This window comes from Gobius niger (assembly GCF_951799975.1).
Source record: "Gobius niger genome assembly, chromosome: 14".
Classification (NCBI taxonomy): domain Eukaryota; kingdom Metazoa; phylum Chordata; class Actinopteri; order Gobiiformes; family Gobiidae; genus Gobius; species Gobius niger.
Genome location: NC_136865.1, coordinates 23,628,128 through 23,733,894, shown reverse-complemented (window position 1 = coordinate 23,733,894; position 105,767 = coordinate 23,628,128). Strand labels below are relative to the sequence as shown.

General features: G+C 41.1%; 5 protein-coding genes across 5 annotated transcripts; 2 read left to right on the top strand and 3 right to left on the bottom strand.

The window, feature by feature from the left end:
* Window positions 1–276: 276 nt before the first annotated feature.
* On the bottom strand, window positions 277–62,915 carry med30 (mediator complex subunit 30). Its single transcript, XM_079571078.1, has 5 exons — window positions 62,846–62,915; window positions 59,829–60,064; window positions 58,991–59,149; window positions 44,968–45,069; window positions 277–595 (listed from the first exon to the last, which is right to left on the bottom strand). Exons 2-5 carry the CDS (start codon window positions 59,997–59,999, stop codon window positions 500–502), a joined length of 528 nt encoding a protein of 175 aa, XP_079427204.1. The 5' UTR covers window positions 60,000–60,064; window positions 62,846–62,915; the 3' UTR covers window positions 277–499.
* A 2,087-nt stretch (window positions 62,916–65,002) lies between these two features.
* On the bottom strand, window positions 65,003–74,477 carry slc30a8 (solute carrier family 30 member 8; the record flags this gene model as incomplete). The annotated part of the gene is made up of 9 exons (XM_079570328.1): window positions 65,003–65,148; window positions 67,201–67,335; window positions 67,400–67,505; window positions 68,263–68,375; window positions 68,545–68,693; window positions 68,771–68,924; window positions 69,023–69,169; window positions 70,360–70,520; window positions 74,401–74,477. 9 exons carry the CDS (start codon window positions 74,475–74,477, stop codon window positions 65,003–65,005), a joined length of 1,188 nt encoding a protein of 395 aa, XP_079426454.1.
* Window positions 74,478–79,088: 4,611 nt separating this feature from the next.
* Window positions 79,089–84,788, top strand: LOC306974323 (uncharacterized protein). The gene is made up of 2 exons (XM_079571517.1): window positions 79,089–79,419; window positions 84,262–84,788. Exons 1-2 carry the CDS (start codon window positions 79,219–79,221, stop codon window positions 84,544–84,546), a joined length of 486 nt encoding a protein of 161 aa, XP_079427643.1. The 5' UTR covers window positions 79,089–79,218; the 3' UTR covers window positions 84,547–84,788.
* Window positions 84,789–86,695: 1,907 nt separating this feature from the next.
* aard (alanine and arginine rich domain containing protein) lies at window positions 86,696–89,002 on the bottom strand (the record flags this gene model as incomplete). The annotated part of the gene is made up of 2 exons (XM_079571438.1): window positions 86,696–87,030; window positions 88,772–89,002. 2 exons carry the CDS (start codon window positions 89,000–89,002, stop codon window positions 86,914–86,916), a joined length of 348 nt encoding a protein of 115 aa, XP_079427564.1. The 3' UTR covers window positions 86,696–86,913.
* An 8,099-nt stretch (window positions 89,003–97,101) lies between these two features.
* Window positions 97,102–104,506, top strand: rad21b (RAD21 cohesin complex component b). The gene is made up of 13 exons (XM_079571586.1): window positions 97,102–97,314; window positions 97,568–97,697; window positions 97,783–97,882; window positions 98,950–99,056; window positions 99,227–99,430; window positions 99,617–99,739; window positions 100,245–100,373; window positions 100,991–101,214; window positions 102,351–102,510; window positions 102,688–102,830; window positions 102,892–103,050; window positions 103,218–103,301; window positions 104,050–104,506. The coding sequence occupies exons 1-13, from the start codon at window positions 97,171–97,173 to the stop codon at window positions 104,239–104,241; spliced, it is 1,899 nt and encodes a 632-aa protein (XP_079427712.1). The 5' UTR covers window positions 97,102–97,170; the 3' UTR covers window positions 104,242–104,506.
* Window positions 104,507–105,767: the final 1,261 nt, after the last annotated feature.

Here is a 105,767-nt window from a genome sequence, read left to right as displayed (position 1 = left end):
TATGATATTGCCGCTTGTGTTGGCGTGACTCTCATGCTGACATAAACAATAAATAAACCTTCATAAATAAACTGATTTTGCAGATTAGGAGCTCTCTAAAAGCATTAACAATATAAAACCTTGCTGCATTTGATCTAACACATTTCAAGAGTAAACAATTAAGAAGAGAACTAATGCGGATAAAATATATTAGAAACTTTTTAGCTACATCTAGAAAAAAGATAAAACTTATATATCCACTCTTTAGGTTAGTTATAACGCCGATAAAATGTTGAATACTGATAAGCAGAGAGTTTATTTGTCGACAACATTGTGGTGAGGGTTGGTTTACTCACCTGCAGTCCAAAACTACTCAAGATCCTTCATATCTCCAAGTTCAAAACGTCAAATAAATCTTTAAAGTGCGCTCTGTACCCTGTTAGCTGTGCACTTATCGACTGTTTTCAGATTCACCCGCCTGCTGTGGCTATAATATGGATTAGTTTGAGGTGAAAGTCCTTCAGCTCTTGACGGCCAGCATGGAGTTGATCTCCCAGATGAGGTTTCGGAGTTGGTCCATGATTTGCTTCAGCTGCTGGTTCTTCTGCCTCAACTTCTGCAAGACACAAAAACATAAGAACGGATCGATATGAGGAGGACATCAAATGTAGAGGTCGACCGATATATGAGGCCGATGTATGGGTATTTTACAATATCAAAGATATAATACCAATGTTTCTGGAACCGAAACAGCAAGGCAAGTTTATTTACACACCAAGCATTTCGTACACGTAAAGTTGCCTTGCCTTTCCTTTGCATCGGAAAGAGCTCAGTCACAGAGTCACATTTGTACACCTTGGATCGTATTTTATATATTCTATGTCACAATATGTTGCATCAGCCTTAGAAAAACCCATATCAGTCGACCTATAATATATGACCTATAATAAGAAGAGACACACCACTTAAAGAATGTTTCCTACAAGCAGGGTTCACTTGCACGTCTTTATTAAGGGCATAAGGTCTTAAAGCAGAGCTCAGTAACTCATGCCCCTAGAGGCCTTAAGCGCCACTGCAGGTGTCGTAGCATGTTGCAGTTTTCACTCCTTAATTGTCCGTGAGAGTAAATACTACGCTGACAGAAAAGACAAAGGGAGAGAGGGATATTGTACATTGTGCCACAACTCAATGACACAATGGAGATATTTTTTTTTCACACAAACTTGGCTGTAAACGCTGCTAAAGTGGCGCTAGCCCGCAGTTAGCTTTGTCCGTTAGCCTGCTAGCTTCTTCTTCGTGATTCCATTAGTGTGTATTGGGGCTCCAGGTCGGAGCAGGGAAAGCTGCACGAGTGGTTTTCTGGCCAGAGACCCCAGGGGGAGATGAAAGACACCCAATCATTCCATCAGCACTTGTATTACCCCCAGAAGGACTACGGAAAGGATTTATTAAGGTTAAGAAGTTATTTAGTTCTGCTTTAAAGACCATAAGGACCTTATGCCCAGACCAAAGCACGCTGTGTCAAAACGTGTATGCTGTCCATTTATGCAAGAAAGGAAGGATTTACCTTCACTTTTCTCAACACATGTATTCCACCCTACTGTTCGAATCATTTCCATATTTCGAAATGGACAGCTTTATTTTTGGCTTCCTCATGACAAGGTTACTGAAAACATTACCTATACTAGCCACTAATAATTCAGCAGGTTTTTAATCTTACAAATCTTGTTCCCCTTCCTTCATACAAATCTTCAGCTTCCTAGAGATCCACATACTGCTTCTTATGAAGAGACACCATCCCAATCATATATCTAAGCTTGGGACTGACACAAAGTGAAGTCACAGTGTAATACTTGTAGTAAAGTAATTTTTTCATTATCTAAAAACCTCACTCGCTCCCTCATCAAAAAGAACATAACCCTGTGCTGTTGTCATCCAAATTGCTAGCACACTTTGTTTGATTATGTCACTTGTGGAAAGGTCTAACGGTTCAAACAACAAAGTGTTCATTTGGTTCATTCCACACCTCGTAATCCGAGTCACATCAAACAAAAGAGCGACATCTGGAACAATGAAAACGGCTCTGAACGTTACAGGAGATTAAAGCCACATAAAACTTCATCAAACGGCCGTGACTGGCTCAGAAAACTGCCCCTTTGCGTCACGCTCGCACCACTGCAGACATACAGCACTCTACCAAAAACGCCTTGTAAAATATTCATAGGACAATGTTATTTTAGACCCTTATAGCTTCACTCTGTTTTCCTGTTTTTGCGAGAGAACAAGAGCTTTTTGGTCCAGTGGGATTTCTAAAGGTGAGTGTTTCTGCCCCCTTTAAGCTGCTATCAAGTTTACACCATAAACAAGTGTGATACTTTAATACTTTCTAAGCTCCAGGGAGGACTAATATAGTTTACGTGAAACAACAACAAACGCTTTTTCCAACACACGTACTTGGTTGAGTTGAGCTGCAGGATGAATAGAAAGTTCTTTAAAGATACACTTGCTGAAGTTGAGGAATGGAAATCCAATCACAATCACAATCTGATTAGAAAATTGTAAGACTACACTTATTTTATACCTTACAAAATGATGAAAACCTGTTAACCCTGTGGTTTAGACCGACATGATCTGAAATGCATGACTCTTGGATTATTTTAGCAGTTCATAATCCGTTTTCTCTCAAATGTTAAGGCTTCCAGCCACGTTTAATAAGTGCTTTTCAATCTTATTATGTACAATAAGTAAAAGCAAAAATCTTAAGGGGCGGAGTTATAACAATAAGGAAATAAGAATAAATAAAAATAGGATAAAAATTAGAACAGACTATATACAGTAGAATATTGAGGTGTAAAGTTACAGTCTTTCTGTGTGGAGTTTGTATAATCTCCCACTGTCTGCGTAGATAATGAAAATGGAATTGGACTTTCATTCCAACATCATCCAGCCCCACTGTGAAGTACATGATTGACACTGAGGTCTCTATAAGGCAGCAAATAAATTACATAAAATCAAGGGCTACAACATAAATCATGAATTTGAATAATATCCCATCTTTGCAACTAGATTTCTAGTAGGGCTGAATGATTAGTCGCATTTCAACTTGAAGAGACTCACAGAGACAGACTGCACTGGAAAGTTTCACTGAATGATCATGATTGGGGCTCAGACCCCGGCGGAAGATTACAGTAATAATATGGAGTACATGGTGTTGATAGATGATGGCCAGAATCTTTCCCTGGAATCTGGACACTGGTGGTGGTAGGACGAGACCCGGCAGGGCTGGTCGATGCAACGAGCAGAGCCTGAGGAGAGGCCAGGCGGAGGAGAGCCGCAGCACAGCTGGGAAACGGCCGAGTGATTGACCGGGGAGCTTAAGAAGGGGATCCTGGACGATGAATGGCTGAAGAGGGATAAGCAGCTGTGATGATTGGCTGACGCGAAGGTGCGTTGATGAGCTGATGAATGAAGGCCGCAGGTACGTGATCCAGCTTGAATTTGCGCTGGAGCTTCATATGCAATTTTATCGGGATATTTCACAATGCAATTTCGAAATCGCAGACACACACAATTTTGGCCCATGCAGCTGATGGCCGTGGCCCATTAAAGCGAATGTAGCGGCGAGAGACGGCGGCGACGTCCGCTCCGCCGCGTGCTTTTGTTTACTTCTCAGTTTAGTTAAGGTGCGCGGTAGATCGTGGATATACAATGAAAATATCAGCATTTAAGATGCAGCTACCGCGAAGGACTATTGCTTTTTCCTCCGTTAGCATTGCGTTAGCCGCGGCGCTAATCACTCCATTCCCTCGCTGCTACACGCTCTGATGCACTGATCACAGACACTCCCTGCCTCCACAGAGATGAAGGTGAGCTGTGCTGCTTGTAAAGAGTCATCTGCAGCTCAGTTTAGGAGGTTTCTGTTTGGGAATGGTTTGGATAAAGATAAGAACTTCTCACACAACCACTGACCAAAATTGTTCAGCCCTGCCCCTAGTTTTCTAAAGTCTTTTCTTAAAATCTTAAAAACCTTCCAATTCGACGACTTGCTCTTTATGGCCAGATAAGGTGGTGAAGAGTCAGAAAAGGAGCGTCTCTCCTACTGTACGAGCGCTGCAGAAAAATCTATTAAGATTAAACTCCTTCTCACTAACGCTGCTTTAGCCGTGACTAATTACCAGCCATTTCTACAGCACTGATAGCACCTCGAGCAATCGATTTCACACAGCTCTCTTAATATCATCTGCTCAGCTGATCGTCCTTGAAGATAGTCCAGAATCTAGCGCAGGGATCCCAAATACTTTGCACATCAGTATCACCTCAGGCAGAAAAATTAGCCGTAATATGATACAGTGGCCAATTATGTTAGAAAATGTCATTATCAAATTGGATAGAAAAATAGGATAAAAGGAGAAATATGCAATATGGGACCCTCAGTCTTAAAGAATAACTCATGTTTTTATTTTTCAACTAATGTAAAGGAAAGGTTGGTCAGCATTTCGAGTCCGCTGATGGATTATGGTCTTTAAAAAGTAATGTGGAGGACATTTTCGTGTTGCCTCTATAATGCAATAATATCCAGGAAAAACAACAAACCAGAAGAAGAAGAACAAAGCTAAGAAAGTCCCAAACTACTCCAGCAAGGTTTCTACAGGTGGCAGCAAATCAAATTGAATCCTTCATAATGATGATGCCTAAATACTACATTTTTAGTGCCACAAAAGCAAAAAATCTTGGCACATTTCAATCGTAAGATTTGTAAACATTCAATCGAACAGGGGAATCATGGGAAATTCTGATATTCAAAACTAAACTGGACACAACGGGCAACATTTGAGCAAATGTTTTTGTGTTTTTGGCAAATGTACGTAGTAAATAGTTGAGCAATGTCATTCCTCTTGTTGGTTCTGTCTTAAAGTAAAAATTCAATGTTCTATGCAATTTAGATGTAATGCCAGTTTGAATTCATTTGTGACTTTAAATGCTTTCTAAAGCCCTGAAAAAACCCTACCAGACTGATACGTCTCTGTATATTTCGTACACTGGAATATCAGCCTGGGCAGGGCGCCTGCTTTTGCCGCTGCTGCCAAACTCATTGAGATTAGTTTATTTGCGTGACGTGTTATTCGCGAGCAGCGTCACTCTTGGGATGCAGAAGTCCCTCAATAACAATCTACGACTGAGGGCATGCACAAAGATCAGACAGGTACGCATCAACTCGTCTAAGCTCAGGCAAGAACACATCTCAGTATGGAAAAACGGTGACCTGTTCCTTTAACGCGGAACTGCTAGTAGCCACTAATAATTGCCTTTTGCTGATTTTACTTCACTTCCACAATTAAAACCTTTAAAAAGTACTTGGTAATACTGAATGAGCAGAAGGGAAGAGGTTTAGAGACAAAAACATATCAAAGACTTCTCAAAATACTAGCTCAATAAACTTGCCATTTTATGTGAAAGAGAGAACCTACATACATATCTCTATCACACATTCTGACAATCTGAAAAGATCTGAAAACCACTGCATTTATGCATACTTTAAACACACTTTGGATTCAAAATCAAAGTGCCTCTTTTGAGGTATTCTTTGCACTAATCTAGCTGTGAAATCCTTGCTTTCACTGTGAAAAGAGCAGCGCTGAGGCGGCACGCGCTTCACAAAGAGTTTGTCATGAAAAGGCACAGAGGCATAATCTTGATGTACGAAACAAAAGGGCCGCTATTAAGAACAAAAACGATTACGAACAGATAGTCAGTAAAGCCTTTTAGATCCTAATTAGCATTACATCTGAATATGTTCATGAAAAGGTAAGCACTAATTGAGTAGGCACTTTCAAAGGAGTGTCCAATTCAGTCATAGAGGGCAGTACAATAGTAAATCATTAGTAAGTAAAATTATCATATCTGTGCCAAGCTGTTGCTGCTTTTTAACAACCTTGCCACTTTACAACTACCAAATGAAACCACACAATGTTACTTGTCTTGTCCTGTTTAAGTGGAAGGCATGCAGTTACTGAGGGAGAACTTCTCTATTGTCTTTTTCTTTAGAGACCGTGAGTTTTTTTTACATTATTATTAAAAATCAATTTATAGTATAAGAACAGCTACTGTGTTGTCTGTGTGGGATGAAAAAACAAATTGTCGTTCAAGAAACCAGCACATTTTTATGTTTAATGCAGCACTAGTCTATGCTCGTTGCTTAAATACATTCACTTACCAACTTTACTTCTAATTCCTACAGGTCAGTCTCGTCAAGCTCTTACCTGGCCTGCCAGACACTCCTCCTTTCTGTTCCAAAGAAGAACCGTCTGCTCGCAGCCAGAAGCCGTCACCTGTCACCACCACGCACTCTTCCAAAACATTAAAGATGGCGGCGCGGCAACTGATACACTGTTTTCTTTTGCTCTTTCATCATTTGGAAAATATGAAATCCCTAAAACCGGAGGGAAAGGCTTCCAGCCGCTTGTTACTGTGACGTATTTAGCGTTGCTCTAATTGGTTGATGCCGCCTGTCAATCACGCCCACCGGGAAATCATTGAACTCATGCTTTTATGTCTTTGAAATATCTATGAAAAAGCATGAAGTTTGGCAGGCCAGGCAAGTCAAGCTCTGAGTAACATGACAATTTAACCAACAACAAAAGGTAACACTGAATAACAACCACACCTCATTTGGCCTTAATAAATGATGAATTCAAAATGAATTAAGTGTGACTAAGGCTTAATAACTACTCAACTACTACAGTTAATGTCTAAGTAGTTTGGGGCGATGGTGTTGTGCAGAGAGTAGAGCCGGTCGTCTTGTGATCGGAGGGTCGGCAGTTCGAAACCGGCAGGTGCACACTGTGGTTGTGTCCTTGGGCAAGACACTTCACCCACCTTGCCTCCAGTGTCTGCGCACACAGGTGTATGAATTGGAGTGCGAATGGGTGACTGGTTCCTTGATGTAAAGCACTTTGTGTGCATAAAGCATGTACTAAGGCGCTCTTGACCATTTACCATTTATTTATTTATTGACCGATGAATTGTTGATGATGAATTAAGTGCTAACTCACCATTTATTAAGGCTAAATAAGGTGTAGTTATTATAAAGTGTAAACTTAAGGTTTCAATGATCCAGGCTTTAAAAAGTGTTGAATCCTTTTGGTATATCGCCCACCAATACATCAATAATAGAGAAAAAAAAATGAGGCACGTAATGAGTAAGTAATGAGGCACAAAGACTCTTTTTACACATTTTGCTCTATGCCAGTCAGAAAAAGTCTAGTATAAAAGTTCCTGGATATCGCCAAGTACAGCGACAGTGTTTACTTTTCAAACTTTTCCCTCCGCTGCTGCCCACTTACAAACTTACTGCACACATTACAGCCGTCTATAGATGAGGCTTTGTCTTTGAAGTGGGTTCCTCTAATGCTGCGCCGGCCTGTTTTAAAATATTCAATAAGAGCGATCCTGTTAGGCAAAATACTATTGTTTTGGGATTTTCTAAATCCCACTGTGGATTACTTTTGTATTTTTTGAATCGTAGTTAAACTTTTTCATTTTTATGCCAGTGCTTGGGGAGGCTGCCAGCTTTCGCTACACAGTGAAATATGCAGAGCAAAACAAGCTCTTATCTGCGCTCACTGCCAGGATAAAGAATAGGGTCAGAGAGTTGGGGTGCTATCTGATGCCTTGTTGACCACTAAAAGTAAAAACAACAGCATTAACAAACTTGAGACAAAGACAGTTAAAAAACAAGGGGAGGGAGTTTTGGAGTTGGGCTTAAAAATGCTGGAGCTTTCTACAACTTCTCAGATCAAAGCGGCTGTCCTCAGCAGAAGGGTGAAAGACAGAAACGAAAGGATGAATTTTTTATTACTTTATTAAAATTCTGCCACATTCAAAAACTCTGGTAACAGAAGATGTAAATCCTGGTTAGGACCACTACCATATCCAACGTTAGAAGAGGTAAAAACTCGTCTCAAGTGTGCCACGATATTGTGTAAGAACCAAAATTATCAAGGGGTTGAATTAATCGGCTGAAGCGTAGGGTACAAAGCTGCTTTAAATAAAAGTGAGATTTCAGACATGGCATTGACAGTAATTATGTAAGAGGGCGAATAGCACAATGGCAGACCTGTATTAAAAATGAGAGGTACAGACTAAAATCATCTCTCCACCAACCTGCCGAGTAAAACTTTGACCGCAGTAAAGTAAATCGATTGAAATACTGTACAAGAGGATCTCCTTTAGGCAATTCAAGCCATAAAATCATTTTCTATGCGAATATAGAAGCTCACTTCAAGTTCATATCCTCACAGCCATAAACATAACTCGACCTCCATTAGCAGCTGAGGCACTGAACCCAGAGAAGATTCATTTCAATTAAGAGCGAAAAGATCTTTTAAACAGCACAAAATCAATGCACGCACCAGTCAGCGCGCAACACCGAGCCAGGACTGTATAATCTTGTAAACAGAAGACTTGACGCAACTAGGCCATCAAGCACAAGAGGCTTATCACGGAAGATAATTGCCATCTCTATATTAATTAAGTCTGCTGCATTATTTTCCCATTATTTCTGATTGGAGGAGGCCTTATCTAACGTGCATTATAGGAATATTAAGCTAATCGTCTAATTATACTGAAATATGAATACGTATTGTGTGCTGTGTTGCTTAATTCATCTTTGATTAAAACAGAAACCAACCATGCGTTCGCCAACTGCTTTTGAGTCGTGTTGTTTCATAAAGAAGAATTTCCAAATAATGGGTTGCGAGAGTGGGAGAAATGAATTACATAAATTGCTTAGAAAATGGAGAGAGAGTGATACGCAGTGTTGGCATGGCAACACTCAAAAACTAAGGTCCGGGGTTGGATTACAGGTTTCTGTGGAGTGTCCATGTTCTTGATTTATTGACAGACAATTATTATATAGATGCACTTTCAAGCTTTGGTAATCACAAAAATACATAAAAGGAAAGAAAACTGGTCTGATGAAAGTGCAGATAAAAGGCCGACATCGCCAGAACTAAAAGTGTTAGAGACGTTCCGTTTTTTGCACTGGAAAGACCTCTGTTAGAGTGGGAAAAACCCATATCGATCGACATCTATTATAAATGGTAGGAGTGAGAGATAAACCTCTTCATGCTCTGACAGCCTACATTCCACATTAAACTTTATTAAGTTTTTTGCTGGTATATGGTATAAACCTCAAACACATCTTTACCACCATCTTACACTTGGTTGGTTAGAATAAAAGGCTGAAACATTCTCCCAACCTTTGCTGTGCAGCTGTTTCAACACAGAGGATTTTTTTTTTTTTTAAATACACCGTGAGGCTGTAGTGAAGCTAAGGCAATGTTTCTGCTCCGCAATGAAAGGATAAGCTTTGCAAGAGATCGAGAGGCAAGGAAGGCAATCAGGGCTGGCCCCATGAGATTGAACTTTTGCGTTTATTTTTATAATTTTTTTCATTATGATTATCATTGTTATCCAACAGTTATATTGGTGGAGGAGCCACTACTTCTGAAGTAAATGTATGATTTTGTACCGCAATGCTACGCGGCTCCCCGAAGGCATAGAAGGACCAGGGTGGGCTCGTTTGAAAGCTTGGAATCTCTCATTTCCAACACTGAAGACCGAAAGTCTTTATCTGTTTCTGTTCCATAGTTATCTCCGAAAATATGCGATGTCGCAGATAGAGTTGAAAAATTTAAGCGCAATTGGGCACCCCCTCCATCAGAGGCGGCTGCCTGGGTCACCTATGCCGAGGGCCGGCCTTGAAGGCAATACATGTAAGGCTCAAAAATTACACAAAGATTTGCGTGTGGCTCGAAAAATTAAGTCAAAGTATTTTATTGACGAAAAAACAACAACAACATAGTAAAAGGCTGGAGGGGAAAAAAAGTCCATTTTGCACAATAACCTCTCCCCCTTTACATCTCAAGAGTTTTTGGACAGTTTTGGTAATTGGTGTTTACTGTTCATATACTATCGTGATAACAATGGCCACATCACAAAAAGCTACATAATCTCAAAATCACTTACACACATTACATTTTAGCCTTGTTCTGGTCCTGTTTAAATTGTTAAGTCTTCTTTTGACAACGAATTGTTTATCACTTTTTTGTAAATTCAATGGGGCATATATATTCTATGTTGAAAATGGTTTGGTAAAATTGTGCAGCCCTAGCTTTGACGGGTAATTACTGTACTGTGTCTCCTACAGCTTTGGTTGAATCTAGCATGTCTAAATGTTTCTGTACTGCTCTCCACAGCTTCATTTTATCGCTGGATTTTCCCATTGCTCGCAGCCCTAATACAAAGAGCAAATAGTACGTGCCTTTGCTTACATTAATCTCATCTGTCGCCAGTGACTCCGAACATGGATTTTACTCGAACAGACCTTGTGCAGAATTACAAGTGTTAAGTGTCTATGAGTGAGCAGAGAGGATTATGGGGAAAAGAGTTTTTCTTTATCACGTCGCCTACATCTCCGGTTTACAAAAATCACTGAAGCACCATGTGACAAAATCCCGGTCAAATTTAATTAAAGCGAAGACTGAATATTACTTGGGTGGAAAAGGGAGCTCCGAATCAAAGGGCAAAACAATAAAAAGCACAATTTTCTGACATTTACTGCTTTAAAATCACATTTTTCAATTTTGTATGGAAGTAAAGATAAGTTAAGACGATGTAGAACGACCTCACCAACAGGAATCCTGACATCTTCAACAGAATGCCCCCAAATCTCAGGTGTTACTTAAACATTACTATTTAAACTGTGAAACACTGCATGGAAAATTGTATTACTTCATCTGACTCTCAAATACGATCTATAATAGATAATCTGCCTGTGCTGCTGAATAAATCATTTCCTTTCATAGCGCTTATCAGCTACAAGTTCTAATCCATACTGCATATAAATAAAGCATTTTTCTTTCTGTGATATGATATGAACTATGGTATCATGAGTTTACTGTTGCAGTGGGGCTTGGGTTTTCCGCAAAGTTAATTACAGCATGTGAGATTTGGCCAATTAAGTCCACATTTTCTACATTTAACATTTCGATTAGCCCCCGCTCAGTAAACACAGCAGTATTCTCTGGTTTTTAGCTCCGATGTGCAATTTTACTGTTGGTTAAGCAGTTCGCATGGCCACACGTCATTGGGTTTAAGACAAAAGCACTTTAGACCACCACAGACCCTTCGTTTAGCTGCACTGGAAACAGAATCACAGGCAAAAGCAATCGATGGGGGAAACCTGGCACCGATACAAAAGCTAAGGAGCTGAGCATTCTGCATTGATCGTGGCCATTGTGCTTCATTCAGCTGACACTGCCGACTTATAGACGTGGAAAGAGTGCACAGTTTCAAGTATAATATACTCTAGCATCACATTGTCAGAAATACTTCAAGAAGAACTAAGTAACTAGTTTACCTTAATAAATCCTTTTTGTAGTCCCTCTGGGGGTAATACATGAGTTAATGAGATGCTTGGGGGGTCTTTCATTTCCCCATGGTGTCTCTGGCCAGAAAACCACCCTGGCAACTTTCCCTGCACCGGGTCAGAGGCTCAATACACACTAATGGAATCGCAAAGAAGCAGCTAACAGGCAAACGGGCAAAGCTAACTGTGGGCTAGCGCCATTTTTGCAATATTTGCAGCCAAGTTTGAGTAAAAAAAAATATCTCCATCGTGTAATTGGCGTGAGGCACAATGTACAGCATAGTATTTACTCTCACGGACAATTAATGAGTAAAAAAAAATGCTATGACACCTGCAGTGGCGCTTATGGCCTCTAGGGGCATGAGCTACTTAGTACTGCTTTACCTACTAAAAAAGCATCAGTGATAAAGGGAAGGCAATCGGATGTGAATTGCATGGCGCTTTTCACAAGGGACAACTTTTCATTCACGCCATGCTTGGTGGTAGCAAGCCATCTATACAGCTGTCTTGGCCAATTGGTAGCATTGTTTCGTGATCACCATCCATTGGCCGCCATTGCGGCAGTACCTCAATCTAGTGGCAGCAGAAAAAGCTACTTTTGCACTTGAAAGCATTGCTCTTAACACCCATTTTAAACAACTGTAAAGCCTGGTTTCCAATAATGTTAAACTTTCTACAGCTATATATTGCTCCTGTGATAACGCTGGGTTAGGTATAATTAAAGAAACCAGGTGTTTTTTTTTAAATTCCTGTATATTAATGAGGGCCTAACTTTGAGTGACAGTCTGTTGGCATCAGAGCTAAAGGCGCCCCGCGAGGGCCGAGTCTGCAGTGAAGATCCCGCCCTTTTGCCCCTTTTAGGAACATGCTCGATCAGAGCTGAGTAAGAGGAGTCTGTAAATCCATCATGGGCTCCCACTCAAACGAATGACATTAAAGTAAAGGGGGAAGAGTGAACAGAAGGAGTCTCCTATTTATTATGTCTATGGTCTTGGCTTGCGGTAGACTGACAGAAGCCATCCAAGCTACTATGATCAACGTACATCTAGCAAGAAGATGACAAAAGTTTGGAGCATTGAATGAAGGAACTGTATGACTAGCCAAATGTCAACTGACATGGACTGAAAGCAAATCCTTCAAAAATGTACATTATATAGTGATCGTAAGGAGCTTAACCTGGTGACCAACAGAGTACCAACAAAAAGGACCCGAGAAAACCAGAAAGGGGTTAAATAGTAAAATAGCCAAGAGAATATGTAATGAATTAGCAAAGAGAACACATCGGCTTGAACTCACACTCAAGCACTATCTGATATCTTCATAGAATAATATTAACAAAGATGCAACCAAAAATTAAACTTATTTTTAATCCAGTTAATCATGGGCTTTGTAATAAACCACAATCAAGCATAATTTATTTAGGGGCTGCATTTATATTTAAGAAGTATATTTTACATGCGTCTTTCCTTACATTTGAACTTATTTTAAGTGGAGATGTGAGACCAGTGCGATCATTTTAAACACTTCAAAGAGAATAGCAGTTTGATTTATTTTGGAGAAATATATTTTTTAAATAAGATGATGTTGGTGCTTAAGTGTGTGAATAAACAAGGTTGTCTGTAAAATTGTTTTTGGTAAAGCAACTTGTCCCTCAGCAACGTCTTGCAGGAAAAAGGAAATTGAAAAAGTGTCTGTGCCGCTAAAGTAAAGTGTGATTCATTTCAGTTAATATTTTTATGTATATGTTTTAGTTTGATGGGGTAAACCTGAGTGTCCGGAGAAAAGAGTTGAAATACAGGCAAACACCTCATCGGCCCGGGAATAAAATCGAGGACCTTTTTAATTGTAAAACTAGAAACGTAACCATCATCCCACCCAAAACGAAGCAATAGCAGATAAGTGTCAGCAAGACTGACCACATTGCTTTTGTATTCCTGCCACTTTTGACAAAGCTTTAATCTTCTCTCAAAATCCCCTTTAAAAAGGTCCCCATTCTCCCGAGACGGTCCGTGCCAAAAACAAAATGCACTGCCACTTACAGCTTTCCGTTGAGAGAAAGCCGCTAAGTTTATGTAGTCAATTAAAGCCTTTTTCCCGAACACCGATGGCAGGAGAATTAAAGCAGCTTGGCAGGATCCCTCGGGTGCTCTGTCCAATGGAGAAACAAGGCCTTTTTAAAGGGTTCTTGGAGCGGGGCACGCAGCAGTAAGAAGCTTAGTTAGACTCACCTCATCAGGACACTTCACCGCCAAATGTGATTTTCTGTTTAAATGACGGGGCTTTTAGAGTGGATGTCCCAGTGTTGAGCTAAATCTTTAATGACGACTTTTTGGCAGTTCTTTTCCTTTATACTAAACTGCATTAAGACATAAGCAGGAACAGAAATCTCTATAATCGACTACAGTGCCAACTCAGTGTCTAATTTTAAAAAGTCATAGGTATTACAAAATGCTGAAAAAAAAAATCCAATGCGTGACCTTTTATGCAGTGGATCATCTTTTCGAGGGATGGTGGTTTCAAGAGGTCCATGTAGAATCATGGACAAAAAAAAAGGAAAAAATGGCAGTTGTAGCTCGCGCAAGATAGCTGTTAGCATTAGCACGATGCTAACATGAAGCATTCTCCGTTATTTATGTATTCATGGGCTATTGAACCACTTTGCTCCTCTCCATGTTATTGTAGCGTTATTTAGTAGAAAACTATATTCATAATTCAGCATTTGTTAAAGGGATATTTCAGGATTTTTGACATAGGACATAGGAGTGTTGCCGATACCTCGAGATAATTTTTTTGTAGTTCATGCAGTTCTTTTGTTTGAAGAGTTTCGTGGTGCCAGGCTAATGCAAGGCCAGCATTTCTACGATATAAGCTAGCCTGCCTTAATAAACAGTCTGACCCGCTCCACAGTGCACCTGAGGCAAATCACTTATAACGCCAGACTAACCATATAGTGGCACCAACAGTCGCCCCTAACCAACAGGGGCGACAGTGGCACAGATGGTAGAGCGGGTCGTCCCATGATCGGAAGGTCGGGGGTTTCGAATCCCACCTCCTGAATGATATCGTAGAAATGCGCTAGCCTTGCACTAGCCTAGCGCCACGAAACTCTTCAAACATAAGACTGCATGAATTACAAAAAAAATATCTCCCGGTATCAGCAACACTCTGGATAGCTAGGAAATGAGGCCCTATATCAAAAATCCTTAAATATCCCTTTAAAGAGTAGAGAAAGTACAGATTTTTCTCCAAATTGTTTTCCCCCTTAACTGTTTTCAAACATGACCATATATGGACGATTCCAGAGATGCCTTCTGTATCTATAGCCTGAATCAAAGTAACTGAAAAGAGGTCATATTTGGTTCAGCTTAAGTGGCATTTTAAAATTACTTAATCTTGCGTGGGCTTTCATGGTATTATGGTATGGCTAATAGAAATCTGTTCCGCCTGTAGAAGCAATGCACAGCGTTCAAAAACTACTCACTGATACAGCAAAGTGCCTGTCTGTGTCCAGCAAACTAAAACCACTTACAAAGCTGAGAAGTCATTCTCCTTTCATTTTGTGTCCTCAACCTATAAACCTGCTCGAAATCCCTGTCCCATTAAATTAAAGCGCATTACTCTGCCTATAAGCTTCAGCAGAGCAGCATTGACCAGGCTTCGTACTGTACTTGTACGCGTGCTATCTATCAGCCTCTACTCAAGTGCGTGTGAAAAGCTCTTCTCCTGCACATGTGAACAGAGTGGTGCGTGCCCCAGAGTCACAGATGCCCCGCCGCTTCAATCTGAAAACAGACGGGGCGCCTTTCTTTCATCTCCTTCAGATGTCTGCGAGAGGCGTATATCATCGCAACACCTCCACCAGCACTAAACATGACACCAGAGGAATCTGAAATGACCAGCGAACCGCTCCATCGAGGGCGGCACGGCTTTGATTTAAAAGGCTACTACCAGAGTTTCAGATTGGAAAAAAACTGTTCAAGGCTCACCTCAAAAAGCCCTCCCCTCCTCTTTCTCCTGCTTGTAGCATATTTTATTCAGCTGCTTTTTTCCTTTCCTGCTTGTTGTGGTGTAAGCAGGAAGCAGGGCTGGGGTTAGGAGCTTTCCATTTGGACTTGCCGCTTCCAGCAAGTGTGTAAAAGATGCAGAGTCATGAATTTGTCGATGAAAGTATGATGTGAACGGCACCGTTCTAGATCTCAAGAGTCATTTTTTTCTCTGATTATCCATCAATTCATTAACTTTCATTGGCTAATCAGGGGCCGGGTCATGGAGGCAGCAGTCTCTCTCAGCAGAGACTTTTTCCCAGATTAAGTTTTGCCAAATTCAGAGAAAAGGAAGAAGTTTTATCTTTCTTTCACCATCACTAGAAGTTAACAGCTAGTGTCTTTTATAGGGGTGAACCGAGATACAAATCCAACGAGAGCGAGACAAGATTTTGACATCATTTGCAATAATAAGTCATTTTTGTGCTTATGTTTCCTTTGTATGAAGCCATTGTTTTGTTTTTTTGTAACAAAATAAACAAACTAATAAGGATGGGAATTAATAAGGTTTTACTAATACAGTGGGGCAAAAAAGAATTTGGTCAGTTCCCCAAAGACTTCCAATTGGATTTCGGCCAAATACTTTTTGCTCCACTGTATCATGGATAAAATCATGCAGGCTCCATTAGTGTGCATACAGTTAAATATTAGAATAAAGCTAATCAGTTTGGCTCTTTAGACAGAAAGAGTTTTCTGATTAAATTAAATTTCCTATTGAGATTGTAATTATGAATAATTAAGCTCGAAGCTTAAAAGTTGATTTCAGGAGGAGCAGAAGACATGGACTTAAGATTTTGTAGCCAAACATTCTGTGCCAGACACTGACACAGGTTTTAAACATTAAACAGAGAGTGATTCTGAGACTGACCTCTTTCTTCCTCAAAGGGCCCGCTGTAATCATCCCAAATTTGTTGTTTTGCTTCTTCCATGCGCGGTAGAGGGCACATATATTCTCGGACTCGCAGCGGCGTGCAGTGGTAAATCGTAGCTTCCAACAGTGGAGCCATTAGTAGGCTAGGTAATGAAAGAGAAAGTAACGCAGTGCGAGCGTGTCTGCGGGCGTGGATCTGCAGCGGCTCCAGTCTGCAGGGTGAGGTGGCAGTCTCAACCGACTGTACTTAACTCATTGACTGCCAATGACGCCTATAGACGTCAATTGAAATCCGAACGTTGACTGCCAGTGACGTCAGAAACCAGCATTTTGGGTGATTTCAAGAATGGAAAGAGGTACAAACAAACTTTTTTTTAGATGAAAGAAGAGAGTCTAATCTTTCTTTTGGTGGGTTTCGTGTTGACATAGACCTAGACCTACATTTTCTGTGGGTCTTGAAAAAATCCTGAAAAACCTCTGGCAGTGGTGAGCTCTCTGATTTGAAAATGGCCGGCAGTCAATGTGTTAAAAAAGAAAGATAGCTTTGCTAAGTTTTCAAGTGCCAATCGACATATTAAGTGCACACACATGGATAACTATTGCCTAAAAATTCCTTTAAGCCCTATAAGCAGTCTACACAGGGCTAATATAAATTTCAGAATATAAAAAAAAATAAAAGAAGAAAAAAACATCACAAGATTGCTTTACACCGTGATGAGAAATCTCGGGGCAATTTTATCTCGCGAAATCTCATGGCACGAGATCTCGGCCCAGCCTTAATACTTAATACTTAAACTGGTAACCCGTAACAACTATACAACAAGCGATACATGGGCTCTTCTCGAATGTGGCTTCTCTTTGACTCTCAAACTGTGTTTCAAATGTCAGAAGTGAGTTATTGTGGAGTGGATGTTGTTAAATTGGTTCAATCACTCAAACGCACACTTATACAAGGGCCCCCTCTGGCAACACTCCAGCTAAAGTGTGTCTAATTACTTCTATCGTTTTAACAAAGACGCCAGCTGGACCGGAAACTAAGCAGACAATGAGACAGGCACCGAAATTATGGAAAAGAGGTTAATACGTATATTAAAAACCGTCAATTTTAGCACGATAAAGTGGAGTGATATTGCAGATCCTTCACAAGAGCCATCTTATGCTATATCAATAATAAACCCATAGAGGCAGCACTATTTTAAGGCTATAGTGAAATAACTGTGCAAGAGAAATGTCTATGAACAAAATAAACCCCACACAAGGTATGTTTTTGACCCAGTGTAAATCCTCAAAGAAGTAGGATAAGTCCTTCAAAGTCAGGTGAGGACACATTTCAAAAAGACTGGTCAAATGAATCATAGGGAAAGGAAAAAGGAAGCATTGAGTGCTCTCTTATCTCCCACATTTTTTGTCTCCGGAGCGCACTTGCGTAACATCACTCTGAAATGTAACTATTCTTTGGCTGCGTGCCATTGTGAATACATCGGGGGCCAGGAGAGAGCAGTACATGGAGCTGAGTTTAGCGCTGCCCCGTGGAGGAGGACGAGGAGGTGGTGGTGGTGGAACGTCCCGTTATGGGAACTGGATCACAGCCAAGTCCAAGTTCCGAGACCTGCTCCGGTGAGATTTAAACCCTGCATCGCGCTTTGAGAGAGGAGGAAGGAATTTGTTTTACACGTCTGTTGCACAATCACCGCCGACGCTGCGCTCTCTGGACTACGTCTCCAAACACTTCATCACAGGGACTTGCTGTGTACACAAAACAGAGGACTACAGTAATTCAAGAAACAGCCCTACACGGCCAGAATCTCTGCAAAAACAGTCCTTCTTTTACCGGTCAAACTTTAGATTGATGTGGCATTTCGGGAAATGCTGTGACTGTGTTTGGCTACAACTTTCATAATATCTCACTTTAACAAAAAGCTGTCAAAACATTTGAGACTTTACGTACACACATTCTGTTGTTCAAAGAGAATTTGTCCATACACCGCAAAATAAAATCATCAGTCACTGAAAAGGAGACATGTTATGCAAAATTTGCTTTTTCCAGCTTTTACCCATGTTATGACATTGTTCCCTCCCTTGTTAAAAACAGAGAAGCGTGAGTCGTATTTTCTGTTGTTGAAGCAATTTCTGGATTATCTTGTGCAATAGAGAGAATTCAAGCTTCTCGACTGGAGAGCTTGGCCAGTATAACAGCTCGCCAAACCTGCAAAACTGATTTTTTTTGTCGCATTGTTGCTGCATTTTTAATCATAATTTTTTAAGCGCTTTTTTTGTTGTGTTTTCGTAGTTTTTTTGGACGTGTGTTGTTTTTTTTCATCATTTTGCTTTGTTGCTTTTTTGACACTTTTTTGTGGCTTTATGTTGCTTTTTTCACTAAGTAAGTAAGTAAACTTGAAATATTTGTATAGCGCCTTTCACAGACACAGAGTCACAAAGCGCTTCACAATGTTAAAACATAATTATAAAACAGCATATTCATTGCAATAATTCAAAATTCAGAATTCAGTATTCATTATACAAGTGGTGTCAGTATTACATCAGCCGGACTCAAATGCTTTCTCAAACAAATGGGTTTTTAGGTGCTTTTTAAAGGTGGCTGCTGACTCCAATGAGCGCAAGTCAAGAGGAAGTTTATTCCAAAGTCGGGGCGCTACGGCTTTGAAGGAGCGGTCTCCCCTCAGGTTCCGAGACGTGTTGTAGGGTTTAAGTAGGTCAGCAATATAAGTGGGAGCCTGACCATGTAGAGCTCGAAAGGTCAGCACCAAGATTTTAAACTGAACCCGATGTTCAATAGGGAGCCAGTGCAAGGACTTCAACACAGGTGTGATGTGGGCTCTTCTGTTTGTCCTGGTCAGAAGTCTTGCAGCTGAATTTTGAACTGACTGCAGACGAGCAAGCTCTTTCTTGCTCAGGCACGTAAAGAGACTGTTGCAGTAATCCAATCGCGAGGACACAAACGCATGGATGATCATTTCCAGTTCTTCTCTGGACACCATGGGTCTGAGTTTAGCGATGTTACGCAGATGGAAGTTGCAGTTTTTGACCAACTGCCTGACATGATGTTCAAGAGACATATTCTTATCAAGGATGACGCCAAGATCTCTCAGTTTTGTTTTTGCCGTGAGGCTCAAGTTGCCTAAGAGTTGTTTGATGGCGGGGAGGTCACCGTCAGGGGCAAAGATAAGTGTCTCGGTTAAGTGGTTAAGTGTCACTACTTTTTATACCTACAAATTTCTTCTTCTGAGACACTGAAGCGGCGTCGCAAGAGGAGCTACAGGAAACAAAAAAGGGACAAACAAGGAGAAGATGGTGAAAGATTGTTGTGGAGCGGAGGGAGAGGAAGGAGGAGGTGGAGGAGCTGACCAGTGCAGGACACCACGCTCTGAAACAGGGACAAACCCAGGAGGCACTGCAACGTTTCAGAGGATCAGAGGAGACTGAAGGCAGCCAGCCAGGTTTTCTGCGGGTGCTACGGTTACCTCTACCTCCAAGAACATCCTGGTCAGGTTGACCCACAGTGGTGGCCGTGGCTCAGTCGCAGTGGCTCAGGACTAACACCTGAACACTATTTCGTTATATGCTTGTACAATGACAAATAAAGCAATCACTTACTAGTCATGTTTCTGTCGTTTTTTTTGTGTGTGTTACTGTTGCCTATCGGGCAAATTTTTGTCGCACTTTTGCCGCTTTTTTGTCACTTTTATGTTGCGTTTTCATCCTCATATTCATTGATATTTAGACTCTTTTTCAAGAAGCTTTTAGATCTGGGCAATGCCAAACTGGACAAAATGTGCTTGGTTAAGGTTAAGTCCATAAACCAGAGCCCTCCTGCAGTCAAGCTGTGTTCATATTAACAAGTGTCATTGATTTGCTAGCATGTCATTGAGTAAAAATGGAGAATACTATGTCCACTTTTAAGCATTGGACCATTTTGCTTGAAATCATGCTCTTCTCCAATATCAGCAAACGCAATATAAAGTTGGCTAAAACACAAATAATCTCAAGTTTGAAGACTCACTAAATCCATTTGAGCACATAACAGAAAAAGCAGGTTTCAATATGCGATCTGAAAGTTTTTGGCCTTTGAAACCCCAAAAACGAAAGCAGACTTAATTAGAGCAGCGTGTACCTTGCGTAGAGCAATGAATAATGAGTATCGCTATTTTTATATCCACTTTAATTTTGCACTGCTTTTACAATCCACTCTATGACGCAAACAAGCTTGACCCTGCTATCACTATACTGTACATATTATACGATTGCCTCATAGACCCAAGGCAAGGGGGGCTTACATAACGGCTGTTTTCCGTGGTGTAAAAAGGCTAATAAGGTAAATATGGTAAACAATGGTGGCGATTTGTTTCCATCCGCGATGCTAATTGCTTACATGGCCCCTAAACATAAACACTGAAATAATTGGGGTTGTAACAAAACAAAACAAAAGTGAGTCTCACGAAGCGCTGCTGTGTGAGCGAGGGGGAGCTTTGCGGCTACAATGGCCTATCCGACCCTTTGCAAAACAATTAAAAGTCCCCGGGCATAAAAAAAAAAAAAGCTACAGTAATAGCCCACATATGAAGCCGCTAATAAGACCGAGCCAGGAGCCGTGCTGTGCTCTGCCTACTAATTCTCAAGCCTCCAGACAGTGAGAAACCAGCATGAGACGTAGTCCGAGCTTGAGGAGGGGGAACTTAAATGAACACAAGTGACAGGCAGAGTGGCATTAGGATACAGTGTCTGGTAATATATTATAGACGCGTGTGACAGAGGCAGTGTTTTTTATCATTAGTTTGATGTTTCTTTCGCCCCGCGGCAAAGAAACAGCAAATTTGCATTAGCTACAAATAAACATCGGCGCAGATAATTAAGATGACGACAGTACAGGAAGAGAATGCACCTGAAGCGTGGAAAGAGTATGTTTAAGTCTTCTATTGTGGTAGTGGTGTTCAAAAGTATGACCCTTTAATAAAAAAAAAACAATCAAAACAATAACAACACCCATTAACTATTCGCATAAATGGGTTTTTGTTCCTGTTGTCAATCTGATCTGACACTGATTTAGAGCTTACACCGTGTTTAAGCTGCTCTGTGCCTTAGCAGTAGGATTAGCATTAGCAGAAATGAAGTAGCGGCTTGCATTACTCTGTCATCTTCTGATAAACACAGTATGATATTGGATTAGTAAATGTGTTAAGGTACTCGTTGGTTTAGCTGACAAATAAACAGTATTGATGTCAGTATTGGAACGAGCCCAAGTAGCAGGTGTTTAACAAGAGATAGACTTTTTAATTCAATGGTTTTCAACTATAATCCTAGGGTGGCAAGTCCAAAGGCCGCAGCTTGCACTGCTCCATGACCATGACGCTAGGGGCTGTCATTGCTGTAATACCTCCATCTAAGAGTGGCAGAACAAGCTAGTTTTCCATTAGAAAGCATTGCACTTTATACAACTTTTAAACAACTGTAAAGCAGTGTTAATTTCCATCACCAACCACTCACACACCACAAACCACATTCATGGGCAAGTAGTGTGAAGTGTCTTGCCCAAGGACACACAAGAGTCTGTATGTTTCTGTATTCCAGAGTATGTATGTTCTAAAGTCCATTGCAATATTATTATATAACCATTGTTATCGTCCTACTCTGAGGCTCAGTAAATTTACAATCATTGTTCCAAAATAATCAAAAGTCTGGAACATAAAATATAAAATAGGCGTGGGAGGGCTCATTTTATAGCTTTCACTGAGCGCTTTCCAGTGACAAAACATCTATCACTTTCAGTTCCGGAGATATAGGCCGATATTAAAAATACCCAAACATCGGCCAGATATATCGGCCAAAAGCCCTAGTTATAATAAGCTGCACTTTCTGCTTCTATTCACTGCTTACACACTGCCCCCTTTTAGCTAATGTTGCTGTGCCCTGGGGAACGCGAGCCAGACCAATGACTGATGCACAATAACTATGGACAGACAAGTGTGAACATGCCCTTAAATTAAGCTGGTGAATCCAAATCATTACCACAACAGAACAAATTTGAGTTGAGCAAAATGCTTGTCTGTCTTAATGTTGGCCTACGTACCAATAGCCCAGAGCAAAGATTATTTCTGGATAATCTATTGCCATTTATCTCTTATGAGATTTGTTGACGAATATGTATTTTGGAAAGAGGTTTCAAGCTTGTTGCTCAACTCTAATCTTCTTTAGCCAGAACAGTTCTGAGAAAAGGACAATTGCATAACCAGACATGGGATACAGTTTTCTTATTTCAAATAGCTAAACCTCTCCCCAGCTTTTAATTTCTCCCTTCCCCGTTTGAATAAAAAGAGGACAGGCGCGGTAATTAACAGGGTATTAAAAAGGCAAGGCAGTGTGCGGTGAGACCAAGATAGTAACTAAGAGAGGAGAGAGGAGCTGTGCAGAATTAATAACAGCGCGGATCTCTCCAAGGCCCCCTTAATGGTCTGTGACAGGAATTTATTCACACTTAGGCCGGTATTAAATCAAAGAGCAAGGCGAGTGGCAGCGGCAGACAGCAGCAGCATCGAGGTGGGACGGGGGGCAGAGCAAGGGGGACAGGTGTGGTGATCAAGGTTTAGTGCAGGCCCACGCAAGAGTGATGTACTCAGAGCAAATGCACACGCAGTTTGGAGTAACCTTGCTTCTATTGCCGATGACTTACTTAAAGTTAGCAAATTAAAAATCCAAAATTAGTTTCTGTCCATTTTGCTCTAGCATCAGCAGAGTCATTACTGATGGGGAAATGTGTTACTAACAAATAAACTGGGTAAATTACTTTGCCACGTTTTATCGAAGTCCTGTCCAGCAAAACAAAATTCTAAATTGAACAAAACAGTTCACACAATATTTCTGTACTAATAAAGTAATAAAGTTCTGTTACTAATAAAGATTCATTTGACAATCTAGTAGCATAATCTTTAACAGTACAAGTAGGAAGAAAGGTCGACCGAAATATCGGATCAGTATTTGGGTATTTTAAAATATGTAAATATAATATCACCCAATATCATGCAATAAAACATTGCAGTGCAAATCGGTCACAGGTTTGTATTTTATGTATTTTGCATATAATGTTGGGACCATAAGAGATAGCTGCGTATTCCAGGAAAAATGTAAATGATTTCTTCTTTAGCCAGGGTGCCTTGTATGTGGCGAGGGGCTGGCTGTGATGAAGAAGTCAAATCTCGAGCGCCATTACACCTCGAAACATGCTAGACTCCATGACTTGAAAGGACAAATAGTTTGGATAAAATGAATGCTCTTCGTTGGAGTTTGGGTGCCCAGCAGCTTTCACAAGACTGACCCAAACTTGGAAAACCAGCTTCGAGAAGCATCATCATCACTGCAGCGACATCAGACGCCTCAACAAAGAAACAAAGACACATGCATAGAAATAATGATCCTTTATACTATGAGTCCTACCTCAGTGTTGTTTGAACGCTAGAATGTATGTCGCTATGCACACATCATACAGTCTCTTCAAGGTAATGCCTTCAGGGAGGAGACTGCGGAATCTACGGGCCAGTTCCAGTCGACTGAAGAACGGTTTCATACACAAGGCCATCGGGGACGCTGAACTCCCTGCCCTCCCTCCCACCCCTCTTCACAAGGATGAGAGAAATATAATTTCAAATCATTCACATGGTTTGACAAAAAAAATCTTTGAATCTTTAAATTATAAGGCCCTTTATAAAAATTGATCTGGCCTTTGATGTGAAAAAAGTGCAACACCCCCTAAACTTTAGAAGCATCATCCAAGGGATTATGGACACAACATTGTTAAAAACTGGCCAAAAATATCAGCTGTGCATATTGGCATTAGTCTATGCACCTCTCCAGCAAGGTGCACCAAGCTCAAGAACTGGAGAAAATAATAATAGTGCTTTACACTTGCATTGCGCTTTGCAAGGTTAACTTGACAATCTCCTCAAAGCGCTACAGCCATTATTGTAGCCGCAGCTGCACTGGGGGACACCGACAAAAGCGAGGTTGCCAATCTGCACAATCACTCACACACCACAAACCACATTCATGGGCCAGTAGTGTGAAGTGTCTTGCCCAAGGACACACAAGAGTCTGTATGTCTCTGTATTCCAGAGTATGTATGTTCTAAAGTCCATTGCAATGTTATTATATAACCATTGTTATCGTCTTACTCTGAGGCTCATATGAACTTCTCGAAGAAATAAACGCCGTGGTCTGCTTAGTTTATGGCATCATCTTTGGAGCCGGTCTGTTCGCAAACACTATAATGGTCCTCAGGGTCATCTTCAAGGCCTCCCGAGACGAGAAAACAGCATATAAAACAGCCAGCGCGGGACAAGGCAGGAGAACAAACCATGAGTGATGTGCCAATGACGAGACCGCCTGTCCCACGCCCAGATGGGATGATTATCAAGCAGTCCAGAAAAAGGCGCCATGAATCATCGCTTCCCCCTCCTGCAAAATGCACAGTCACTGGACCGGACACTCGGTTAGCCAGCCAGTATATCCACACGCCAATCAACCAGAGAGAGAGAAGCAGACCGTAATGCAGAGAGTTGGACCACGCAGTGTGGACATCTGGAGACTCGGCGCAAGAACTGTCACCAAATTAGAGCTCAGAGGAGAAAGTCGACCGGGGAAAGTGTCACATTAATGTCCATGTTACCAAATAAAGTCGCAAACATGCTGATTTACACTTGCAGGCGGACATATTTAACACTAATGCACAGATATATTTTAAGAGAAGATAGAAATAAATGCAATTAGACAACATAACCTTTGTTATGTAGTGTAAATATTTGAAGAGGTAAATGCAATTAAAGCAAATCAACAATTAAAGGGGGTGAAGAGTGAGGAGCGATATCCTGTAAATTGTCGAGGTCGGGACACGAACCCATGATGGAACAGTGTCCAATGTGCGTGGCAGCAGCCATATCCACTGACTAGACCAGGGCTTCCCAAAGTTTTCAGGCTGTGATGACCTAAATCACACAACCAACAACTCGGAACACCCTTCTGTAAAACTTAATTAGTATTCATAATAATTTAAAGGGGCTAGACGCAAGTTAGTCATTTTATACTCACTACTGCCACCTCAGGTCATATGTGTAACTGCACCTTCTATACTAAGCTCGTGCATGACTGCACTTCGGACCCGAATTATCACCTTTTTTTAGTGACAGTGCAGGATTTTAGAGGCAGTTGTGGTGAATAGGTCTGGGCTCATTCTACACATTAGGACATCGTTGGAACATGTAGGGGGAGGAAAATACTCAATTTTAACATTTTTAAACTCCGTATAGTCCCTTTAAGGTGCAAAACATTTTTACAGTCTATGGGCAAGCCGCGACCCAAATGTATATATTGTATCTAAAATATAAAATAGGTGTGGGAGGGCTCATTTTATAGCTCTGACTGAGCGCTTTCCAGTGACAAAACATCGATCGCTTTCAGTTCCGGAGATATAGGCCGATATTGAAAATACCCAAACATCTGCCAGATATATCGGCCAATAGCCCTAGTTATAATAAGCTGCACTTTCTGTTTCTATTCACCGCTTACACACTGCCCCCTTTTAGCTAATGTTCCTGTGCCCTGGGGAACGCGAGCCAGACCAATGACTGATGCACAATAACTATGTGGACAGACAAGTGTGAACATGCCCTTAGCTGGTGAATCCAAATCATTACCACAACAGAACAAATTTGAGTTGAGCAAAATGCTTGTCTGTCTTAATGTTGGCCTACGTACCAATAGCCCAGAGCAAAGATTATTTCTGGATAATCTATTGCCATTAATCTCTTGATAAATAAGTTTTTTTAAACTCCGTATAGTCCCTTTAAGGTGCAAAACATTTAAAATCTGGTTAGTTTGGAAACTGTATTTTGATATTTGGCTTCATTTTACTTAAAGGAATAGGCCACCGTTTTTGCATACTGAGATATGTTCTTATCTTAGCTTAGAAAAGGGGAACTATATTGTAAAGCCACAGTAAAGTGAAGATATTACTGCGTGGCTGTCGAACTACTGCTGGTATCATTAAGCCTTACAATATAGTTCCCCTTTTTATCCGCTTAGAAAATCCACATTGTTTAATTTTATGTAACTATACTTTATAGTGTAACACTTCACGTAATCATATTTAAATAGGAAAAACGTGGAAGAGCTTGGTAGCTTCTATCTTCACCTCGCTTGGAGCGGAGGAGAGGCTAAATGCTAACGCCATCTGTGCTGTGTTTACGTGACTGAGGGCAGACAGGAACAAATGAACTCGTCTAAGCTAAGGCAAGAACATATCTCCGTATGTAAAAACGGTGGCCTATTCCTTTAAAATATGCCGTTTTCAATCAAAAGTACATTAAATCCAATATCATAACTGTAAAAAATATTGTCTCAAAATCATCTGTATATGTTTATTCTGTCAGTGGTCCTTAAGCCATTTGATGCTCCAAGTACCACCAAGCCTTGATCATACTCATGTTTTAGTGCAGTCTAGACTTGCTTTACTTGTCTAAACTGGGCGTAAACCGGGATATAAATGCAATACTAAAAGCACAAGTGAAGATATGTCTAACACAAACTGCTAAAATAATTACTGGATTTGTCTGTGTTTTTTCTATCAACTGCTGAGTGACCATAAATGCGTCATATTCATTAGAGCTGTACTTTGTGGTCACATGGGGTTTTCCTTTCTTCTACTGGAGCGCAAACTGAATTGAAATGCACAATTACATGCCATGTAGAAAGCTGAGGCAGCGTGATTGAGCAATCGCACGCCATTAAGCTCAAGCAAATTACGGGTAATGCATGAAACATTAATGGAAACACCGCTTGGCTTTCACACCTCACAAAAAAGCATGACTTTTTAAGACGTGGGAAAGAGGCTGAATAACACGAAGGTAATAGAGCACTAGTAATTATTCATCGTCGTTAATTGCAACACAAGGAAATTACATTAGCTTCATTAAGAGTTAAAGGTGCATTATGCAACTTTTAATGCAACAATATAAAGTGGCCTCTACAACGCTCCAGGGTCAACTGTTTTGTAGCTTTGTTGATGAGAGGGTCGGTCAGCAGAGAAAACCTTCCAAACAATTGATTCTGTAGAGTCCTAGAGACCACTGTGATAGAAACTAAAGGCGCCATGCTGACCACTCATACAGGTCAAATACACACAGATATCAACTTTTATTTTCTACATAAAAAGCTTCATAATGCACCTTTAACTACACAACAAAACACTCTAGCCTGGCAAACTTAAAGCAGAACTAGTCGCAGCATGTTGCTTTTTTTTTACTCATCAATTGTCCATGAGAGTAAATACTGTAAACTGTAAACACTGCTAAAGTGATGCTAGCCCGCAGTTAGCTTTGCCCGTTAGCCTGTTAGCTTCTTCTTTGTGATTCCATTAGTGTGTATTGCGCCTCTGACCCGGTGCAGGGAAGTTGCAAGGGTGGTTTTCTGGACAGAGACATCAGGGGGAGATAAAAGACCCCCCAATCATCCCATTAACACTTGTATTACCTCCAGAGGGACTACGGAAAGGATTTATTAAGGCAAGGCAAGTTTATTTGTAGAGCACAATTCATACACAAGGCAATTCAAAGTGCTTCACAGTTGAAAACAAATAGAATCAATAAAAACATCAACATAAAATTTATCAATTACAGTAAAAGGCGAGAGTGCAGATAAATACTTTCAGTCATATGCATTGGTAAAAAGAACTGTTTTCAGCCTGGATTTGAACATTGTCAGAGTTGAGGCCTGTCTCACATCCTCGTGAAGACTGTTCCAGATTTTAGATGCATGAAACTGAAACGCAGCCTCACCGTGTTTATTATTGACTCTGGGAACCACCAGGAGGCCCCTCCCTGAAGTTCTCAGGGCCCGAGATGGTTCATACGGCTCTAACATGTCAGAGATGTACTTTGGAGCTAAACCATGAAAAGACTTGTACACGAGCAGAGCTGTTTTAAAGTCTATTCTCTGAGTGACAGGAAGCCAGTGCAGAGACCGGAGCACTGGACTAATATGGTCATATTTCCTGGTTCTTGTCAGGACTCGAGCAGCAGCGTTCTGGATGTACTGTAGCTGTCTGATAGCTCGTTTAGAGAGGCCAGTGAGTAGGCCGTTACAGTAGTCTAACCTGCTGGAGACAAATGCATGGATAAGTCTCTCCAAGTCTGGTTTTGACACTATTCCTCTGATCTTAGCAATGTTTTTCAGATGGTAAAAAGCTGCTGATGTTATTGCTTTGATATGGCTGTTTAAGTTCAGGTCTGAGTCCATGATCACTCCTAGATTTCTAACCTGATTTTTTGGTTTTAGAGAGAGAGACTCAAGGTGACTGACAACACTTTGTCTTTGTGCCTGTGGGCCAAAAACAATGATCTCAGTTTTGTCTGAGTTTAGTTGGAGAAAGTTGTTTTGCATCCACAAACTGATCTGTTGGATGCAGTGACAGAGTGTATCTACAGGCCCATGTTCACCAGCCGTCAGTGACACGTAGATTTGAGTGTCATCTGCATAGTTGTGGTACGACACATTGTTGCTGTTTATTAGCTGACCCAATGGAAGCATGTACAAGTTGAATAAGAGGGGTCCCAAGATTGACCCCTGGGGGACTCCACAGGTCATGGCAATTTTGTCTGAGACACAGTTGCCAATTTCAACAAAGTACGTCCTGTCCTCGAGATAGGACTTAAACCAGTTTAGAGCAGTACCAGAGATTCCCACCCAGTTTTCTAGCCTGTGAAGTAAGATCCCGTGGTCCACTGTGTCAAAGGCAGCGCTCAGGTCCAGCAGAACTAAAACTGAGACCTTACCTGCGTTGGTGTTCATGCGGATATCATTTGTCACCTTGATCAGAGCTGTCTCAGTGCTGTGGTGGGGCCTAAAGCCTGACTGGAAAGTATCAAACACATTGTTAGACAGGAGAAAGTAAGTGAGCTGCTGATATACTACTTTCTCTAGGACTTTTCCTAAGAATGGCAGGTTTGATATGGGCCGGTAGTTGTTCATTACCTTGGCATCAAGGCTGCTCTTTTTTAGAAGAGGCTTAATGACTGCTGTTTTCAAGGCCTTTGGAAATGCTCCAGTCTGGAGTGAGATGTTAACTAACTGAGCAAGTTGTGGTAACAAGCTGGTCAGCACAGACTTCAGAAATCTAGTGGGTAATTCATCAAGGCAGCATGTACATGAACTCAGACCAGAGATAACCTCTTCGATTGTTTTGTCAGTAACAGGTGTGAAATGTGTCAGCTCAAGGTGTTTATCTGGTGGCAGAGTTTCTTTTTGTGTTGTGGAATTTATGGCATTTTTAATGCTTTGGACTTTGTCATAGAAAAATATTGCAAACTCATTACACTTAGATGTCGAGATTAGTTCTAGGGGCAGTGAAACTGGAGGGTTAGTTAATCTGTTTACTGTGGAAAACAGAACACGAGAATTGTTTCTGCAGTTTGAGATGATTGTAGAGAAGTACTTCTCCCTTGCTCCACGCAAAATCTGGTTGAACACACAAAGTACTTCTTTGTAAACCTCAAAATGAACCTGGAGCTTTGACTTGCGCCATTTCCGTTCGGCTTTTCGGCACTCCCTTTTCTGTGCCCTGACCGAAACTTCACTTCTCCAAGGTGCCTTTTGCCTATTGTTAACCATTTTAACCTTGACAGGAGCAATAGTATCCAAAACATTTAAGACCCTTGATGTGTAAGAGTCCAACAGATTATCAACATTAGAACATGGGGCATTTTCAAATCTGATCATCTCCATAAACTGTGTCTTCGTTTTATCATTTATGTGTCTTCTTTGAATAACTCCAGGCCCAACCACTGGTTTAGGTGTCACACACAGGTCAAAGAAGACACAAAAATGATCAGATAATGCAACATTAACAACATTCACATTTGATATATTAACACCTTTTGTAATAACTAGATCTAGAGTGTGGCCTTTGTTGTGAGTCGCCTCACTCACGTGCTGAGTTAAACCAAACATTTCAAGGACAGCACTGAGTTCTTTTGCATGCCTGTCGTTGGTCACATCCACATGCACATTAAAATCACCTGAAATTACTAAACAATCGAAATCAATGCATATAAATGACAGTAATTGAGTAAAATCTTCAATAAAACAGTTCTGTGGTGGTTTGTAAATAGTCATATAAAGTATGGAAGATTGTTTTATCTCAATTTTGAATGACACATACTCAAACGATGGAAAAACCCCAAATGACAATTTTTGCAGGAGTAAATTGTCCTTGAATATGGCACAAACACCCCCACCCCTCTGGTTTTGGCGTGTTTCAGACACAAAATTGAAGTGAGATGGACTACACTCAATCAAAACTGCATTACCAGTGTTTTTGTCTAGCCATGTTTCAGTTAAAAACATAAAATCTAGATTATGAGAGGAAATAAAACTATTTATTAAAAAGGACTTGTTTTTTAGCGATCTGACATTGAGTACAGCATGTTTGAGATTTATCTGTGTTTGAGTGGGTGGAATCTTTTTGCAGGGGATATGGATTAGATTTCTTTGATTGGACGGTCTGACTGTCCCTCTCTTATCTAATCTATGTTGTTTGACAGTACTAATTGTCTTGTAAGAACACACACCCTCTATGGACCTCTGGTTGGTTTTGAGTTTGCTATGTATGGTAGCAACGCAGAGGCCCCTAATGTCCTAGACAGCAGCAGTGAAGCTGCTGGAGATAACAGCTGTGGGCGCCGGTGGTGGGGGCCGAGCTGGGGAGACCTTGGTTTGTGAAAAAGGCGGAGGTGGGAGAGGGGCATGATGCTTCTTTGGGGATGGAAGCCTTGGTCTTGACGCAATTGGAGTGAGGGGAGTCATTTTAGTCCCATGTTTGATCAAGTTTTCAAGATGGTTGGAAAATCCCATAGGTGACTCTGGGGATGGGAACAATTCAGAAAAGTCTCTGGAGGGTGTAGATGTAGTAGTCGGGCTCAAGGCCTGTGGTGGAGTAAGAGAAAGTGCTCCTTCGGCTGAATCGTTTGATATAGGTGCAGGTGGTGCTGAAGCTGAGCTTTTCCCCGGAGATGCAGGTGGTGATGCTGCTATTGTTGAAACGCTTTCTGGAGATGCGGGTGGTGCTGGTGCAGCTAAATCCTTAACTGCTGCTGAGTCTATAGGTGCAGATGGTGCTGCTGTGGCTGAATCCTTAAATGTGGCTGATTCCATAGGTGCAGGTGGTGCTGCTATGGCTGAAACCATTACTGCAGCTGAGTCCTTTACTGCAGGTGCAGATGACGCAGCTGCGACTGTATCATTTATTGGTGGTGCAGTTGAGGCCTTTGCTGCTGAGCCAGGAGCTCTTCTCATGCTCCTCTCGGCTCTCTCTTGTAGCTCAGGCCTCCTCTGATTTTGCAGAGCGTGGAGGAGATTTTCCGTCAGTCGTCTCACTCCACCTCTGCTCAAGTGAGGCCCATTTCCTCTAAACAGGTCATCACGTTGCCAGAACAGATTAAAGTTCTCTATGAAATACAGTCCTCTCGGCTCACAGACGTTGGACAGCCATGTATTCAACTGAAATAGCCGGGAGAATTTGTTTATTCTCCCATCGATGTTTGGGATGGGTCCACTGATGAACATTTGTATTGTCTCTTTATCCAGACAATCAAGTCTCTCAAAAAGTTTATTGAACTTTTCTTTCAGGGCTTCAGACTCTTCGTCTCTTATGTCCACAGCACCAACATGTATGATAAGTTTATCAATCCCAGGGTTATTTGTGATTTCCTTGTTTAGAACATCTATGATGTCAGAAACTGTGGCGCTGGGATAACTGCTTGTAGTAATCCTGTCATTGTTTATATTAGATATGGCTCCGTCTCCAAGCACCAGGATATCTCTGGCCTTGACACTTGCCACACTTTTCCTCTCGAGCTTTGTTTTGACTTCTTTTTCTCTGTCTCTCTCTGATTTTCTCCGTTTGTTACACTCATCTTTTGAGAGAGGTGAAAATCTGTTTGTTAACTTTATTCCAGGTTCATTTTTGCTAGTATGTTGTCTTTGCTTTGGCCGAGCACCAAGTTGTTTGTATAGTTTCGGGAACGTTACGGTATCGTCTAGCTTTAGGTTGCAAGTATCAGTTTTTCCAGTCTTCTTACCGTGTTCCATAGGGAGCGTGTCATTAAGTCCTTTATCCATCTCAAAGGCGAGAATTTTGTCCCGCAGTAAAATAATTTCTTGTTGATAAATCCGACAGCTTTCACAAGAAGATGTTTGCGTTACTCCCGCAGCCATGTTGATAAGACTGTCGTCGCTGGTCCAGATGAGTTGTAAAAAATAAAAGGCATAAAATGATTAAAAAATGATTTAAAAAGTCTTGGCTCACTTAGAAGAAGAGAATAAAATCATATCCGTGTGACATGTGCCAAAAAAGAATGATTAAAAAAGCGAATAAAGAGGCAAGCAGCATAAGCAAGCAGAGACGCGTCTGCACCCCTCTCAAAGAATACAGTACAATAAGGTAAACAGTTAAGGTAAACAAGTTCCTCTTTAAAATAATGTGATGCATATATTTTAGGTTACTACACATTGACCTCAAGGGATTAGAAAACTACACCCCATCGCCCCCAAAAAGTCGTCCTTTAGTTTTGATTATGGTTTTGCTTCTGGACGTCAAAAAATTAGTGACGTTATATTTAATAGACTCATATGCAATATTATATCCAAGATCTTGTATTGGATAAAATATTGCAAAATATTGCATTCGGTTCATCTGTACTCGGCCTTATGTCTATTGTTTTAGCTATTTATGTTCATTTGTGTGTCAGTGTGGGGAGAGTTTTTGTATGATAAGCGCTTTATAAATGTATTCATTGATTTATTGATGATGGGTGAGTGTTACCACTGTGCAAAGCCTTCTACAGCTCATCTCAAAGATTCTCAATGGGCAGAAGGTCTGAACTCTGTGGGGACCAATCCCTGTGTGATCATGTCTCATGTTCCCTGAACCACTCTTACACAATGTGAGCCACTAAATCCCAGCATCGTCATCTTGCAATATGCCTGTGCCACACGAGGAGAACAAAAAAATTTTACTCCTTACTTTCAGGCACATTGAGTTGCCTTGTGTGTGTATAAATGAAGTTGCCAGATGTGTTTTTGGTTTTAGTTCTTGCTTACCAAGTCACACAGAGCTAGACAACACAACCACAGAAAACTAGAAAAATTATAAACTTTAATGTTGGCATTAAGCAGCCAGCTTGTATAATTTGCTCATTAGGGAATAATTAAGACCGGCCTGGCTCTTATGCAAGGACACAACATGAAATAATCCCATTAACATTGAGAAACAAGAACACAATGGGATTACACTGTGAAATACCCGTCTCTCTCTCTTTATATTGAAGACACTGGTGGAGACTGATGAGCCGCGCCCCCTCCTCCTTCACGTTGCATCACCATCCGTCAGCGCGCCTCCGACAAACAGCAATTACCCCAATCGACAGATAACGAGAGCAGAGCCATCAGTCACTGGCGGGACGGCCCATAAAGCTCCACGCATTACTATTTATCTGCCTCTCCCCCTTCTGTCGTATAGAGCCTTTCAACAGCACTCCACCACATTTCACCGCATGCTAGTAGTTACTCCTACCACCTGTGTGTGCCGGCGCCAGCGGGAGACGGCTTCAACGTCAAAGCACTGGTAAAGACGGGAAAACAGAGTTGGGAGAGAGTGAGTGGTTGGTTATAATGAGAGGCTTGTAGTAGATTTTCACCACAATCATAAGATTAGTTAACGAAGTTCTCAATAGACGTCATGACTGTGGCCTTTTTTTTTATGTTCCAAGATGGCGGCCATTACAGTATAAAAAAGCAAGTCATGTTTATCTAATCTTTCAATATTGATTTTAACTCAATTCAGTTAATTGTTGTTTTTATTGTTCTTTCTGTATTGCTTTTTGTATGAAAGGTGCCTTAGCAAGAGCAATAAACTTGCTCTTGTCCAGGTAGGAGACAAGGTTATATGTAAGGCAAGAAGAATTAATCTATTATTTAATAATTATCTTCTCATCTGCTGCTCCGTAATTACAGTCTTCCCTGGCTCTGCTCCAGTGTATCATCAGTCTTGCCCACGGCCTGTTGGTTGATCAGGTTTTTTTTTTCTTTTACCTGCAGCTCTGTTCCACTGTACACGTCTGCAATTACAAATTTTGTAGCAATTTTGCACAATTGTGCTATGTTCCCATCTTGTTGTGTCTTATTTGTTGGCAGCTGCGTCTGCACTATGTGCCCAGAGCAAATTTCCCCTGGAAAGATGACGTGAAAATCATTCACTAGTATTTAATGCCACTGCTCTCCCCAGATGATCCAGACTCAGCTGCTTTTCTCCATCTCAATGAAAGAACTACATTTGTCATGTCTACACTCTTTCTATTGTGTTTCATCTCTTTATTCACCTATAACTGTCTGTATTAGGCTTTTTGCAAAGCTCAATATATTTTTAAAAATCACACTTTTTACAAATTTACAACTCCAAATTTTTCCCACTTTTCACATTTTCAATTTGGATGTGATTGGTAATACTGACACTTTTTGAAACTGAATGATAAATTGTCAATATTTGTGCAGCCTTACTGCGACACATACAGACCCCAAATCCTGAGCCATCACAGCTGTGCTGTGGTGACGCAGACGCTCTGTCAATATTTCAGCGCTATCGGTGGCAGCGGCATGTTTCGGATGAGGCTTTTGGCAAGGATTAAGTCAGGATTTCAGCCTTTTTGACGTAAGCGGCTGAGAACGAACCCATGTTTTATCACTACTCCCTGTTGTAAGCAGAAGCAAATCAAGCAATGCACTTGGCTCAGCTTCCAAAGAGTAAACATCCCCCCACCTGTGCTTCAGAAAAACTTCACAAAGCATTGCTCATCTTCTTCCTCCAAAGCGCTTTTCATTGTTGCACATTATTTACCGCCCACCTGTGAATTCAAAGTTCAGGACACATTTTTTTTATGAAAACCTATTTTGCCCCATGCGCTGCTGGGACATATCTGTTTGACGGGTTTGCTTGGTGTTATCTGTCCACGTGTGCATCAATCTCTCTCCTAGAAATCACGTAACGGCAGATGCGAACCCATTTTCTCCAGGGCTCTATCGCACCATCACTCTTCATGTTCGTGTTGAAGAGGCGATCGAACAGTCGACACATCTATAGATCTGGTCTGTAATAATCTTATAGATGTGTCTACTTTGTAAATACATTTCTAAACAGAATATTGACTTTGATTCGTATAAAAGAAACAGGCATGGTTGAAATATGTCTGGAAGTTGGGAATGAAGTTACTTGAAACTTTAGATAATGGTCAATTCTTTTTCCTGTCCTAAAGCAACATATTATTATAAACTAAAAAAATCCTTAAGAATTTCCAGAAAACAAACAAACAAAAACAAACGGACCTGTATTGCAGCCAGCTTATAGGCACTGTATGTAGTGGGCACTGTTGGGAGTCCGCAGCGTATGTATTCTTTTATCGATCCTGAACCTGTGTGCATGGTGTATAAGAAAAAGACCATATATTTTCTACGGTTTAAAAACACATCCCAACTCTTGAGTTTTTCACCTTCGCACGCTGTATTGTTTTCCTCCCGACTTCACACGTCCAGCCTCTCAGACAACACTGCTATCTGTCGGCTCATTCATCCATCTCCACTTTCCCTATCCCTCAACAGTCGATTTGCTCCAAAACACAATCTTTTCACTCTGCACACTCGTACTTCCAATCTGGGCTTTGTCATCTTTTCTCTGCGCAAACTCTTTTTTTCAGCATGAATAGTGAGCACATTTGGTCAGCATGATCAACAGACCCTGGCTTGAATGACTATGTCTTAAGTAGTCTAAGAAAATTGCATTCTATTTCTAAATAAATTGGTTACGTTAAGCAGGGAGGGTGGCGGAGGAAGGAAGGAAGGAAGGAAGGAAGGAAGGAAGGAAGGAAGGAAGGAAGGAAGGAAGGAAGGAAGGAAGGAAGGAAGGAAGGAAGGAAGGAAGGAAGGAAGGAAGGAAGGAAGGAAGGAAGGAAGGAAGGGAGGGATTGGACAACAAATCTAAAGTAGAGAAGGAATGAAGGTACACCGCGTGCCAAATTATTATGCAAATGACATTTTTCTCGGATTTTCTAAACTGTCAACTCAAATGAGAGTCAGCATAATTTCTCTCCCCATGATTCTGGCCCAAAACATGACTACACCACCTCCTTACTGACATCACCCCCTTGTTGGGACATGGTGGCCATTCACCAAACATCCACTACTCCATTGATCTGACCATCCAGGGTTACACGGCACTCATCAGTGAACAAGACTGTTTGAAAATGAGTCTTCATGTATTTTTGGGTCCACTGCAGCCGTTTCTGTTCATCAGCTTCAATGAACAGTTTTAGAAACCGTCCATCTTGTACCTTTATCGGCACAAACCCGAGTGTGTTCTGAATCAGCCACAAATCTCTTAACAGTACAATGATTAAGCTTAATCTTTGATGAAATATCGAAGGTTTTCATACCTAGACCAAGGCATTCAACTATTTCACGCTTTTCATTAGCAGAGAGATCCTTTTTCTTTCCCATATTGCTTGAAAATGATGATCTGCTTAATAATGTGGAACGTCCATTTTCAGTAGTTTTTCCCTTAACTGGGCTTAACCTGAGGACTACTCATCCCAGGTCTCTGAGATTGATATCAGTGATTCAAAAAGCCCTGAGACGCAACACCATCCATGAGTTTCATTGAAAGCCTTTTTTATTTTTTCCTTTTTGACACTGAAATACAATTTGCATAATAATTTGGATTTCGCGGTGTATAAGAGGAGCACGAATGAATGAATGGATGGATGAATGGGACCTTGAAAAACATCATTGTACATCCATGATGCCAATGCACAAAAACACAGGGGGAAAAAGTACATGTTTGAATGGAAGGGGGTAGAAGTATACTTTATTTAGACTGTAGGGAAATGTGTCATCTGTATTTGACCCATCCTTCGATGTCACTGGAGAAAAACATGCATTTGTTAAATCTACCATTCAGTATTTAAGCTACAGTATTTAAGCTACAGTATTTAAGCTACAGCCATGTTTTGTTGTTTTTTTATATTTTGCAAATAAGGAGCAAAACAAGATATATATTTTTGAATACTTCGAATTATTATTACTTGGGGCCTAGTGGGCTCTTCAGATGGATAAGTGGCCGCGATGCTTCAGACTTTTGGAATGGCTGTGCTACAATATACTATTTGTTTCAAGCCACAGCATGCTTAATCCTATATTATTACAGTCAACAACAAAACAAAACAATGGCAGCTCCACAGCGAGGCATTTCCTTTCCCTTGACAAAAAACAACACCAAGTCTAACACATCATCACCCTCTGAAACGTCTAAAATAGCGCTTCATGTGCCACGTCAGACAGATCCCATGGCGGTCTGCACGGACACAACCGCCTGTATTTTTTGATGATGCTGTGATGTCCTGTTCCGTCTTGGCCGGACTGAGTGCAGCAGATGTAAGCGGTTTCAGAACATCTGCCTCCCTGGTCCCGCTGTATCACAGATCTGCTGATCACACTAACCATGTTAACTCCCACCGGCTGCTGTCCGCACCGACGCCTCTGTGCACAGCTGGGCACAATCAAAACCAAAATGTGAGGCAAAAAATGAGGCACAGAAATCTGGTTCCCCAAGATGGCATGCGACTCTACAAATGCATTTCTTACCGCACATCATGTATTACGTTTGATGATTGGAAGTCAGCAGCTAAAACCATCTTGTTGATTCATAATTTGCAATATTTGTCCGTTCTAATCCCTCTACAGAAAACTATCCACCAATGACAAAGAACAAGTCTGAATAGAATATCTATAATTACAATATCGAGGCTTTCTCAGCAAATTGAAAAGAGAAAAATGACTTGTTTGTAAATTACCCTCATATAGACTTACAGTAATTTATATCCATACAGAAGACTATTATTGATTCCACAAGTCAATACACCCATGTTCAAAAGGCATCCATCTTCCCTATATTAGCGCTCTATGTCCCGCGCTGTATTAGTCCGTACGTCTAAATGACTCCTTTGTTAGCTTTTAATCAAGACAAATGGCTAATGTATGAGCGGCTTATTTACTTAGAGCACTTTATTCCCAGGGAAAAGTGAGATGTGACGGCAAATCAATACAAAAAATGCGTTGTCGTTCAGTCACTGCAGTGGTAAAAGGAGGAGAAGCGAATACTTTAATGGGCTATTTGTCTGTACAGTATTGAGACTCTGTGTATATTGTAAAAATGGGGGTTAGGGAGAAGTTTCCAAATAGCTAAACTACTCCATCTGTTTACTGAGTCATCCAACAGAACTCAATTTGCATGCTAATGTTCTGCATAGGGCAAGGTTGAGCCGCATATAAGGTTATTTTATTTATAACCAACAAAGCAGGTGGCTAATAGCACAATTTCACACTTTCACACTTTCTTAAGGCTGCATCAGTGTGTTTTACTGAGTTTACTGAGACTAATAAACAGCAGCAGTATCACATTTTCATCAATTTTGAAAAGGAACAAAGTAACTAAGAACACAAGGGCTGCATAACATCAGTTTTGTGGATTTTCTGACAAGTATTGAGATTAGATTCACAATTTATGTTTTGAAATCCAGATTCAGCCGAGTGCTCTTATGAAATTAGTGAATAAAAGCAGCAACTTGTGAAAGAAGACTGAAATATAAACGGCTAAACAGAACATGTTTGTAGAGCTCTGTAATGAAACCAAATGAACTGTTTATATTAATGTTTGCAAAGGATATTGTGCGGCCTAGAATTGCGATTATCTTAACAACTTGCACATCATCAAATTAAGCCTTCAATTTAAAAGCAATTCATTGTGGCCCAATAATGATGATTGTTGATTTGATCAGAATTTACTTTAATGCTTTCAACTTTGTAACAGCATGAATAAGATCCATTTGTTGATGGTCCAAATGACAAGCTGAAGAAAGGCTTGTCGCCCCAAACGTCACTTGGTGAGCTACATATCAAAAAAGCTGGGGAGCGCATCCTTCGCTATTTCATCATTATTCTTGCTTTTTGATCCAGCGCACTGACTCAGAACCTGTGGATGTGCGTGTCTTTACCTACAAATGGTTGTAAAAGTCACTTAAAGCAGAAAAGACGTTTATTTTTTAGAATTAATATTAATGAGGTAATGGACTCAACTTATATAGCGCTTTTCTACCTTTATCGGGCCCAAAGCACTTTACAGTAATGGACCAGTCACCCATTCACACTCTCATTCATACACCAATGTGCGCAAATACTGGAGGCAAGGTGAGTGAAGTGTCTTGCCCAAGAACACGATGACAATGTGCATTTGCGGGAGCTGGGATTCGAACCCAGGACCTTCCAATCATGATACGACCCGCTCTGACCCAACTGTGCCACCGTCGCCCCTGACGTCATCACATCCAGGGATTTGGTCGGCAACATGAATGTATTAAATAAATAACAATAATAGTTCCATTATAGGCAAAATGTTCATACACAGAGCACAGTCTCCCTTGCTCAGCAGCAGGTAAAGGTGAAGGTGGTTAAGGTGACCATTGCTGTCCCCATGGGAACATTTGTCCTCTGCATTTTAATGCTGCTGGGGCGACCCATAGGAGCAGAGGACCGGGACACCCGTCTCCAGATGTGGAGCCAGGCTCATGATCAGAATCACCTGAATGGTTCATAAAAGTTTTTGAGTTAATGCGGGAAACCGGAGCACCCGGAGGAAACAAGTTCAGACATGGGGAGAGAAACATGCAAACTCCACACAGAAAGGCCAAGACGGTTCAGGCTTGAGGCAAACATGCTAAGAACCACTCAGCAACCGTGCGCATCTATGAACACTGCTGGATACATGAGCCGATTTTCTACCTTTAATCAAACATCCGGTGAAAATATTGGAAGTAAACAACTGGGTTTTTTCCTATTGCTTCCAGAAAACAAACAAAATACCAGCATTTAGCTCACTACTTTTATTGCTAAGGGGTAGTTTGAGGATAATTTGGTGTAACTTTATGGAAATGCTAGAAGAAATTGCTAAATGTATACCTATCTTGGCATATTTCATAATATGGCCCACTGTTAAAACACTCTTTACAAGTAAATTGAATTGAAATGTCTATTGCTTACAAACAATGGGCTTTATGGAGGTGGTGAAAGCGCTTCTGTACTGATAAATAAAAAGAAATGTATTTTAAAGTGTTGTTCTAAGCACTGTGTTATTTATCGGCCGGGCTTTAACCAGCGCCTCTGTGGACATGGAGGCTTCGTGTGAAAATGCTCCTGTTTGTTTTGGACGGAGCAGAGTGCAGCGCGGGGCTCAGTGCACCGTTTCACAGCAGTGCTAACATTTAAAAGCAGCCAGGGGAGCGCTGCCGGGCCTCTTAAAAATAACCAATTCTCATCTCGGCGCCGGACACCCCTGACCCCGGACCATTATCACCGCGGCGCACTCCGGGTCGGGTTTGGCACGCGCACAGAAGCAGCAGCAGCAGCAGCGAGGCACGACGCGCGTTCAAAGGCAGGGAGACATGGAGAAAACCTGAAAAAAAATTACACGCACTCACAGTGGCTCGCTCAGAATACGTGCGGCGTGTTCACTGCGCATGAGGAAAAAAGAACAAAAGCACTCACTGTGTCACTCACTGTACACAAAACAAATCCAGAAGCGAGCGGCGGCATAAAACAGGCGTCTAAATAATGCATGACGCGCTTTATACAAGTCTTCGGCCTGATCCATCGTCCACAGCAGTGTTTTCAGGTTAGACACAGAACGATGCAACTCAACTATAGAAAAAGCCTGTTTTCTATAGAAATCTTCTTATTATCGATTTTTAATGTAATGTGTTTCATAATGCTCAGAGTCTTGAGAGGATTTCTTGGTCAATGCTTTTTGATTTTGGGTCTCCACTTATTCTGCAAATCAACACGGCTTCCTCTGCAGTGTAATATACTTCCTAAGACATCATTAAATTATCTCTACGTTAGTCGATGGTAAAAATATGAGTCAGATGCAGTAAGTCTCCTTAAAACAACAAGCTACTTTAGAAAATGAAATGACATTTAGCTGAACACTTCTGCTGAGAGAAGCCAGAAGGAAAAAGTGCCACACAATTTGTGCTCTACAACAAAGTCCCCCTCCAGTCCCTATAATGATGGAATATTAGCACACTGTAAGGAATACAGACTAAGTGAGGGGTGCTTTGGTAAAATCCATTAAGGAGAAATGCATTACACAATGGACAGGTCATTGTTGCATTTTGGCTACCTGTGTGCAAACTGCTGCCAAAAGAGATTTCAAAACCTCGAGAAACTATAATTGGAAAAGTAGTGCAAGCCAGAAACTATGGCAACGTGACGAGGACAATGCCGTTATGAGAACATGCAAAAAGTATATTTGCTGTAATGTTCAGCTTGTTTCTAGATAAGTGGAAGAAATTAGATTATGTTGTCCTCCCTAATGCCTCACTAAAATGGAAAAAAGCCCTGCATTAAAAGTTGAAAATGGTATAAAAGAGACGTTTATTAAATGAAGGAACAACACAGAAGATTATTTTCTCTGCGGACGATGGGAAATACGGGTGTAAAACTATATGTGCCTCGTTCTGGCTTCAAGACGTGATTGACTGAAAGCTACATTACTTTGAAAAACGACTTGCATTCATCTCTTTTTAGTGTCAAAGAGCATCTCCATCTGAGCGAGCAATACCATCTCTGACAAAAATACATCAAACAGCAGGCTTTTACAAGAGTCTGACGCCTGACGCTTCTCCAACACCTCACACAAGAAACATCAAGACATCGCTCTCCCTTTTTGTTCTGTCACTGCCTCCTATGGAGCTGTCAGAAAGTCACGAAATTCACTTTTTGTTAGAGTTTTATCACAGGAGTGTTTGGGACCGAACAAAAAGGGAAATGACCCAAGACCAGGGACATTTTAAATCATGTCTTCTGAACTCGTCATTAATAAAGGGATTAGGAGGTTACACCAAGCAACAGAAGGCCGTAAAGCTGCAAAGAAAATAATAATAAAGCATGCTCATGCACAGGCAAAGTGGGTGAAGTGTCTTGCTCAAGAACGTAAGTTAGCAGGAAAATGCTCTACCTAAAAGAGCCACTTCTAAAGCTGCTGTACCCAATTTATCTTGTACCAGTGCCAATTTCTGTATGTAAACAACGCAATTACAGAAAATAAAAAGACTGTGGGGCTCCGCATGCGTCTACGTAGCACATTGCCAACATGGAAGAGTTGAAATCAGCGCAATGCATTTTTAGGCGGTCCTGTACATGTACCCTTAACAACATGCACTTAATTAATTCACGGAGGCATGTGGGTCGGATCACAGACCCACATGTCACCCTGGACATAGACTGTTCACCCTTCTCCCCTCAGGCATTTTATAGCAGGTCATACATGTAACTGCACCTTCTATATTAATAAGTAACACCATTTTGAGTGACAGTGCAGGATTTTAGAGGCAGTTGTGGTGAACAGGTCTGAGCTTATTCTATACATTAGGACATTGTTGGAACATGTAGGGGGAGGAAAATACATAATTCTAACATTTTTAAACTCTGTATAGTCCCTTTAAACAAAAAACAAAGCTTTTCTCCAGTATGATTTAACTCACATAAATCTTCAGTTGTTACATCCAAACCCCAAAACTAGGTGCTGATGACAATTATTGACATTGACCAAAACAGAGATTGCGATTTCGGTTAAATTCTGATTAATTGCTTATGACAGCAAATGAACGAGTTGGGTCAGCAGTTAACATGGAAAAAAATTTAACAAAAAACACAGGTTTATCAAAGACAATGCACGTAGCAGAGGTTCTTTCTAGTTTTTAAAATAAGACAATCCAAAACATGAACATAGCAGCAGTGTATGTGTCCTAAAACAATCTAAGTAGTTCAACCACCTGCTTTCGAAATGTGAGCCTAAATATAGTTTTGCTTGGCTGCGTTCTTTTGAAATGGGTTGCTTACGGGGAGATATCCCACTAGAATACCATCGCCCGTAAACAAGAACTCTATCAGCAATAAAACATTTATCTAGTGAAGCCGTGTCATTTTGTTTATCACCAAACGCATTTTTACAACCTCCAGAGATGCTTTCAAAATAATTGAAAGCCACCAATTAAAGCTGCAGGTTAATGCCAGTAAACGCTTGGGGAAAACGAATTTGAATCCAAATTATGATCAAGTCCCGTTTCGCAGCAGAGAAGGCCACGCTTATCGGTTAGGCGGTTTATGTTTTATTTAAAAGAAAGCAAGGTCATCAACACAGCAATGAACATCTTTTCATTTCAATTAAGTCTCAGCAAAATCACAATGTGCAAAATGTGACCTCTGTCTGGACACAGACGGTAGCCTCAGAGGATCAAATCTCAAAACTAAATCTAGCTCAAAAGGTTATTAGGTTCTGGCAACCCAAAGTGTCTCCGTGAACTTTCTGATTGGACTGTTGGCAGGTGGGCAGCAAAAGAAGAAGGAAGAAGAAAAGAAGGAAGGAGAAAGATGGAAGAAGTAGAAAAAAGAAAGGAAGAAGAAGAAAGAAGAAAAAGGAAGAAAATGGAAGAAAGAAGGGAAAAAAAGAACGAAGAAGAAAAGAAGGGAGAAAGATGGAAGTCGTAGAAAGAAGAAAGAAAGAAGAAGAAAGAAGAAAAAGGAAGAAGAAAGAAGAAGTAGAAGACAAGGAAAAAGAAGAACTAACAAACAAACGTAGAAAGAAAAAAAGGAAGAAGGAGACTAGAAGAAAGAAGAAGACAAGGAAAAAGAAGAAAAAAAAAGAAGGAAGAAAAAAGGAAGAATGAAGAAGAAGGGAGAAAGAACGAAGGACTTCATATGGGTTTTTCAATGCCCTGCTCTTTGTAACCTTCAAATAAAAGAGCAAATAATGTGTATTTATACAGCATCTAAAGATAAAGAATAAAATGAAATTGCTTTTGATCACAGTCGTACCATCTCTATCAAACCTCAGGCACCGTTTTGACTCGCATATCAGTGTGATGCACAACAGATGGTATTTATCTCTCTTCATGTGGAAGCTTTACCAGACTTGAATAGACAGACAAGCACAATGTTTCAAGTTCATGTCTCCAGGTCCCGCACTAATGGCCAATACACTTCTCAAACAAAAGACATTGAGATTTCTGCCTATTTTTCATCTATCCTCTCAGACACTATTGCTTTTTCTGTAGCATCTCAATGGTTGAGGCTAAAACTATTGCCGTTCAGGACTTCCGTTCAGGACATTTCATATGTTGTTTTCTTCTTCATAGATTTTATGTTTTGTGAGGAAATGTGCAGGCATCCGAAATCTTTTAAGTGGTATCTGCAGTAAAAAGTTTGAGACCCACTACTCTAGACTGACAGTGAATGCTTACTATTGATTACAAAAATCCCATCATGCTTCAGCTCAAAGTTCAAAGCAATCCAGCTGTTCTTCAATGCCAAGAACATAGTTTGCTACAGACATTTCCCACAGACATTCTATTGACGTCTAAAGGCATAAGTGGACCCTATAGCGAAACCTTTATTCACGCTGTTGAAGAAAAGCGCTCCACGAACTGTACCTTGTTGACCTCCAGGATTTCTCTTCTCTCTTCAGCCGTGGCTCGACTCATCGAACGGTCTTCCAGCTTGGAGCTTTCGTCTTCCACAAAAGGGATAAGAAGCTGCAGAAAAAGAAAAGCATTGGACGTTTCTGTTAGAAAGATTGATGTTGGAGGACATCAAGTATGTAATGATGTTCTTTGAAAACTTATTAGCCAAAGTAAAAGTGGAAAAAGTTTGGGCGGCGTTAAGATTATGGCGGAAGAGTGTCATTAATCAAAAGAAGATTAAGAAAAGTAATGGAACAGTGCATGAAATTAGCAGAATAAAATGTTTTTTGATGAAAGAATGCCCCCTATGGATTTATACGTCTTATTACATGCCGTTCAAAGTCGATCTCCGAGGTCAATCCAACATTTGATTTACAAAAAAAAAACGCTTTATCATCAATACTTGTCTATACCGTCAGCAGTTTGAAGTTACAAGTTCACCTCTAAATGCATGTCCTTTGAGGTGGGAGGGAGCAAACAAGTCCATGAATATTCACATGCCAAATAAAAACACTGATCAAATCTATTTTGTAAATAACAAACATTCCTCAAGGACATTGATGCTTTATGCTGATGTTCTGTTTATCTGTGAGAAAGATGACAGTGAACGTGGTAATTAAAAATGTCGCAAACGGCCAACTACGAACCCATTATGCCAGTTTGGTACAATAATGGCTTATAATCTTATAATTAAACCAGCATACCAGTTAATGATCTCAAACATTGCAAGACAGAGATTACTCGATGTGAAATCCCTACAGGAACAAACTATTACTTCCATACATTACCACTGGTGTGTGGTAATGTAAGAGCCAGTTTAAGTCAGCCTGGGTCAAAGCTACTGTTTGTGCTGTGCCTAAATCATTACGAGATAGGGTCAATGCCTTATTGGATCTGTGCTTTCAATTTATTATGGATTTTTAATGGGACAATTATAATAACACAATTTAAGTGAACCAATGCTATTTACTCTTTTGAGTAAATCTGTATCACTTTATGAGGCGAGACTCGAGAGGTTGTCTGAGTGGTTGATGATTTTGCCTCACAGTTGTGGGCCTTTCCTGTGCAGAGTCTGCAAGTCAAGGTTAAAATGCTTTATTTGTTATTAAACAACTGTACAACAAAATCTCACCCATCCTTCAATGCCGCATGCAGTACCTCGGTACACATCTCCAGGTAAATCACGTGCTGGAGGATTCTCCTATTGTGCTTGTTTTGGGGTGAAACCCATCCAGACACAGGGACAACATGCAAACACCACACAGAAACACCTGTACGGCACGGGAAATGCAGTGAGGCAAGAGTGCAAGGTCCTCCTGTGTCTGAGTGGGTTTCCTAGTTGTTCTCGTTTGCACGTTCAACCCAAAACATGCACAACAGGCTGATGTCCCAGACCAGTGCCCGAGCTCCAGAAAAGGAAGCAAGGATGAGCGCTGACCTGTGGATGCCCACTGCATTTGAGAAAGAGGACAAGTTTCACTACGAGGGAAATAAAGTTAAATCAATCCTTCGACACAGCAAATTCCACAGCTCTCAGTCGGATTGAACCAGCTTTATTGCAAGTCTTTCCTCTCAACTCAATATCCAAATAAATAGATTTTTCTCTCCACTTACAGCTATATGCTCTGCCAGGTCCCAGCACTTTTCGTGGCCCATTAACAGCTTTACACCGTACAAATAAAAGAGTAATTTGTCAGGAGTAGATTACTCTAATAAAACGGTATTTTACTTCTCTATTTAAGATGCTGCCGTAAAGACGACTTCATTACAAAATAAAACTGGGGCACTTTTATGGTTTCGCGGCCCCACAGTAAAAAGCACCGGTCTTTGCACTTAAACCATTATAAGAGTGAGTTAGTGCACTTCTATACCCCAGATATTACCGCTGTCTCGTAATCTTGTTCCCGTGAAGTGGTGAAAATGGGGATTCGGTGTAAGCTCTCAGAAAAGCTGCGCCCGACGGAGGGAGAGAGAAAAGCGAGTGGGATACTAATTCATTTTTAAACGCCCTCGTGTGCTTGACCTTGTCTGCTTGACATTACAGTACAGAGATGAGCAGAGCCTTCGGGCGCAGAGGGAGCCGACAGGAGGAGGCCCCACTGCTGCTGCTAATACCACAGCACCACAGCGGCAGGCAAACGGCACAGTGACACCTACTGGACGCTTCGAAAACTGAGACAGGACTTCAGCTGCCGGGTTTTCACACATACTCACTTAAATGTTAATGCTTCTGAAGATGCTTCTAAAATGTGCCTGTTTTTCTATCTTTATCTAAAACACACATTGAAAATCTCTCCACCTTTTCAAAAAATATGCTGCTCAATGTTTAATTCAGATAGTGCCAGGTTAAATTACATTTTGTAGGAAAGTTTGACAAAGATTATGCAGCCGGTCTCAAATGGGGCAGAGCAAAATTGTACAAAATTAATATCTCAGTATTTTTAGGACATTTTTGCAAACTTATGCAAAAATGTGCTGGTGAATGGCTTAATTTGTTGCTCAAAAAGGATGAAACAAAAGTGCAGGGAAAAAAACACTTCATACCATTTTTTGAGAGATTACACATCACTGTGCTCTGAAGACCCCCAAGGGAACCCCCACTTTGGGAACCACTGGTGTAGATGATATATTGCCCACCTCTAGTCTCAAATTCAAACTTAACAACATGTACTGGAAAGCTTTATGAATCTACCACATTTCATCTGCTTTTTTTTTTTGCTTTCCATTATAATATTTCCTGAAAGGACGAGATTGCGGATACAAGCTGCCGAAATGAGCTTCCTTCGCAAGGTGGCTGGGCGCACCCTTTGAGATCAGGTGAGGAGCTCAGTTACCCAGGAGGAGCTCGGAGTAAAGTCGCTGCTCCTTGACGTCGAAAGGAGCCAGCTGAGGTGGCTGCCTCCCTCAGGAGGTGTTCCAGGCATGTCCTATTGGGACAAGGCCTCGTGGAAGACCCAGGACATGCTGGTAGGACTATGTCTCTGAGCTGGCCTGGTGTCGCCTTGGTGTCCCTCCAGAACAGCTGGGGGAGGTGTAGCCTGGCTAAAATCACATTCATTTTCTCGTAGGAGGTGTGGCTTATGATCGTCCATAGCCATTTATTGGGCTCTACGAATGTCTATCATGCGTCTGCACGCAGCCGCAGCCAATCGTATCCGATGATGTATGACGTACCCGCTGTAAACTTTCGAGTTAAACTATTTTAGTCTTGCCGTCCCTCCTCGTTCTGTGATTGGTCCCCAAATCCAAACTTAACATGAGAAAATTTCAGCCATGGTCCCCAGGCTGCTGTGCAGATCAAAATGATTTGTGCGCACACAGCAGTCTGGCTTTTGTCAGGCTAGGGGAGGTGTGCGTGGATCGGGAAGTCTGGGCATCTCTGCTGAGACTGCTGCCCCCGCGACCCGGCCCCGGAAAAAGCGGAAGAAAATGGATGGATGGATGGATGGATGGTATTTCCTGCCCTCCAGCTTTGACCTTAACGCATATGTCATCATGTTAGTTTTACCTGTCAAATACTGTTGACATCGAGGCAAGGTCACATGAAAACTCAGTAGATCGATGATGGAAAACAGGGTCGTGCCTTTCCTAAAAGAAGGATATCAGCACATCCTGCAACTAACAAAATGCTACTTTTAACCTCCACCTGAACTGAGCATGTTTTCTCTAGTTTGGCATTACCCAAATCTCAAAGCTTCTTGGCACGAGGATGAAAATGCAACAAAAAGTGGAAAAGCAACAATAACACAATTAAAAAGCAAAACTAAAGAGTGATTAAAAAGCAACAAAAAAAAAAACCCAAAAAAAACTGCTACAACATAATGTGTTCTCTCAGTCACCAGTTTTCATAACAATCCTACAACATGACACAGTATCCACCTTTCACTTCTTATCTATTTGAAAACTAGCATTTGTGTTTAGCCACTTGAAGAAGTTCATTAAAAGATTTAGATGCACACTTTGATTTTTACACAATGCACTTCAGATACAGCTATTCACTGTTCAAGTATGTATTTCCAAAACAAGCGCCAGACAAGATCACAAACAGAGATTACAAGGCGCCTCCGCGAGCCAACATAAACTGTATAAAAGTGCAAACACACATCGGTCCAATAACAATTTGGCTCAAAGTTAATCTGAATGTGGACGAGTGGAGCGGAGGTAACGCAGCTGCAGAGGACGGCGGACTCCGACCTCCACCAGGACACACAAAACTCAAGACAAAGAATAACACGCAGCAGACGGTCAGAGGAAAGTAAACATGTGAGGAGAGGGTAAAAGGAGGGCAAGAAGAAGAGCAGAGGATTATGGGAAAGAAATGAAAATAGGGAACAGGAAGTGGTGACCGGACTGCAAAGCATAAGTTAAAACCAAACCTAATCGTCCAATAAGGGTTTGTTAGGTCTGAATGAAGCAAAGTACTACCCTCAGGTAAAAAGGAAAGACTTTAAAAGATGACTGAAGTAGAGCTGCACACGCACACAAAACAAACAAAAAAATTGCCAATTTATTGTTATAAAAGTATTAGATGTTGACAAAATATATGGCATCTTCCAGTTCACTGAAAATTTTTGCTTAAACAGCCAAAAACTTAAAAACATACAAAAGTTCAGTTTTAGTTGAAGTTTTCCAAATTTAGTTAAATATCATATATTATTCCTTATTTTTTACTTATTTATTTATTTATTGACCTTTATTTAACCAGGATAGTCCCACTGACTCTTTTTCAGGGGAGTCCTGGCCCCAGAGGAGAACCTAATGTACATATTTTTAGTGTTAGGGGAAACCTACACAGACACAGGGAGAACATGAAAACTCCACACAGAAAGGCCCCGTCCAGGTGGGAATTGATCCCCGGACCTTCTCGCTGTGAAGCACGAGCGCTAACAGCTGCGCCACCGTGCCGCCCTATATATTAATATATGACCAAAAAAAGTCTTGTTTAGTCACACATCCGTTATTGAACAAACGGATTGCTTATGATTTGTATTTACTGTAAATTTAAAAGAAAGTCTACTGTGCTGAAATTGTTGGAATATTGGAACATTTCACAGTAATGCAAGGCATTATGTGGTAAAACTTTATAATAACCTCACCTTACGAGTGAACAAGTAATTCATCATGAACAATTCATTAGTTAAGTGTGAATAACACTTAATAACTACATAAGTTAAATTAATGTGAATTATTCATAATGAGCATTGACTGTAGTGGTCAAGTAGGTTTTAAGTGTTAGTCACACTTAACTAATGAACTGTTCATGATGAAGTACTTATTTATTAACGGGGCTTGATGCAAGTTGGTCATTTTATACTCACTACTGCCACCTCTGGTCTTATGTGTAACTGCAGTCTCTATATTAAGCTTGTGCATGACAGCACTTCGGACCTGAACACCTTTTTGAGTGACAGTGCAGGATGTTAGAGGCAGTTGTGGTGAACAGGTCTGAGCTCATTCTACACATTAGGACATGGGGGGAACATGGGGGGGGAATACTTAACTTTAACATTTTTAAACTCTGTATAGTCCCTTTATGGCTAAATAAGGTGCAGTTACAATGTTACCCCTATTTTATCTCACATCATGCAGCCCTTTATAAAGGCTCAGAAAAGTAAATTTATTATGTCCCTTTTGAACTTGGTTATAATAGTAAACTCAACCATGATTGTTTTTTTTAACAATAATAACCATTAAGATAAACATAAGAACTGACATGAACAGGCGAACCTTGAAAAGAACAACAGGTAAAACAGTTAAATAAAGCTTAAACATGAAGGCTGCAGCAATTCCTTGTTCGTTATTCCCTTCTTCTTCTCTGGTCTAATTGGCTGTCACTTCCTGTGATGAGTCTGGGCTGCGTTTGTTGTGATCCTCGGTCTGTCTTTAGACTTGTGACATTTTGAATTTGCACTAATGAAACTCTGAACAATGATGACTTTTGGAGCTCTAATTTACGTTTCTTTTTTGCTGAACACAAAAACACATTTGTTTGGAGCTAATTAGGCGCAGGAGCTTCGGTTGCCGTGGGAACATAAGTTCTGACCAAATGGAGGAAAACACGTCTCATAACAAGGACCTTGTTAAAGATTATTAGGAAATGAGTCCAGAGTTGTGGCTACTGCTTTGGAGCTAAAACTGGACAAATGTGTTTCCCTGTATAGAAACGTGGAGCCCAAATGAGAAATGTTTGGGCAATAGGGCGGTAGGATTATGGAAAAAGTTGCCACATTTTTTGCATTGTGACTGTGATAAAAGATTTACTTCATGAGATTAGGGGTGGGCCATATCGTATCGCATATCATATCGCGATAAAAATATTTGATATCGGTCTAATTTGTTATATCATTGTGGAATTGATAGAATTTACATTTCGCTCAGCTCCATCAAAGCAGCATAAACACTGACTCTGTAGGACACAGGGGCAGGTGCTTAAAAAGTAAAATGAAATGAAGGAAGTAAATCGCTTAAAGGAATAGGCCACCGTTTTTACATACCGAGATATGTTCTTACCTCACTTTAGCCGAGTTAATATATCCCCGTCTGGTCTTTGTCCGTGCGCTCTGCTAGGCAAACGGAGCACATACGCAGCCTCTCCCACATGTCATATAGCTCCAAAAAAGCTCACGATAGAAGCTACCAAGCTCTTCCACGTGTTCCCTATTTAAATAAAGTTACGTGAAGTGTTTTCATGCGAAGTATATTTACACAGAAATGTAGCATGTCGATTTTATAAGCAGATAAAAAGGGGTACTATATTGTGAGGCGTAATGATACGAGGAGCAAAACGTCCGCGCAGTAACTCCTAAAGACTTCCCCCGCTCACTACCGTCAATAACCTTTAGGAGAATATCTTTGCATTAATCTTCTAAACAGGCTGGACTTTTGAAGTAATTTGTCCGTTGTCAATTATGTCGTCAAATATATTGTTATCGTGCTTTTTTACAACATGATAGACATTTTAGGCCATATCGCCTATATCTATCATCATATCATATATCACATCATAGAGCACATTTTAAAGCGCACTCAGAAACATTATTTGAGAGGACTGAAATATGAACTGTTAAAGGGACTATACGGAGTTTAAAAATGTTAAAATTATGTATTTTCCTCCCCTTACATGTTTCAGCCATGTCCTAATGTCTAGAATGAGCTCAGACCAATTCACCACAACTGCCTCTAAAATCCTGCACTGTCACTCAAAAAGGTGTTAATTCGGGTCCGAAGTGCCGTCATGCATGAGCTTTATATAGAAGGTGCAGTTACACGTAAGACCTGAGGAGGCAGTAGTGAGTATAAAATGGCCCACTTACTGTACATCCAGTCTCTTTAAATCATACAAAGGGTGGAAATCTTCTGGATGACTAATAGTTTACAATAAGAACCACAAAATAGGTATTCATTCATTTTGAGTAGTTAAAATCCAAAAATCTGAGGAAGTAAATGTTCTGTCTAGACTGTGCCATCTTCACAATGGTTTTGCCCGTTTTTATAGACTCCTCTCAAGCAGAAAAAGGTCACACATATTGACGTCCTCTGATTGGATGAAGTGACACAAAGATGTCGCCTTGTCTAGTCCTTGCCAGACTGGTCTAAAACTGGGTTGTTCCATTGCAAGACAAACACTGCACTAAATCCTATCCTTTCCCCACAAAACAAACAACAAAGGTACAAACAGATCATTTGCATAAAGTGCCTCACCTCGACCAGGACACAAACATTAAACAATGATACTACTTTTGTTGCTCTTTGCGATGCCAAATATAAAAATCAGACTGTGGAATAGGTCAAATGGGTTACTCTCTGTCCTTACTTGGCTTTTGGAAACGAGCCAGACAAAATCATAATCCTAAAGGAAAATGAACTCTTCGCTTTACAAGTGTTCTCATTCCCAGTGCGAGACAGTCCAGCAGTGACCCGCTTCGCCCCTGGAGCCATCTGGAGAAAAACTTGTCTCTCTACAATAGATTATACAGGATCTTTAAATCTTTACCTCAGCTGACACAATGATACAGTTACTACTGCACAAATCCAGCCAAAACATACATTTACCTCAGATGTTCTATGGCTAACATGTTCTATTATTTCTTTTGTTGCACTTCTTGTTTTTCATTAAACTACAATGGGCTCCAATGACGTATCGGATTTAAAAAGGTGTACGTGGCTGATTTTGGCAGGCGGTGTGGGGGAAATGAAAAGAGCTGAGTGCGTTTGCGAGAGACGGATGGAGAGGGGCCTATTGTGCACGTGTACTGGTGTGTTTTATTTCGTGAGCCGGTCCAAGTGACTCATTCGAGAGATGGATGTTGTTTCTGTGTGTGGAGTTCTGCGGGGTTTCTTTTCCACCCCGATGGAAGCGGCACAGGGAAAACCAAGAGAGGGATAAAACAAAAACACAAATCTAAAAGCATGTCTGAACAAGGCAGGCATGGAAAAGGCAGACGGACACATTGAGCGACGGAAAAAAAACTATGAAATCTCAGTGAGACTAAAAATCCCTTTTCCAATCGGTGGCCCAGGCAAGAAGGCACAAAAGTAAAACAGTACAAAAATCCTCAGAATCATGATTTTAGCTGCCATTTTTGCATGATTTACGAGGACAACTGCTCCTAATATAATTTTTTGGGATGCACTGATGCCGCCATTTTCTGAAACCAAAACAAGTGCTAGAGGTCGACCGATTTTGTTCTCAGGCCCATGCCGATTTTGGGGAATTTGTATTGGCAGATGCCAATGTGCATGGCGGTTTAGAAGCGTTATACACATTAAGGCTGCACAACGTATTGAAAGAAATATCGTATCGCGATATTGGGTGATACCCCTCCTAGAAACCTTAACGTGGTGGAGGGGTTTGAGCGCCCAAATGATCCTGGGAGCTCTGTTGTCAGGGACTTCGTGCCCCTGTAGGGTCACCCCTGGCAAACAGGTCCTAGTTAACGGGTCAGACAAAGAGCAGTTCAGAAGCCCCTTATGAGAGACCAACAGGCCCGGTTTGAATCGTGGGGCCGTCCTTCTGTGGACCCACCACCTGCAGGACGAGCCATAAGGACCTGGTGCACTGTGATTTTCGACACGGAATCGGGAAAAAGTGGAAGAAAATGGATGGATGGATATTGGGTGATGCAATATCCATATCGCAAGAACCACAACATCGCAAAATCACTAGTGTCCATCTGACTGAGATCAACACATTTTTTGCAAACTCAATTACCCTTGTTTTGATCTTGATTTTGTGCTTTGTGAGCTGAAACTCTTGCCATTTGTGTTTAATATGAATGGAACATATCGTGTTGAAGTAAAATATTGCAATCATATCTTTATCGCAATATTGCACAGCCGTATCACAAGCGGCACTAATACACATATTGTAAAATACGCAAATATCGGCCGACCTCTAACAAATACGAATACTTTCATTTGAGTACACGCAGACAAGAGAACAAGGCATTACTTGTGATTTGCGTTTTGGGTCTTATTTTGTTCATAAAGATGGAAATGGTAGGAAATGGTTAAGTCCACACTGTCCTTTAAAGACATAACATTCCTTGAGATACAAAACATTACTAGTACGTTTAGCTTTACATTGTTTGAGAAATGAACTGAGAAAAGTGCACAAAAAGGAGAAAATTTGAAAAACTAGGCCATGGCCAAGAAATTGCTGCAGCAGCTGGAACCCGGGCGCTGACGTGTGCGTTTGCTCCAGATGTTCTTTAAACGCCTCTGTTGCTAATTAGGCAGCCATGAGGTCACGCTGCATGAGCCATTGATTCACTTCCTGTTCGGAGTGGCTTATCGCGTGCAGGCTGTCAGAGAGGCACCTGAACGCACCGCGATGATGGATGGGACAATAGACCACAGCCAAACTGAACCAGTCGCTGCACCCGGCAACACGTTACGGATAGAAAAGAGAGGGATATGATACGCTGCTAATGGCTATGGAGGATAGACAGCTAGTACATTTCTTGGCTGGAGTCGTCAGAGTTCGAGTTTGTGGTGATCCAAACAACAAGAAGTTCCTGGGTTCACTTCCTGGATTGAGCAGGTGTTGCGTTTGCAAGTTCACGTCATGTCCGGGGCTTCCCTGAAAACAATGTTCTAAAATCACAGCGGGACTTTCCTGGTTGAAATAAAGGCCACGAAAGTCACAAATCAGGAAGTGAATTATTGCACATCAAGAGGAAGCAGCGATAACTGTTCGAGGCAATAGCTGAGTCACTCGAAGAACAGTATTTGCTGAATTTGCTGAGTAATTGCTGGTAATTTTAGGCCATTTCTGTTGGAAAAGCTGAAAAAGAACAGAGAGCACAGGGACAGGCATATTGTCAAGCTCAAGCAAAAGTTAAAGTGACCCAGCAAATATACTACTACTCTAATACGTACCACAATACTAAGGTGCCAATGCGATACGTATTCTGATAAAATAAGTAATTATGATAAGTAATATGTTAAACCTTCAAAGAGTCATGTGTCCAAAGTTTTTAAACCAAATGCTATTTGACATTTATTGAAGTGTTAAGATTGAAAAGAGCCTCCAACCAGTATTGCGATACTTGATAAAGTACTTGGTCTTGCAACTAAAAGTATTGCGATCCGATCCGATATTTTGTTCCAGCCTTACTGCTCATTATTGAGTCGGGAGTATTGTGCTTTTTGCAGGTATTTATAATGGTTAGAAAATTATTATCTAAAACAGTTTAAACAAAATCCAGTAGTTTCACTTCCTGATTTTCAGTGGTTTAAAAAAAAAAGAAAAAAGTAAGTGTGGCCTGTGAGACTGTAGTGAAGCTTTGAAGAGCTTTTATCTTTTTTTTTTATCTTTATCTGATGAAAGCATTAAGCTTAGCAAGAGGTCGTGGCAAGGGAAACATTTCCTGGATACAAAAAAAAAAATCAATCTCCCCCCATTTAAAACAAAATAACTGCGAACTGTAAATATATTTAAATATATATATTTCTTGTATTTAATTAAAGTGCATCAACATAAACAAAATTGCAAAGGCAAACCATTTCTCTAACTGTAAAGTCACTGTGCAACAAAGCTTGTTAAACATCCAAATTATTGATACTGTATTTGGATTTGGATAAAACAACAACAAAAATTGAGCTCTGCTTTGATTTTGTCCTTTACTGACTCAATTTTCTTCTTAGGTGGGCTCTGTTCTTCTTGGCACATTTGTACAGCAGGGCAGTGAGCTTAAAAAATAAATAATAATCCAAATAAATCGATTTGACCTACCAACAGTTTTAAATCAAATCGCTTTTTTCCCCCAGCCCTACATAGGACCTCAAGAGGAGCTTCCTGGGAGCAGTGCTTCAAACAGCCACTGGAGAAGATTCTCAAAGATGCTTGAGTGAGCCGAAACAAAGATCCAGGAAGGTTTTTGATGAGGGAACAACAACATGGTAAAAAGCTCTAAAAAGTCAACTTTGCAGAACACCCCCCTTTAAACAATTAATTTCTATATATTTTATTCATACTGTATTTTGAAAGTTGGGGAATAGAGCATAAAAGCAAGTCACAAAGTTAATATGGCCGATTGAAAACTAAATTAGGAATGAATGCATCAGAGGGACAGCACCTGTTTGATGTTACAGAGATAAAAGTAAGAGACAAAAAAGAGAGGACGTGAAGTTATGAGAGAATAGTTGAAAACAGAGCAAACTACTTTGGTTCCAATTCATAATTGTTGCATAAGAAAGTGAATGCACTAGATCTAATCTACAAAGCAATACCCACGAAGAGGGGCCTGTTTGTTGACTGGAAGTTAAAGTTTTTGCTAGTTCAGAGGCGGCTTGCGAAATTAATTCCCCTACTCTTTGTTGCAGACAAAAAGTGCTGCCACAAACTTTGATAAACTGTGACTCATTTATAGCCTCCGTATCTTTTAAGAAGCTCTTCAGACCGACTTTAATAGAGAATGAGATGGCAGCTTTCACTAATTTGTTCCAATTTAAGGCCGGCCTCCTCCCACTCTCTCCTTTATCCCGCGTCTAAGTCTGGCGAGAGAGAGATTAGCTGCGAGCCAATCTGTGAAAATTGGGAAAGGGACTCTGCCGCAGTCATAAATCCAATCAAACAGAGGTGCGGAGAGCGGCGGTACACAGCACTAGCCCGTAGAGGAAACGAGTATGTGCCTATGGACCTGAAACGCCTTTGTGCTACACGCTACAGTGAACTCCATGACTGTTTGTTTTTGCTGCGGGTGGATGGTGACCGTAACCAGTGGTAAAGACACACAAGAGACGCTTCTGTAAGGCACTCGGAGGGAGGCAGGTGGCGAAAGTGTCCCCAGGAGATTAGCAGTGTTTTGTGATGTCCCATTTCCTTTCGCCTTACCTAAATTAGTATTGCAGCGTTTGGGTAAAGGGGGGGGCGGGGGTGGAAACTGGGTTACAGCATTTACGGGTCGGGGAACAATTGTGATGAGTCTTCACAACTGAGAATTGATTTTCTGACCGTCTTCCTTTGTGCTCTATAGTTTGGGGTTGTGCGTGGCTGGAGCTTATTCAAGTAAATATGGGGCATGGGCAGGAAACGTTAAACAGTAATTCTCCCTCACTCACCACTTAATTAGCTACAGGACGACTAGCCATACCTGCCCTGGGTCTGACCAAAGGAAACAGGGCTTTTCAATCCCAAACCCATAAACAAATAGCATAAAAAACAGAGCAGGCAACAGGTGAGAAAGCTTTGACCATTAATAAATAAAATTGGTAACACTTATTAACAGCGAACTAAGAGCTAGTTATGTAGCTTTTAAATGGTATTTATGAAGAACTTATTATTAGGGGCGACGGTGGTGCAGAGAGTAGAGCGGGTCATCTTGTGACACGCTCGTGATCGGAGAATCGGCAGTTCGAATCCTGCAGGTGCAGGTGTCCTTGGGCAAGACACTTCACCCACCTTGCCTCCAGTATCTGCGTACACCGGTGTATGAATGAGAGTGTGAATGGATGAGTGGTTCCTTGATGTAAAGTGCTTTGAGTGCCTAAAGCAGGTAGAAAGGCGTGATACCATTTATTAGTCCTTATTTTGCATGGCCTTATTCAACATCTTACTGTAGCTACTTACTAACTCTTTTCCATTTATTAATTCTTCATTACTGTTTTTCAGACTCTCATTTAGGTGTTAACCTGTTATCTGCCAGCTTAGGGTTAGAGTTAGCAATTACTTATCCAAATCTCAAAGCATATTGACTATATCATTCTATATCAGTTTGATACCATTACCTCATTTGAAAGCCAAGACTTTCTAGTTTCTAAAACTATGTGTAGGAGTGAAATACAAGTTACATCACATTTGCCGTCCCTAACCCTAATCATAACCAAACCCAGCTTCCTGATCGGCAAGTCAATACAATACTATACATACTACTATTAGGTTTGTCACGATAACATTTTGTTTGATATATTGGGGCAGTAAAATAGCACGATAAACGATAATATTGAGGATGACTTGACATCACTGAAGCCAACTTAAAAAATGGAACTCTCAGTAATACCTTGTTCTAAAAGCACGTATTGACATATCATGTATCACACACACGTCTCGATGAAACGCAGATTTACTTCAGTAAAATTGTTCAAGTATTACATTTAATTACATTTATTACATTAATTATTGACACAAAAAATAACATTAAAAAAAAACCATATATTGGACGATAAGTCGATATAGTAATTATCGTGGCATTAAGTCTCCAATAAAAGACATTTTGGCTGACTTGACTCACTTTTTTGAACAGCTCTGAAATTAACGGTTCCCAAAGATTCAGCGTCTGAATAAAAAGCCAATAATCCCATCGCTAGTGCCAACACCTGAGAGCCGGCCCCTTTTTGTAGTTACTGGTTCACTGAGAGCCGAGGGGGGACGGATATGTGACAGCAACAGACTTCAGATCCTCACACCATGCAGACTCCTCAGGCTTTAATTTTAGAAAGAATCTTTACGCTAAACTAAGGTAAAAATTCAAACATAAAGCAAATCTCTTACCTCTGGGGGTATGTGGTCCAGGCCGGCACAGTTTTCGTGGCATTTATCGAAGACGAGCCTCAGCTTCCTGAACAGCACTGACAGCATACGGAGGTGCTCCTGCAGTTTGCCCAGTCTGTCCTGGTGAGTGTTTGGGTTGTACGTCACTCCGTTTGGAAGCTAGGTGGCGCCACAAAGAAAGAAAACAAAGTAAATTCAGGCAGTTTTAACAGTATGACCTGCAATTCACTCCTACAGCTCCCAAAAAGCCCCCCTTCTTTAACAGTTAAGCTAACACTTCACACTTCTGAGGAACATTTTGGATATTATTGAGCCAGTATAGACTGTAGCCTAATCAAATAAAGTGGCCGGAAAGCACACGCACCAAAATATAAAAACACTGCTTGTTTTCCCCGGTTATCGCCATCTTTTACCACCATGAGAGACATGTTTTTATTGAGAGCATTGACTCTGGGGAAATGCTGTCTGCTTACCAATATCAGACATAACATAAAACAAGTGCCTTCAGGGCAGTCTGCAAACAGAGAGACGCACAGCGGGGCCAAGAGACGGACAATAAATGAAGAATTTTTATGAGAAACAAGACATGCAGCGCACGGTCGACAAAACAAGTCAGAACGGTGTCTCTAAGTGTCAGACGTCTGAGTCAAAGCTTCCTGACCTTTGAGCTGAGGACACGACCTGAACCGAACTGTGAGTTAACTTTTTAAATACATAACCAAAGTACACTGTAGCCACTGGTTGAGGGTTCCAAAGTTAATATGAAGTGTATTTAATAGAACATCAATAACCTCTGCATACTTCTCTTCTGTTTGACTTTATTTGGTTTCTCAGTCACCTGCATGTTTCTGAGGAGCTGGAAGATCTCCATGGTCCGCAGCACGATGTCCTGCACCGTCTCCTGTCCGATTCGGCAGAGGGAGGCCGTGTTGACGTCCCGCGCCGCCTGGGCTTGAGGCACGGGAGGCGGCTGTCCCGCGAAGGGAGTGGCGATCGGAGGGGTCGTCATGGAGACAGAGGAGGTGGAGACAGGACGAGGATGGATGGAGCTCACGTTTTGACAATGTTACATGCCTTTGGAAACAGATACAAGAAAGGTTTATTGCAATTTCGTGTCGCCATTTGTCACTTACACTTTTATAGTACATTTCTTATTTGACAAAGCCATTCTGTGCAAAACATTAATTAACTCATTGACTGCCAATGACATCTATAGACGTCAATTAGGTTTTTCAATGGGAACAGCTGCAGCAAAGCCTTGAGCATGTCTGGTGTTAAAATCTTAGTTGTGCTGCCTAATGCTGCCTGCCACCTAGTGACTCAATAAAAGAACTACAAGTTCTTTTATTGAGTCACTAGGTGGCAGCATTGCTCTTTCGTTTTCTCAGCTTTTTGGTCAGAAAACAGCATTTTGGGTGATTTCATCTATTTTCTAGGGACGATTACTAAAGAATGGAAAGAGGTACAAACAGAGAGTCTAATCTTTCTTTTGGTGGGTTTCGTGTTGACACACACCTAGACCTTAATTTTCAGTGGGTGTTGAAAAAAGTCAAAATCCTGAAAAACCACTGGCAGTGGGGAGCTCTCTGATTTGAAAATGGCTGGCAGTCAATGAGTTAATTAGGAGTGGGTTTATTGGTGAAAATATCTAAAAAACATCACCCGCTACTTTCCATGAGATTTAGCTGTCTTCCTTTACTAAAAATGAGCTATAAATGCAAAAGGTCCCACACACTGATATTTCGTGGGACCACCTTTAGCTTTGATTACATCACACATTCTAAGCTGTATTGATGAAGGGAGAGTGTAACCACAACACAAAGCCTTCTCCAGCACATCCCAAAGACTCTTAATGGGGTTATGATCTGAGACATAAATTGGGTGGAAAAACTTAGTCATTCAGGAGGCTCAAGAGTCAGCTGATCTCATTCTTTGGGCACAGAAACCCCAGATCTCATAACAGTTAGTTAAATACAGGTGCAGGGCTTTTGTTTTTGGTCAGGCACTGTATCATCTGTCTGTGTTGCTTTTGTTGCACAGTGTGGCTTTGAGTTAAAGCAAAAGTTACCAAAAGTAATGGAATAATCTCAAAGCATTGCCAATCACACCTCATTGGATTTGGGGATTTGTTAGCAGAGATAAAACTAAATAAATACATTCTAAGACAAACTATAGCAAAATTACAATGAAAAATTAAGCAATACGCTAATTCTAATGCCCAGTGAAATCATGTGACTGTGCAAAAAGGCATTCACATAAAGAGCAGTTTCTTTCATGCTGATAATAATAATACATAAGTCTTATATAGCGCTTTTCAAGGAACTCAAAGATGCTTTACAAATGAGACAAACAAAGATGGGAGTGAGTAGGTTGTAGGCGAGCTGAAACAAGTGAGTTTTTTTAGGTGGTCAGTGAGTCTGAGTTTCTCATATGGATGGGGAGTGAGTTCCAGAGGGCGGGGCGGCAATGGTGACGGCTCGGTCCCCCAAGGTTCGGTGTGTTGATTTGGTGATGGGTTTGAGAAGGTTTAAGTCAGCAGTCAGCATTATAAAAATCATAAAGCAGCAAAAACAAAACTGCTCTTAATCCCTTAACCGGGCACATTCTCTCCAGTTCAGCTTTACCCAAATCTAAAAGCTTCTCAACTGGGGAGCTGGTCATGAGAGCAAAGACATGCAAAACCCATCTAAGCTTCTTCCTTGTTTTTGTTTTCACTTTTCAGATGTTTTTGTTGCAATTTTTTAAATCACATTTGTGTCATATTTTCATTGTTTTTTTTGCCACATTTTTCTCACATTTTCATTGTTTTTTGTCACATTATCATTGTTTTTTTGTCACATTTTCATTGTTTTTTTGTCACATTTTCATTGTTTTTTGGCCACATTTTCCTCACATTTTCATTGTTTTTTGTCACATTTTCATTGTTTTTTTGCCACATTTTTGTCACATTTTCATTGTTTTTTGCCACATTTTTCTCACATTTTCATTGTTTTTTTGCCACATTTTTATCACATTCTCATTGTTTTTTGCCACATTTTTCTCACATTTTCATTGGTTTTTGTCACATTTTCATTGTTTTTTGCCACATTTTTCTCATATTTTCATTGTTTTTTGCCACATATTTATCATATTTTCATTGTTTTTCTGACACATTTTTCTCACATTTTCAGTGTTTTTTATGACACATTTTTAACACATTTTCATTGCTTTTTGTTACATTTTTGTCACATTTTTAATTGTTTTTCTGTCGTTTTTTTTATTTTATTTTTTACGTGTAATGTTCTGTGATCAAACCACAAAAATGTGACAAAAACATGCCACAAAAGCAACAAAAACATGATGAAAACACAACCAAACAGGAGGAAAACATGTCATCAAAACGAGGAAGAAGCTGAGTTTTATAGGTCTTAGCTTTCAAATGAGACACTGGCCTATAGTCTGGAATCTCCACTCGAGAAGCTTTTAGATTTGGGCAAAGCCGAACTGGAGAAAACGTGCTCAGTCAAGGTGGGGGTTAAGGGGTTAACTACAAAATCAGATATTGTTCCAACTTCATAAGCGTTACATTGCTCATTATCTGACTTCTTAAAATGACACAAGCCAGAAACCACCATTTCAGACTAAACTAAAATATGACAAGTAACTACTCCACGTTTATCCGCAATGAAATAAGGAAACAAACAATGCTAACATGTGTTCCCCTGTCACCAAAGCTAAAGTGAACTGTCAGATACGACTTTTCTTTAGTGCATCGTGCTTTTTTCCCCCCTTCGTTTAAACAGCTGAGATTTTCAAGTCGTATTGCCAAAGCGAACTCGTTTTATCGCTGTCAAACGGCCAAGCGTAAAGTGTTACCTGATCGGAGACAATTTATCTTTTTCGTGGACATGTCATGCTTCGGCTTTTGCTCCTCGGGGCTCAGCTGCTACAATCACGTCACCACCAAAGCATCGCGAGATCTGAATCAATCATCAAGAACAACGTTTTATTTTTTATTTTTGTGATGTTTTTTAACGGTTGTACATCATTTATTTTTACTTAACAATAGCAACATATTTTTTCCTAATTGGTAAAATGTTTGCGATGGAAATAACCGCAGTCAAGCATACGCGGTTAACATTGCGATACCACAGCGCCATCTCCTGGGCATTACAGAAAGCACAGCCGTATCCGCAGCAGCCTCAGGCCAATTTATGCCACTTGATTGCTTCTCATGGATCATTATAAGTTATTTAGCAAGCATATAATTCAAATTCCCTAACGCGGAGAGGCCGTACGTTCTCTAATTTAATCACCCGGTGTATTCAGCCACCCATTATTTTTCATATGCGTCTGTGCTCGGGTTATTTTGCAAGCTATCTAAATTCAAATGAGTTTTAAATACATGAGATGTCAAAAAGGGACAGTATTAACTTCACCAGACTGCTTCTTCAGCATGTGCTTAGCCACTGTGACCAGCACTCGGAATGGGAAAGGGGGAGAGCCTTTGCCTGTAGGCTTTAGTGGAGCTGAAAAAGCAGATTAGATGCGTATTACTTAATTTGCATTATTCAGACAAACTTTGGGTCACGTTCTGACATTCAATTTCTTTTTATCTTGAACACATTTTTTGTAATAATTGCTTGAGGTGATGTCGTCTTCTTAACTTTGTCTTATGAGGCAATGCAGGGGAATAGGGAAACTTTTGAAAATCAGAGATATCAATTTTCAACTTTGCTGCAGATTACTGGCATAAATATGAGGGAAAATAATAATTGAAATGTTTCTGATATTTTATGTTTTCAAATGCCCAAAATTTCCCAGATTTTCAGTCAGAAAATCTGAATAATGGATTGAGCCAGGTCTAAATGTATGGTTTTATTTTATTTTGTTGACATATTAGTTATAGACTGACCTCAATCATCCAGGAAGATACAACACAGAAGGCTATTCAACTGGACATTTCTCATAGTCAATTACGTACAAAAAAAACGAAAAAATAAATAGGCTACAATAAAAAGTTAAATAGCCTTCTGTATTAATGACATAAGCCCCATTTCGACAGGACCAGACCGGAACGGACATTTCAAACTCTTTTCAGACCTGATTTAGTCCTGAATTGACCCTGATAGGCAATGATATAAAGGTCATCAGGTGTGAAAGTGTTACTTGACTTGCTACCCTGTCACTTTCACAATAGTTTACGGAGAAAACACTTTTTTAGTTTAAGAAAAATAGTAAAGGTTTTAGTAACTTTACTCCCTAGAGGTCTCGATAAATGTTCTCTTACTGTAGCTGTTCAGATTTGGACACAGACATGTCGGCTCCACTCCACCGTCCACGTCTTCTTGATTGGACAGAGGGATCTGGTTTGCTTGAAGGAATAAATGAAATCTGACGAGTCTCCTGCTGCTGAACCACGAAGCATGAAGCACAGAGATCGTTAACTAGATCCAGTACAATGCAGTGTTTCAGTATGTGGACAGAGAGGATTATTCATCCATATACATTTTTCCATGTAAATTGAGGAATACTACAGTACTTTTTCCACAATTTCTTCTGAACAAACAAAAAGGCAAAGATCCAATTAATAGGGAAATCTTGAATGACAGAATAAAAAACAAATTTTATTGACTTTTTTTTTCCAACTCCACAGTGTACAGATATCATAAAAACACATTCAAGGCTTTTAAAAATCCCTAACATTGTCAGGTAGTGAATCCAATTAAGCATATTTGCATAACATCCATGACCAGATCAACAGGTTCATTATTTAAACAGCTGTTCAGTTAAAAAGGAAATATTGACACAATATATTGACGCATAAGACTTAAACAATTCCACCCTTGAGCAGTTTACCCACCTTTTCTACTGGCATTAAACACATTACCTCCAGTTATTTAACAGCTTTCATTTGACTTATTACACTAGTGTGGCATTTCGATCTGGTGTGGCAACTTTTTGCACACGCGATACGTAAACAAATGTGAAATGCTTTGGGACTGGCATAAATGGGACAGGGCTTTAAAGGGTCTACTTTTTTGGGTCTTCGCAGAGTGTGCAGCCCGGTTTGAGGTCGGCCTGTCTCTCCATCTGAATCGTGATGGAGTGAAAGTTGTAGGAGGAGTAACAGGCCTGCGTCATTTCTCTCAAGACGGTCTGAGCATCCACCGTTTCATCTGCGAAGAGAGAAAAGCTGATTAACGAAGGATGCAACTTTTATACAAACAGTGGCTTCAGACGCTTTCCTACCACTTACTATTAGGTCCACATCAAAGTCTGATGATTACCAACAAAAAAAATCTAAAAAAAATCTACACTTACGCTTGAAAAGAGGTTACAGCTTTCTGCATCATAGGCAATGGATTTAATCAGTTAGCTAATTTTCTTATAATTAAAAGCAGTACACCTATGATTGAGCGCAAAGGAAAGGGTCAGCAGTCTGTGTCCAAGGTCTGAATACTTAGGTTGCATCCGGAAACGGCAAATAGGGAAGAGGTCTAAGCCAAAACCGAATGTGCATCATCGTCTGCCATGATAAGAAGTGTCCGAGTAGCAGTGTTGGGGCTAACGTATTACAAAAATATTTTTTACAGTAACCAAGGAATATAACATATTACTTACACAAAATACCGGAATATACGAGTCATTACAATTCAAGTAACTCAAGTTACAAGTGCATTTAAAACAAAATGGAGAGAATGGGGAAAAAAGAAGGGAAAGTAACTCAAAGTAGTGTAACTCAGCTACATTTTTGAAACAGTAATATGAAATACAAATATGTTACATTTTTATAGTTGCAACTACTAATACAGAATATATTACAGTTTTTAAGTAACTTGCCCAACACTGCCGAGTAGTGCCGTCACTGGCTGCATCTTTAATGTGGCAAGAACTCCTTTCACCTTCTTTACCTTTGAGGCCGACGTCATGAGGTCGACCTAGAACATGGATGCCCAAAGTGCGGCCCTCAGGCTTCTTGAATCGGGACAAATCGCCAGAGATGGCACTTTTTACCACAAGTTTCAGAATTTAAAAAAAATTTTAATGTGGGAAAGAGCTGGTTTAAAAAAATAATATATTAAAAAGTGCGGAGAATGGGCTGAAACTCTGCAAAACGCACTAAGTTAAGATTTCCACTTCATTGACCACCAATCTGGGTCCCTCCACATCGCATAAACTTCAATATGTGGCCCTCATTGAAATACGTTTGGACACCCCTGACCTAGAGGAACCTTTTATGGTCAGAGGAACAGGAGCTTCAGCTGCTCCTTCTGCCCGTCAGGACAATCTGAACCTTACAAATCCAGCGGAGGGAACAACCAGGAATACTGCATATCCTCCTGCACTGCTACAAATTTAATGTAATTACACATATAATCCGAGCAAATGCACCCAAGTCAAAATTATGTGTTAAAGGGGCTAGATGCAAGTTGGTCATTTTCTACTCACTACTGCCACCTCAGGTCTTAGGCGCAACTGCAGCTTCTATATTAAGCCCGTGCATGACGGCACTTCGGACTCGAATTAACAACTTTGAGTGACAGTGCAGGATTTCAGAGGCAGTTGTGGTGAACAGGTCTGGGCTCATTCTACACAATAGGACATGGCTGGAACATGTATGGAGAGGAAAATACATAATTTCAACATTTTTAGTCCGTAGTCCACAACAAAAGTGCGTAACGTTGCCATAAATTCTTAGATTTCCAAGATTAACAGATACCAGTGTGGCTGCATGACCTGCTTTATACAGTCATACAAGTCCTAAATAAAACATTTGGATCCTTGTTATGGCTGACAAAGTCAACAATAAGGAGAAGGATGTTCCAAAGATTATTTACACTGTTTAGATGCAGCAACTAAGGAAGGAGATATGGAAAGGGGCCTGTACGCTTCCCATCATATCTCCTTTAGCATAGGGACCTCCGGAGGTTCCTTTAGGAGTTTTGAGCCACCACGCCACTGATTATGGTTATGCATGTTTAAAATATAATCAAAGTCAGTGTCCAGCAGCTTGGGAGAATATAGTACCGTTGTTTTTTTTTAGTCCGATACCATGGTTAATGAAGTTTAGCTCGAGTTCCTAACTGCATAGGGCCCCAACTGTTCACAAAGGAATAGGAGCTAGGATCAGGACCCAGGAGCTTTCATCGGAGGAACTCGGATTGAGCCTCATCGTCACAGAAGGAATTTTAAGTCCTGAGCATAAACCTGTATAGCTTTTGTCTCACCTATAGCCACGTGCGCGGTGAGAAGCGCCTGGTTCACGGTTAGGGCCCAGATGTGCAGGTTGTGGATGGCTGTGACCCCCTTCACTGCCAACAGGCCGTCCCGCACCTCACTGTACCGTACCCCCGCCGGAGTCCCTGGAGCCAAAAGGTTCATCAACAAAAGCACTTTTTATTCTACATCATTCAAGGATATACTTACCCTCCATCAGGACAATGAGGATGTCTTTAATGATGGTGAATGTGGTGCATAAGACCAATATGGAGAAGAGGAAAGTGCATATCGGGTCGGCAATCTTGTACTCGGGCTGAAAAATAGAGGGGGGTCATTTTCCGGTACAATGCGTTCACAGCACTGCCTTTTATTCTGATGCAATGAAAATGGTGGTAAAGTCCCTGTTCTCAAATTCTGAGAGAGGAAGCTGAACTGGAATCATTCGCCGTGGACACAGAGGCCCTCCCAAACAATTTTGCAAAACCCAATTCTTCCCATGCATGTTTTAATAGGCACATACTTATACCAGGACAAAGAGTTTAGTGTAATACCAGAAATACACTGGTTGCCGACCGAGTACACAGAATAGCATCTTTTACAGTGGCTAAAAATAGATCGCCGCAAAGCATCACGGGGTGTGAAGCAAGTCAAACAAGCTTTCATTTTGCATGGGTGTCTAATGGTCTGAGTCGCGTCGATGGTCTTTGAACATGTTTTGCAGCAGAAAACCTTCGAACGCCAAGAAACTAAGCACATACAGTAGGTTAGTTTGGCTCGCAGTCATTAAGTTGAAAGATGGATCGAAGCACTGCCGCTGGGGCTTGCTCGAAGGAACCTTGACATTGACACAATTGGAAAGAGAATGGGCCAAACAAAAAACAGACAAGTGGCAATATGTATGTGGACGAGCGACTTTCAACAACGCTCTGTGGAGTCATCTAGGAAACAACGATGTAAACGAAAGGCCCCAGATGAACGTCTCAACCAAACCGCATGCCAACGCAAACAAAGGGCGAAAAAGGCTTTTAACAGATTTAAGCCACAGAAGTAATAGCGCTAAACTCTTTCACCTTGAAGAAGATGACCAGGGCACTGACGAGGACGCTGAGGCTCTGGAGTAAATCCCCCACAACGTGGACGAACGCCGCTCGGACACTGGCGTTGGCCTGATGACCTCGCTTTTCTGAAAATATGAAATAAATAGACTTCAGAAAAAAACAAATTTAAAGCAGCTGGAATTTTTTTTGGGGGAAATTTAAGCTAATTGCAAGAGTAGAGAGTACAAAACAAAAGCAACATCATCATCCACTAGAGGTCAGTGAAAGGAGAATAAACCCCAGCAGTGGACACACCCTGCTTGTTGTGCTCCAGGTCGGTGTCTCCGCTGGGACCGGTCTGAGGGGACTCCGTGGAGCTGGTTTTGGGGCCATGGCTGTGTCCGTGAGAGCTCAGGCCTCCATGACTGTGTCCGTGTCCCGATTGGTGCAACGTCAAAGCCATACTGACGACAGAGAGGTTCAGCACAAAGTTACAGTAGTGAGGGAGTGAATATTAATTTGGAGTAGTGATGTTTCTTACATGATATTGGCCAGAACAGCGCAGGCCGAGGTGATGAGCATGACTGTGCCTTCGATCTCGTAGTCGTCAGAGATCAGACGCTCCACAGCCAGGTAAACCAGCACACCTGTGACCAGCCAGATGGTGAAGACAGACAGGAGCGCTCCTAGGATCTCTGAGGGGAAGAAAGGGGAAATAAAATACAACTAAATATAAAGAGTTACGGGCCTGTATTGAGAAAGTGGTAGGATAGTAAATGATTAAATGATGTACCCGCGCGATGCCAGCCGAAGTTCAGCCGGTGCGTGGCCGGTCGAGACGAGAGCCACAGCGACAGGAGGCTGATGATGAAACTGAGGAAATCCACTAATAAATGAGCCGCATCCGTCATCACTGCCAGACTGCCTGCGAAATACCCCCCTGCAGCGAGACGACAGAGACGAGGGTTAAAGAATAACTCGTGGCCCATTTCTTCAGTAGAGATCATAATACTGCATATTGTACTATGATCTCTACTGCATATTGTACTATGATCATAATATCATCATTGGCAAACACAGGCGCTAACTGCTGCACCATCGCACTGCCTCACATCCTCCCCAGATCAGCTCCTTCCCAGTTCACCAAGAAGGCACAAGTAATTTCACTTCCATAGAGCTAAATATTACCCATAAGGTATTGCAACTTAATTTTTTGTTTGTTTGTTTTTTCCTTCTATTTTTCCCTTCAAGTGGAGTTGAACTCTCACTTGAGGCAGGGACTTCCCACTGACCTGGAAAGGGCACACCACTCCTCCAAAAAACAGTTTGCTTTCTTTCCTCCTTTTACTCATAAAACTGTTGTTTTTGTAAGTATAGATCCATATAGTATTAAGATCCATATATTATCACATGATTTGATCATGTGACATGCCACAGCCACTCACTCCCAAGGCTGTTCCAAATGCGCTCCGAAGCAGAAGTAGCAGGACGCTCTGGTTCAGAGAAGCACAAGGAAGGCAATGAAGGGATCAGCAACTGAGAAACACCTCAAGAGTTGACAAGGAAGGACAGGGAGGTGGTGAAAGTAGGAAGGATATAACATGTCAAACATGTAAATTATGGACTAAAAGCGTCAAAACACCGAGCTTTAGCATCATGATTTTTAAGCTGCAAGTCTGCTAAATATTAGCAAACATTAATGGTAACAGGTGCATGTTGGCTGAAAGGTTAGCATAGGTTAGCGTGTGGGCCTTTCTGTGTTTATATGAACTCCCCGTCAGTGCCGTGTCCAGATTTTTTTCTAGGGTGGCCCGGTGGTGGCACTTGGTTTTTCTGGGGTGGCACCATGACCGGGGGAGTGAAGGTCAATGAAATAAACCTTAACCGTTTTAGGATTACCTCATCTTTTGATATGACCTGCTCACTACAAAGATTGCTGATCAAGTTTCTAGTCCAGACCCAGTGAAGTCATGGTTCAGCACTTGCCAAATCCGTGTCAAGTTCTGGTTTAGTTCAGTTTTTTGTTATAAAGAATCCTTAATATGGTGATTACGATGTGTGTCAATGTTGCACAGCCTCATTTCTAGTACCCCATTATTAACACTTGGGATTGCCGATGTAGTGTTTTACCAAGGATTTCTCCGACCATGAAGACCAGACAGATGACCGACACCACATAAAGCCTCTTGCGGGCAGTTTTCTTCTCCTTCTCACGGTCTTCCTTGGCGTGGCTGTTGTCATGGCAATGCTTCACGTCACCGTTGCTTCCCAAGACCAGCTCTCCGTCCACGCTGTGGGAACAGTTCAATGTCGGGACATTCATAAGTCTATAGTAGTAAGGACGCAAGATGATCACAACTAAAGAATGAAATCGCAAAAAGAATGGTCACAATTGGTGGATATAATTTAGGGTTTAAAGGATCTATATCATGCTATTTTAGCCATTCCAAAGTTAAGTATAGGCATGTATATGATAAATTGTACCTCTACCATTATGGAGCACTCATTTCTGTGATAAATATAAGTGTTTTCTGGAGGTATTTTTCAAACCCGGTTGCGGAGTTAACCCGGTTCAGTTAACTCCGCCCCCTCTCTCCGCTCATACAACTTTACCGTAATATAAATAAACAACAATAAGTGAAGTTACTTCACGATGCAGTTATACGGAGTTGACATCTGCAACACAGCTTCATAAATGGCTAACACACATGCTAATATGCTAAAACACAAGCTAACCCGCGTTTGGATTGACTCACCACTCTGGCTAATCGCTGTTTACATTATGGGACTTGCGTTGGTTATAAAAGTTAATCCACTTTGGTTCTGGTGAAGGTTCACCAAACATCCATCAGTGACAGTCACAGAAAAACAATATTTTGGCTGATAGTCGCCGAATCCCGGAGAAAAAAACAACTTGAAAAAGGTTGAATAAACTCCCGTCCTCGTAGCCAAATGCGCTTCTTTTTCTCCGTGACATTATCGTTAGGTAAGAATAAAGAACAGGTGTGTCCAGAATAGGTTATAACGAGCTCCATCTTCAGCTGCAGCGCAAACATGACTGATCTGTTCAGACGCTCAGGGGATGTGTTTGTTTTGGCCTCAACTGACCTGGAAGCACCTTGGGCACATCCTTTTTTTTTTTTTTTTCCTTCACTTTTTTTTTCTCTTTGTTTCTCTTTTACAACAGAAATAATGAAAAATCTGTTTTACAAATTAAAATCAGGCTGCAAGACATTGCATTACAGACGCCGAGCACTTCCGTTCCGCTGTGACGTCCCAACTGAACAGGTCAGTCGTTCACCTGGAGAGGGCGGCGCAGCTGCTCAGAGAGCAGGATTAAGGAGGATTGCGGAGAGCTGCGTGAATGAAGCCACAAACCACTCTGAGGGTGTTTTTGATAAGGAAATAGCATAACAACATGACTAAAAGCTCTAAAAGTCGATTTTGCATGATATAAGACCTTTAACTAAACCAAACAAACCAAGTCAAACCAAACCAACAGGGGCCCTTTATCTGACAATGCTGAGCGTTTATTGGTCATAGCCTGGTCATGTGCCTCTAACACATGTTCTGACCAATTTGCCTGAAAAAAGTTGATTTGGTGTCAAGTTTACCATGTAAGCATAAGCATACTACATGTTTTTAACAACTCCCCACTGCAACCCATCGAGGAGACGGTAATGAACATTTCCAATGTACCTCTCTCATCAGACTGTATAAAAGGTCCTCTCCAAGGGCCTATCCTTTGCTCCCAGTCATAAAGCTGACCCTTTTCAGACTAATGCAGAACTCTACCCTTTTTTACCGGAACCATACATCTAAGAGTATGGTACCACCATCAACCCCCAACTACTGCACCTACCACGGATCGCAAACAATCTACTATCTTCCAACAGAGGACGAGTCCCCAACCCAACAACTGGAGATGCCATCAAGTGGCTGAAAAATAACGATGAACTCAGACACTTATACAAAGTATAAACTTTGAATAACTTTAAAGGACCACAGGGGTGGAGACACAGAGGACTCCACTCCTGTGGTCCCTTTTTGTCTTTTGTTTTAAATTTCTTTTATTGTTTTCACAACTTTATTTGAGATTTCACTATAGCTTGGCGGCAAGTAATTATTTTTCCCTTGCTGTCATTTTCCGTGAGCGCTGTCTCTCATATCTCGTCTCTTTTTAGAATGTAATTTGTACAATGCATTTTCCTCTTCTGCTCGGACTGCTTCTACCCGTTTGTGGGCGGTCACTTAAGTGCATGTGACCACACACATGACATGGGTCACCATTAAGACCCGCTGCTTATACGCTCTAATTAGGTTCATTCGAGAGGAGCCAGACGGACGCAGTTGACAGCCGTCTGCAGACGCACGGTGCATGCAGACGCACGGTGCATGCCGGTTAGATTTCTGTCCGACTTGCTCCAGACAGGCTCTGGTATCACGGGCCCGTGGGGCACGGAAAGATCGTGAGACCCCAACGAGACCACCCGACTTGATCAGCCGCTGCATCTCTCCGCTCCACGGCCCCGTGCATGACGGGAAAACCCCCACCTGTCCGCGGCTCACGCTCAGGTGAAGGGATGGATACAAGTCTGCTGTGATCAGAAACATGCTCCGACTCCCCACCTCGCTCCCCAGGGCAACACTTTACCTGACACACTTAAACTGACTGAAACTATTAAAGTTATAAATCGCCCCCTAAATAGAGCTCATGTTTGATGCTTTTACAGAACTCATGATTTAAAAGGACATATTTTATCTCACAAACTTGAACAAACAAACAAATGGGAAAAGTTTTCTCTGATGAAGAACGATGTTGCTGGAGTAAAGGAAACCGAGCAGGAGGTAAATGAGTTTTATTTAGGATAAACTTGAAATTAACGCGATATCTGAACGAGACGCTGCGTGATCTGAGGCTGCTGCTCTCTGCATGTGGAGCGGTCGGATGGGCTTCAGACTTTTTTTTCCGACCCGTTGTGTCGGTAAAGTGATGTCCTGGTAATAATAGGGATTAGGATAAATAAGGATTTTTATTTAAGTCAGAGTGTCTCGGATGTAGACTTAATACCAGTTTGAATCCAATTGAATGCTTCTAAGGACATTTAAAGGGGGGGTATTATGCAAAATTGACTTTTTCAAGCTTCACATCATGTTATTACGTCATTCCCTCATTAAAAACATGCCTGAAGTGTTGCCTTGGCACATTCACGAGTAATCTGTAAAAACTCTGATGGCAGCCATTTTAGGGATAGGTTTGCCTGAGTCCTCCTAGGAACGCCCCCACCTCCTGTAGACGCCTCCGAGCTTTCATCACCAGCCGAGTAACCAACCACTGCTCCTCAGCAGAACCCCCTCCCCACTGATGCCACAGACAGCATGTGGAGGGGGCGTGTCAGAAAGGGTCAGAGGTTCTTAAAAAGACAGAGGCCTATTTCAAGACATTCGCTACAGCCATTTTGAGAGAGCAATTTTATACAAGGCAGTTATTCTAATTTACTGCATTTACAGACCAACAGAAGGTTTCGTCATCATTGTAGTGTGCTATAGACTGGTGCTATGTGATTGAAAAAAGCATAATACCCCCTCTTTAATGATTTTGAATGCCCCGCGGAAACCTTGCAATTTCCCACTGAATCCTTGGGGTTTCAAAAAAGGGATGTTACAAGTGACATAATGGTGTGGTTAGGCTAAGGGGAACACAAATTATTTATACAATTAAACATGAAAACGGTTTGAGAAGAAGCAGGAAGTGTGGTAAACAATAGTCCCTTACAGTCTGTAGAAAAAAAAAAATTGTATGGCAACTATGACTCGGGTCAAGACAATGCAGGTCACAAACATGACTCAGGGTCCCATGATGAAAACGAAGCAGCTAGAAATCTAACCTCTCTACCCACCTCTGCCCGTTGCATCGCTCACCCGGATCCACTGGGTCCAACAAGAAGGCGTCATTAGAGACCATCTCCAAACGGTACCCCGAGTTATGTGACCACCCAAATCCAGTTTTTGCGCATCGCTAATCCCAAAAGCTGCAGAGGGAAGACCTACTGTCCTCTCTGACATCTACCCAAGACAAACACTGTTGAGATGACTCCTTTAAGAAAAAATCCCAATATTTATCCAGGACCAGTGAATCCTGTTTGCGAAGCGTGACGCCCGCCTGCTCACCTCGTTGTGTGGTAGTTGTTGCTCCTCCTCACGTCAGCCACCAGTGAAACTTTTTCGAGATTTTTGCCTTTGACCATTTTGGCAACGATTAAAAAAAAGGTGTACTTGTACTAAAAACTGAAGTCACACAAAAGTATAAAGGTCAACAGTAAATTAAAGTAAAAAAATATGAAGAGAATCCACTCCTAGTTTGGCTGGGAGAGGTCCTGAGGTATCCAAAGCAGTAAATGAGCAGTTTTGAGGCACATCCTCTCAAACAAAACGCCTGCACACCGCTTTCATCAGCCTCACGGCCTTGTGACTCTCATGAACAGCATCGTGTGCAAAGTCCACGACATGCCACACGGCCAAATCTGGGAGAAAACATGTTAAATTCTCGCCCAAGTCATCCAATGCCTGTGCGTCGTTTGAAACACACCTGCAGCTCTAGCCATGAGTGACGTCCATTTCGTCTTGTAATTGGTTGATTGGCTGCGTCCCGTGCGTAAAAGTGATCACTGGTGACGCTCCCACACATTTCACTAGACTAGAACAGTCACAGATAATCTTTCTATGTCTAAAGTTTTAGTAGCCTATTATCCTACAGTTTTTTTTTTCAAACTTTCTATATGAAGTTGAAGAGAAACAGTAAAAGCCTAAGAAAAACATGAAAACTCATAGATCCCTTTTTTGTTTTTTACACCACCCCCTTCCACTGATCCAGCCGGCACTGAGAGGTCCACGCGAAGTGCCGTGCGCTGCGTCTCGTGCTGTCTCAAGCCCAGAGCCAGACGTGCGCAAAAAATCCTGTTTGATTTGATAGGATTATCATGATGTGGAGCCTTTATTGTTTACTGAGCAATAGACCTACGCGTATTTCTGAGGATGAACGTGAAATAGGCGCAAATGTTTCCTACAGCCGGGGAAGAAAAAAAGGTTTGGATGAAGTATTGCGCGGTAAAACCAGAAAGTTTTGGTCAGAAAACATGAGGCTGGACATGAGGCTCAGCTCAAACTGTTGTGCGCGGGGTTTTGTCTGTAAATCTTAAAAACTGCCCCGTTGTTGTGGTCATGACCCGTGAACAAGCAGACTGCGTGTTTTTTCCGGACATTTAAGCCTGCATGTTTTTTTTCACTGTCTCTCTTTTACTGCCAATTATGACCACAAGGAGGCGACATTCGATCATTGGCCAGTGGAGCAACGCTGAAACCACAGGACCATCACGGTGGTTGCTGGTGGTATAGGGGGCAATGGCGCAGATTGTCAGCCTTGCTTCCATCCAGGGGCGGACTGGGACTGAAAAACAGCCCTGGACTTTGACCAGCCTGGCCGAAATTACCACCCGCCTTAACGGAGAGCATTTTCTCCAGTTCGGCTTTACCCAAATCTAAAAGCGTCTCGGCTGGAGAGCGACAATGTAGCGCCTCATTTGAAAGCAGAGACCTACAAAGTGATTGCAACTTTTTGTCATGTCGCCGCATTTTTTGTCATAGTTTTGTTGTTTCTTCATTACTTTTTGTGGCTTTTTGTTGAATTTTTGTCCATTTTTGTTGAATTTTTGTCACTTTTTAGTTGAATTTTTGTCACTTTTTTGTTGATTTTTTGTTGAATTTTTGTCACTTTTTTATTGAATTTTTGTCACTTTTTTGTTGAATTTGTGTCACTTTTTGTTGAGTTTTTTACACATTTCTGTCACATTTTTTCTATCATTTTTTTGATATGGTTCTGTCACGTTTTTGTGGCCTTTTTGTTGCTTTGTTGTTGTGTTTTTGTTGACTTTTCATCACATTTCGTCACTTTTTTTTATGCTTTTCCGGCACATTTTTTATTTGTTTTCATCCTCTTTTTTTTTTGTCGCTATTTTGATGCTTTTCTTTTTAGCTTTTAGATTTGGGTAAAGCTCGGTTAAGGCGGGGCCGGTGGCCCTAGAGCCAGTGGCCCTTCTGTGCTCTTCCAGAATGAACATATGGCCAGTCCGCCCCCGCTTCCATCAGTCTACCCCAGGGCAGCTACGGCAGTAGTTTACAACCATGAGTGTGGAGTGAATTTATGTGTCCAGAAAAGCGCTATGTAAAACAAATAAATTATCATTGGAATGGTAAAAAAAAAGTTTTCTTTCAGTGACACACATTAGTTTACAATTTTGTTTCATCATTGGGGTTTAGGTGAAGATGATGTGTCTTATTCAGGTGGCTTGTAGGCTATATGTTACTTTTTTTTTTTACTTTTAGGTAATTGTACAAAGATTTATTGCTTATTTCTTAACCTCTTATCCCCTGCCTTCTCCAGTTCAGCTTTACCTGAATTTGAAAGCTTCTCAACTGGAAAGCAATAGTGTTGTGCCTCATTTGAAAGCTAAGACCTACAAAAGTGATCGCCTTTTTGCGTTTTGAACACATTTTTAAAACTACTACTTTTCGTTGCTATTTAGATTTTTTTAGTTTGAAGCTTTTAGATTGGAGTAAAGCAAACTGGAGACCTTTCAGTTAGGGGTTAAAACCAGTGGTTCTAAAACTGGAATACTTGTACGCGTACAGACTTTTGTAGGTGACACTCAGGGTCAATCTGCAATTTTATTTTCATATAATTTCATTTATGATTTAGTATAGTTGTTTAGACATGGTTTACACCTAGTAACTGCATTATCCAGACCCATTTACTTCTATTTTAAACCCATTTGGTCCTTATTTGATTTGGAAGGTCACACGTTTTATGAGGTGGTGCATGGGGAGAAAAGTTTGAGTACAAAATGTTGGAACAAATTACAAAAAACAACTTTGCTTTAAGAAGAAAAAAAAAAGATTTGGTCGAAAGAAGTTTAAAAAATAAGATTCCACCATCAAACAGGTACTTGCTCAGAATTAATTAAAACTCAATTAAAAAAAATTGGTTTACGTCACAGCATTTGATTACATTCAAACTTCCATTTCCTCCCTTTGTTCATCCATTTTGGTTTGGCGTATTCCTCAGCATAAACCGTGACATGAACTCCCTTTGCATCCCTTCACAATCTCACAATGAGTCTCTGACGTCGGTTTTCTAAATCCGCTCTAAAAATAGCCTTCACTATAAAAGTGTCTGTTCTGGGCTCACTTTTGGGGTCTGTTCTCTGGAGTTTTGATGCCAGGGCCCCGTGGCGTTGAATGGTCCCGGGACAGTGGTGTTGCTAGGGGCCGGATCTGAAGGGGAACAGGCATGAGGATGAGGTTAGTTACACTTGACTGTCCACACTGTCCCGGGGAGAAGACAGATGCACAGCTCACCCCTGCAAAAAGATAGTTAGATTCTATATAGATTATATAGATAGATCTATTAGATTCTATCTATCTATCTATCTATCTATCTATCTATCTATCTATCTATCTATCTATCTATCTATCTATCTATCTATCTATCTATCTATCTATCTATCTATCTATCTATCTATCTATAGATAGGCTTCTCCTATAGATAAATCTCTTCTGCTAAATTCTGTTAACTACATGAACATTCCCTTAAGTGCTTTGTAAGTGTGGTCCGTGTTAAAACAGACGCTTTGAAATGTAACAGGTTCCTTGCTAAGGAGGCAAATCCAATTATGATGTTGCTAAATGTATCATTGTATCATAATGTGTTAAATCACAAACAAGTACGTTGTGTTCACGTGTGTGCATGCTGTGTTCCAAGGCTCTCATACTTTGTAATATGTTCTTTTGTACTATTGTTGCGATATCCACTTTTATTGTAATGATTTCGGGGTGGGCGTTTATAAGCTTTTGCTTCGGCCCACTCCTTTTGAGCAGAATTTTAACTGCTCAAATGAACAAATAAACTAAATAAACTAAACTAAATAGATAGGAGAAGCCAAACATACATCTTACAACCTAACATAATCTTTGACAGGTATCTCAGACAGGTACGTATCAACTCATCTAAGCTCAGGAAAGAACATAAAAACGGTGGCCTGTTCCTTTAAAAACAAAAATAATCTACTGCTGGATTTAACCTCTTACCCCCCACCTTAACCATTTTCTCCAGTTCAGCTTGATCTATCCAGAGCGCATTGAGTTACCTTGTGTGGGAAATGTGCGGTATAAATAAATATGCCTTGCATTTTTTAACTTGTTTTTATAGGGTCTTTTGTAGATGTGTTTTTTTTTTTTTTTTATTGTGTTGTTGTTGCTTTTCCAGCACATTTTTGTAGCTTTTTTTTGCTTTTTCATCACTTTTTTTGTCGCTTGTTTATTGCGTTGTTGTTTTTTTGGGGTCTTTTGTTGCTTTTTTTTGTTTTTTCATCCTCATTTTCATCGCTATATTGAAGCTTTTTTTCAAGAAGCTTTTTGATTTGGGTAAAGCTGAACTCAAGAAAAGGTGCTCGGCTCAGGTGGGGGTTAAGAGGTGAACAACATTTGCCTTTTTTTTTTAATTAATTTTAGAGCTGAGGAAAAAACATCTTCTCCCTTTTGCTTGTCTCCCTTCCTTTTCCTTATTTCAAACCAAACTCATCTGTCTCCCTTCTTGTCCTTTTGTCCGAAGCATTTCTGTTTTCGAAAGATACACATCCCGTTGCCATTGGTAACCTTGGTAACGTCCTCCTCTCCCCCTCTCTCTCTCTCTCTGTGTTTGAGTGATAAAAATGCCCCTAATTCGGTAAACAAGCTGAGGTCATGCTGTTGTCCGGACAATGCGCTGACGTCAATCTCTGTGCTCTTTCAAGAACACATTCTAAAGTAGAAAAAAAAAAGGAGGGGACAGGAGGGTGTTTAAAACCAAGAAACTGTCCCGGGACGCTCCATAAGTTGTAGATCATTTGAGACAAGGCTGTAGCTTGTCACACAGCCGCCAGTGTAAACTTGATAATGATGGAAGTGGTGCTGAACAGACTAAGGGATTTCTCCTGTAAGACTTCGACGTTCGAGTGTAAAGCCGCCGCGGTCGCAGCAGGGGGACAGTGGCGGGACGTCCCACCCAGACCGGAGTGCTTCAGAGCGGGACGGCCAGCAGGAGGACAGGGAAGGCTTGATATAGAGAGTGCACTGGCCTGGCTGAGGACAGAACTGGTGAGTTTTTCGTAACCTGGAGTTCATTTGTTGTCTTTATTAGCGTGAATGAAAACTTATCAAAACTGAATCTAGCATACAGTTTTACATTTGGGCATGAGAGATTATATCAAGGTTTATTTCTGACTGCTAATCCCAGAAAAAGATGTAATTATGATCAAAACAACTCGATAACAGTCATTTGAACAGACTCAAGCAGTGATTATATTTTGTTCTATATAAGAAGTTTAGAACCATTGTCTTACATCTTTAGCCTGACCAGCGTGACCCACTTGTTTCTGATCGTTTAGAATAAATAGAGACGAGTAGACGGCCAGGCATCATAGGGTTTACAAATAACTATGTTTGCACTGTTGTATTTATACTACATGGTGTGGCCACAATTACATCTGCTGCTTATGGTGCATTTATACATCAGCAACATTTATTAAGCAATGCTCTTTAAGTATTAAAAAGGTATTAATAAGCATGAATGATTTATATGCCATGAATAATATGCTTGTCGATATTAATAAGCTGCTCCGCATATCATCAGCTACCGTGCTAATAGGCCGTGAATAATACTTATTTATGGGCTACCCTAACCCTGTAGGCCAGGGGTGTCCAAACGTTTTAACAGAGGGCCACATACAGTATTGGCATGTTTATACAGATCAGTGGTCAATGCATTCAACTGGTTGTATTTAAGAGAGGTTTAAACCATGGCCCACACCTTTATTATGGCTTGGAACCATAATGCTCTGTCTCACAATAACGTTTTAATTCTGTGGAATTATTAAAATAGCAGTAAATAATACCATCACCGGTGATGGGTGCCTATAAAATCAAAATCAATATACAGCATTGAGTGGTGACAAAGTGAAGCAGGGACGGCCACCCCAAGATAGATTCCTCTAATTTAGATTAAACGTCTATCATTGCTCAATAAAACTTTAGGTGAAGACAATACAACATGGACTGTGTTTTACTGTGTTTACAACATCTGACATGGCAAAAATAAATGTATTCTACAACACCAAAAAAACACTTAATACAAAGTGATACCTGTAAATCTACATATATATATTCAGAGCAAGCTATTTTTAACCTATATCTTAGTTTAGTTTATTGTGTGTTTTACAGCTTTATTATTTATCACTATTATCTATGAAATATTGTCTATCTTTCATGTTGCAGCAGTACAATCTTTCACAATATCAATTACTGTGATGCTGAAGTGCTTAAGCCACATCTGCAGTAGAAAGTATTTAGAATCTTTTAGTCTGAAGCTTTTGTTATTGTATTTTTCACTTATTATTATTATTTGTTTGAACCATCATTTTTCAACCTACCGCACAGAAGCACAGAACAATCTCTCATGATCATCCTCCTGTTTTTTTCTAAGGTCAAAAGTCAAAACATTTCTCAACCCTTAAAAGTCCCCCATCGTGCCATTTTTACGCGGGACATCTCGTTCATAGCTCTTGTTCTCGCTCCCATTCTGTTACGTCGTGTTGTTAAAATGTTCCTTTTCTAAACAGCCGGTGTCTGCGTGTTTGCCTCATTGTGTCTCCTTTATGAGGCCCATTGTCAGAAAGTCATAAATCCCTCGGTATTCAATGAATTCAGGGAAAGACTGTTTGGCATAGCAACAGCAGGGGATGAAGAAAAGCAACAGAAACATGACTGAAACAACGGCCATGTTGTAGCCACAGAGTCACAGTTTTCTCTCCTTTAGGTTTCAGATTTAGGGCCTTAATACTGTAACACACGCAATTTCAAATGTTCAAATTGGTGCAATATGCCCACAAACAGCTCTATGCCATTATACAGGCTGCACTCGCTTTTTTAGCACATGAACCGAGCACATTTTCTCCAGTTTGTGACAAAAATGTGTGACAAAAAAGCAACAAAAAAATCCACAAAAGAGCAACAGAAAGGTGATGGAAATGCAACACAAAAGCCACAAAAGAGCGACAAAAAAGCAATGAAAAGAAAATGTCAAAATAGGTTGCGACAATGCAGCAACAATGCAGGAGAAAATGATCCATTCTGATCAGTTTTGTAGGTCTTAGCTTTCAAATGAGGCGTTACACTGGCCTATATGTAACCTTTAATATTTGGGTAAAGTTGAACTGGATTAAATGCACTTGGTTAAGTTAAAGTTACAGTACGCTGAACTGAGTGAGCCCCTTCGGGTTGCCAGATCCTAAGACAAAAGCCTGTCTAAAGGGCTTTCTGATCTAAATTCTCAAGCATCTGTCTTCGATCAAGTCTAGCGTGAGTGCAGACCTCTATTAGTTGACCTCTTAACCCCCGCCTTAACCAAGCGCATTTTCTTTAATTAAGCTTTACCCAAATCTAAAAGCTTCTTGAAAAACAGTGACAAAATAGTGACAAACGAGCGACAAAAATCTACTCGAAAAGCAACAATAACACAACCAACAAGCTACAAAAAACATGACTAAAACATGATGAAAAAGCCACAAGTAAGCCACAGAGGAGTGGATCAAGAGTGACACAAATGCAATGAAAAAGTGACGGAAAAGTGAGAAAATTTGTGACAAAAATGCAACAAGAAAGTGAAAGAAAAGTGACAAAAAAGTGAAGGAAAAGTGACTAAAAAGTGACTAAGAAGTGACATAAAAGTGACTGAAAAGTGACAAAAAAGTGACAAAAATTCAACAAAAAAGTGACATAAAAGTGACGGAACAGTGACAAAAAAGTGACTGAAAAGTGGCAAAAAACTGACAAAAATTCAACAAAAAAGTGACTGAAACTTGACAAAAATGTGATGGGGAAAAAAAAGCGATGAGAAAACAACCAAACACAACAATAACACAACAAAACAACTATGAAACACAACAAAAAGGTGGCAAAAAAGACATGAAAACCTGTGGCATAAACATTGCGACAAAAAGTTGTGGTAAGTTTTGTAGGTCTTAGCTTTCAAATGAGGTGTTACTCTGACCTATAGTCTGTAAACTCCAGTCGAGAAGTGTGGGTAAACCCGAACTGGAGGGGTAAGAGGTGAATACATTTCAGATGCTAGAGAGCTTCCAAATGAGGCCTGTCAATTAAGGCTGAGATTATGCACTTTAAGGCCGTTCTAGTTTGATTTGTTTACTTTTTTGAGAACTTTATTGTCCTAATCCTGCAACATGATCAAGCTTTAAGTGAGAAATTCTTTAGGCGTTTAATCCAAATTTAGTTTTTCCGTGCAAAATCTCACAGCGAACGTCTCCATTTCTCCACAAAAGCTGATCCTTTCCCCCTCGAGTTTCTTCTCGAAGGCGCCAAATCCCGTCTGTGTCCGTCCGAGCACACTCTGGGCCTTCAGCCGTAATTACAGAGAATAGAAATGCAGATGAGATCAGCCAGGCCCTTGTTGTGCGGGACATTCCTCCCAGCTTTAAACAAACTTGGACTCGGAGTGAGCGGCTTGTGAATTTCTGATTTTACAACGGCGGCAGAAATGTATTAGCATCTGAAAAGTGTGGAGTCCAGTGAAAGGGTTTGAGGCTTCACGCTGAGACTGAACCTGCTCACTTTCCTTCCCTGCTTGTATATTATGGCTACTCATTTACTTCAGTTAGTTCTTTACTAGTATTTTAGCTCAAGGTGTTTCATTATGATCTTGGGTTTGAATTAAGTTTAGAAGTGACTGGCTTCAGATTTTGTTTCATTTAGTTTAATTATCCTCTTACTCCTCTCCTTAAAGGGACTATACAGGGTTTAAAAATGTCAAAATTATGTATTTTCCTCCCCCTACATGTTCCAACAATGTCCTAATGTGTAGAATGAGCCCAGACCTGTTCGCCCCCACTGCCTCTAAAATCCTGCACTGTCACTCAAAAAGGTGTTAATTCAGGTCTGTGTAGCACGAGCTTAAAGGGGGGGTATTATGCAAAATCGACTTTTTCAAGCTTTACATCATGTTATTATGTCACTCCCTCATTAAAAACATGCCTGAAGTGTTGCCTTGGAACATTCACGTATTTTTGAGTAATCTGTAAAAACTCTGATGGCGGCCATTTTAGGGATAGGTTTGCCTGAGTCCTCCTAGGAACGCCCCCACCTCCTGGAGACGCCTCCAACCTTTCGTCACCAGCCGAGTAACCAATCACTGCTCCTCAGCAGAGCCCCCTCCCCACTGATGCCACAGACAGCGTGTGGAGGGGGCGTGTCGGAAAGGGTCAGAGGTTCTTAAAGAGACAGAGGCCTATTTCAAGACATTTCCTACAGCCATTTTGAGAGAGCAGTTTTATACAAGGCAGTTATTTAAATTTACTGCATTTACAGACCAACAGAAGGTTTGGTCATCATTGTAGTGTGATATAGACTGGTGCTATGTGATTGAAAAAAACATAATACCCCCTCTTTAATATAGAAGCTGCAGTTACACGTATGACCTGAGGTGGCAGAAGTGAGTATAAAATGGCTAACTTGCATCTAGCCCCTTTAACCAATTGCATTTTCTCCAGTTCAGCTTTACCCAAATCTTAAAGCTTCGAGTTTATAGGCCATTGTAACGCCTCATTTGAAAGCTAAGACCTACTACATTGATCTAAATGGGTCTTTGTCCTCAAGTGGTTGCCGTGTTGTCGTAACTTTTTTTCCATCGCTTTTGTTGTCACGTTTTTCTTGCATTTTTGTAGCTTTTTAATTGCTTTCTTGTTGCGGTTTTGTTGCATTTTTGTGCAAGTCACATGACATAACTTTGGGGAGCTTTTATGTTGCTCTTTTGCAGCTTTTTCTCACATTTTTATAGCTTGTTTATTGCTTTTTTGTTTCTCTTTGTGGCTGTTTTGGTTGCGTTTTCATCCTTGTTTTTGACTATTTGTTTAAACTATGTCATTTCAGATGGAGATGCGCTCCCAGGACCAGGCGCTGATCCGACAGCTGATGGAGCTGCACTCGGGGATACAGGAGCTGAAGCAGGAGCTGTGGGAGGAGGCGCTGACCCAGGAGGAGCTGTCTGGGGAGGGGGAAGGCAGCGCGTGGGACAGTGACAGCGACCACAGCAGCAGCAGCAGCAGCAGCCAGTACTCGAGCTCCGGGGAAGTGTCTGCTCTGAACACGCCCGTGAGGTTTTACACGCGAGGCCTGACCAAGAGGACGGAGATCAGGAGGAGCTCTGTGCCCTGAAGAAATGCAATACTAACATCTCACATCAAAATTATGTACAAAAATATGTTGTTCACGGAAGTGTTGTGGCAGTAAACATGTTGCTTACCAGGCCACGACAACACAGTCAATGTTTTGTAAAGTAATGAATGTTTGACAAAGGATTTTTACATCCTGTTTGCTTTTTCTTTACCTGTTTTTCAGCTGCTCCTTCTTGCGTAAGAGGTCACAGGATTTGCTTCCTTTTTTTTCTTTCTGTCATACAAGCCACATTAATGTAAGAGTAAAGGAACTTTTGCTTTGCCAATGGGATTCTTCAATGAGAGGCAAAACATTCTCAATACTTAAACAACCAAGTACAGATGACACACTGAACCGTTTCCTACCATGTCTCAAAGCCTTTAAGAAAAAAATATTGATATTTAAACAGAGTGCTGTAACCTTTGTGCTTATTTATAGCCATTTCCCCATATTTCTTAACATTTGTGCTTATACATTATTACACATTACACTTCCTCTCACATTTTTTTCCCAAATAAGGATTGGTGATGTCGAATAACTCAAGATTTTTGAGCAGCTCATTCAAAATCTTGGTGCTACTTTAAAAAGTATTTTTTGTTAGCTGTTAACAGCAAGATAAAAAACCCTGTGAAGTCTGCAGAAGTTTACTCAAGTGAATTCTTTGCTCCTGACGCCATGTTTTTAACATTTGCTGTGATTGTCCACCATTAACTCACTGTCTGCCGTGTAATCTTGAGCTACTAACTCATGGGACAGGAAGAGCAGCACCTCCTGAGGGTCACGTGACGCTCACATGCTTATAGCCCCGGGGTATAGGCAGCTACTACCTCAAAGAGCCACATACGACTCTTTGAAGACTCTGGTGTGGCTCTTTTGAGCTTTGATGAAAAAAGGTGAACTCATAAAGTGCATTTATATGAGTGATGAGCCACTTAGGTACATCTGAGCTAGAAAGAAGGCAGTAACAAATATCGAGCGCTAACCACCGTGCCACCGTGCCACCATTGACCCCGATGCGCTGCGTCAGCCTCAGATGCCCTCCCCTGGACACGCCTCTGTGAGGATTTAGTGTCTTAACCACAGATGCAACAACAGCATGCTTGAACCTTGTTAAAGCAGTACTAAGTAACTCATGCCCCTAGAGGCCATAAGCGCCACTGCAGGTGTCGCAGCATGTTTTTTTTTTACTCATTAATTGTCCGTGAGAGTAAATACTACATTGACAGAAAAGACAAAGGGAGAGAGGGCTATTGTGCATCCAATCACACAATGGAGCTAATTTTTTTTCACTCAAACTTGGCTGTAAATGTTGTTAAAGTGGCGCTAGCCCGCAGTTAGCTTTGCCTGTTAGCCTGTTAGCTTCTTCTTTGTGATTCCATTAGTGTGTATTGGGGCCTCCTACCCAGTGGCAGCGAAGTTGCAAGTGTGGTTTTCTGGCCAAAGACACCAGGGGGAGATGAAAGACCCAACAATCATCTCATTAACACTTGTATTACTCCCAGAGGGACTAAAGGAAAGGATTTATTAAGGTAAACAAGTTACTTAGTATTGCTTTAATGTCCTGTGTTTAATTCTTTATTTCAATTTCTTATGTGTCGATGAACTCCCATATGTTTTTATGGCAGCTTATTGTAAAAGTATTGAACTTCGTTGCATTTGGAAACTTGTAAGAACCAAATCATTGAAGGAAAAAACAACAATGCGCCCCATGTGTATATACGCCTTTACAAATCGGTTACATTCACTGTCCTTCGGGCTATTGTTCGTTTCGTTACGTGATGAAGTGGTGATCCATCGGTGTTATATGGAGATGCTTGTTGACCGTGAAGTGTAAAGCGACGCTCACTGACCTTTACAGACTTTAATGGGTTCATAAAAAATGGCTCTGGGTTATACAACGTGCAGAGACTGTGGCACTGCAGATCTTTTACATGAAGGTTTTCGCTAGTCACAGACGCAAATGAAGCTGTATATTTGTATGTAATGTGTTGAACAGGTACTGTGTGCTGCAGTATACGCCAATAAAAATGATGACGTGCAAACCATTGTAGTGTCATTTTATTTCATTATAATTATTGTATTCAGCTTTTAAACGGCCGGTACATTGCTCAAAAAAGTATTTACTCCCATTTATCTCTTATTTAACAATGTCTTTGGGCAAAACAAACCAGGTCTGATAAATCAAGAAAGCAGGAATTCCTTCACATACAAACGAGCACTGAAAAATCTGGAATGTCTTAGTTTCAAGGCAAACGTTCACACTTCTTAAGCAAATAAAATAAAAAAGTCTATCGCAATGAGAGAAAAGCTCCAGGCGGTTTCTTCTCACTTCCGTGTCCAAAATCGACACGGAAGTTGTTGTGAGTTTTATTGTTGTTCGTCAATATCTGATCCTGCGAAACTCTCCCTCCTCAGCCTCTGGATCTCACTGTTCAGTCCCAACAGAGTCTGGGCCAGCTGCAAATCCTGGGACCTCATCTCCAACTGTGAATCAGCCAGAAACAAGTTAGTCCAGATACGTATTCAAAACAACAATCTGCCAGTTCTTTCGAATTGAACTGAATTTGTTTTATTTACTGGGCACAAAACATAAACCTCATAAATAATGGACTCTCACTGTGTGTTTTAGCAAAATAACTAATTTCCATCTGCAGTCCACAAGATAAGATGAGATAAGACTTTAATGATCTCACAATAGAAATTCAGTAGTTCCAGTATCTTTTAAAAACACTACGTGCAATAATCAGGAAAAATGTGCGATTAAAGAACAAGGTCATGTGCAAACAAGTAATAATAAAATAAAGGTCTCTTATGGGCAATTACTTTAAAAAGGGGTTGTATAAATATTCAAATTAGCACAGAATATAAAATACAAGAGTATCCAAAATATCTCCAGACAGGTGTTACTTTTACCCGAAACATTTATAAAATAATGTCCAATTGGGTGGATTTATCTTGCCGTATATCCCTCATGATCCTGTATCTATCACTTTAAGTTGAATTGATTTGAATGCTATGCTGATTTGTGCATCAGGCAAAGCAAACTGTGTTGCCAGTAATGAGATTACTTTGTAAAGTACGGAACGTGACAGGATTACAATTGCACAACTGGTAATTAGATTATAATTACATTCATCAAGTAACTATTGATTACTTTTATAAAAGGCTGATGGTTGAAAATGTCTTAATCTATTACTTGCCGTCCCACTGATCAAGGGGCTAGGTTTAGGGTCAGGGATTAAGGTTATGATTAGGTTTAGGGATGGCAAATGTGATGAAAGTTGTGTTTCACTCACACAGATCTTCCACATATTGTTAGAAACTAGAAGGCCTTCACTTTCAAATGAGCTATCACACGGGAATATGGCTGTAAGATCTCCAGTCAATACACTTTAAGATTTAGTTATGCAAAATTTCTAACCTAACCCTAACCTAACCCTAAGCTGGCAGATAACGGGTTAAATTACTCAGAACTTTAAAAAAAAAAACCCTGAAAACTACAAAGTCTGGCTGGAAATAAAGACATTATTTTGAGTTTCTCTTTGTCCAAAGCCACGATGGTCCATTGTCAGTTCTGTGCAGGAAACAAGACGTTTTCAACTGCGAAAAGCTAAGTGGGACCTTCCCAGCCTGGCTCGATCTTTGTTCAAAACTAAAGCAACAAGATATCTGTAACAAACTAGATTATTTTAGAAGAAATACTCATAGCTTTTGTCCCAACAACACTGCCTGTATGCAGCCCCTGTGCAATAGTCTTCAATGCATTCACTTCAGCAGCAATTTGGCTTCACTCCCCAGTGCCTCATTTATCGATGTTCACCACCATTGTCGACAACACTGATGTTTGCAGACAATGGAACTTTTATAAGATAATATTAAAATTGTTGATATGTTTAAAAAAAAAAGCGAGAATATTAGCCAATAAAAGCAAAGCCAATTCTATTTTTTAACAAAACACATGGTTGATGGTTTAAGCTTAAGATTATGCCTTTACTTTTATTATTCAATTCAGTTATTCAACAAACTACAAAACAAAACTGTCAAGCTACACAGTTCGAAAAAAAGGAGCAGTCATTTATGTCCAACTCTCTGAATATCAACAGCTTTTACAAATTTTTTTTTTTTTGTATTTTATGTACAGTAACACATATTAAAAACTACACTAGAACCTGATGAAGACATAACTTTGACATCTATTTTCAGAATCCTCCAAATCTTTACCCACCAGCTCAGACCTGATCCACGTTATCGCCCCGTCTATCTGCGCCCTCCTCAGCTCCTCGTTCGCCAGGATTCTGCTGCCGATGCTCATGGGACGTCCCGCACTGGCCGGCCTCTGGCACCCCTCTCCTCTGGCTCCTTCCCCGGCCGCTCTGAAGGCATGTATGAGCTTGTTCTTAATATTGTCCAGCATCATTGTGGACAACGTGTCCTCGCTGTGGCTGTCCCGGTCCATGCTGTCAGGGGGCAAGGTTTGTAAGCCCCGAAAGTTGTCAAATGTAGCTCTTCTTCTCACAACTTCTTAACAGGCAGTGCGCTCACCCAGCAGCTGCGCTTGTCCCGCGGCCGGTGTGGGACGGTCCTGTTTTGTCATTGTTACTATGGAGAAGCTGCCCCCTCCCGCCGCCGTGCAGTAGCGCTCATAAGAATGGTGGAAGATGTGGGACAAAGACTATTGTTGAGCCTGACTAAGAAGTGAAAAGGAACCCCCCCCACACACACACCCACTTTTCCCTCCTGCGCCCTCCCCCTTTTTACCCTTTTTCAGGCAGGACAGTCCCACACAACTCCAGTGTGAGAAATCTGCACCAAACTGTTCACTATTAGTGTGAGTGCCCGTGAGCAAAGCTGCCCGCACACTCTAAAAACAGGATTTCTTTGGTTTATTTTAGGGGCAGTGGGTCTGGTTAAAGTTCGTACATGTGTGAAATGGTACAGCCCAGTACAGATGACGGCTTATCAGAGCATTTGTTCATGACAATGTGTCTCAAACTGTGTAACTGGTACCACTGGCTTCTTCTGGTGATACACGGATCATCTGCATTTTTATTCATTTTAAATTAAAATAATTTAACCTCTTAAGCCCCTTACAAAAAAAGAGACAAAAATGCTTGAAAAATGTGACTCAAACGTGGCAACAACGCAACAAATAAGTCACAATCAGTTTTGTAAGTCTTGACCCTGGCCTTGGTTACAGTGAGGGTTAAGAAAGAGGACGCCACTAACTCTTTTCTAACTTTCCGCACAAATTTCTAACATCTTCAACAATCTTCACAGCGGCAAGTTCGTGAGCACGTTTCACAACTGTCAGGGTCACTTTTCAGGGTCATACTATTATATGGGGTGGTATTTAGTGGGAAAAGTTTGAAAAACAGTGGATAAACTCCCATACAACTGTGAACCTTTGAATCATTTCAAATCACTGAAAGCAAAAGTAGCTACTTAAAAATGCCTACAGAATAAACAAATTCAATACATTTAACAACCCTACTCTGTCCACTATACTTGTGCTAAAGTTAATTTGGTACATCTGTAAAAACATTTTTTTTTTAAATGATGTATTTTCCTCCCCCTACATGTTCCAGCCACGTCCTAATGTGTAGAATGACCCAGATCTATTCACCACAACTGCCTCTAATATCCTGCACTGTCACTCAAAACGTTGTTACTTCGGGTCGAAGTGCCGTCATGCAAGAGCTCAATATAGAAGGTGCAGTTACACAGATGACCTAAGGTGGCAGTAGTGAGTGTAAAATGGCCAACTTTGCATCTAGCCCCTTTAACAACTTCAATAATTTCTGATGTTTAATTATGAGACGTTTAATTGAAAAGGCAAAATTTAAACTTCAACAATGCTATTTCTACTTCAACTTCAGAAAGCACAAAACACTACACTTTCCATCCTCAAATATTTATGTTAAGTTTTAATCATGTTTTCCTGACCAGAAACATGTTAAGAAAAATGTATATAACATGGGGACATTTTGTAGTGTGAGGAGCCTGGACCCCTCTCTGTGGAGCGCTCCCTAAATAAGACCAGTCTGTCAGATTACTGGACAGTGGTACAGGACACAGAGCTGAGCCCATTCACTTCACAAAGGCCTGATCCAGTGAAATATACCCAGCCTCACTGTGGGGGGGTCAGTCCGCTCCCCTGCGGCCTCCCTCCGTGGGATGGTTCAGCTTTTCCTGGACTTTTTGTGAGCAGAGAAAGGGGTCCAGTGTATTAGTCTGTCTGACTATTGTAGGACTGTCCCAAGCTAATTTCATCCTGTCCTACCTCAGTGTATAAACTCCTGACAAACTTTCTGATTCCTATTGTCTGACTGTTTGCTTTTTTTTAATAATGAAACAACGCACCGCTCATTTGTAATGACTGGTTTAAACCTTCTAAGTCGGAAAATATGAACAACCCTAATCCTAACTCTGAGCCAATGAGGTTCACCATAATCATTTTTGTCACGAAATCTCAAGTTTTCGCAAAGACCGTTTCGGCTGAGCAAACTAAAGCATTAATCCCCTCAAAACGAAAAGATTTAATCATGTGATCATGCGAATTGGGAGAAAGAAACAGCACAATAGCGTAAACAAACTAGAAGACAAACAGCTAAATATCCACTACCTACTACTTAACTTTTTTTGTTGAAGCGAGCACATTTTCTCCTGTTTGGCTTTACCCAAATCTAAAAGCTTCTCGACTGGAGAGAAACAGTGTAAGTGTTGAAAGCTAAGACCTACAAAAATGATCAGAACTTTGTTGTCGCCGCTTTTTTGTCACATTTTTGTCTCTTTTTGGTCATTTTTTGGTGCGTTTTCATCACGTTTGTCTCACTTTTTTGTGTGTGTGTTAAAGCTTTTTTATTCTGTTTTTTATACTTATAGATTTGGGTAAAGGCAAACTGAAGAAAATGTGCTTGGTTCAGGTGGGGGTTAAAGCAGTACTACGTAATTTGTTTACCTTAATAAATCAACAAGTGTTAGTGGGATGATTGGAGGGTCTTTCATCTCGCCCGGGTGTCTCTGGTCAGAAAACCACACTTGCAGATTCCCTTGCACCGGGTCAGAGGCGCAATAACCACCAATAGAATCACAAAGAAGAAGCTAACAGTCTAATGTGGGACACTTAAACAGTATTTACAGGCAAGTTTGAGTGAAAAAAAATTGTCTCCATTGTGTAATTGGATGTACAATATCCCTCTCTCCCTTTGTCTTTTCTGTCAGTGCAGTATTTACTCTCACGGACAATTAATGAGTAAAAAACGGTAACATGCTACGACACCTGCAGTGGCGCTCATGGCCTCTAGGGGCACAAGTTACTTAGTTCTGCTTTAAAGAGGAGGTATTATGCTTTTTTCAATCGCATAGCACCAGTCTATAGCACACTACAATGATGACCAAACCTTCTGTTGGTCTGTAAATGCAGTAAATTAGAATAACTGCCTTGAATAGAATTGCTCTCTCAAAATGGCTGTAGTGAATGTCTTGAAATAGGCCTCTGTCTCTTTAAGAACCTCTTTCCCTTTCCGACACGCCCCCTCCACACGCTGTCTGTGGCATCAGTGGGGAGGGGGTTCTGCTGAGGAGCAGTGGTTGGTTACTCGGCTGGTGACGAAAGCTCGGAGGCGTCTCCAGGAGGTGGGGGCGTTCCTAGGAGAACTCAGGCAAACTTATCCCTAAAATGGCTGCCATCAGAGTTTTTACAGATTACTCAAAAATACGTGAATGTGCCAAGGCAACACTTCAGGCATGTTTTTAATGAGGAAATGACATAATAACATGATGTAAAGCTTGAAAAAGTCGATTTTGCATAATACCCCCCCTTTAAGAGATTAATAAATTACTAAATGAACATGTTTCTGTGGGAGCTGCATGTTACTAAAAGCGGGATGTCTCCGGCTCGTCTCCATGGAGATGTCAACTAAAGGCTGCCAAATATGAGATTTAAACAGGTTAGGTCTGCATCCAAATCCAGTCTTTAATTACCCTCTGCAGAAATAGCATTTTCTGTGTTGAGATGGTTATTAGGAGCATGTTTTGGGGTTTTTTGACAATAGTACAATCCAAAATACATAGGAATATCAGACCATTATACCATGATTCAGTGTTATCTCAATTGAAAAAACACAGCATTGATTTAAGCCTATAGTTCTTCACTAAAGTCCACCCACAACAATGGCCTTTTATACAGTATTGAAAGAGCTCAGTCAGAGGTTCATCTATATTATAGCCGGAATAATGGGTACCGTTTAAACATCTCTTAGGTCATAATAAGAAGTCTTTGTTTACAGATGTGCGGCCTGGTGGTGCAGGGGGAGGAGGGACCTGTCAGAGCTCGTCAGACCAAAGCCGTGACTCCTTTGGGACTCTGTGGACTGTGAGACCGACTAAAGGCCGAGAACAGACAGTAATTGGGACTGGAGCCGCCGCAAACTGATGATACAAGAGGATGAGAAAGAGAAACTTTATGTTCATATCAAGCGGAGAAAGATGCTCAATGAATACTGTTTTTGAAAAGGAAAAGCTGCATTTCTTTCTTTTGTTGTTTCCAATCAGCCCCAGGACCAAATCAGACTCTTTGAGAATGTTTTATTGGCCCTCACCACTACAAGCTTTCCTGTTGACTTGCCCCAGTTTGTTATAATGGACGCCTCATGTGAACGCTAAGACCTTCAAAACTGATCATGACTTTTTTGTTGCGTTTGTCACATTTTTGTCGTGTTATCATCATTGTTGGGGCAAGTCACTTAAAAATTGTAATATATTCTATATTAGTCATTACAGCTTTAAAACGTAATATGTTTGTATTACATAGTTTCAAAAATGTAGCTGAATTACACTACTTTGAGTTACTTTTGAGTTACTTGGCAAAAACTAAACTGAAAATAGTAATAGTAATTGCACTGCTAATACTGACTTTAACATTTTTGCTATAGTCTGTTTACTTAAATATTTACTGTTTATACTTTTGTCCCCACAAAGTCCTTGGTAGTCATTGTACATATGATACCACTATTTTACTATGTCATTTATTTTTCTCACATTTTCTGCCTATTTGCACACCCCGAGTGTTTCTAAGAGCTGAATGTAACAAGTAAATAATAAAGACTTATCTTAATTGCTGTCAGAGACTTCCTTTTCCTTTGCTTTCCCCCATTCTCTTGTGTTTTGTTTTTACGACATTAAACGCAACTGCAGATCTTACACACCAACCTCCAACTTGATTTGGTGCAGCTTTTGACGCTGTAATTCATTTGAGGGAGTTTGGCATTTATTGTATATATACACAATACGAAACAAGCGGCCGAAATGAGTTTCCTTCGCAGGGTGGCTGGGCGCACCCTTCGAGATCGGGTGAGGTGCTCAGTTACCTGGGAGGAGCTCGGAGTAGAGTCGCTGCTCCTCCATGTCGAAAGGAGCCAGCTGAGGTGGCTCGGGCATCTGTTTCGGATGCCTCCTGGTCGCCTCTCGCGGGAGGTGTTCCAGGCATGTCCTAGTGGGACAAGGCCTCGTGGAAGGCCCAGGACACGCTGGTGGGACTATGTCTCCGAGCTGGCCTGGTGTTGCCTCGGGGTCCCCCCAGAACAGCTGGAGGAGGTGTGTGTGGATCGGGAAGTTTGGGCATCTCTGCTGAGACTGCTGCCCCCGCGACCCGGCCCCGGATAAAGCCGAAGAAAATGGATGGATGGATGGACACAATAAATTAAAAAAGTTATATATTTTTGTAATACATTACTCCCCAACACTGGTCATCATCTCTTTTTGTCTGGTTTTGGTATTTTTTTGTCTTGTTTTGTAGGGTTCTTCTTGCTTTCTTCATCGCTTTTTGATGCTTCTTTTGTCATGTTTTTGCCCATTTTTAGTTGTGTTTTTCTCCTCTTTTTATTGTGTTATTGTTGCTTTTCCGTCACGTTTTTGTTGCTTCTTTGTGGCTCTTTTTTTTGCTTTATCATCACTTTTTCATTGTGTTATTTGTCGCTTGTTTACTGTGTTTTTGTCGCCCTTTTGTCGCATATTTTGTTGTATTTTCATCCTCGTTTTCGTCGTTTTTTTAGATTTGGGTAAAGCCAAACTGGAGAAAATGTGCTTGGTTCAGGTGAGGGTTAGAGACTGCTGTGTCAACATGATCTTAAGCACATCCTTGTATGCCCCTCTTGTGAAAACTTTGTAGTATAAGTAGGCTACAAAATGCACTACTGCTACTTGTCAAGGTAATAAGCTTAAACTTCTAACTTGTATCGTTGCTGCCCCCTTGTGGTTGATCCAAATAAAGAGTTCGGCTCAACATTGCCAGTTTCTTATAAGTAAGAAAATGAAACTTTGATGGCAAGACTGATTCTCCAAGACTAAAGAAACGAGTTTACTCAAGAGCTAAGGAAAAAAATATGTGAATGTTCTCATCATAAAGGGCAGCTTCGTCAGGCATTACCTCACCGGTCTGATTCTGAAGCCCCTTCCCTCCCTGTCCAATCCCGGTGCAGGACGCCATCTTGGTCCTTCTGCAGAGGAGCGACGATGCTGATGATGATGATGGAAAACCTACCGCGAGCTGGACTGCGGCCGGTGCCGGGGAGAAACCGCTAACGGGTGAGGAGTGTGGGCTGAGGAAACTCCCGGGGCTTCAGCCTGCGGGGCGAGTGGAGAGAAACGGGTCTCGGTTTGGAGGATTTGGGAAAAAGGGGCTGCGCGAGGCTACAGAGCTCATCTGCAGCATCACCTGTTGGAATCACGGCCAATGTTTACGCATCAGATTTGATCTTCTCTGCTCATTGTGTATTTTCACGCTAATAAACCGGAGCGAGCGTTTGTATTTGCATAAGCCCGCGTGTTGCCTGAGCTGGGGCTGCTGTGGAGATGGTAAACCCGGGATGACATCACTCTGCAGCATCTGTAGTTTGATATTTTAGGCTGGCTCGGCTCGGCCTATTTAGAAATGTATGTGGCTCCTACTTTCTGGAAGGTATATTCTGAATGGCAATGCAATTTGGGGTATTTCATAGGCTACATTCTCATAAATATGAAGAAAAAAAGCATGCTACAAAGTTTGCTTAAAAGATTTGGTTAGCAGCCTATTTATTTATTTTTTATTATTAATTCATTTGAACCGGGACAATGCAAATTAATCAACATCTCTGTAAATGTGCCAGATTCAGCTCTAAAGCAGGTTTTCAATTGTTGTCCCAGGGCAAGATTTGGACTGCCAGCAGCAAACAATACACAATAACAACAATCATCAATGGTAAAACAATGAATTATGATCTCACACACGACCTATGGCAACATTCAGCACAGGCACCGCATGGTGTATCATCAACATCATGGACACACAGGCAGAATTTCAAAGGCAGCAAGAAATAAAATATATTAAGGGTGATGTACATACGTTTGATTCTCAAGTAACCATGACTTTAGTATATTTTTGAAAGTCTTTAATGTATTAACAATGCATATATGAGAAGGGAAACAATTTAAATTTAATCATTACAAAATGTAAGACTGTGTGTAAGTGCTAGTTTTAATAGTGGCGCAATCATCCTTTATAGTCATTTTGGCCGGTTTTTATGCTTGTCTTATTGTTGCTTTGTCTGATAATGCCTGAGGTAAGAAATATTGTTTTTTACAGCAGAAAAATGACAAAGAAAAGTTAAAAGGAAGTTCTGGGAAGATGGAGAATATGGGCCACGTTTAGGTTTGATTACTGCAATAATAATATATTATTCCATACCCGTTGTAAGCTAATGTTGTGGCCACAACTGCCCTGGGGTAGATTGAAGGAAGCGAGGCAACCAGTCTGCACCATCGGCCCCTCCGACCACCACCAACCACTCACACACCACATGTTCCCAAACAGTCTCCCATCCCAGCACCGACCAGGCCCTTCCCTGCTGAGCTTCTAAGGTCTGACGGAATGGCGGTATGGCACACATTCACTGTGAGGTGTTTCAAGCTTCTAAAATGTCAACAGATCCAGTGTTGCATTCACTTTTCACCGATATCTTGTATTGATGATGGGAGATTGTGACCAAAGTGCAAAGCTTTCTCCAGCACATCCCAAAGATTCTCAATGAGGTTAAGATTTGGACTCTGTGTGTCCATCAGGGAGGAAGAAATCCATTGATGGAATAACCTGGTCATTCAGGATGTTCAGGTCATCAGCTGATCTCAATCTTAGAGCTCATTGTGTTACTGAAATTTGACCTGACCAACTGCAGCGACCCCAGATCAGAACAGGATTGTTTTGGTCGGGGAGTGTACATGTGTAAGTGGTAAAAGGGGAAACTGTCATAAGTAAACTTCCTCAGTACAGTAAAAGAACTATCAAGAAGACTATCATCTGAACCTTTATGAGACCTTTTATTGTGAGGCGCTGAAACTACATTTGTCAAGAACTTAAAGATAATGCATAATCCGTCCTCTATAGGCAGAACAAACTCCCTTGACAGCGGTGATAAATGTCCACTTAGGAACTTCAAAGAGCCGCAGTCTTTTCAGCTGTCATGCTTTGTTTAGTTTTTGAATCATGTGATAAGATTGTATTTATTGTTCTTCCCGCAGGACCCCCTCTCCCCCCCTCGCCCCTCTCCCCCCCTCCCTTCTCCCCTGCTGAGGTGAAACGGTGTCGGGACAATGTTCTACGCCCACTTCGTCCTGAGCAAACGGGGGCCGCTGGCTAAAATCTGGCTGGCGGCCCACTGGGACAAGAAGCTGACCAAGGCGCATGTGTTCGAGTGCAACCTGGAGAGCAGCGTGGAGAGCATCATTTCACCAAAGGTACATTTCAAAAGTGGAGCGACCCACAAGTGAAGCTCGGCCAATCAAACAACATCAATATGAGGGAAAAGGTTTAGCAATAAATTGGTAAGAGAGTAATGCAGCAAAATCATCAGAAGCTATGTAGATGCTGTGATTAGACAAAACAATACATGGCTGACAGTCCATGCAAACTCTCCCTCAGTCACGTTCACAGGGGTTCAACTAAACTCCCTCTCAGTCTCGTACAATACTTGTTTTTGCTGGTAAACAGGTGAAGATGGCTTTGCGCACGTCGGGGCATCTGCTTCTGGGAGTGGTGAGGATCTACCACAGAAAGGCCAAGTATCTGCTGGCGGACTGCAACGAGGCCTTCATCAAGATCAAGATGGCCTTCAGACCAGGTTTGAATCACCGCTCAAAACTATATTATTAGTATTTAATAGTAAAAATTCAGTTGATAGTATTCTACTCTCTGGCGTGTTTCAGGTGTGGTGGATCTGCCGGAGGAAAACAGGGAAGCCGCCTACAACGCCATCACGCTCCCAGAGGAGTTTCACGACTTTGACCAACCACTGCCCGATTTAGAGTGAGTGCAACTGAGATTAAATGCATTGATCCATAATGGGTGTAAATGACATATAAATGATCACTAAATATTTTTTACGTCTATTCTATTCTTGTTTCCCCTGTTGACATGTGGGGTACCACAAGGATCCATTCTTGAACTTTTGTTGTTTTCACTCTATATGATTACATCCTGAGTAAACACGGCACTGTGTTACACTTTTACGCTGATAACAGACAGATTTATTTACCTTTAAAGGAACAGGCCACCCTTTTTCCATACTGAAATATGTTCTTACCTGAGCTTAGACGAGTTGATTCGGACCTGTCTGATCTTTGTGCGTGCGCTCAGTCACGGAAAACGACCAAAGATGTTGTTAGCAATACATTCTTTTAGCTCCAAACGGGGGTGAAGTTGGAAGCGACCAAGCTCTTCCACGGACACAAAGACCAGGTACGCATCTACTCATCTAAGCTCAGGTAAGAACATATCTCAGTATGGAAGAAACCAAATCTTCCATTGGGTGTAGCTCTATGGAAGATTTTTGCGCAAAATAAAGTAAAGAGTAAAGCTGAGACTATAAAGGTTTTCTATCTTTGTCAATCAGCTATTTGTTTATGTTTTGATATGAGAAAAATAAAGTGAATCAAGATCAGTCAATATGACAAAAGAATTTTCATAGTACATCTTTATTGTTACAATGTTTACTCCGCATCCTCTAATGCTGCCGGGGTGACCTGTCAGTTCAGCGCCAAGGAACCATTTCTAGGGTTGTGGATCTATTGTTTGAAAATCATAGCTATAGTAAAAAGTACATGCTCGTGCACTCTCACAGAAGATACAGGAACTTTTTGTGAAAGTCTAATTGGTGCAAGAACTCATTCCTCCCTTCCACTCACTTATAAACAGTGAGTTGGAGAGGTGACTATGTGGGGTTTGTGTTTTTTGTGCTTTTTATTCATGTGTACGGTATTGTATGGTGATTTTGTGTGTAAGTTTGAGCAGTGACCCTGTACTAAAACAAATGTCCCCCTCAGGAGACTAAGAACTGAAACTAACTAAAGATGTACTTTCTCGTTGTGGTCCAGTGATCTTGACGTGGCTCAACAGTTCAACCTGAACCAGAGCCGAGCGGAGGAGATCACAATGAGAGAGGAAGTGGGCAACCTCAGCCTGCTGCAGGACAATGACTTCTGTAAGTCTAGATGGTCGTTCAGTCAGAAATACTCTAAAAACCTACTCTACTCAGTACATTGGGTCGCCCTTTCTAAGTACACACACTTAATGACTCTTAAAATACTCTTCACACTCTTCAAATGTGATGTTTTTATTGCATAAAAGTAGCTTGCCGTTTATTTTCATCAGCCGATTTTGGGATGGACGACCGTGAGATGATGCGGGACGGCAGCGTGTTTGAAGTGGACATAATGGGCGCCTCGGCCTCCAACCTGCTGCTGGAGACAGAGGGCGGAGCCAATCAGACGGACAAATCCAACCACCTCGAGTACGACCAGTACAAGGACGACTTCGGAGAAAACCCCATGGAGAGCAACGAGGGGGGCATGCTGGGTAACGTAGTTTAATCCACCAATCGATCCAAAATAGATGTGTAGCACTTTTCACAGACATATAAAGCTCTTCACAAGGCTTTTTTTTTGGAAATCTATGAATATATATAGCGACACCAAAAGAAAGAAGTTCCTATTGTAGATGGGAAAAGTGGCATATCAGTTATTCAGTTATTTTTCATTCTAGTGGATAAGCTGTTGAGTAATGAGGACGGTGGAGGCATTTTCGACGACCCTCCTGCCATCACTGGAAGTGTGATGATGCCCCAGGACCACGGAGACGACGATGACGACTTTGATGCACTTTCAGGTCAGTTGTGTTTTAAATTTGCCACAAAGTTGTTAATAGGTTGTTCTGTTGGGGTTTTGTGTGTGGCTCAATGGTTGTCCAGGAAGGGTGGTCACTGGAAAAAGAAAGTTTAGTTAAGATTTGAGCATTTGACATAGATTATTTCACTTGATTTGAGATGTTTCTGACTTGTTTCAATACATTTCGTCCTTATTTCAGGTTATTTTCTTTGTTAATGGGGTAAGAAAATTGGTGTTATCCCATTGGCAGTTTTACTTTCTCATTTCATGTGAGATTTATCTTAGATCTAGTCTGAAATGTCATCAAATTTGCAAAGTAAACTTAAGAAAAAAGTCTAAATGAGTGAAAACCCCTCAAAACAAGATACATTTCCTCAATTCAAGCCATTCATGCCATGCATGATATTCACTTTTTGTAGCGTGCTAAGGCAGACTTTGGGTATGTACTCTGCACACAAGATTTTGATCTTAACACACTGTTGTTGTGTCTGTCTTTTGTCATAAAGCCGGCGCCCCGGACAGCCCAGACTCCGGTCCCACTGAGCCCCTCCCGGCGATGGCGGATCAGGCCGAACATACGGCTTTGACCCACAACGAGGAGGAGACCTTCGCCCTGGAGCCTATCGACATCACAGGTACCACAGCCAAATGCAACTCTGAAACCTGATCTTGATCCAGTGGCTCAGAGCTGAGTTAAATTCACTGTAAAGCGTCATAAATCAAAAGGAGACACTGAAGTGCTGAGCGATGTTTATGTTGCTGCAATGGAAAATCATTTTTAATTTTTTTAAACTCCAAAAGAGAAGAATAACGATGCACGGAAAGCTTTGTGAGAGTCGCGGCTGTAGCTGACAGTTTAAATGACTCTGACGCTGTTTGGAAACAAGGAAAGTTGGGTACTGTAGCTTTAACAAAGATGAAGACGCTGTAACTTGTAGAGAGAAGCACAATTTAATGCACACTAGGGGTTCCCAAACTTTTCAGGCCGCGACCCCCAAAATCACTCAACAAACAACTCGGAACCCCCTGCTGTAAAATGTAATTAGCATTTATAACAACATAAGGTGCAAAACATTACAGTTTGGATACTGTATTTTGATATTATAAATGTGCTGTGTTCAATCAAAAAAACATAAAATTCAATGTCAGAAATGAAAAAAAAATGTCTGAAAATCATCTTGCGACCCCCACTTCGGGAATAACTGCACTATTTTTGTAGGAAAATGACATTGTTATTGCCTGTACTTTTCAGTGAAGGAGACCAAGGCAAAGCGTAAGAGGAAGCTGATTGTGGACAGTGTGAAGGAGCTGGACAGTAAGACCATCCGCGCTCAGTTGTCCGACTACTCCGACATCGTCACCACGCTGGACCTGGCCCCGCCCACGAAGAAGCTGATGATGTGGAAGGAGACCGGCGGAGTGGAGAAGCTGTTCTCTCTGCCCGCACAGCCGCTCTGGAACAATAGGCTGCTCAAGGTACTGAGCAAATCTAAAAGACTCTTGAAAAAAGAGTAACAAAAAAGTGATGAAAGAGTGACAAAAAAGGGACAAAAAGCGCTGAAAATGTGTCAGAAATGTGATTGTAGAGCTCAATTCGTACACAATGCAATTCAAAGTGCTTCAGTTACATAAAATTACAAGAAGGCAGATCCAATCAATCCATAATCGTATAATCTTTAATTAAGATTGCCATTAAATACGCTCAGTTGTCATATGCACAGCTAAAAAGAACTGTTTTCAGCCTGGATTGAACATGGTCAGAGTTGAGGCTTGTTTCATATTTTTATCTGCGTTAAAACACAACCTCATCATGTTCAGCCCTGACTGTGGGCACCAACAGAACACCCCTCACTGAGATGGTTCATATGGTTCTTTGGTGCTAACCCTTAAGAGCAGAGCCGTTTTAAAGTCTATTTTCTGAGCAACTAGGGGCAAATGCAGCGACTCTCATTCACATTCTGTCTGGAAATGTTCTATTGAAGGCTTTAAAGCAATAATAAGTAACTTGTTTACCTTAATAAATCCTTTTCATAGTCCATCTGGGAGTAATACAAGTTTTAGTGGGATGATTGGGGGGTCTTTCATCTCCCCCTGGTGTCTCTAGCCAGAAAACCACAATTGCAACTTACCATACTTGGGTAGGTGCCACCAATACACACTAATGGAATCACGAAGAAGAAACTAACAGGCTAATGGGCAAAGCTAACTGCGGGCTAGCGCCATTTAAACAGTATGTACAGCCATGTTTGAGTGAAAAAAAATATCTTCATTGTATGTAAGTGTATCCCTCTCTCCCTTTGTCTTTTCTGTCAGCGTAGAATTTACTCTCACAGTAATGAGTAAAGAAAAAAGCGCACATGGGGCACAAGTTATTTAGTTCTGCTTTAAACATTCTGGTATTGTCATCTTGGAATATACGGCACATCAGAGAAGGACAAATACATTGAGGGTGTTTAGGTCATCAGCTGATCGCATTCTTTGGGCTCATAGTGATGCTGAACCTAGACCTGAGCGACTACAGCAACCTCAGATCAAATCAGTTTGTCAAATCCAGGTGATGACTTCTCCTTTTGTGGTGATTGACTATAGTGTTGTTCTAAATGTTCCTGCAGATGTTCACCCGATGCCTGACTCCTCTGGTCCCGGACGAGCTGAGAAAGAGGAGGAAAGGAGGAGAGGCCGACAGTTTGGACGAGTTCCTCAGAGATCTGGAGAACTCAGAGGTGCCACGAGAGGAGACCGCGGGACAGCAGCAGCAGCAGGGCATCATGGGTAATCTATGCATTGTATTTTATGATTTACAATTGACTGAAGACTAATGCGCCCACAAAGATTCAGACACTGTTCTAACTTTGGGGTGGCGTTTGAAAAAAAATGAACTCAACAGAGATCAGAAGGTGCATCGTAGATTAAATATTACACTTTTTGGTGACTGCGTGTCTTTTACAGACCAGACTTTGATGGAAGAGGCCAGCGCCCTTCAGACCTCAGCCGTGGAGGGCAGTAGGACCCTGGATGAGTCTGTGATGGCGCCTCCTGCAGCTCAGAGGGGAGTCAAGCGCAAGGCCCAAGACTCTGAGCCAGCGCTGCCCGTGAGTACAGTGCAAGTAAATTCATGTTTTTACCATGGTGTGATTCTTGGTTGTTTTGTAGATGGGTACGCTGGAGCAACAGCAGGGCTCGGGAGAGGTGACCCAGTTGGAGGCACCTGAGCTGCCCGCTGAGGAACCGACTATCAGCCAACTCATGGACCTGGACCTGCTCAACGACAAGGGCAAGAAGAAGAACGATGACGACGACTCTGATGACGAGGTGAGACACCGCTCCCTTTTCTTTTCCTGGTAAAAGAGTCACCCGTTTAGATTATTCTTATTGCTTCACTGTAGTAATAGCTACTGTGATCTGTCGCTACTTTAACACATCTTGCAGGATTACTTTTTGGGACGGACTAACATTTCCATGTGTGTTTGTGGCATCAGGAGGAGGAAGTTCAGGGAGGAGACCAGGACCCAGAAGAACGACGATGGAACAAAAGGACGCAGCAGATGCTTCACGGACTCCAGGTCTGAAATGTTCAATGGTTTCTTTCAAATAAATGAGTTCCAAGGTACAGTAGGTTTGCAGTATGAGGGTCATGTATACAAACAGGGGCTAAATAGTGAGAGCAAGCTGGAAATGAGCATATATAGTAGCATTTAGATTCGCCTGTCTTACTGTTTCAGGGCCCAAAATCTGATATACAGTGGGGAAAAAAAGTATTTGGCCAAAATCCAATAGAAAGTCAATGGGAAACTGACCAAATACTTCCTTTCCCCACTGTATAAACGAGAGAATACTGCCTGGGTAAAAATGTGTAAATGACCCCCATATGTATTGCAAACATAAGATAAGATGAAAGACGGTTACGCTTACACAGCACTTTTGGTTTCCCTGCGCACTCAGTTTTATAGTTTTGGTTGCAGCACCCTTGTCACAGTTGTATCTGTAATTGGTGACTACATGCAATTTCTCCACTGTTGAACAAAAAAAGGGACTTCTTAAATCAGATTTAGTCTTGCCCATGGACAGAGACAGCATCACTGTGTACTTGTCAGAGTAGGATTCAAACTGCGACCTTTGAATCCGTGGACAAACCTCTGAGCCACTGTCCCCCCAAAATGTTTTGCTGAGATGGCAAAAGGGCAAATTGATTTAATATTCAGATCTACATCTACTGACAGGAACGGCCATAGGCCCTCTGTCTGAAAGTAGAGCAAAAGAACAAAGACTAGGACTTTCCTGAAAAAGTTCTTCCTATTTCTCGATTTGCAGAGGGTGATGGATAAAACGGGGGCGCAGTCCGTCAGCCTCTTGGATCTGTGCAGGAACAACAACAGGAAACAGGCGGCGGCCAAGTTTTACAGCTTTCTGGTTCTGAAGAAGCAGCAGGCCGTGGAGCTGGTGCAGGAGGAGCCCTACAGTGACATCATCGCCGCGCCCGGACCACGTTTCCACATCATCTGAGCCGCTTTACGGGGGTGTCACCAGGTAGAGATTTGGGAGTGTGCTGCCATAACCGCTATGTTAAACAATGGGGTGTCCAAGTTTTAAAAATATAAAATACACACTTTAGTGTTCACATTGAAGTACTGATGCTGTTCAGTGCCAGATATAATGGACAATTTTTGCCCATACAAGATTATTTATTGCATTTTGAAAGTATATTTCTCTAAATGCTGTTTGAAGCTTTTTGTGAACAGTCAAATTTTAAAAGACTGACTGAAAAGTGTTTAAGGACAGAAATATCTCTACCTTGGCTGCACTACAAAGAACACATGATAGTCTATATTGTCCCCCCTTGTTTAAACTAATACTACTACAAGACCCAGGCGCTTACTACTAACTATAGTAACATCGCAACTGTTAACGCACAAAACAGAGACACCTTCACAGTAGCTCGTTTAATGTTTATTTATGGTGCTATTATGTATTTGCATGTTACTACGTATTATTGGTTGGTTTTACAATCACGATGAGGAATGATTATCTTGTACTGTCTACTGTTGTTGTACAAAGCCGAAGTACAACAAATACAGAATTTTGCATCACACAGACTAGATTTAAGCTTTGTTAGGACATTTTTCTTCCATAGCTCTTTCCCTGCAGTGTAGAAGTGCCTCAATTGATTCTGGGATGGATTCTGAGATTTTCAAGAGATTGTTTTCTTCCACCTTGTTTTAAACAATGGCAGCTACAGATATTTCCCCTCGATGTTGTCACATGGAGCTTGATCATGTGGAGAAAACGGAGTCATGAAACATTTGGAGTAATGTTAAGATCTAATTTAAGGCCCTTTTCACTTGAACACTTTGACTTTATACAACAACAAAAACTGTATTGTGTGGCTTAATCTGCAAGTTTTTAGCTGGAACAGTGAGTTGATTGTTAGATTTTTGTGTCTACTGCCAAAAGAGTAAATAAATGAGTCTAATCTTTAGGTCAAGAACATTGATATGAAGGGCAGGGCTTGACATTGAAGTCTATACTGGTCTGATATATTAAACTACAGTAATATAAGGTCAGTGTAGTGTTAGCATTACGTCAATAAAACACGCAAGTATAATTTTAGATGTATTTGGTTGAGCTCCTGCTTTTAAAAGACAAGAAACATAAAGATGTGTTAAGTTATTCTACTTTTGTAAGTGTTGTGGACCTATTAACTTCTCAGAACACCAGATGGAAAAAAACAAACATATTTAACCATATTATGATGCTAGCTTGCAGGAGCATGCATTATATGAACTCATTACAATAGACAGCTTAATAACAGAAAAAACACTTGTCATACAGTAGATCTGTGAGTAGTTTAGCCGCGTGGTTTAAACTGTGGTGGTAGAAACGCGTTGCCTGCATCTACTGTTTACAACATGGAGACGTTAAGAAGTCCGACTTATCTGCATGCGCTGTCTGAAAATAGTTTCTGCAAAATGTTATCATAGTTATATGGGTGAAAAACATGAATGCACTTTAATAGAAGCCAATCTATTGTA

Excerpts from the sequence above, each read along its gene's own strand:
- LOC306974323 (XM_079571517.1), top strand. The coding sequence starts at position 79,219 with ATGATGGAAGTGGTGCTGAACAGACTAAGGGATTTCTCCTGTAAGACT. Across the intron at positions 79,420-84,261 it reads CCTGGCTGAGGACAGAACTG|ATGGAGATGCGCTCCCAGGA; the intron begins GTGAGTTTTTCG and ends ATGTCATTTCAG.
- rad21b (XM_079571586.1), top strand. The coding sequence starts at position 97,171 with ATGTTCTACGCCCACTTCGTCCTGAGCAAACGGGGGCCGCTGGCTAAA. Across the intron at positions 97,315-97,567 it reads AGAGCATCATTTCACCAAAG|GTGAAGATGGCTTTGCGCAC; the intron begins GTACATTTCAAA and ends GCTGGTAAACAG. Across the intron at positions 97,698-97,782 it reads CAAGATGGCCTTCAGACCAG|GTGTGGTGGATCTGCCGGAG; the intron begins GTTTGAATCACC and ends GGCGTGTTTCAG.
- med30 (XM_079571078.1), bottom strand. The coding sequence starts at position 59,999 with ATGACGACCCCTCCGATCGCCACTCCCTTCGCGGGACAGCCGCCTCCC. Across the intron at positions 45,070-58,990 it reads TGGACCACATACCCCCAGAG|CTTCTTATCCCTTTTGTGGA; the intron begins GTAAGAGATTTG and ends CTTTTTCTGCAG. Across the intron at positions 596-44,967 it reads AAATCCTGGAGGTCAACAAG|AAGTTGAGGCAGAAGAACCA; the intron begins GTACAGTTCGTG and ends TGTGTCTTGCAG.